The sequence below is a fragment of the Bos mutus genome, chromosome 5 (genome assembly GCF_027580195.1).
Source record: "Bos mutus isolate GX-2022 chromosome 5, NWIPB_WYAK_1.1, whole genome shotgun sequence".
In the NCBI taxonomy this organism is placed as follows: Eukaryota; Metazoa; Chordata; class Mammalia; order Artiodactyla; family Bovidae; genus Bos; species Bos mutus.
Window position 1 is genome coordinate 98,826,852 of NC_091621.1, and position 138,041 is coordinate 98,964,892.

The 138,041-nt window shown below is 51.9% G+C and overlaps 2 protein-coding genes and 1 non-coding gene across 7 annotated transcripts; 2 read left to right on the forward strand and 1 right to left on the reverse strand.

The window, feature by feature from the left end:
- Positions 1-7,233: 7,233 nt before the first annotated feature.
- On the reverse strand, positions 7,234-7,342 carry LOC138988023 (U6 spliceosomal RNA). Its single transcript, XR_011464371.1, has one exon. It is a non-coding gene; the product is annotated as a U6 spliceosomal RNA (small nuclear RNA).
- An 11,572-nt stretch (positions 7,343-18,914) lies between these two features.
- Positions 18,915-46,591, forward strand: CARD10 (caspase recruitment domain family member 10). Of its 5 annotated transcripts, XM_070371341.1 has the most exons (22): positions 18,915-18,981; positions 19,565-19,643; positions 20,191-20,442; positions 21,310-21,447; positions 23,660-23,985; positions 28,090-28,281; positions 29,198-29,353; positions 29,949-30,074; positions 31,141-31,332; positions 32,999-33,133; positions 33,477-33,592; positions 34,391-34,419; positions 34,866-34,989; positions 40,342-40,501; positions 40,933-41,092; positions 41,487-41,730; positions 41,917-41,986; positions 43,039-43,141; positions 44,247-44,405; positions 44,500-44,615; positions 45,062-45,174; positions 45,401-46,591. In XM_070371341.1, exons 1-22 carry the CDS (start codon positions 18,949-18,951, stop codon positions 45,639-45,641), a joined length of 3,264 nt encoding a protein of 1,087 aa, XP_070227442.1. In that variant the 5' UTR covers positions 18,915-18,948; the 3' UTR covers positions 45,642-46,591. The 5 variants fall into 5 exon arrangements, 4 of the variants coding, with proteins under 4 accessions (XP_070227442.1, XP_070227441.1, XP_070227440.1 ...); XM_070371340.1 differs by lacking the exon at positions 18,915-18,981 and having other exon boundaries at positions 19,514-19,643; XM_070371339.1 differs by lacking the exons at positions 18,915-18,981; positions 19,565-19,643 and adding an exon at positions 19,801-20,018.
- A 3,719-nt stretch (positions 46,592-50,310) lies between these two features.
- MFNG (MFNG O-fucosylpeptide 3-beta-N-acetylglucosaminyltransferase) lies at positions 50,311-65,947 on the forward strand. The gene is made up of 8 exons (XM_005887444.3): positions 50,311-50,798; positions 55,339-55,387; positions 55,748-55,850; positions 56,295-56,448; positions 59,399-59,484; positions 61,370-61,535; positions 63,233-63,318; positions 64,979-65,947. Exons 1-8 carry the CDS (start codon positions 50,544-50,546, stop codon positions 65,040-65,042), a joined length of 963 nt encoding a protein of 320 aa, XP_005887506.1. The 5' UTR covers positions 50,311-50,543; the 3' UTR covers positions 65,043-65,947.
- Positions 65,948-138,041: the final 72,094 nt, after the last annotated feature.

The window sequence follows — 138,041 nt, forward strand, 5'->3', positions numbered from 1 at the left end:
AAGGTCATGAAGATGTTCTCTTAATGCTTTCTTCTAAGTCTTTATTATTTCACTCTTTCACATTTAGGTATAGAATTTTTTATGTTTATGATGTGAGGTAGGGGTTATGTTAGGCTGGAAAAATGGTCTCCCAATGATGTGTACCTCCTAATTCCTGGAACTGTTACCTTCTATAACAAAGTGTCTTCAAAGTGATTAAAGGTTTTGAGTGAGAAAGATTATCCTGAATTATCTAGTTGGGTCCTAAATACAACCATGTGCATTCTTGTAAGAGGAAAGCAGAGGGAGATTTCACACACACACGGAAGCCCCTGTGAAGATGGAGCAGACAGAGATAGATTTGAAGTTGCTCGCCTTGTGACTAGATTGATATAACCATGAACCAAGCAGTGCCTGCAGCTCCAGAGATGGGAAGAGGCAAATAACATTCTCTCTGACAGCCTCCAAGGTGTTGGCTCTGCCAATTCATTAATTTTGGCCGAGTGATACTGATTCTGAACTTCTGATCTCTAGGACTGTGAAGGTATAAAGTTCTATGGTTTTAAGCCACAAGTTTCTGGTAATTTTTTTACAGCAGCTACAGGAAGCCATTAGAGGGATCAAGATACATTTCCCCCACGATATTCTATCTAGTTGACCCAGCACCATTTCCTGAAAAGATCATCCTTCTCCCATTGCACTGCTGTGTCATGTGTGTGGGTTTGTTTCTAGACAGTCTGTTTGTCTGCTCTTGAACCAATGCCACACCGTTTAAATTCTTGTTCCTACAGTAGTTCTTGATGTCTGGTACAGTAAGTTCTGTGGTTTTGTGCTTTAATTTATTTTCTTTATGTCAATGGCTTTTCCTTTGCATCTCCATATACATTTTAGAATCAATTTGGTAATTTCAGGGGAAAAACTCTGGGATTTTTGAATTGGGATTGTGTTGAATCTTGCAATTAATTTGAGAAGAATTGATATGTTTATAATATTGAGGCTTCTAGTCCATGAAAATGATCTAGCTCTCGGTTTATTTAGATCATATTTAATTTCAAATAATGATGTTATTAAAAAATAAAAAATTGAGATACAGGGCACATACCATACAATTCATTCATTTAAAGTAGACAGGGTGGGATTTCCCAGTGTGGCTAAGAATCTGCCTTCTGATGCAAAGGATGTGGGTTCAATCCCTGGTCAGGGAATAAAGACCCCACAGACCAAGAAGAGCCCACACACTGTAACAAAGACCTAGTGCTGCAAAAAAAAAAAAAAAGTGTACAAGGAATTCCCTGTTTGTTCAGTGGTTGGGATCCTGCATTTTAACTGCTGAGGGCTTGGGTTCAAGTCCCTGGTTGGGGAACTAGGATCCCAGGAGCCACGTGGTGTGGTAAATGAAAACTGTGTACAATTCAGTGGGTTTTTTTAAAAGTATATTTACAAAATTGTACAATCATCACCACTACCTAATTCCAGAATATTTTTTATCACTCCCCAAAGAAACTCCATCCCCACTGGCAGTCATTCTCTACACTCCCCTTCCCCCAGCTCGGCAACCACGAATTTCTTTTTGTCTCTATGGATGTGCCTATTCTGGACTTTAAATATATAGAAGTGGAATCATAAAAAATGTGGCCTTTTGTGTTTAGCTTCTTTCACTTAGCATCATGTTTTCCAGGTTCATTCATGTCGAAGCATGTATCAGCACTTTCTCTCTTTTATGGCTGAATAATATTCCATTATTCAGGCAATGCCAAAGAATATTCAAACTACTGCACAATTGCACTCATCTCACACGCTAGCAAAGTAATACTCAAAATTCTCCAAGCCAGGCTTCAACAGTATGTGAACCATGAACTTCCAGATGTTCAAGCTGGATTTAGAAAAGGCAGAGGAACCAGATATCACAGCGCCAATATCTGTTGGATCACTGAAAAGGCAAGAGAGTTCCAGAAAAACATCTACTGCTTTCTTGACTATACCAAAGCCATTGACTGTGTGGATCACAATAAACTGTGGAAAATTCTTAAAGAGATGGGAATACCAGACAACCTTACCTGCCTCCTGAGAAATCTGTATGCAGATCAAGAAGCAACAGTTAGAATCAGACATGCAACAACAAACTGGCTCCAAATTGAGAAAGGGGTACACCAAGGCTGTATATTGTCACCCTACTTATTGAACTTACATGCAGAGTACATCATACGAAACGCTGGGCTGGAAGAAGCACAAGCTGGAATCAAGATTGCTGGGAGAAATATCAATAACCTCAGATATGCAGATGGCACCACTCTTATGGCACAAAGCGAAGAAGAACTAAAGAGCCTCTTGATGAAAGTGAAAGAGGAGAGTGAAAAAGTTGGCTTAAAACTCAACATTCAGAAAACTAAGATCTTGGCATCTGATCCCGTCACTTCATGGAAAATAGATGGTGAAACAATGGAAAGAGTGACAGACTTTATTTCTTTGGGTTCCAAAATCACTGTAGATGGTGACTGCAGTCATGAAATTAAACAATGCTTGCTCCTAGGAAAAAAATCTGTGATCAACCTAGATGGCATGTTAAAAAGCAGAGACATTACTTTTCCAACAAAGGTCCGTCTAGTCAAAGCTATGGTTTTTCCAATAGTCATGTATGGATGTGAGAGTTGGACTATAAAGAAAGCTGGGTGCCAAAGAATTGATGCTTTTGAACTGTGGTGTTGGAGAAGACTCTTGAGAATCCCTTGGACTGCAAGGAGATCAAACCAGTCCATCCTAAAGGAAATCAATCCTTAATGTTCATTGGAGGGACTGATGCTGAAGCTCCAATACTTTGGCCACCTGATGCAAAGAAGTGACTCATTAGAAAAGACTCTGATGGTGAGCAAGATTGAAGGCAGGAGGAGAAGGGGATGACAGAGAATGAGATGGTTGAATGGCATCACCAACTCTATGGACATGAGTTGAGCAAGCTCCGGGAGTTGGTGATGGACAGGGAAGCCTGGCATGCTGCAGTCCATGGGGTCGCAAAGAGTCGGACATGACTGAGTGATTGAACTGAATATTCCATTGTCTAGAGATACATTGTTTGTTCATCCATCCATCAGTTGATGAATATTTGGGTTATTTCCACTTTGGGGCTATTATTAATATGAGTAGAGCTGCTGCGAACATCATGTATATGTGTTTGCACGGGCATATATTTTCAGTTCTCTTGGGTATTGTATATCTAACAGTGAAATTGCTGAGTCATAGGGCACCTCTATATTTGACTGTTTGAGGAGCTGCTAAACTGTTTTCCTAGGCAGCAGCACCATTTTACAATCCTACTAGCAAGGTGGCAGGGGTCTAATCTTTCCGCATCCGGCTAACACTTGTTACTGTTTGTCATTTTGATTATAGTCATCCTTCTCGGTGTGAAATGGGATCCCACTGTGGTCTTTATTTCATTTTCCTAATGACTAACACATAATAATATTTTGTCTTTTTCAGCGTAGTGGTCTTGCACACCTTTTGTTTGATTTCTTCCTAGGAAATTGATATTTCTGATGCTCTTATAGATGGCTTCATTTTTTAAAAAATAGAATTTTCTTATTTTCCAGCAATTTTAGGTTCACAGAAAAATTGAGAGAAAAGTACTGAGAATTCTCACCTATTCCTTGCCTTCACATGCATAGCTCCCCCTACTATCAACATCTCATTGTTTTAATCAATGAAACTATGATACATCATCACCCAAAGTCTGTAGTTTACATAAGGGTTCACTCTGGGTGTTGTACATTCTACGGGTTTTGACAAATGCATAATGACATCCATCCCTCATTACAGTGCCACGTAGAACACTCTCACTGCCCTAGAAACCCTCTGTGCTCCATTTACCATCCTTCCTTCCCCCAACCACTAACCATTTTGCTATCGCCATAGTCTTGCCTTTTCTAGAATGTCATAAAGTTAGAATCCCACAGTATGTAGCCTTTCCAGGTTGGTTTCTTTCACTTAGTAATATGCATTTAACTTTCCTCCACGTCTTTTCATGGCTTGAGAGCTCATTTCTTTTTGGCACTGAATAATATTCCCTTGTCTGGATGCACCACAATTATCTAACTGTTCACCTACTGAAGAACGTCTTGGTTGCTTCTAAATTTTGCCAGCTATGAATAAAGCTGCCATAAATATCCAGGTGCAAATATCTGTGTGCACTTAAGTTTTCAGCACTTTTGGGTAAATATTAAGAAGTAAAGTATTGCTGAATCATATGGTATAAGAGTACGTTTAATTTATAAGAAACTGTCTTATAAAAAAGCCATCTTCCGAAGTAACTGTGCCCTTTTGCATTCCCATCAGCCAAGAGAGAAAGCTCTTGTTGCTCACCAGCACTTGGTATTTTCAGCGTTTTGGATTTTGGCCATTTTCGTAGGTGCATAGCAGTGTTTCATTGTTGTTTCAATTTGCAAACCCCTACTAACACATGATGTTGAGTGCCTTTTCATATGCTTGTCTGCCATCTGTACAGCTTTCCTGGAGGTGTCTGTTCAGATATTTTGCTACTTTTTTTTTTCAGTTATGATGTTCATCTTCTTATTTTTTGTATTTTAAGAGTTTTGTATATTTTGGGTAACAGACCTTTATCAAATATGTCTTTTAGCATATTTTCTCCCAGCCCTTGGCTTGTCTTCTCATTCTCTTAACAGTGTCTTTTACACGTTTTCAATTTTAATGAAGTCCAGCTTATCAATGATTTCATCACTTACGTCTTTGATGTTTTATCAAAAAAGTCATCACTGAACTCGAGGTCATCTAAATTTTCTCTTATATTATCTTTTAGGACTTCAGTAGTTTCAGTTTTAAAATGTTTTATTTTTGTGGTCAGTGGAGAGAAATATAGTTGATTTTGACCCTATTTCTAGTTTTGCTAAATTCACACAAATTGTTGAAAGATGTGTGTTAAAGTCTCCTACCATGATTATAGACATCTCTTCCTCCTAGTTTTGCTTGCATTTTTTTAAACCACCTACTCTTTTTCTTTTTTTTAATTAGTTATTTGGCTGCACTGGGTCTTCGTTGCAGCATGTGGGAACTTTAGTTGTGGCATACAAACTCTGCAATATGTGGGATCTTGTTCCCTAACCAGAGATCAAACCCTTGGCCCCCTGCATTGGGAGCACAGAGTCTTAGCCACTGGACCACCAGGGAATTCCTCTTCACTTGGTTAATTATAATCCACTACCAAAGTGGATTCCATGCTCACCTCAGTACTCCATTTATGAGTTCCTTTATTTATTTTTTAAAATTTATTTCTTTGGCTGCACTGTGCAGCATGTGGGATCTCAGTTCCCCCACCAGGGATTGAACCCTGGTCCCTGGCATTTAGAGCACAAAGTCTTAACCCCTGGACCACCAGGCAAATCTAGCATTTGCCCTTATTTAGCGTTGCCTCTCAGCTGCTTGCACTCTAGCAGGAAGGGCTTCATAATTTTTTTTCAAGGGCACATATATGCTTTAAGTTTAAATTTAACAATACACAATTACCTCTAAAATATAAACATATAAAATAAAGCAAAACCAACTAAAACAATAGCAAGATATTCCAGTAGACTCCCCCTTGTACATAGTATTGGCTTTCATTACATCTCACCTTTGATCTGTCTTAGAAACGATGACTTGTACTGAGATTTCATTCAGAAAACTGGTTTCCACTTCGCCTCCGATAGACTGAGTAAAATGAGATTGCCTGCATCAAGTGTTGGGAAGCATGGGCCTCTCACAAACGACCAGTTGGAGTAGAAAATGGTCAAGCACGTGGCAGGACTGCTTGGAAATCTACTGAGATTGTACATATGCCAACCCCATGACCAAGCCAGCCGACTCTTGGCTGCGAATCCAACAGAGGTGCATAAACATGTTTATTAGAAGGGCATATGAATATTCATAGCAGTGGTATCTGTAATAGCTCCCAAACAGGAACTACCCAGCTGCCCATTACACAGTATATTTACAAAACAGAACGCTATTCAGTGATGAGACCGGATAATCTACAAATACACTACGGTCTACAAATTTAAATACCTACTAAAAACATGGTGTTGTATCTATCACCTACTACAACTATATGTACCTACTACAACTACTCCAACTGTGGTGTTGGAGAAGACTCTTAAGAGTCCCTTGGGCCACAAGGAGATCAAGCTAGTCAATCCTAAAGGGAATCAGTCCTGAATATTCATTGGGAGGACTAGCACTAAAGTTGAAGCTCCAGTACTTTGGCCACCCGATGCAAAGAACTGGCTCATTGGAAATGACCCTGATGCTGGAAAAGATTGAAGGCAGGAGAAGGGGATGACAGAGGATGAGATGGTTGGATGGCATCACTGACTCAATGGACATGAGTTTGAGCAAGCTCCAGGAGTTGGTAATGGACAGGGAAGCCTGGCGTGCTGCAGTCCATGGGGTCGCAAAGAGTCAGACACGCCTGAGCAACTGAACTGAACTGAACTACACATATATGTACCTACGTGGAAGAACCTCACTTCCACGTGGTGAATGTGGTGAATGAAAGACTCCAGAGACAAAGGAGCACAAGCTGGATGATTCCATTTCTATGAAGAACAAAAATAGATGAAACTAATCTGTGGCTACAGAAGACACAGTTGCCTCTTTTTATGTTATTTTTTTATTTTTAATTGGAGGGTAATTGCTTTACAACGTTGTGCTGTTTTCTGCCGTGAATCAGCCATAGGTATACATATGTCCCTCCCTCTTGAACCATCCTCGTCCTATAGATCCCCATCCCACCCCTATAGAGCACTGGGTTGAGCTCCCTGTGTCATACAGCAAATTCCAACTGGTTATCTATTTTACGTATGGTTATCTATTTTACCTATGGCGATGTATAGGTTTCAGTGCTACTCTCTCCGTTCATCCCACCTTTTCCTTCCCCAGCTGTGCCCACAGCTCTCTATATCTGAATCTCTATTCCTATGCTGCAAATAGATTAATCAGTATCAGTTTTCTAGACTTCATATATATACGTTGCAGTTATTGCTTAGTCATTAAGTCTTGTCTGACTCTGCAGCCCGCCAAGCTCCTCTCTCCACACAATTCTCCAGGCAAGAATACTAGAGTGGGTTGCCGTTTCCTTCTCCAGGGGATCTTTCCTACTCAGGGATCAAACCTACATCTGTTATGTCTCCTGAATTGGCAGGTGGGTTCTTTGTCACTAGCACCACCTGGGAAGCTATATATACATTAATATACTCTATTCTTCTCTTTTCCAAAAGTATGGAATACTTCACGAATTTGCCTGTCATCCTTGCAGAGGGGCTACATTAATCTGCTTTATATTGTTCCAGTTTTTTAGTATATGTGCTGCTGAAGCAAGCACGAGTAGTTGATTGGGCAACGGAAATGGTCAATGTTTTGATCTGGGTGGTGATCCCCCAAGTGGAGACATAGGTCAAAGTCTTTTAAGTGCCCACTTAAGATCTGTGCACCTTATCGTGTTTCATACCTAAGTAAACATTTTTCAGATCAGTTCAGTTCAGTTCAGTCTCTCAGTAGTGTCCAACTCTTTGCAACCCCATAAATCACAGCACGTCAGGCCTCCCTATCCATCACCAACTCCCAGAGTTCACTCAGACTCATGTCCATCGAGTCGGTGATGCCATCCAGCCATCTCATCCTCTGTAGTCCCCTTCTCCTCCTGCCCCCAATCCCTCCCAGCATCAGTCTTTTCCAATGAGTCAACTCTTCGCATGAGGTGGTCAAACTATTGGAGTTTCAGCTTTCACATCATTCTTTCCAAAGAACACCCAGGGCTGATCTCCTTTAGAATGGACTGGTTGGATGTCCTTGTAGTCCAAGGGACCCTCAAGAGTCTTCTCCAACACCACAGTTCAAAAGCATCAATTCATCGGCACTCAGCTTTCTTCAGAGTCCAACTCTCATATCCATACATGACCACTGAAAAAACCATAGCCTTGACTAGACAGACCTTTGTTGGCAAAGTAATGTCTTTGCTTTTCAATATGCTATCTAGGTTGGTCATAACTTTCCTTCCAAGGAGTAAGTTAACTTCATGGCTGCAGTCACCATCTGCAGTGATTTTGGAGCTCAAAAAAAAAGTCTGACACTGTTTCCACTGTTTTCCCATCTATTTCCAATGAAGTGATGGGACCAGATGCCATGATCTTCGTTTTAAAAAGCTTTAAAAAACGTTTTGAGAAAAAAAAAAACGTTTTGAGGCATATAGTCACTTGACCCAGGACTTGGAGACTGACTCTGCCATGCACAGGCAGAGCAGGCTTCATGGCTGACACCTTGCTCCATCCCCAGTCACCTCCTGTGACAATATATTTTTTTAAATGTCTAGCATAGTATTCGGAGAAGGCAATGGCACCCCACTCCAGTACTCTTGCCTTGGATGGAGGCAAATCCCATGGATGGAGACCCTGATGGGCTGCAGTCCATGGGGTCGCTAAGAGTCGGACACGACTGAGCGACTTCACTTTCACTTATCACTTTCATGCATTGGAGAAGGAAATGGCAACCCACTCCAGTGTTCTTGCCTGGAGAATCCCAGGGACGGGGGAGCCTGGTGGGCTGCCGTCTATGGGATCGCACAGAGTTAGACACGACTGAAGCGACTTAGTAGCAGCAGCAGCATAGTATTTGTCACCCCACACAGGCTCTGCCAGAAATCTGCCACTCCTCCATCAAAAGGTACTGTCCAGGCCCCGCCCCGCCCTCGCACCCTCAATCTGGGTGAGCCAGTGACTGTTTTGACCAATGAAGTGTGACAGCAGTGACGCTGGCTGCCTTCCAAGGCCAGGTCATAAAGGGCGATGGATTCCTCGGGCTCTCTTTGGACATGCCATGTTGGAAGCTGGCAGCCCCAAGGCCGTGATGCTTAGAGACCATGTGGTAAGCCTGCTGAGAGATAGGCCTGAGGAGCCCCAGCTGTCCAGCCTCTAGCTGCTTTTTGATCCCCACTGATGTCACATGAGCAAAGATGAGAAGCCCAAGTGCAGACTCATGAGCTACAAAAATGGTGGCTGTCTTTTGTTGTAGGCTATCTTTTGGGGTGGACTGACATGTACCAATAGGTAACTGGAACATCTGGTAACTTTATTCCTCAGGGCTTTTCCAGGCCTGCTCTCTGCCACTCATCCAGGCACATCTGGGTACACTCAGTTCCTTATTGCACAAAGGCGTTCTCCTGCCTGTGGTGCAGGAATCTTCTCCCCCATTCCAGACCCAGCTTCTGCCCTGCCTCCTCCAGGAAGCCTTCCTGTTTGTTTATAAGCAAGCTGATGGCGGGCTTCCCAGGTGGCTCTTGTGGTAAAGAACCCACCTACCAATCCAGAAGACAGACATAAGAAACACAGGTTCGATCCCTGAGTCAGGAAGATCCCCTGGAGGCAGAAATGGCAACCCACTCTAGTATTCTTGCCTGGAGAATCCCATGGACAGAGGAGCCTAGCGGTCTACAGTCATGAGGACACAAAGAGCTGAACACGAGTGAACTGACTTAGCACACTGCAAGCTGATGGTGGGGATGGTGATCATGAGGGCGGCTACACCTGTACAGAGGCAGAGGGTATATGGGAACTATCTGTGCACCAGACTGTGTCTGAGTTCAAATTCCAGAGCTCCCACTTTCCAGCTGGGTGCCCTTGGGGGAGGTACTTAACTGGAGCCTCAGTGTTCTCATCCATAAAATGGGAGTAATAATTGTGGCTTCTTCCCAGCTCTGTCTTGAGGATTAAAGGAATTAATCTATGGAAAGTACTCAGTGTAGCCTGGCAAACAACAAGCATGCTGAAATATTCATCGTCAAAACAACCTTATTTGATAGGTTTTATTTTCCCCATTTTACAGATAAGGAGACTGAGGCACTGAGAGGGGTTTAAATGCAGGCTCCAGAGCCTGTGCCACGCTGCAGGTTCATTTCATCAGGCTACATTTACTGCAGGGGAGTTGGAAAATGAGGCCAAGAAAGGAGGTTCCTGCTCCCCAAAGTATGGTAACAAATGAGAGGCCAAGTAAGAGTTAAACCTGGTTTTCTCATCCACACTGAGGTTGCTCACTCTCCTAAAAGCTTGTAGAAGTCAACAGGTTCCTGCCTGGGGCGGGAAGCTCAGTCTTTGGCCTTACCTGAGCCTAGGGCAATGACCTAGAGCGCCAGGGTGCGATGTCACAGGAGCGGCCAAGAGGAGCTATCCCACGTCCAAGGTCAGGGGCGACAGCCAAGAAAGCAACCCCAGGTCCAGGAGCGGCGGCTGCGTGGGGAGGGCTGGAAGGAGCTACTCCACGTTCAGGGTCAGGAGGGGCGACCTCCTCCAAGGTAAGGAGCAGCGGCTGCGGTTTGCTGGAGCAGCCGTGAAGCGATAACCCACGTCCAAGGGAAGAGAAACCCAAGTAAGACAGTAGGTGTTGCAAGAGGGCATCAGAGGGCAGACACGCTAAAACCATAATCACAGAAAACTAGCCAATCTGATCACACGGACCACAGCCTTGTCTAACTCAATGAAACTAAGCCATGCCGTGTGGGGCCACCCAAGACAGCCGGGTCATGGTGGAGAGGTCTGACAGAATGTGGTCCACTGGAGAAGGGAATGGCAAACCACTTCAGTATTCTTGCCTTGAGAATCCCATGAACAGTATGAAAAGGCAAAATAATAAGATACTGAAAGAGGAACTCCCCAGGTCAGTAAGTGCCTAATATGCTACTGGAGATCAGTGGAGAAATAACTCCAGAAAGAATGAAGGGATGGAACCAAAGCAAAAACAATACCCAGTTGTGGATGTGACTGGTGATAGAAGCAAGATCTGATGCTGTAAAGAGTAATATTGCATAGGAACCTGGAATGTTAGGTCCATAAATCAAGGCAAATTGGAAGTGGTCAAACAAGAGACGGCAAGAGTGAACGTAGACATTCTAGGAATCAGCAAACTCAAATGGACTGGAATGGGTGCATTTAACTCAGATGACCATTATATCTACTACTGTGGGCAGGAATCCTTTAGAAGAAATGGAGTCGCCATCATGGTCAACAAAAGAGTCTGAAATGCAGTACTTGGTTGTAATCACAAAAACGACAGAATGATCTCTGTTCGTTTCCAAGGCAAAAAATTCAATACCATGGTAATCCAAGCCTATGCCCCAACCAGTAACGCTGAAGAAGCTGAAGTTGAACAGTTCTATGAAGACTTACAAGACCTTTTAGAACTAACACCCAAAAAAGATGTCCTTTTCATTATAGGGGACTGGAATTCAAAAGTAGGAAGTCAAGAAACACCTGGAGTAACAGGCAAATTTGGCCTTGGAGTACGGTATGAAGCAATGCAAAGGTTAATAGAGTTTTGCCAAGGTAACGCACTGGTCATAGCAAACACCCTCTTCCAACAACACAAGAGAAGACTTTATACGTGGACATCACCAGATGATCAACACCGAAATCAGATTGATTATATTCTCTGCAGCCAAAGATGGAGAAGCTCTATACAGTCAACAAAAACAAGACCGGGAGCTGACTGGCTCATATCATGAACTCCTTATTGCCAAATTCAGATTTAAACTGAAGTAGGGAAAACCACTAGACCATTCAGGTATGACCTAAATCAAATCCCTTATGATTATACAGCAGAAGTGAGAAATAGATTTAAGGGACTAGATCTGATAGATGGAGTGCCTGATGAACTATGGACGGAGGTTCATGACATTGTACAGGAGACAGGGATCAAGACCATCCCCATGGAAAAGAAATGCAAAAAAGCAAAATGGCTGTCTGAGGAAGCCTTACAAATAGCTGTGAAAAGAAGAGAAGCGAAAAGCAAAGGAGAAAAGGAAAGACATAAGCATCTGAATGCAGAGTTCCAAAGAATAGCAAGGAAAGATAAGAAAGCCTTCCTCAGTGATCAATGCAAAGAAATAGAGGAAAACAACAGAATGGAAAAGAGATCACTTCAAGAAAATTAGAGATAACAAGGGAACATTTCATGCAAAGATGGGCTCCATAAAGGACAGAAATGGTATGGACCTAAAAGAAGCAGAAAATATTAAGAAGAGGTGGCAAGAATACACAGAAGAACTGTACAAAATAGATCTTCACAACCCAGATAATCATGATGGTGTGATCACTCACCTAGAGCCAGACATCCTGGAATTTGAAGTCAAGTGGGCCTTAGAAAGCATCACTACGAACAAAGCTAGTGGAGGTGATGGAATTCCAGTTGAGCTATTCCAAATCCTGAAGGATGATGCTGTGAAAGAGCTGCACTCAATATGGCAGCAAATTTGGAAAACTCAGCAGTGGCCACAGGACTGGAAGAGGTCAGTTTTCATTCCAATCCCAAAGAAAGACAATGCCAACAAATGCTCAAGCTACCGCACAATTGCACTCATCTCACACGCTAGTAAAGTAATGCTCAAAATTCTCCAAACCAGGCTTTAGCAATACGTGAACCGTGAACTTCCAGATGTTCAAGCTGGATTTAGAAAAGGCAGAGGAACCAGAGATCAAATTGCCAACATCCTTTGGATCATGGAAAAAGCAAGAGAGTTCCAGAAAAGCATCTATTTCTGCTTTATTGACTATGCCAAAGCCTTTGACTGTATGGATCACAATAAACCATGGAAAATTCTGAAAGAGATGGGAATACCAGATCACCTGACCTACCTCTTGGAAAACCTGTATGCAGGTCAGGAAGCAACAGTTAGAACTGGACATGGAACAACAGACTGGTTCCAAATAGGAAGAGGAGTACATCAAGGCTGCATATTGTCACCCTGCTTATTTAACTTATACACAGAGTACATCATGAGAAACACTGGGCTGGAAGAAGCACAAGCTGGAATTAAGATTGCTGGGAGAAATATCAATAACCTCAGATATGCAGGTATCACCCTTATGGGAGAAAGTGAAGAGGAACTAAAAAGCCTCTTGATGAAAGTGAAAGAGGAGAGTGCAGAAGTTGACTTAAAGCTCAACATTCAGAAAACGAAGATCATGGCATCTGGTCCCATCACTTCATGAGAAATAGATGGGAAAACAGTGGAAACCGTGTCAGACTTTATTTTGGGGGGCTCCAAAATCACTGCAGATGGTGACTGCAGCCATGAAATTAAAAGAGGCTTACTCCTTGGAAGGAAAGTTATGACCAACCTAGATAGCATATTCAAAAGCAGAGACATTACTTTGCCAACAAAGGTCCGTCTAGTCAAGGCTATGGTTTTTCCTGTGGTCATGTATGGATGTGAGAGTTGGACTCTGAAGAAAGCTGAGCGCAGAAGAATTGATGCTTTTGAACTGTGGTGTTGGAGAAGACTCTTGAGAGTCCCTTGGACTGCAAGGACATCCAACCAGTCCATCCTAAAGGAGATCAGTCCTGGGTGTTCATTGGATGGACTGATGCTGAAGCTGAAACTCCAATAGTTTGGCCACCTCATGCGAAGAGTTGACTCATTGGAAAAGACCCTGATGCCAAGAGGGATTGGGGGCAGAAGGAGAAGGGGACGACAGAGGATGAGATGGCTGGATGGCATCACCGACTCGATGGACATGAGTTCCGGTAAACTCCGGGAGTTGGTGATGGCCAGGGAGGCCTCGCGTGCTGCGATTTATGGGGTCGTAAAGAGTCCTACACGACTGAGCGACTGAACTGACTGACTGACTGAGCCTGGGTTTCCTTGCCTGCTCTGTAGAGTAAGAGGCCCCGCCCCGCTGGGCTGGATCCTGGGAAAGTAAGAGGCCCCGCCCCCTGGGCAGGTTCTTGGAGGAAGAGGCCTCGCCTACTGGGCTTGCGTGAGATGGTCTAGTTCAGCAGGGATCTGAGCTCTCTCTGTGAGCACTGCAGGCCAGTGGATGATTATTCACCAGCTTTCCTGGTAGGACCGCCCCCAAACCTCACCTCCTCCTCTGGGGTGGGGTCTGAGTCATGGGGACCACGGTGAGCAGGACTGATGGCTCGAAATGGTACAAGTCCCAGCAAGTGAGGGGAATGAGGGCCCTGTGGGAACAGAAAGTGAGATTTCCTGCCCCTGAGTCTTTGCACTAGCTGTTCCTTCTGCCTGGACGGCCCTGCCCTTTCTTGTCTCTTCCCCAGCTTTAGGTTTTTATGCCCCCAGGGCAGAAGACTTGTTCTTCTTACCTTTGGGAGCAACTTAGTCTAAAGTGCCTGGCCCAGGGCACAAAGCAGAGACTGCAGACAGAGACTGGGCAGGGAACAGTGTGTGCAGGTGGGCCTGGGGGTATGGGGTGGAGGAGAGAAGGAGCGACTCTCGGTAGGCAACCCCGCACTTAGTACAGCACCAACAATATCGTTCATGTGACTCCGCATGCCTAGCTGTTTGTTAATTAGGAGCTAATTCTGGAAATTGTTTAATACATAGATGTCCTGTATATAATAAGAGCTCAAAACTATTTGGTATTGTTGCTGTTGAGTGCCAGCTTTGTGTCAAGCCTGTTACATACTCATTCATTTAATGACAGCCTTATTGTCTCCACTGGCCCGGGTCACAACCTCACTGGAGTGGTCTGGCTAGAATTTGAACCCAGTTCTGCAGAATCCCTCATTTGGTTCCAGCAGCCCGAAGAGGAAGGCATGCAAGTCAGTGGGGCCCCAGTGACTCAGACCTGGCTGGTCCCCTGGCCCGCCCTTTCCTCCTGACTCAGCCCAGGCAGTTCAGCGGGCCTTTCTCTGGAATCCAGGGCCCCCAGGCAACGTTCCTGAGTGGCTGTCTCCTCTGGGATACACTCCCCGGAGAGCTGGCGGATGGCTGTGTTTCCATGGCAGCCTCGGCTGTGTCCTGCATCCCCCTTGGGGTCTCCATCTTCTCTCAGGAGGGTGGTCAGTGACTTGCTGGGGTCGACATCTCCCTCCCAATTTCCCTGTGATGCAGAGGGGCAAACCGAGCCAGAAGGGACCCGTGGTGTGGCTGGGTGATACAGCCATGGTTGAGGGTAGGGGTGGGAGTAGGAGAAGCTCATATTCAATTTCTGGCTGCTTTTTTCTGTCTTTGCCCAGCCCTGGACCCCTAAACGGGACCCTTCAGCCTAGCCCAGCTCCCAGCCCTGGAGAGGCGAAGGTCAGGCACGCACAGACCTCTGTAACTGACCTGAATGGGGACAAGCGTGAGTTGCCTCTCTACTCCGCTGCTGCCAAGAGAAGGTAGGGACATGGATACGCTTCTCCTTCTGGTCCGCCTGGAGTCTCCAGCTCAATAATGTGATGCTGGAGCATGGCTCCTGCCAGCCATTCCCTGCAGCCATTCTGCCTCCGGGTGCCCTGCGGTCCCTGTCTTCTGGAACCCAGGCTTACCCAGGCTACCAAAGCCTTGGCCCTCAGTTCCCCCAATTTCTATAAAATCGTAGTCTTATTTCCCCAGTTGCATTCAGATATAATTTGGGAGAAGGGGGGAGGAATCAAGCCATTTTATTGAGGAAGGGGTGAAAGGCTTGGAGGACAGTGAGATCTGATATCCTTCTGGGAGGGGTCTCCCCCAGCCTCACAGTAGCTGAAAGTTCTTTCAGATATAATTGATATATAGCATTGCATTAATTGAAAGTGTGCAACACAATGATTTGATACATGTATAAATTGTGAAAGGATTGCCACAATAAGTTTAGTTCACATCCATCACCTCCCATTGCTGCAAATTGTTTTTTTCTTCCAAAGAGGACTTCAAAGATCTACTCTGGTAGCAACTTTCAGCTACACAAAAGGGTATTGTTAGCTATAATCACCGTGTTGTATATTTCATCCCCAGTGCTTATTTATCTTTCTAACTGGAAGTTTGTACATTTTGACTCCCTTCACTCATTTTTCCCTGCCCCCAGCCCCCACCCTTGGCAACCACCAGTCTGTTCTGTTTCCATGAGTTCAGTTATTTTGGTTTCCACATACAAGCGAAATCACACAGTACTTGTCTTTGTCTGACTTATTTCACTTGATGTAATGCCCCCAGGTCCATCCATGTTGTTGCAAATGGTAGGATTTCCTTCTTTTTTTTTACAGCTAATGTAAGGTGATAGTTTTAAATACCCTTCTGGCCCAGATTCCTGTGATTGGTCAGAAAAGACTCCCCAGCCTCCTCCTTCTTCCCCACCTCCATGAAATAGGTCTCAGGGAAGCAGGGCCCCTCTAGCCTTCTGCACAGAGCGACCCTAGGGGGATCCTGGGCAGTGGGAGAGGAAGAGTCATTGTTAGATGAATTCAACTGAGCATGTGCATTAAGGCCCCTCAGATGAAGCGTAGAGAAAAGTTAGATTGTGACTTGCCTAGAATCACAAGCATGTGCTATACTGGGATTGAACCCCGGGGCAGTCTGGTTCTTGTGTCTTGAAGCCCATCAAAAGGAGTTCTCCCCGTTGCCAGGTCCATTCATCAGTCTCCTACTGAATACTTACCATGTGTCAGGTCCCCTGCTGAGTGCTGCCATGTATGCATTGATGTGACCCAGGCCCTGCACTTGGTGAAGAGATGGCCAGACAAGATGAGATCAGTCTCGGGGGTGGGATGAGGAGCCCGGGTCCACCGCACACATGCACATTTCCTGTCTAGCAGGCAAGAGAAATCAAGGCTCCAATTCCCGGAGTGCAATCAGAGGCTGCCTAAGAGGAATGGAGAAGGTGTGGGGCTGGGACCCTTCCTGAAGGAGTGAACGAAAAAGGGCGTGCTTGCTTCTGTGGGCTTTGAGGCTGATTTGAGGGAGACGATAATAATCTAGTACAGCTGATCTTTGAACAACGTGGGGGTTAGGGGCACCCACCCCTTTGCAGTTGAAAATCCTCTTAGAACTTTATAGCCAGCCCTCCATATCCTAGGTTCTGCATTCTTGGATTCAACCAACAAAGGATGATATACTACTGTAGTACATACTTACTGAAGAAAATCTGCACATACATGGACCTGTGCCAGTTTAAACCCATGTTGTTCAATGGCCCACTGAATTACTACAGATAAAAGGGAACGTCTTGACAGTCTCCTGAATGGCCTTCTGCCCTGTATCTTTCCCCCATTCCCTGCCTTCTCTGATCTCCTCTCCTGTTCTTCTCCACTTCTCATCCTCACTGTTCTTGGAACATTCCAGTGTACTCCTGCTGATCAAGACATTTCTGTTCTTGGAGCAGAAGCAGGCAACAAACAGGTAAAGTCACCCAGGAATGGGGAGATGTCTGATGGAGAACACAAGCAGAGTGGCTTGATGGAGTACATAGGAGCCGTGCAGGGTGAGCTCTGCCTGTGTGCCTGTGTGCTCCTGTGCCAAGGGAGGTGACCTTTGATCCAAGACTTGAATAACGAGAAGGAGCCCTCTGCACGAGGAGCTGAAGGACAAGCATTTCAGGCAGAGGGAACTGGCTGAACAGAAGCCCTGAGATGAGAAGAGCTTACCAGTTCCAGGAACAGAATGAGGCTAGTGAGTGAGGGAGGCAGACGGAAGAGATGGGGTGGGGCAACTGGCAGGGTCTAGGAGCAATTTACATTATATTCCAGTTTGGTAGGAAAACCTCTGGAGGGTATCAACTGTTTTTAAAGTGATCCCTCTGGCTGCAGAGTAGACTATAGTCTAGTACCCCATGAGTGGGCAGGTTAGCGGCTTGGACCATCAGCAGGGTCAGAGGTGGTGGGACATTGGATTGGTTTGCAATATGGGGACTTTGCTAGGAAGCAGAAGAGCACTGATTGCCCAGTGCCCATTTCACAAATGAAGGAACTGTAGCTTACAGACAGTCTTTGCATAGGGGGAACCATTGTGTCCACTATACATATGTGGAAATTGACAGGGAAAGGAATTAGCTCAAGGAGACATAATTAAAGTCAAATGTAGGCCCCTAGGGCACTTTCTCTGCTCCTAAACAGTCTTGCTCTCTAGGTGTGGCTGGAATTACTCACCACCTGACTTCTGCAGACAAGGAAATTGAGGCTCAGAACAGCACTCTTGACAGTGAGCCTGGGTTAAGACCCAGGGCCCCTAATGTGAGGTCTAGACCCTCTGTCTCCCTACCGCAGTTCCTGCCTTTCTGGTGTGACTGTAGTGAAATGAATGTAGCAAACCCACCAAGGACCTAACAGGAGGTGATGTTGAATTGCACACTTCCACTCCCAGTGCTGGGGATGCCCAGGGACAGATGAATGAGGGGGCTTTGCCTTGTGGGGAGGGCAGCTGTGTGCCTTCTTGTCTCCCACTCAGCTGGAGGCCCACTGTGGGCACATGTGTGTGTGTCTATGAGTGTGTGTAACTGTATGTGAGTATGACTGTGCTGCCCACAGCAACGACAGCCTCTCTGGGACTGCTGGGCATCCAGCAACCTCCTGCTGGTCACTTCTTTGTCCACTTACCTGCAGGCCCCTTGGTTTCTGTGTCTTATCTCCAGGCTCTTCTTAGGCTTCTTAATGAGGAAATAATTAACCACAAAAGCATTTTCTAAGACTTTCATCCCATTCTCCTGGTCAAGTTAAAAGTATTCACAATGAACAGGGTTGCTAGTGGGAGGATGACAGGAAGCCAAGGGCCCCTGGGGCCACTGGGAGGAAGGCCTGGTGTGTGCCTGGGCTCAGAGCCTGGGGCTGGGCCCTGGCCTGGTCCCACCGCTTCCTCACTGTGTAAATTTGGTCAAGTTCCTTGCCCAAATAGGCCTCTGCTTCCTCCTCTGTGAACTGGGGAATTTGCACTAGAATCCAGTACTTCCAAAGCATTTCCCCCCAATGAAAACCGGTGATCTCCAAAACAAAAAAAACAAAAAAATGGTTAAGTTTGGGAAACAACACTAGGGTATATAAAGGTAAGCCCATTTCTTGACCACATTTCTTGGCCTTCATTTGTTTAAAACTTTTATTTCTTTGGATACATAGCACAAATGCACATGGCATTAAATTCAGAGAGCATGGAAGGAGTTTGGGGAACTCACAGCTCTTTCCTGCCCCTCTGCTCCTCACTTTCAGCAGGCCCCACTGGCAGTATCTAACCCATGGAGAGATGGTATCGCCATGCCAGCTGATGTGGGTGTTCACTTTATTGTGGTAAGTGACTACCACAAGGGGGTTGGGGAGTGTAGATTCCTTGCTTGGACTACAGCACCACTCCCAAGTGTTTCTGGGTCTAGTATCTAGAGGAACACCCTTTGGGAAATGGGTTTTCATGTTCTCCAGTGAAACTATGTAGGAGGGACCTGGCTGGTGTCTGATCTCTGAGAAGGCAGCCATAACTCCTGTCTTTTGCTGCCCACCCAGGGGCAGCCCTTTAGATTGAGAGGAGGTGCCAGAACTGGCAATTTATTTGGGGACACAGAGACAAGGGTCGGTTGGAGGCTGGACTGGGATCCGCATCTGCTCCCGGAGCAGTGCTCTCCCAGCTGAGCCCAGCCACAGAAGTGCTCAGGGCCTGGGAGAGACCCTGGGGACGGGGGTGGCCTGGCTCCACACTGCATGGTCATTTCCTGAGACGAGCAGATAGAATTGCACTGGGTGTGTGGCATCTGCACGGCGCTGGGGTGATGTGTAGGCTGTGTGGGACGTTTTAACTCCGAGCACACGGTTTGCTAACGTTCCATGTGCCGGTGTGACCGGTATGCCCTGTGGCCGCCGTGTACGCTGCGACCCGAAGTCAGCGCCAGGTGCCAGGTGCGAGCGGCGGACTGAGCGCCGGGGAGCCGACGCCGTGTGCCCAGTGCGCGCGGGAAAAGGTGTGTGGCAGCGCGCTGGAGGGTGTGAGCGTGCGTGTCCCGCCGGCGCCGCCCCGCCCCGAGGCCGGGCAGGTGTGGGCGGGCCGCCCGGACCCTGCCGAGCCAGGGCCGGGAGAGCCGGCGGGAAACAGGAAGCGGGGGGGAGGCGCGCGGCGGCCGGACGGCAGGGAGCCGGGCTTGCGGGCGGACGTGCGGGTGGCTGGCCGTCCGGACACTTAGCCTGGACCCGGGCGGCGATGTGGGGAGGTCCGGGCAGCCCGGTTGGTGGCGGGGCCGGGGGCGGGGCCGGGGGCGCCGCCGACCCCGCCCCCCTGCGCCGCAGGAGCCGCCGCCCGAGCGCCGACCCCGGAGTGCGAGGCGGCTCTGGCGTGCGGGGTGAGTCCCGGGGGTTCGGGGGCCGGGCATCCTCGGGGCGGACGGGGCGCGGGAAGCCGGGGGAAAGCGGAGGGGATACGAGGGGTCCTGCAGACGACGCCCGGAGCTGGGATCGGTCGGCGCACCCCGCCCCCAGCGCCCGCGCTGACCCTCGCGCGCCTCTGGCCCGCAGACCCCGAGGACGCGGCCATGCCGGGCGGAGCCGAGGCTGGGGAGGCCGAGGAGGAGGCTGGGGCCGGCTCCGGGTCCGAGGCGGAGGAGGACGCGCTGTGGGAGCGGATCGAGGGCGTCCGGCACCGGCTGACGCGCACCCTCAACCCGGCCAAGCTCACGCCGTATCTGCGCCAATGCCGGGTCATCGACGAGCAGGACGAGGAGGAGGTGCTGAGCACCTACCGCTTCCCGTGCCGTGTAAACCGCACCGGTGAGCCGTGGGGGGCGCGGGGTCGGGCCTGAGCGGGTGGGGCCGGCCTTCCCTGGGGCCTTCTTGGGGCCGACCGGCCAAGGGCTCTGATGCCCCGGACCTCGCTCTCCACATCGGTAGGGTGGGATGGTTGCTGTGTCCGCCATCCTGCCTCCTTTAACGTGTCCGCGTGTCCACACCGCGCCTGGATTTCTCTCCCGCCTCCTCGGCCCACCTTAGAGTAAGGGGTTGGCTGTAGTTGCGGTTCAGGCGGGGCTTGGGACCTCCCGGTCACAGCTGGTGGACTTGGCCGCGTTCCTGTGTCCTTTGCCGCGTTCCTGTGACCTTTGCTTTCATAGGTTCTCCCTGTCCCCCGCTTTCTGTGTGTCACATACTTCTCGGAGAGTTATTTTTCTTTATTTTCCCATCCCAGTTTTTTGAGGGTGCCTTCTCCCGTAGGTTGTGCCTGAACGGAGCTGGCGAAGCAATGCGGGTCTGATGGTGGAATTTCAGGCACTGGTCAACGAGATAGATATTTTGGTTTGCCTTTGAGGATGGAGGGGGCTTTTCTGTGCCGTTGTAAAGGCAGGCGCTGTTTGCTGGCCCTGTATCTGTGTGGAGGGCAGGCAGGGGCTTGGGGAGCTGTTGAAACACAGTTACCACTGGTGGTGGAGGGGGAGTGGGTCCTGATTCTCCTGGCTGCAGCAGACAGGCTATCTCCTCTGATGTGTTGAGTCAGGTCCCTGTGTGTGTCACTGGTTCAGAGATCTGGGGAATGTGGGCCTTGGAGTAGTCGGGGTGGGGGGCGGGGAGCAGACGGGAGAAAGCAGCTAGGCACTGGGGGCAGCCCTCACCTTGACCCCTGGACACCCACCCCCAATTCTCCAGGGCGCCTGATGGACATCTTGCGCTGCCGGGGGAAGAGGGGCTATGAGGCCTTCCTGGAAGCCCTGGAGTTCTACTACCCGGAGCACTTCACACTGCTCACTGGCCGAGAGCCTGCCCAGCGCTGCTCCATGATCCTCGGTGAGTGGGTCTGCAGTGGGTGCCAGAGCAGATTCCTTACCCCCTCCCTGTGAGGGGGCACTCCCATTGTGGCCATTGAACAGGCAGGGAAACTGAGGCACAGAGACAGCTGAAACTGTCTGCCCAAAACCTCCCCAGCAGGCTGAGTGTGGGGCTGGGTTTGTAACACAGTTAGAGTCTAAATTCAGAGCCCACACACTTAAGGTAGCTCTTTGCCCCTGAAATTGTTCTCAGACATGTATGTGGCCGACATGTACCAGTTTGCAGTTTCTTCTGTAAAAAATTCAAACATGCCATGAGACGAGAATAAACAGCAAAGATCTTTACTTCTTCCTTCAACTCTGCTCTGCTGGTAACAGTTTGGCAATTATACACACATGCACACACATATACAGGGGATCATCTTACATGTCTTGTTCTGTATTTCATTTTTTCTTGGAACAACTGGTTTTTGTGATTCATTCCCCCACCACCACCAGTGTGATTCTGTTATGCTTGTTTTTAATGACTGCATCGTGTTTGTTAGTGATGTGCCATAGTCATTTAACACATCCTCTATTGATGTGTTATTTGCAAATATTACAGTGCTGGGAACATCCTTCTAGGTGCATCTTTGTGCACATGTGTGTCTCAGGAGAAGTTCTGAGAAGTCAGATTTCTTAGAGAATATGTAGCTTCCCTGGTGACTCAGTCTGTAAAGAATCTGCCTGCAGTGCAGGAGACCTGGGTTCGATCCCTGTGTTGGGAAGATCCCCTGGAAATGGGAATGGCAACCCACCTTCAGTATTCTTGCCTGGAGAATCCCATGGACAGAGGAACCTGGTGGGCTGCAGTCCATGGGCTCGCCAAGAGTCAGACACGACTGAGCAACTAACACACACACAACATGGGTCCCTCTAGCAGTGTATGAGCACCCTTTTTGTTGTACTCTCATTCATCCTAGGGATCATTTAAAAATATTTTTTTTTGTGGTTAGATATGTGAAAAATAATATGTTGTTGTTTTAAGTTTGCACTTTGTTGAAAGATGTACTCAGCTTACTCAACAGTTTAGTTAGCCTTGGGCAAATGACTTGACATTTCTGTGCCTGGGTTTGTCTCTCTTTGAAATGGGTTTAATAAATAGTACCTAGCTTAAGTGTTGTGAAGATTACATAAATTAATATACATATGTAGACCAAAGAGTAAAGTCAAATGTTAGTGGTACCACTATTATTGTTGTTACTATTATTGCTAGTGAGTTAGAGGGGACTCCCAGGTGGCACAGTGGTAAAGAATCCACCTGCTAATGGAGGAGATGAAAGAGACACGGGTTCGATCCCTGGGTTGGGAAGATCCCCTGGAGTAGGAAATGACAACCCACTCTAGTATTCTTGCCTGGAAAATTCCATGGACAGAGGAACCTGGTGGACTACAGTCCATGGGGCCACAAAAAGTGGGACACAACTGAGTGACTAAGCACAGCTCAGCACAAACATAGGAAAATACTTTCCTCATTGCATCTCGGCATACATACATGCTCAGTTGTGTCCAACTCTTTGTGACCCCATGGACTGTGTAGCCCACCAGTCTCCTCTGTCCATGGGGATTCTCCAGGCAAGAATACTAGAGTGGGTTGCCATTCCCTTCTCCAGGGGATCTTCCCAACCCAGGGATCAAACCCAGGTCTCCTGCATTGCAGGTGGATTCTTTACTGTCTGAGCCACCAAGGAAGCCCATGAATACTGGAATGGGTAGCCCATCCCTTTTCCAGGGGATATTCCCTAACCAGGAATTGAATCGGGCTCTCCTGCATTACAGGTGGATTCTTTACCAGCTGACCTACCAGGGAAGCCCTTTCCTATGTTTACCAGTCATTTTTTTGTTTGGGAATTTGCAATTTGATAGTTTCTGGCCATATTTTTATTTTGTTGTTTGCTATTGATTTGTAGGAGCTCTTTATATAGTGTGACTCTGTGTCATGTGTTGTATTTTCTCCCACTCTGTTACTTGTCTTTTAACTTTGCTTCTTACATCTGTCATCATTCAGAAATCTCTTATAGTTTTTTTTATTTTTGCCTTGTTTAAGAAGCCTTTCCCTGTCCCCACATTGTAAAAATGGGTTCCCAATATTTCCTTCTAGTGTTTTTCTGGTTTGGGTTGTTCTGTGTGGTCTGCCATCTTGCTGGATTTTATTTGCCTGAACTGACTTTTCTCTGCCCTGTCCTTGGCAGATGAGGAGGGGCCTGAGGGCCTGACCCAGTTCCTGATGACAGAGGTGCGGCGGCTGCGGGAGGCTCGAAAGAGTCAGCTGCAGCGGGAGCAGCAGCTGCAGGCCCGGGGCCGGGTGCTGGAGGAGGAGCGGGCAGGGCTGGAGCAGCGGCTTCAGGAGCAACAGCAGGCTCAGGAGCGCTGCCAGCGGTTGCGGGAGGACTGGGAGGCAGGGAGCCTGGAGCTTCTGCGGCTTAAGGATGAGAACTACATGATCGCCATGCGCCTGGCACAGCTCAGTGAGGAGAAGAACTCAGCCGTGCTGCGCAGCCGGGACTTGCAGCTGGCGGTAGGCCCTGGGGAGGTTGGGGTGGGGTGTGTTATGGGCAAGGGGCAGCTTTGCAAAAAATGATGGTAATATGCTGGCCGGCTGGTGTCCCAGAGCCACCATCTGCTGGCTACTGGACCATGGGCAAGTCCCTTCACTCTGTGCCTCAGTTTTCTCATCTGTAACATGGGGATATTGATAGTGCTTATTTCATTGAGTTATGACTGTGGTTCTCACCTGGGGTTGATTTTGCTCCCCCTGCCCCTAGCAACTTTTGGCCATGTCTGGGAACACTTTTGATCATCACAACCAGGAGTGTGTTACTGGCGTCTAGTGAGTAGAGGCCGGGGATACTGCTAAACGTCCTTGGAGCCCAGGACAGCTCCACAACCAAGAACTGTCCAGTCCAAAAGGTCTGCAAGTGCTGCGGCAGAGAGACCTTGAGGTAGAAGGATTTCTCGGATTTAAGATACAGAATTTAAGACATGTACAGGGCCTGGTGCAGGGTTAGTGCTCAAAACCTGGATTACGGTTAGCCATTGTTATTGGTATTATTAAGTATGACTCTATGCTATGTAGGTTACACGCATCATATCATGTAATCTCACAAAGATACCGTGCTCCATGTTCTCGTTTTGAAGTACAGACACAGGTGTAGATTGTAAAGGGACTTGCTTAAGGTCACAAAGCAGCAAGTGGCACAGCCTGGATGTGAACAGGTCTGCCTGGTGCCCCTGCTGGCTTCTGCCTTATGATGCTGTTCCTCTTGCTCCCATCCAGATGAAATCTCACCCAGTTCTCCCTATAAGCGAACGAGGCCATGCCTCTTACAGGCTGAGCAACTGAACCTCTCTTTCTTGGTGTCTTTTTGGGTCTTCACATGGGGATAAAGCTGGGATTTTACTGCTGCAGAGAGTTGTCTCAAGGATTTGACAGTGCCTGTGGCCAAGCCAAGAGATGCAGGGTTTGATCCCTGGGTGGGGAAGATCCCCTGAAGGAGGAAATGACAACCCATTCCAGTATTCTTGCCTGGAGAACCCCATGGACAGAGGAACCTGGTGGGCTACGAGTGAAGTGACTGAGCACACACGTGGCACACAGTAGGCTGTCCTTGGCAGTACTGTACAAGGTTCCATTGGGGGATTTTGATGGTGGGATCTGAAGCCCCCTGACCCCTGAGCCTCAACTGTGGCTGGGGCACCCCAGGGGGTGAGAGGTGGCCGTGGACAATGGGTCACATGTCCGCGATGAGCCTGTAAGCGTGAGAGCACTGGTGTGCTGGAGCCTGTGACTGTGGGTGCCATTGGGGGTGGGGGTGGACATCTGGGGAAAGGACTGGGGGTTGTTGAGGCCACAGGTTCATGGACCCAGGCTGCCAGGCCCACTTGAGCCTCAGGTTCCTCATCCTTGAAGTGGGAAGTCACGGTGCAGTGACATCATAGCAATATAGCACCTCCTGTGTAGTAGGCATGGTCCTCCGGGCTTGATGTCCATCAACTCCTGTAATTTCCTGGGAACTCCACTGGATTGGGGGTCGGGTAGAGCCCTGTTATTATCCCCATTTATGAATGAAGAAACTGAGGCACAGACAGGTTGGTTGGAGTACTTTCCCAGGGTTCCAAGATGGAGAATTTCTGACTCTACTCTGGGCACTTCTGGGAGTCGGGTGAGGTGGGGAAGGAGCCTGGTGGGGAGAGCCTGCTCAGAGAGGACAGTGTGATGGCCTCTGGTCCCTGGGTGTTGGGAGGGGCTGTGGCCAGCACAGTTTGTCTCACCCTTGGGTTGCATGTGATTGTAAGTTGGGTCTGCTGAAGTGGTGGATATGTGCATGTGACTGGGTGGGGGGTGCCTTGTGTGTGTGTGTGTGTGTGTGTGCGCGCGCACACCTGTCTGGAATCTCCTGCGGTTGGGTAGAGGGATGAAGAAGAGGTGTTGGAGGTTCTCTGTGTGTCAGCGTTTCAGCTCTAGGTGCACATAGTATGTGTGTGCTTAGTCACTCACTTGTGTCCAACTCTTTGTGACCCCATGGACTGTAGCCTGCCAGGCTCCTCTGTCCATGGAATTTTCCAAGCAAGAATACTGGAGTGGGTTGCCATTTCCCTTCTCAAGGGGATCTTCCCGACCCAGGGATCAAACCCACGTCTCCTGAGTCTCCTGCACTGCAGGCAGATTCTTTACCACTGAGCCACTGGGGGCGGTCCAGGATGGCCCTAGGGGTAAGAAATCTGCCAGTGGGCAGAGAACAGCTGCTTTTTTCCGGTTTAGCTGGTGGAGGGTAAGGGATGAAATTCAATTAATAGATAAGCTTTTCTTTAAATGTAGCTACTGTACACTTGCCTTAATTTACTGGAGCTTTTCCACAACCAATTAACAAAGGTTTTGCAGGTGGAGATGAACAGAGCAGCTGATCATGCTTTTTCTTGGCAGCTTGGGTTCCCTCCGCCCGCACCGGCCCCCCCCCCCAGACAGGTGTGTGGTGGCTGTGATTTTATACGGTATTTTATAAGGTGCAAATTTAATGAGCTGTTATTTCTAAGCAACATAAACTTAAAGGAATGAACGCTATAATTTTGTGCTAAGTGAGTTTGTACACCAGGATTAAATGCATCTGTTACTTCCTGGTGTTTGGCGGAGACTCCCAGGTGCCCTGTCCCCTGAGCTCATCTGGGAAGCCTGCCGGCCTCGGGTCAGGCAGGAGGTCGGGGTGTGTGGCTGTAGTTTGCTGGAGAGGGTGTGACCACATTTGCCCTTGTAACTAGCTGTCTTTCTCCGGCGGCTCACAAAGCGGGTTTTGTGAGGGGAAAGGAATGTAAGAGTCATGAATTTCTTTCTGAGTCCTCTGCGGAGGAGGAGTGGGCTGTTAATTCGTGGAACTGCCTGACCCAGGCTCCAGATCCTTGCGTGTGTGGGGAGGGGGGTGGAGAATGCTATGCCAGGCTCTGGAGGCTGGGAGGCTGTGAGTCCTTTCCAAGCAAGGCCAGGGCACTCCTAGGGCACCAGATGTCAGCATGCCTGAGTGTAGCCCCAGAGGTCACTGTGTCTTTTTCCAACAATGACATCATTTCGTGGCCTGCCACCTGCTGCTCTAGCCACTTCAGACCCCACATGAATTTGGAAAATCACTTGGGCTAAGTACACTCATAATCCAGCCAGCTGGTCGTACATCTCTGCCATGGCCACCACTCAGCCACCCACACAGCCCCCTTGGCCAGTTTCTGGCTGCCCACACTGAACTGGTAACAGTGGGGGGAGGGTCCTAGGATTTTATTCAAAGCTGTAAAAATAGCCACTGTTACACCCCCAGCAGTTCTGTAGTTTAAAGGCGTCTGTCCACCTACTGTCTTGTTTGATGCCTGCAATGACTTTGGGAGGCAGGTGGTGGAGCAGGAGCAGGGGGATTGAACAGGCCCATTTTACTGATGGGGAAACTGAGACCCAGAGGAGGTAAGTGACTTGCTCAGGATGACGGAGGGTAAAATGGTACAATTGAAACCTGGACCCCAGATTTGAAATTTGTATTGGGAGTGAAGCAATAGCATAACCATCCCTCATGGAGGCTCTGGTAGGAATATCTCTAAGGGAGGATCAGACTCATGGCTGTTCTGTGCATATATGTTGAGTGGGGAGGCTTTCTGAGGGGGGACATCCTGGCTCTTGGGCTGGGTGAGATCCTCAATACTGTCTTCCTCCTTATTCCCCTGGGAGATGAGGAGACTGAGGCACAGAGAAGGGACCATGACTTGCCCAGGGCCACACGGAGTTAGAGGCCGAGCTGGGCCCAGCCCCTGGGTCCTCCTGTTCTTGGTGCAGCCCTCCTTCCCATCCATTATGCTGGTGCTGGGCTCAGTTGCCTGTGCTCCATGTCAGAACTGCAGGACAGACAAGTGTGTTGTGATCTGGCCCATCCACCCACAAGTCCTTGAGGCAGATTCCCCTGGGGCGGTGGCTTGACCTTGTCATATTGATCCAGCCTGTCACTTCTTTGTAGACATGTCCAGGGAGGATGCCTGCTCGGGCCCCTCTGGGAATAGGGGAGGCACCCCGGACTGTGGGAGCGGGACCTCTGTCTCCCCTCTGGCCTGGCTGGTGCTCCCTCCCTGAGCTGACCCGTGTCCTGGGCCCCAGGTGGATCAGCTCAAGCTCAAGGTGAGCCGGCTGGAGGAAGAGTGCACGCAGCTGCGAAGGGCCAGGGGGCCACTCCCTGGGGCCGAGGAGAAAGAGAAAGAGCCCGACAGTGCGGACCTGGTCTTGGAGCTCCGAGCTGAGAACCAGCGGCTGGTGGCCTCACTGCAGGAGCTGCAGGAAGGCCTGCAGCAGGTATGGGGGGAGGCCGGGGGGAGGCGAGACCCTCCTGCTCACTTGTCCCCCTGAGGCCTGGAAAATGAGGGTTCTAGATCCAGGGATCTGAGATCTGGCTGGCCTCTTAAGCTCTGAGTGGAGGTCCTCAGCTCGCCCTGAGTGTTGAGTCTGGGGTCTGGGGCTGAGGGAGGGAGGTACTCAGGAAGCCTCTGAACTCCTTGAAACTGTGCATCTGATTTTGTGTGTGAGCGTTTTTCTGGGGAGTGGGCCCCCAGTTTTCCTTGAATTTGTAAAGGAGTCTGACCGTGGAAAGGTTGAGACCTCTGAGGTCTGGGTGGCCCCAGGGCTTGCTCAGTGTCCTGTGGCAGGTCAGGGACAGCATGGGCCTACCACCTGGCCATTACTCCTCACAGGAAGTGGGGGAGGAAGCTAGGACTCTGGTGTATTTTATAGGGTTGGGGGTGCCTAGCTAGGGTGTGGGTCTGGGGACTGGATCTTCGGCCCATGGTCTACCTGCCTGGGCCAGGTTCAGACCCTATGAAAACCCCTTGTCAGGCCAGAGGAGGGGGGTGGAAATAGGCCTTGGAAGTATTACCCATCTTCTGTCCTGGCTAGCTGGTGGGGGGCCAGAGCAAGAGAGAACAGGCCTGGTTCTTGTTGAGGAATAAGATCCTGGTCCAACTTGTCTGAACACGCCCTCATCCACTTACCTCATTTGTACCCCAGATGCTCCCTGGAGGGTGGGCAGAGCTGCTGAGGCCACACCCACTCAGCAGAAGGGGAAGCCAGGGTTCAGAGAGGCCAAGGCTCTCGGCCAAGGGGGCAGAGCTAGTGGGCTGGGGCTGAGGGCTATGTGTCCCCCCTCATCCCACACTCAGGATGGGCCTGGAGCCAGGGCTGAGGCAGCACTGAGCTCTGACACCCGCCCCTGCAGGAGGCAAGCCGGCCAGGGGCCCCGGGCTCTGAGCGCATCCTCCTAGACATCCTGGAGCATGACTGGCGTGAGGCGCAGGACAGCCGGCAGGAGCTGTGCCAGAAGCTGCATGCTGTGCAGGGGGAGCTGCAGTGGGCAGAGGAGCTGCGGGACAAGGTGATGTCCACGTGCCCCATACACCCCCTGCCTTGCCCCCACTTGCCTTTTTGCTCACAGCCTGGGGAAGCTACTGGGGGGATGGGGGGATGGGCATCACCCGTTTACTTAAGCCAGCTTTCCCCTAGCATCTGCTGTGTGCCAGGTCCCATGCCAAGAGCTGTGCATTCGTTTGTTCTCAAATATGTGTTGAGGTCCATCTGTGAACAAAACAAAGGTCCCTTCTCCTGTGGAGGACAGATTCTAGCAGGGGAGACAAACAGGACACCTTATGCATAATCCACAGTCTCTCACTTCATGTCACGGAGGGTGATGAGTGCTGTGGAGGAAGCAGAGTGGGTTAAGTGGGCAGACTGCAGTTGAAATGAGGAGGCCCAGGTGGGTTGGGATGGGTTGTTGTTCCCATTTTACAGATAAGGCAGCTGAGGCCCAGTGAGATGTCAGTTATCAGCCCAGGCCACCCAGCTGGGGAGGTGGGCATTCATTACTGGGGCTCAGGCCTTTCCCTGGACCTGCTGGGCTCCTGCCCATGGTCCCCAGCCCTGGAGTCTGACCAGGGTGTGTCCCATCCCGCTCCACCCTGTCGCACCCACAGTATCTGCAGGAGATGGAGGACCTGCGGCTGAAGCACCGTACGCTGCAGAAGGACTGTGACCTGTACAAGCACCGCATGGCCACCATCCTGGCCCAGCTGGAGGAGATCGAGAAGGAGCGGGACCAGGTGAGCCCCGCCTGCTATGTGCCCAGTCCTCTTTCCCATCCAGGGGAAGATGGAGAGAGGCAGACAAACAGCATACTCAGCAGTTTAGGATGGGGCAAGCAGGCCCGGAGAAACAGACAGGGGGCCTGAGCGCTGAGGTGTGCCAGCCCTGCCCTCTCAACACACCTGCCTCACTGGGCTCCTGGGACAGGTATGAAAGCTGGTGTGGGCGGCCTTGGCATCTGAATCCCTGTTCTCCCCACATCAAGAGCGAGGCTTTCAAATGTTTGTTGGTGAAGAGATTCTCAAAAGTTCTGGCTCCCAGGCCCTGGGTACCATTCCTTCACCTCCTGAGGGGTGGGCCAAGGCCCCCAGCCCTCCTCATCTGAGCTCCCCGTGCAGCGGGGAGGGCAGGAGGTTTTGTCCTTGTTCGAATCCCTGGAATCCCTGGAGCAGTTGGTGTCTACACGTGAGCGTGGGCCTTGGGGGGCCTGGTGAAAATGCAGATTTCGGGTTTCAACCCCGGACATACTGAGTCAGGTGGTCTGGGGTGGGCCCAGGAATTTGCACTTCACCTGGTTGCTCCTAGCCCCTGAGACTCTCACCCCTGCTCCCTCTGAGACAATGGGTGATAGGTCCCCGTGGCCACAGACCCAGCTCTTGGGCACCATGGTCTACATTGTGTGGAAAAGCTCTTTGGGTGCACTGGGCTGGGTTTTGAACCCTGGAGGCTGGGAATAAAGTCCCCCATACAGTGTGTCCCGTAGAAGAGTTTTGAGTTGTTTCTGGGAAATGGCACGAGCCTGGACTCTGCAGCTGTGTCCCTGCTGGCCTGGTGTCCCTGTCTGTAAAATGAAAATAAGGAGACTGTCTTAACTCGAAGAGTTAGTATGAAGATTAAATGAGCCAATATTTAGCACAGGGCACAAGCGTGTAGGAAGTTCTTAATAAACATTAGCTGCCGGTCCTGTTGCTACCCACCGCTCCACCCCCTGGCCTGATCTGAGAGATCAGAGGCCAGGACAGCTGAGCCAGCATGTCACCTTCGGCTCCTGGCCCCAGTTCCCTCCTTGCCCACTCTTGCCAGGCCATCCAGAGCCGAGACCGTATTCAGCTGCAGTACTCGCAGAGCCTCATTGAGAAGGACCAGTACCGGAAGCAGGTCCGAGGCCTGGAGGTGGAGCGGGATGAGCTGCTGACGGCGCTCACCAGCCTGGAGGGTGCCAAGGCCCTGCTGGAGGTTCAGCTACAGCGGGTCCAGGGGGGCCCCCATCTCAAGGTGAGCAGGGTCAGGAGTCCAAGCTGGAACTCTCGGCCAGAGTGAGACCTGGTGAGAGACCTCAACTGGGGGTGGGGACGTGGGGGACTCATTGGGAGTCCTCACCTGGGCCTGGGAAGATGCAGGCTCTGGGAGGAAACATGTGGGTCCTGGCTGGAGTCATCATTCGAGGTCAAGAACATGCCAGTCTTGGAGGGGGCTGTTGGCCAGGGTGGACAAAATGCAGCTCGGATGGGTGGGGGTTGGTGTAACAGGGAACACGACAGGAGTGTAGGGGCCTCTGGGTTTCTGAGGTTATACCTGGGGCACGAAAAACAGCTTGAAGCTTGTCTTATCATACACTTGGAGAACCCCAGCTCCCTGAGGGCTGGCAAGCATCTTAGAATGCAAAATGTGTGCCCTAGAAGTTCCTCAGAGACTGACTAGTACAGTTGCCTCATTGCACAGGGCCCAGAGAGGGTCAGAGGCTTGCCCAGGATCACATAGCCACCCAGCAGTGGAGCCGAGCCCCCAGATCCCTTATAAATCAGACACTGGCTCTCAGATCTCTGCCAAGATAGGAAAAGAAAGGATTTTCCTATTTTGTGTGTGTGCTTAGTTGCTCAGTCATATCTGACTCTTGGTGACCCTTTGGACTGTAGCCCACCAGCTCCTCTTTTCATGGAATTTTTCAAGCAAGAATGCTGGAGTTGGTTGCCATTTTCCTCCTCCAGGGGATCTTCCTGACCCAGCGATTGAACCCACATCTTCTGTGTCTTCTGCATTTGCAGGCGAATTCTTTACCCACTGAGCCATCGGGGAAGCCCCTTTCCTATCTTGGGTTTGCTTAAAAGAGGATCAGTCCACCAGGAGTGTAGTACCTGAAGAAACAGAACAAAAGAAGCATAAATCTGTGATTTTTGACTTTTAAATATCCTCAGTGGTTTACTTTGCCCTAGAAGTCCTATAGGGTGGTTCCCTTACTTGCCTACCTCGAGCCTGGTTCTCTCAGTCTCAACTTTTTTTTTTTTTTTTAATTAAGCTTTTTGTTTTGTATTGGCATATAGCCAATTAATAATATTGTGATGCTTTCAGGTAGACAGCAAAGGGACTCAGCTATACATATATGTGTATCCATTCTCCCCCATACTTCCCTGCCCTCCAAGATGCTAGAGGACATTGAGCAGAGTTCCATATACTGTATAGTAGGACCTTGGTTATCCATTTAAAATATAGCAGTGTGTACATTGTTGACCCCACACTATCCCTTCCCCCCGTCTCAGCTTTTGATTCCTAGAATGTGTCAGTCCTGCCTCAGGATCTTTGCTCTGACTGTTCCATCTGCCTCCCCAACTTTAACACCTACTTATCCTTGAGTTCTCAATTCGAACCACGCTTTGCCTGGAAAACACTCTGATGGCCCCCTGGCCGGGTGGGGCCTTTGAGTGCCTTCACCACCCTAGGTACCTTCCTTCCCAGCTCTTTTGGAAGCTGAGCCTTAATTCCTTCATCTGCCTGCCTGTTTATAGTTTGTCTTCTCCACTAGGCTGTGAGCTCCATGAGGGCAGGAATGCAGCTCCCTCCTTCCCCACCTCATCCCTGTTTCCAGCACTCGGGCGTTGAGAAAATGGTGGTGGCTGGCCCCGGCCCAGCGCTGCTGACTGCTCCCTCTCCCCTTCCTCTCCAGGCCTGCGCCTCTTCCCATTCCCTGTGCTCCAACCTCAGCAGCACCTGGAGCCTCAGCGAGTTCCCATCCCCGCTGGGAGGCCCAGAAGCAGCAGGGGAGGCGCCTGTCGTGGGAGGGCCTGAGCCCCACACCTCGGTAAGACGCCTGCCCTAGCCCAGATGTGGGGGGTACAATGGCCATCATATTACTACTGACACACAGCGGGCTCTCCAGTTTGCTGACCATTCCATTTCCCACAAGAGGGAATTGAGGCCCACGAAAGCCAAGTGCCTTGTTGAAACCCCCAAAGAAGCTGGCTCAGTGCTGGGCCTGGGCTCGGGCGCCAGGAGACCTGGGGAGCCATTCACATTCCAAACTTCGCAGAGCCTGCCCATCCACTCTGGGCTGTAGTTCCCGTCTGTGAAATGAGCACAAACTTGGCACCATGAGCTGTGGACGGGTGCTGTGGGGGTGACTAGGTCCTGCTGTGACTTTGCAGGAGGAGGCCACGGACAACGAGAAGGAGATCAATCGCCTCTCCATCCTGCCCTTTCCGCCCAGCGCTGGCTCCATCCTCCGCCGGCAGCGAGAGGAAGACCCCGCACCCCCTAAGAGGTAAAGGGAGAGGCCCAGGGTGGGCGGTGGGCAGGGTGCTACTCTTACCTCCAGAATCCCTGATGCCAGGGTCAGGTCCAGGCTGTCACCTCCCTTTGCTGCCCTTAAATGACTGGAGCTATGGAAACTCAGGTCCCAGGAGTCATATGTGTAACCAAGGGGTTAAGACAAGGTCAAAGGGCAGAGTGGGCTCAGTCCCTGCTGAGCACCCTGGCATGAGAGTCACTGGAGGTTAAGCCTGAAAGAGCCTTAATCCAGGGGGAAGCCTGGGTGTTCAGGACTAGGAGACACAGAGGAGGTTCTCAGGGATCAAGGATCTCAGGCAAGAAAGGCTGCAGGTTCAGGCAGCAGCAGAAAATGGGGGCCAGATAAACTGAGCCATATGATTGGTGCCAGGACTGAGGGCGGGAGATAGTCTTCCACCTGGCATGTGTCCCCCGTCATTGGCTTGATGTAATGAGTGAACCTGCCATGATGAGTGTGCAATGGGAAGGTCATGGTCTAGTGTGGGAGGCAGACCCTGGAGCTACAAATGACAGTAGAAAGTAGGGTTGGGATGCAGCATGAGAGGTCAGGGCAGGCTTCCTGGAGGGAGATCAGAAGGGGTGGCCTTCTAGGTGGAGGAACATGGGCACAGTTACAGTCAGAATATTAGCTTCTTGCCCTGTGACTTTAGGAGTCTAGCCTGCATGTGCTTGGGGGTTGCCAGACTTTGGGGCAGCACGGGGACAGGAGCAGGGGGTGGGGCTGAGTGCCCACTGCGCTCAGTGCTGGCCCCTCTGCCCTCTCTCTGCCCAGGTCCTTCAGCAGCATGTCAGACATCACAGGTAAAGGCCCCGGGACTCCCTGGGGAGGGCTCATCTGGGAACCCACCTGAGGCCTGTGCTACCTATGCTGCCTTTGGCCTGCGTCCCCTCCCTGAGGCTCTGCTGTTCCCTGAGCAGAGAGGCTCTGCTCAGGAGGCCCTGAGGCAGTTGATTCCCACCTCTCACCCTGACCCCATCCTGGTCCTCTCTCCTGGTGCCAGCTGTGCTCTGTGGAGCTACTCAGTTCCAGCCCGCCCTTCCCCTTCTTCCAGGAAACTGAAGGGTCACCCTGGTCGACTCAGGCCCAGCCCTGAGCCCTTTGAGTCCAGTGTGTTCCCAGGGCCTCCAACCTGCCAAGGTCTCTGGGCCCTGAGCCATCTCTGAGCTCAAGGGGCAACCCCTTCTCATGGACCAAGCCCTCCCTCACGGCTCTGCTGGCGCCCCTGAACCTCACCTCTCCTCCCCAGGGAGTGTGACGCTCAAGCCCTGGTCCCCGGGCCTCTCCTCGTCCTCGTCCTCCGACAGCGTGTGGCCTTTGGGAAAGCCGGACAGCCTTCTGGCCAGAGGCTGTGGCCTGGATCTCTTCAACAGGTACGGCAGTCTCCTGGGGCAGGGTGGAGCTGGGGGGCTGGTTCGGATCCCCGGAGAAGGGTGAGCAGGGGTGGGGTGGGAGGGAGCAGCAGCGAAGCCCTTGCCTCATGCCTCTGTCCAATTGTTGGGTTTTTGCACAGAGGCAGACGTTGAATTCGTATGCTGTCACCATTGTCTGGGAGGCTTGGGCTGGTTATTTCACCTCTCTGGGCCTCAGTTTCCTCATCAGGGTAAAGGGCACAGCAATGTCTTCTGCAGGTGGAATTTGGAGGCTTAGGACTTGTGGCAGCCAAGCACCCCGCTTTGCCAGGCGTGTGGTGGGTGCTTGGTAGGTGGCAACTGTTACTTGTACTGCTTGCCTGTCCCTGCTCGGATCTCCCAGCAGGACTGGGCCTCCCAGCAGACTTTGTGCTGAGGGCGGGGTGGGGTGGTGGTAGTTTGTCATTTGTAGCTCCCTGCAGCTGAGCTGGCCCCATGCCGTGACTGGAGACATGAACCTTGGCAGCTCCCAGCATGCTGCAGGCCATGTGCTCTGTCCGTTTTGGTGGATGCATGGCTTTCCTGGTCAGTGATCTCAGGAGGACAGGCAATGGGAGAGGCTGATCTGAGAATGTGGCCTTTGAACGCAGCCAGGAGAGAGCAGGCCAGGAGGGCAGCTGGGTGATAGGAAGAGGAGAGAACAGAGGCTGTCCAAGGACAGGCCTGGCGTTTGGTGGTGACTGGCGCGTGAAGGCAGGGAAGGGGGAAGGGGGAAAGGTGAAAGTCAAGGCTAGGGCAGGCTTTGTGAGTCAGGCTGGGGAAGTGTGGTGCTGTGCACCATGGGAAACCTGGGCGGCGAGGCGGGTGGGTGATGGTGCTTAGCTATTACTAAATGCAAGGCCGGCTCCTGGCTGCTTTAGAACATTCCCTCTTTCCCGGGACGCCGGCTCTATTATGATTACCCCTTTTTTATAGAGGAGGAAACCAAGGCTCAGAGAGGTTAAGCGACTTGCCCGAGGTCACACAGCTGGGACGTGCCAGGACCAAGGTCCAGAGTGACCTGACCAGATTTGGGTTTTGGGGAGGGCATAGGAAGCAGTGAATGTCAGAGCTGGAATGTGGGGATGCTGGTTACAGAGGACAGGTCGCACAAGAAATCAGGGCAGAGCAGCACCGGGAGCCTCCTGCCTCCCGAAAGCAGCTTGGCCAGGCCCCTGCCCCCACTCTCACCCTTAGGCACCGGGCCCAGCGTGACATTGTTTCTCACTGTGCAGGACGTGCTTCTGGGGGAAGGGGCGGAGGCGCCTCCCTTCCTGCCTGCCTGGCCCTTCCTCCCTTCCTCTACTCAGGCCTGCAGCAGGGGTCCTGGCTGTTGTCCAAGGGCCTCTGGGATGCTGCAGAGGGAGCTGGAGGTTCTGACCCATATGATCATGGGACCACCTCTGATGCCCACACAGTTCCTGGGGAGGAGGGAGATGGGGGAGGAACACAGATTGAGGGGTTGGGGCAGGGTTGGTGGACTAAGAGAGAAGGGGGTGGGCTGATGGGAGTTCAGGGATGTGAGAGCCCTAATGGACTGGGGAGTACTGTTTGCACATGTCCTGGGCGGGAAGCAGGGTTACAGGTCAGAGCGCAGGCGGGATCCAAACAGACTTGTGAGCCAGCTGAAATCCTGGCTCTGTCACTTGCTACTGGGGGGCCTTGAGCAACTCATTTAATTTCTCATTACCTCAGTTTTCTGCTCTGTAAAATGGGCTCACAGTAGTATCTGTCCCATGGGGTCATTGTGGAGGTTCTAATATTCTTACTAGAGTGCTAAATGCAGTGGCTGGCTCGTAGTGAGTGGGAAGTTAGCTCTTAGCTATTATTGGTGCTGTTGTGGCTTGCAGTAGCCCTGCAAGCCCCATATACAGATGATAATGAGGCTCAGAGTCAGGAATGTGTCCCATGGCCTCTTGGTGGTGGAGCTGGGGATTCCAGAGTCCCTTCCTCTCATCACAGCTACTTGAGTTGTTTTTTTTTTTAACTTTTGTTTGTTTTTGACTGTGCTGGGTATTCGTTGCTGCACACAGGCTTTCTCTAGTTGCAGCAAGAGAGGCCTACTCTCCAGTTCTGGTGTGCAGGCTTCTCATTGTGGTGGCATCCCCTGTGGAGCTCAAGCTCAGTAACTGTCACGCACGGGCTTAGTTGCCTCACGGCATGTGGATTCTTCCCAGAACAGGGATCAAATCCATGTCCCCTGCCTTGCCAGGCAGATTCTTAACCACTGTACTACAAGGGAAGTCCCCACTGAAGCTGCTTTAACCTCCGCCTGTGTTGAGTGGTCCCTGTATGTTGGGCGTTGCAGCTCTTCGCTCTCCCTTGCCCCTCTTGGCTCCCAGAGTCTTGGGCCAGGGCAGAGGATGGTCAGGCAGGTGGTAAAGAGTAAAAGTGAGATGTTGGGTGGGGAGGACACTGGGAGAGTATTGGGGTGCTGTCTCCTGGGCAGGGCCATACCTGCCCGCTCTTGTCACAAAGACAGGATCTCCGGCATTGGCCAACCTCGCACAGGGAAGGTTTGGGTAGGTCATTGTCTAACTCCACCACCCACCAGCTGTGTAACCCTTGGCAATTGTAACTTCCCCTGGCTTCAGTTTGCCTCTTCTCTTATGTTGGGGGAATAACAGATGGCTTCCGTGGTTGGGAGGATTCAGTGAGGTAATCTGTGTGACATGCTTACATCTCAGCTTCAAAGGTCCCTGACCTATGAACCTAGGGATCTTCCCACAGTGCCCCAGGGTGTAGGGCAACACTTACCAAGCCACCTAACTCATGATGCTCAGGGTTGGCAGAGTGAAGGACTTGGCCCAGTACCTGTTGTTCCCCTGTGACCTGACTCCTGAGCTGACACTGGGGGATAGGATTGGGAGCCCTCTCCTGGTGGATGGGGACCCCCATCCTTCCCACAGGCAGGACTGGGATCATCAGATCTTGTTGCAGTTGCCAGAAACCTAAGAGTTCCTGAGAGGTTGGAGCAGGCAACCCCTGCCCTCCACCATGTTCCTTTTTCTTCCCCACACACTTGACTGCTGAGGTCTGAGTCTGAGAGACCTGATTTGGATCCTGCCCCGTGAGCCCCCAGGTAGTAGCTTGGGGCTGTGGAGGCTCAGAGAAGTCACTTGGTCCCTCAGGAAGGTAGGCAAGGGCATCCTGAAGGAGAGGATGCCCAAGCTGGGTCTCTGAGCCTGAAAAGGTGGAATGGCTGAGGAATTGCCCTGATGCTGGAATTGCAAGGAGGGGGCGTGGCATGCAACCAAGGGTAGGGAGTGAGCAGATGGACCTGGAGGGCCTGAATGCAGTCTTCTCGCTGGGCCCTCACCTAGAGAAGCCAACAGTGGTCATCTGTCTATGGGTTTGAAATTGGGTCAGAGGAAGCTGGACCACAGAGAGGTGACTTGTCCTGAATCACACCTGGTGATAGCGAATGTCTAGTTTTTATCGGGCACTGTTCCAGCAACATCCAGTGTTTAAACTTACTGAGTTGTACAACAAGGTAGATAGACACAAATGGGACTGCTGAGAACCAGAGGCGAGCAGCCAGGCCTCCTGGCCCCAGAGTTCCTGCTGGTGCCCTCCACACCACTTTTCTCAAACTCTTCTGATGGTATCCCGCCACAGGAGAAACCCAGTTCAAGTGCCTGGAACAAAAGGGTCACGGGAAGATAATTGGATTTACTTGAAGGGAGGCAGGCTTATATTTTCTATTTCATTCCATTCAAAAACAGTGCTGGTCATGACCCAGTGAATTTCATAAACCATTTAGTTGGAAAGCCCTGGAGCCCTCTGGTTTCCACCTCTACCTGCATTATCTCTATATTTGTCTAAGCCTCACACTCACGGTGGGAAATGAGTGTCATCATTGTCCTTGCTTTATGGGTGTGGGGATAGAATCAAGTGGCCAGCTTGCTTCCAAAGGCTAGAGCACAGTTAGTACTGGGGTTGGAGCTGATAGCTGTGGCTTCAGCCATCCAGCCATTGGGCAGCATAGCCAGGCCCAGCCTCAGGCCTCCCATCTCTGTCCAGGCCTTTCTGTGCCCAGTCGATATGGCCAGGACAGTCCTGGGGCTGAAGGAGCCTGTAAAGGCAGCCCAGATGTCCCCAGCACCCATGTCTATCCCTAGCCCCAGGGTCTCGGTCCTCTATTTTGATTGAGGGGGCAGGAGCCAGGCTGGACTCCCAAGGGCCAGGGTCTTCCCCTGCATGGGTACTGATTAGGTTAAGGTCTTTGCAGCCTTGCCCACCCTGGGCAGGCAGCAGGGGGCAGTGTGGCTGTGTGGCTGAAGCTGCCAGGGTAGATGAGGAGGTGAGTAAATGCCCAAGCTTTTCCTGGGCTCCCTCTCTATTTGGGGCACACCCACAGAGCATGACCTCTTCCTTTCCCCAGAACCACGGAGGAGGGGTCATGGGGAGACTTGTGGTCAGTTCTCTCTGAGTCTGGCCACAGGGCTTCATCACTTCTCATCCAGGGTTAGGCAGAGTCCTCGTATGATAGGGATTTGGTGACTCTGTCCTGACAGTGGTACCCACTGACCACCAGAGGAAGGTCAGATACCTTCATTCCTTGCCCTCCATAGGCTGGCTCCAACTTGCCTTTCCTGGGAGCTGTTTCCCAGGATGTTAAATTAGTTAATTAGGGCAAGGAGTTTAGCATGGTGTCTAGCACATGGGAAGCACCCAGTGTTTGATGCTACTGTTATTATTGTTATTAAATTCTTCTGCATTGTATCCTATTGTCCACACTTCTGCCTATACCAGCTGTTTGGTCTGGAACCATAGGGTTCTGTCTGTTCCAGAAGTACTTCTGTTCTTTACCCTCATGTAGCCTAGCTGCTGCTTCCTCTGGGAAGCCCCTCCCCTTTATGCTCCTATTGCCAGCAGTAACCATCCCTGATCTGTTATGATTTAAGGGTGACCTCCTGCCCTAGACTATGAGCATAACAAGCTTTTATTAGTCATCTGCCAGATGTGCCAGACACTTGTGATTGGTGGTAGGGATCCAGAGCCAAACATGATAGAGGGCTGATTCTCAAGGCATTTTATTGAGGGAGGAAACCAAGGGGAAAATAGAAAAACGGGGTGCTCCAGCAAGAAGCTCCACCTCACTGTGTGCAGGGGTTTGAGGGGTTTGGGAAGGAGAGGTTGCTTTTGACCTGAGCTATGAAGGATAAGCAGAATTTGCCAGGCAAAAAAGAAGCGAAAGAGCCTTCCAGCAGGTGCAGTGGCCTGGGGTGGCAGCCCTGGCATCTTTGGGGCATCACTATAGTTCTCCAAGAATATTGAACTGAATCAACATACTGACTAAACGCTAATTCAATCTCCTTTCTCTCTGCTCAGGTCTCTGGCCATCCGAGTGTCTGGCTGGAATCCCCCCGGGGGACCTGAGCCCCAGGACAAGGGCCCAGATAGCCTGTCATTCCTCGGGGACAGCTGGTCTGGGGCTGTTGTGCGGAGGGTGCTATCTGGACCAGGGTCGGCCAGGGTAGAACCAAGAGAGGTGAGGCCTCGCCCCTCTGAGCTGGGGCAGAATCAGTACATTAGCTGGGGCTGGGCGCCCTCTGATTGGTGGATCTAGATCATTGGGCAGAGTTTCTGGAGATTGGTCGAAGCAGAGGTGGGCTCATCGACTAGCCCCGCCTCAGCCAGCATTAAGTGAAATCTGATTGGGCAACGGCTGAGAGGTGGGGCAGACTGATAGCACCTGGACAGATCCCCAGCCTTACACGTGGAAAAGACCAGACTGAGCCACGCTCGGTGGGGAGGCCGGTTGCAGGGAGCAGGGTCTGACTGGGCACGCACCCTGTGAGGTGGGAGCATCAGAATTTTGAGACATGGTCACCCCCACACGTGGTGTTCTTCAGCCCAGGGCTGTCCTGGGAAGTCCTGGGAAGCTAGCTCAGTTCCCTCCCTGTCTGGGTTTTCTCTCAGCCAAGGGCAGAGGCCACTGGTTTGGAGGGGGCAGGCCTGGAAGGCGAGGCCCAGCAGAGAACCTTGCCCCGGAAACAGACGTCCACACTCCCACTGATGGACTTCAAGGGTAAAGCTGGCCCGGGGCGGGCAGGCACTGAGGACTCAGGAGTCCTGGAAGGTCAGAACTGAGGGCCCACGAGAAGGCTCCTCCAGTCCATGGTGTGGGTGGGACAGCCGCGGCCTGGGAGGGGGATGCCTCGCCTCCTGACTCCTGTCAGTGCTCTTCCCTCTGCACCACTGCCTCCTTGCTAGTTGTCTCTTCTTATGCTCTTCCTCTGTCTTGTCCTCAGTAAGCAACTTACAGTGAAAGGAGCAGTGGATAGGAGTCCAGGAACCTGGGTTTGGGTCCTGGTTCTGTTCCCAGTGGGTTTGGTGGCTTGGGGCCCATCCCCTCCCTCCCTGGTCCTTGGACTCTCATTTTAAGAAGGGGAAGGTGTGACCTCTCTGAGGCTAATGCTTGACTTTCTCCTTCCCTTGTCCTTACTGCTACCCCCTGCCTTGTCCACACTCAGCCTGCCAGTCCTTCCACGAGGCCCTGGACGCCTGGGTGAGGGAGCCAGGAGCTGAGCCCTTCTACATTCGAGCCAACCTCACCCTGCCTGAGCGGGCTGACCCCCACGCCCTGTGTGTGAGAGCTCAGGAGATACTGCGGCTGGTGGACCCGGCATATAAGCGACGGCAGGAGTGGTTCTGCACGCGGGTCGACCCCCTCACTCTGCGAGACCTGGACCGGGGCACCGTGCCCAATTATCAGAGGTGACACAGCCCGTGGCCCTGGGAGCCGGGACTGGGGTGGGGGACTGTCTCTCTTCTCCCGCAGTCCCTCGCCATCCTCTGGGACAGGATTGGGGGAGGGGGCTAGAGGAGAGAAGGTGAGGGACTCCCTACCTCCCTACAAACTCATGACATGACCTCCCTTCTTCCCCTACCCCTTCCCGCCAGAGCCCAGCAGCTCCTGGAAGTTCAGGAGAAATGCCTGCCATCTAGCCGACACCGGGGCCCCCGCAGTAATGTAAGCTGGGCTGCGGAGGACAGGGTGAGGGCTTGGGGAGGGGGTGCCAAGTCGGGGGCGCCAAAAGGGAGAGGGCAGGCTCCATTCTCTGGAAGCTGGGGGAGGAGACACCACCCATTTGGTTGCTCATCTTCTTGGTGAGCATTTTGGTTGCGTCTTCACCCAGACTTGGTTGATCCTATCCCCAGCGTGTCCATCAGAGAGAACAGCAACAGGGCTCCACTCCAGGTAGTTGAGAGGGGGAAGTGAGGCAGTGTGCCTGGTGCTCAGGAGCATGGGTGGCATGCGGTGGGCACTTAATGATAGTCACACTCCCTTCTCTGATCCCTGGACCATGCGCCTGGGCAGAGCAAGGCTCAGAGAGGTTAAATATTTCAAGAGACCACGGTACTAGAGAGAAGGTGGAGAACCTGGGCTTTAGAGCCAGGCCTCCAGAGTTTGCATCCCAGCTCTGCTCCTTCTTTGCTGTGTGACCTTGGATGACCACCTGACCCTCTCTTGAGGCTCTGCTTCATCATCTGTAAAATGGGGAACCCATGCCTGCCTCGTGGGTTCATGCATGTGGGATCTGGTTAGCGTTTGTCCCATTGTCACATTATTTGACACCTGTCAACTACTGATATCCATGGGGTCGCAAAGAGACCTGACTGAGCAACTGAACAACAACAACCACGATTGTTACAATTAGCGGTGTCAATTTTGGTTTTTCTGTACTCTTCCTACACTGCTGATTAATTGGAAGAGACCCCAGAGTTTGTCTCTTACATCTTATTAGGTCCTTCTGGGCCTCGATCTCTGATCTGTAATGTGGGGGCAGACCTAAGGCTCCTCTAGCTCTAACTAGCTCTAGCAGCCTTACTTCCCTGGATTCCTAGTGATGGTCACCCTCCTCTGTCTCAGGGGCTGTACTGAGCCAGGTGGGGGCAGGGGACAGCCAGATAGAGAGGGGGTTCTTGTGCTGACCCGTGAGACTAGACAGTAGGGCCCTTTCTCCCTGAGGATGGGACGGAGCTGAGCTCTCAGGTGTCCCTCTTTTTCTACTCCCTGACCAGCTAAAGAAGCGTGCCCTGGACCAGCTGCGACTGGTGAAGCCCAAGCATGTGGGGAGTCCTCCTGGGGACTCCCCAGAGCAGCTGCTGCTGGAGCCCTGCTCAGGTGCGTGCCCAGGTGTGAGGGTGCAGCCACTGCCTACGGGCTCCAGGAATGTGCCCATCTGGGTGTCCTTTGGCCTTGGTGTTCCCTTTGGCCTTGAAGGGCTTGTGGGAGGGTTCCAGTCAGGGGCAGGGTGCAGGCCAGGGACCTGGTGGGAGATGGGCCACCAGGATGGAGGGAGCTGGTCTGTGTCCAGGTGTGACCAGGGGTGAGGCACGGAGAAGCATGGGCCTGTTTCTGTCTGGCACAGCATGCACAGCTGTGCCTTTTGCCTGTGTATGGTGGCAGGTGCCATGATGACCCCAGAGAGAGTTCCTGGAGGAAGGAGGATGAAGGGTTAGGGGGGCCCAGAGGAATGAATAGCAATTCTGAGGGTAAGGCTGGTTAGGAAAGGTTTCCTGGAAGGGAGATTGTCTGAACTGGGCCTTTCAAGGATGAAGACGACTTCATGCCAGGCAAAAGGCAAAGACTCGGAGGCATGGCTATGTGTCGTATGCTTGGAGGACACAGAGTACAGCAGGCGCAAAACTCTTGTCGTGCATTGTGCCAGAGGGGAGGGGGAAGGGAAGCAGGGGAGGGGCAAGGTAGGAGGGGTCCCTGCCCACCTGGGAGCTTGGGAAGGCTTGACCTGGGCTCTGACAGAAGAGTTAACTGGGCCACCAGGGCATGCAGAGTTCCCATGATTACAGCTGCTGATCTGTGAGGTCGGAATAGAGCTTGTAGTGAGGGGATCTGTGGCTTGCTGCTTCCCCAGCTCCGGCAGGGCTGGGTCACCCACGTGGAGGATGTGGCCTTCTTCCTGAGAGTTGTGGGAAGTCACTGGTGCATTGAACACAGGGGAGTTACAGGATCTGACTTCAGCGTTGAAGCCTGCCTCAGCTGCCGAGAGGAGAATGGCCTGTAGGGGGCACGGGTGAGGCCTGGGATGGGGAGGAGGACAGTCCCAGTGAAGTCCAGCAGCGGGTGTTAGGAAGGGAAAGAAGATAGGGGCCTTGACAGGAGGCACTGGGGTCCTGAGTATTGAGGGGGCTGGCCGTCCCAGCAGCGAGGACCTCGTGCCCTGGCTGCACCCTCATCTCGTCTACATGCTGTCCCCTCCCGTGCCCAGAGCCAGAGCGGAGCCTCAAACCCTACAGCCTGGTGCGGCCCCTGCTGGTGTCTGCTCTGCGGCCCGTGGTGCTCTTGCCTGAGTGCCTGGCGCCCCGGCTCATCCGCAACCTCCTAGACCTGCCCAGCTCCCGACTGGACTTCCAAGTGTGCCCAGCGGGTAAGCCTGTGCACTTGAAGATGGGAGGGCGGGGTGGCACCGTGGGGCAGTCAGGCCCACTGGCCCTTCGTTTGTGCCTTTCTCTGCTTTGCAGAAAGCCTCTCTGGAGAGGAACAGTGCACACTGTCAGCGCCCGGAGCCCCCAAGGCCCGGCCTGCCGCCCCCAGTCTAGGCAGCAGGATCCGTGCCATCCAGGAATCTGTCGGGAAGGTGGGTGCTTGGGGTGGGGCATGGGGGTGGTGCCCTCTGGGCCCAGGAGCAGAGGGTGACCCTGGGCAAGCCCCTTCCCTTCCATGGGTGTCTTTGCACCTGTGAAATGGGTGGCCTGGGGCACTCTGCCTCAAGTGGCTCACCCTGCAGAATTTGGCTGATACATCTGATCTGTTCATCCTTGTCTCAGACTTGCCGCTCCCCTGGGAGCCACCTGGGGCTGCCAAGGGTGGGGTGAGCGCCCTCTGCAGATCAGGGTCTAGGGAAAGTGACTTATTTCCCTGGGTCTTGGGCTTTCCCTTCCAGTTCTTTCCTTATTGCCAAGGTGGATGGGGAAGCTGGACCCTGTAGGGGGATGTTTTAAGGGGGCCCAGTCAGGGGGCAGGGAGGCTAGGGTCTCTGGCCTGGGAGTAAAATGTAGCCTTGACCACCCCTCCCCCGAGAAGAAGCACTGCCTGTTGGAGCTGGGTGCTCGGGGCGTGCGGGAGCTGGTCCAGAACGAGATCTACCCCATCGTCATCCACGTGGAGGTGACCGAGAAGAATGTCCGGGAAGTCAGGTGAGTTGGGCCGGGAGGAGGGGTAGGGACCCTGTGCTTCCTCCTGTTTGGATGCCTTGCTCTCTCTCTCTCTCCATCTTTTCGTTTGCCTTCTGTCTGTCTCTCTGATTCCCTCTGTCCGTCCTCCCTCTCTGACTCTCCATGTCTTAGTCCATTCCTTTCTCTCTGTCTCACTGTCTGTCTTCATCCCCTGCTCTGACCACAGCCTGCTGTCCTCTCTCGGCAGGGGTCTGCTGGGCCGGCCGGGCTGGCGGGACTCTGAGCTGCTGCGGCAGTGCCGGGGCTCAGAGCATGTGCTCTGGGGGCTGCCCTGCTCCTGGGTGCAGGTGCCCGCCCACGAGTGGAGCCACTCGGAGGAGCTGGCCAAGGTGGTGCGGGGTCGCATCCTGCAGGAGCAGGCCCGCCTTGTGTGGGTGGAACGTAGCAGCACCAGAGGCGGCGGCAGCAGCAGCAGCAGCGAGGCCTGAGGGCCCCCCTGGAATGCCTGTGCCTTCCTCACACACTCCAGAAGCCACCACCAGGAACCCTGGTCTGCAGTGGAGCCGGGTCCTCCCCATCCTGAGCCTTCCTCAACCCTGGAACTCGACGTAGGGCCCTCGGCTCTGGGCTCTGGGCTCTCTCACCCATAGGAGCCCCTGGCCAGAGCTCCCTCCCACCCCTGGACTTGCTGCTCTGGGCCTTCCCCTGGCCCTGTGTCTCCATGGACCCTTCTCGTGGGTCTCACACACACATCTGTGTCCTGTCCCTCATGGCGCTCCTCAGAGCATCTGCGTTCTCAGTCCTGTGCGTTGGTTTGCACACTCAAGATCCCACAGGGTGGACTCGAGTCTGCCCCTCCCCTTGGCTCACGAGGTCTCCTGGCTCCACAGCCTCTTATTATTTTTTTTTGGCCTCACTGCGTGTGGCATGCAGGATCTTTGTTCCCTGACCAGGGACTGAACCTGTGCCCTGTGCAGCGGAAGCACAGAGTCTTCATCGCTGGACCGCTGGGGAAGTCCTCCACAGCCTCTTCTGTTCACAGGAGCCCCTGGGCCTGTGGTGTGGGACACCCAGCCACGCAGCTGGCATTTCTTGTATTCACCTCCACGGGGCGTTGTGGCTTCCCCAGTCCACTGTCACTTGTGCCCCTCGTGTCTTCCAGTCACATGTGTGTCTGTGGTTCTCCCCTGTGTAAATGCCATGCCCCCCACCCCCGTGACCCTTAGGACACTAACCCGCGTGTGTTCCTGGTGAGCACACCCGAGGACCATGTTCTCACAGCACCTGCGCCCCTCCCTGCCCTGCCTCTCAGAGGGATGGGTGGGGAGGGGGCCAGCCACTCTGTTACCAGAATGTACAGCTTGTGGATTTTTAATGGGCTTTTTTTTTCCCCCTCAGAAGCTGCACATTATGGAACATTAAACAGTTTGTCATAGAAGCTGGTGGCCTTTTGCTTGCTTGCCTCCCTGGCCTGGGCCCCCTTCCCCTCGTCCCACTTGTTGCCACCCCCAGCTCAGGTTGATGCCACCTTTCAGGTTCCTGCTCGCTCATGGGGAGGGTCAGATTTCTCTCCTGACTCATCCTGGAGCTGCCTGCCATCTGTGCTGGCATCACCTTACCTGCCCCCAAATGACTGGAGGAGGGCCCCACAGATGGGCCACCCCTGTACCCAGCCCTGCCTGTGTCTGATCATCAAAGAGATGTCTCCTGGAGCGGGGATACCTGGAGTGGTCTTAGGCTAAGGGCCTCGGCCACTGAATCCAGAAGACTAAGAGCAAACCCTCAGTGTACTCCCAAGCCTGTGAGACTGCTTCACTGGAGAGGATGAGCACTTCCAGTGGGAGATATCTAGGCAGGCTTACTGGAGGAGGTGCTGCTGGAGCTTGGGGTGTGGGATTCCTTTCTTCAGGAAGCACTTAAGGGACTCGCATGCCTATGTTGTTCCTGGTCCTCCTAGGACTCTCTTCAGTCACAGTGATGAACTTGGGCAGGCTCCAGGGAGTTGTGGGGAGTGGATAGACTAGGTGGAGGGAACCTCAAGAGCAACGGCTCAGTGGCAGGAAACGGATTGAGATTGGCCACTGGGGAGTGGTAGGAAATGAAGCTGAGAGGTCCAAGTCCAGGGGTTGGGGGCTGCTTACATTTGAAGTCTGGCTCAGATATCATTTCCACAAAGCCTCCTGATTTTCCCAGGCCTTGGAAATTCTGGGCCATGCCATGCTCTGCTTTGTGGCCAGATGGTGGGTCCCTATGGGTGGCTATTGGCTCCCTGGCCATGGAGACTGGGTTATGATCACTGGGGTAAGCAAACCACCCCCTTCTTGGCCCAGTGCTTGGTCTATGGACATACGAGCCTGGGTGAAGTTGCAGGTGCCCAGTGGCTGGTCCCATGTTAGGTGCCCTTTCCATGGGGGTGGAGAAGCCCACCAACCCCAAGTCTTATTTTGTCCCCATCTTATAAATGAAAGTGAAGTTCAGAGAGGTGAAGTAACTTGTTCAGAGTCACACAGCTAGGGATTTGAACCCTGGTCAGTATGGCATGAAGCATGGGTTTATCCCTTGGAGATGCCATTCTGTGAAGATGGGCTGTGAGGGGGCCTGGCACAGGGCTGGGCCATAGAAGGGTGATTCAGAAGGGTTGGTTTTCCTTTTCTCTTCCTCTATAGTGCTAATGCAATTCTCCACACATCTGGTATTTCCTGTGTTTAACAAGAAAAGTTTGAGTGCCTACCATGTGCCAGGTTCTGTTCTAGGTACTAGGAATTCAGTGAATAAAAAGAAATCCCTGCCCTGATATTCTCATGAGGAAGACAGACAATAAATATATAGGATGTTGGAGGATGAAAAGTACTTTTGCAGAGAACACTGCAGAAAAGGGGCCCTGGGAAAGAGCCTGGAAAGCTGGGAAGGAGGGGGAAGGAGCTGCAATTTAAATAAAGTGGTCTGGGAAGGCTTCATGTAGAAGATATTTGTGTAGACTTGAAGGAGGTAGGGTAATGGGGGAGTTAGATCTCTGGATCTCTAGACCTGGCAGCCTGGGTAGAACTAATTATTTTGAGAGTCCATAGAGTTGGGTCACTGATTCATTTTATTAACTTCCAGTGAATCTCATTTTTCATTTTTAAAAATCCTAATTATTTTGATCCCTTCTTTACAAAGAGGTAAAAATCACTTTAAAATACTTAGTAGTAGTATAGTATGAATTTATTGTCTGAAGGTCAGTGATTTTCTATAAAATCATGAAACTGTAGCTTAAAGAGAATTGTCTCTTCCATCTAGTCTGAGATGTGAATGCTAAGGCTTTCAGGTTTTTTGGTAGCATTATGTTGGTAGAACCAGTTGATTTGATAGGCCAGTTGATTTGTTTCTCAGGACCAATATCACAGGTAGCTCGGTGGTAAAGAATCTGCCTGCAGTGCAGGAGACGCAGGAGACTTGGGTTTGATCCCTGGGTTGGGAAGACCCCCTGGAGAAGAAAATGGCAACCCACCCCAGTATTCTTACCTGGACAATCATCCATGGACGGAGGACCTTGGCGGGCTACATTCCATGGGGTCGCAGGGTTGGACACAACTTAACGACTAAACAGAGGCCCAGGCAGGAACCATGGGCAAAGGTCTTGAGGTGGACGTGTCCCTGAACTGGTCAGAAGCCCACTGGGTCTGGAGTGAGGAAGCAAGAGGAGAAGAGTATTAGCTGGGACTGGAGGTAACAGGGGCCACCCTTACAGGGTCTGCAGGCTGGTGTTGATCCTTGGCGTTTGTGAAGCCATCAGGGTTCTAGCAGAGGGAGGACAAGACATGAGTGACCTTGTACCAAACATGATGGAGGGATTTCTTTGGTGGTCCAGTGGTTAAAAATTCACCTTGCAATGCAGAGGACATGGACTCGATCCCTGACCTAGGAAGATCCCAGATGCCAAGGAGCAACTAAGCCCGTGAGCCGCAACTATGGAGCCTGCGCTCTAGAGCCCACTAGCCAAAAGAAGAGAAATCCCTGCTCACTGTAACTAGAGAAAGCCTGAGCGCCACAATGAACACCCAGCACAGTCAAAAATAATTAATAAATTAATTAACTTAAAAAAAAAAAACAAAACAAGACAAAGGTGGTAGCTGCGGAAAGCCCTCTGTCCACTGGGCTGACTGGGAGAGAGGAAGCAGTAATGACTGCCGAGCAAGATGGACTACGGTGGGTCACAGCAGGACAGGGACCCTCAGGGGCCTTCTGTGGGCCAGACAAGGGCCAGAGACCTGGGTTCACCAGCTCTGTGGCTGAGCTGCTGGATCAGCTTGGATCATTCTGAGCTTTATATGTTCAGCTATGAACTGGAAATAATTCTAGCTCTGTTGTGAAGACCGAAGAAACTGGGCTAACCATTGTAAGGGCCCCAGAGGCTGGGAGACTTCCTGGAGGAGGGCCACTTGAGCCTAAGCTTTAAATGGATAAAGACCTACTGTACAGCACAGGGAACTCTGTTATGTGGCAGCCCAGGTGGGAGGGGAGTTTGGGGGAGAATGGGTACACATGTATATGTATGGCTGAGTCCCTTTGCTGTCCACCTGAATCTATAAGATCTTGTTAATGGGCTATGTGCTTAGTTGCTCAGCCGTGTCCGACTCTTTGTGATCCCATGGACTGTATCCTGCCAGGCTCCTCTGTCCATGGGATTTTCCAGGCAAGGATACTGGAGTGGGTTGTCATTTCCTCCTCCAGGAGATTTTCCTGACCCAGGAATCAAACCTGCATCTCCTGTGTCTCCTGCATTGCAGGCGGATTCTTTACCCACTGAGCCATTGGGGAAGCCCTTAAAAGGCAAATAAAATTCAGCCTGGTAGAGGAAACGTGGGTGAGGATGGCCAGGGCTAGCGGAGGGAGGGGTGCACCCAGGAGGAGGAACTGTGTGAAGCCAAACCTGGGAGGCTGGCCACCGAAGATACTGGGTGTTGAATGAGCTAGGCCCACGGTCTCCGGGGAGTGCGAAGGCTGGAGGGCCCCTCCCTTCCATCTGGCACGGAGGGGTAGTTGTTGCCCCCACCCTCCCCGCAGCAGCTGGCAGAGCCGGGGCTGTGCCTTCTGCGGGTGCCTTTTCCAGCCACCTCTGGGCTCCCCAGGGCCGGCCCCGCCCCTGGGCTGCGCTGGAAGCAGGGGCGGGGCCAGGCGCCCCAGAGCCGCTGGCGGGAGGGCTGGGGAGCAAGCAGGTGGAGGGCTGGCGGCGGCGGGGCTACGGTGGCTCGGCCTGCGGGTCCGGAGCTCCGACTCCCACCTCTCCCCTCCCGGCCCGCCCGCCATGCCTGCCAGCCCTTTGCCTTTGCCGGGGCTCCCGCCTGACCAGCCTCCCCTCCCCGTCTGGTTGGGATTTGGGAGCTGAGCCGTCTGGGGCCCTAGGGCCAATGCAGTGCCGGCTCCTCCGGGGCCTGGCCGGAGTCCTTCTCACCCTTCTGTGCATGGGGCTCCTCTCCCTACGGTACCGCTCAAGCCCGTCCCCGCAGCGTGTGCCCGACACCCCCGAGCTGAGCCCGCCAAGCCCTCGGCCCTCCGAGCTGCAGCTCCACGATGTCTTCATCGCAGTCAAGACGACCCAGGCCTTCCACCACTCCCGCCTGGAGCTGCTGCTCAACACGTGGGTCTCCAGGACCAGGGAACAGGTGACAAGCGGGCGATTGCGGGTCCCAGGAGTGGCCCCTGGTCTGAGGGTCACAGAGGCCTTTCTACCGCCGACCTGGGGGTTCTCTGGCGGCCCCACAGGAGAAGCTGCTCTCCCACCTGCCCTGCCTGGACTGTGTTCCCGCTCCTCCTCTCTCCCAGGATGGGGTCCCCTGCGGCTGTGAGTCCCTCACTAGCCCAGGAGCCGGGCACTCCTGACGCCCACTGCTTGGTCTTTTGGGGTCCAGGCTACCCTGGGCTCCTACGTCCCTTCTAGGGGTCCCTTCATTCCCTGGTTGTTCTGGAGCAGACTTCGTGCCTGCCCACCCTGGCCTTGGGGGCAATGGTGGGTGTTTGGCAGCTGGACAGAGGCCTCTGGGAGGTCCTGACTTTTGACAAGAGCCCTGGCCAGGCTGCCCCCAGGCCAGGCTCTGAGTGCTGTCCTTTGCCCTGGCTGAGGGTTCAGCACAAGGGCTGAGCCCCTGAGGATGGGACGGTCTGGGTGGGGCCTGTTTGGGGAGAGGGGTGAGGGGCATTCTTTCAGAATTCCTGACAGCCCCTGCCGTCATCCTCTGCTGCCAAGGGTGTGCCCCGAGGCAGTGGCATCTCACCTCCTGTGCTCCATTTCCTGTGGGGCAGTTTCTGAGGGATAGATGAAGTGGGTGTGTGCTATGGTGAAAGCAGTGATGAGCGAGAGGCCTGCCGGGCATGTATGGTGGGGATGTGTATGTATGTTCACATGCGTGTATGCTCACACGCATGGAGCCAGTGCCATGACAAGAGGTGTGTGTGTGACGGGGTATGGCTTTCTGGGGAGGCAGCTCTGAGTCCCCTCTGGCTCTTCCAGCCCCATACCCAGTGCCCTCCTCAGGCAAAGTCAGTGATTTGGGGGTGTTGGGAGTCATCTCTAGGCGGGTAGAGGGGCAGATTCGCTTGTGTACGCGTGCACGCGCGCGCGCACACACACACACACACACACACTGTCCCTACTTTGGCGGCTGGCTCAGTGGGAGGAAGTGACGAGCCTTTGGTGGGGGGGTTGGTGATTGGAGGCTCCTGGAGACCAAGGAGGGGGGAGGTGGTGCCTGGAAGAGGCCAGGGCCCACTGGGGAGGGGGCACCTTTACCCTGATTTCCTGGTCCTGATATCCTGCCACCCTGGATTAACCCTTTCCTTGCTGGAACCCCCAACACCCCCCTCCCCGCCGCCGGACTCTTCCCTGGGACGCTGCGCATCTTCTCATCTTGGGGGAGAGTCTAGTTCCGCTTGCGGAAGCCACCAAGCCTGGCCCTCCCTGCAGACCTTCCTGTTTATGGTGCTGTCTGTGTGTACCCGGGAGCATGGCCTCACGTGGTCGGAGGCCCTTTCCTGTTTCGTCTTGATCGCTACGATGGTGCCCGTGCTCTGGATGAAGATACTGAGGCCAGAGAGGAGGAAGAGCTTGCCAGCATCACCCCAAAGGCCCAAAGGGCAGAGCTCAGTGGGCCCACCTCTAGGCTGGGGTCCCTCCTTCTCTGCTGAGACTGGGGACCACAGGGCTGCCTGGTCACTTGGGCTTTTAGCCTGAGTGTTTGGGCCTGGCAGGACTAGGCCGGCAGAGGAGAGGCATGCAGACACCCTCTCTGTGCTCTGAGGTCAATCCCAGATGCTAACCAGGCAGCCAGAGGGAGTACCTGCCAACTGCTCGGCATCTAAGGGACAGCATATCGGTGCATTACTCTACTGAACCCTCACAATAACACGAGTGGTAGGTATTGATATTCCCATTTTTCAGAGGGGGAAACTTAAAAATTCCCATTTGTAAGCAGAGGTAGGAGATGTATTCACTCCCACTTCCTCCCACTTCCTCCTCCCCTGTCCCTAGCACAAGGGGCAGACTCTAGAAATCTTGTCCTTTAAGGCAGATCTGAAAAAAAAAGGCAAGACACTCAAACTGAGGAAGAAGAGAAGAGACAGGGAAACCCACTCTCATCACTACATCTGGGCCCCCTTCATTTCCACCCTTTGGCTCATCTCTCCCTGTGACCTTGGCCAAGGCCGTCCCCTTTTCAACCCTTGGTTTCCCCAGCCTCACAGGGCAGGAAGGTATTAGAGCCTCTCTCAGCTCTGCCATCAGGAGCAGGCCTGAGCTGGTTAACTCCAGGGCTGGGCACCAGCTCCAGCTGGTTAAGGGCAGCCGGGTGGCAGGTGGGCCTTTGTGGCAGCGGGCTGGGGCTCATGTGTGGCCTTTGTCCCAGGCACAGGGGGCGGGCTTGGGGGAAGCATGTTTTGAGATGCAGAGGAGCCTTTCTCTTCCTCACATTCCTCAAGGGCAGGGGTGGGGGGAGGAACGAGAGCCCCACATCTCCCCTTCTCTGCAGCAGATGGCCCCCGGCACCCCCTCCCCTGACCCCAGCGGGCTGTCTGTCCTTTTGTTTTCCTGCAAGGTTTTAACCATTGTCGGGATCCCTCCTTGAAACAATCAAATGCAACCCTCTGCTCAGAGAAAACTCTGCCCACTGTTCTGTGCCAACCTCAGAATTCCCGGGGACTGAAACACCAGCCTCATGAGTCCTGCTTAGCCCCCAGACCGTGCTGCGGGGACCCCTCCTTCCCCCTCTCCTCACTAATTCATTCCCAGGCATTCCCTGGCCCATTTGGCCCACACTCCAGACTGGAGAGAGTTCCACTCTCTGGTGACTGTTTGGTGGCACAAGTTTGCCGGAGAGCAGGGCAAGAAAAGTCTGACTTACTTTACAGGCTCCCCCGGGGGCTGTGTTGAAAACAGCCTGGAGAGGAGCAGGACGGAGCAGAGAGAACAGGGAAAAGGTGACTGCAGCAAAGCAGGCAGGAGGTGACAAGGAGGGGATGGACCGTGGGCTGACCGTGGAGGCTGTACCCCAGGGAGAGGGTGTACCCCAAGCAATTTGAAAGTTCAGTCAGTTCAGTTCAGTCACTCAGTTGTGTCCGACTATTTGCGACCCCATGGACTGCAGCATGCTAGGCCTCCCTGTCCATCACCAACTTCCAGAGTTTACTCAAGCTCATATCCATTGAGTCGGTGATGCCATACAACCATCTCATCCTCTGTCTTCCCCTTCTCTTCCTGCCTTCAATCTTTCCCACCATCAGGGTCTTTTCCAATGAGTCAGTTCTTTGCATCAGGTGACCAAAGTACTGGAGTTTCAGCTTAGTCTTTCCAATGAATATTCAGGACTGATTTCCTTTAGGATAGACTGGTTGGATCTCCTTGATGTTCAAGGGAATCTCAAGAGTCTTCTCCAACACCATGGTTCAAAAGCATCAATTCTTCGGTACTTGGCTTTCCTTATGGCCCAACTCTCACATCCATACATGACTACTGGAAAAAGCATAGCTTTGACTAGATAGACCTTTGTTGGCAAAGTAATGTCTCTGCTTTTTAATATGCTGTCTAGGTTGGTCATAACTTTTCTTCCAAGGAGCAAGCGTCTTTTAATTTCATGGCTGCAGTCACCATCTGCAGTGATTTTGGAGCCCCCAAAAATAAAGTCTGACACTGTTTCCACTGTTTCCCCATCTATTTGCCATGAAGTGATGGGACCAGACGCCATGATCTTTGTTTTCTGAATGTTGAGTTTTAAGCCAACTTTTTCAATCTCCTCTTTCACTTTCATCAAGAGGCTCTTTAGTTCTTTAGTTTGAAAGTTGGGTGGATAAAATTTGCTGACAGACTGGATGTGGGTGTGAGAGAAAGAGAGGAGGCATGGTCACCCCCAAATGTTGGGTCCCAGTAAGATAGGGTAGAGGGAGAGAAGCCCAGGTCTGGGGGTGCTCAGGTGCTCAGTGTCCTCAGGCTGGGTCTGAGTACCTGCTCCTGGGGCTCCTGGGGGCTCCTGGGGGGAAGTCTGGCTGCGCTGGGAGCTGAGAGTGGGGAGAGGTCCTTACCTCTTGCCAACCACACAGCTTTGCTTCATCACCTAGCCTTCATTTTGCCATCTGCAAATCACAACGCCTGTCTGGAGGGTCAGTGAAGTCATGAGGGATCAGACGTGTGAAAGCTGTGGGTGGGGTGCCTCTTCAGTCTGGGAGGTGTGTGAGGGCCCTAACACTTGCACAGGGAGTTTGGGTGACTATGAAAGTTGTGACTATCTCCCCAAGTGGTTCAGTGTCCCAGCATGTGCATCTGTCTACTGACACACACGTGTATTCGTGACTGTGGAGTGGCCAAGTGGAACTGTGATGTGTGTATGGTTGAAGAAGGTGTGATTCTACCAAGGGTGTGCGACTCTGGTCTGGTGGGTGTTGGTCTGTAAGGGGGCTGAATGTGAGACTGATGGGCTGATGTACAACTCGAAGCTGTGTGTCTACAAAAGCTGGGTTGTGTGTGTTGTATGGGGGAGGGGGTTGGGTAGCTGAGAAAGTCCTCTTGTCCTAAAGGAGTGTGTGACTGTGACAGGAGTGTATTTCCATCACTGAAAGAGGACAGAGGTCTGCTGTGTGTGTATCCACCTGAACTTGGCTGTGGGCTGACCCGGGACTCTCCTTGGCTGACCCCTACCCTGCCTCTTTTCTCATTCCTAGACGTTCATCTTCACTGACAGCCCGGATGAAGGCCTCCAGGAGAGACTGGGTAACTCGGGGTGGGATGGGAACCCCTCAGTTGTTGTCAGGGAAAGCTGGGGTGGCTGCCTGGGGGTCTCCAGGAAACACGACTGTCTACCCTTGGTGCACAGGGATTCCCCCTTTGCCCAGGAGGGGAGCAGGAGTCTCCCCTGGAGACGGTAAGGCCGTGAACACCTGGGTCCCAGCTCAGCGTGCTGTCCATTAGTTTCAGGATTCTGGGCAGGCCAGCCCTCCCTGACTTGTTTCCCCTGTGTAAAATGGGAGTGGGTGGACTGCTCCAGGCTCTCTGAGGCCCTGCCTTGCTCTGCTTCTCACACTGTGCAGGGCTGTGGGGAAGAGCTGGGCTGACTTGTCCTTACTTCTCCAGGGTCCCACCTTGTGGTCACCAACTGCTCTGCGGAGCACAGCCACCCTGCCCTGTCCTGCAAGATGGCTGCTGAATTTGATGCCTTCTTGGCCAGTGGGCTGAGGTGAGTCTACCTTGGTCTTCACCTTGGTCTTAGGGGGCAGGCGTGACCTTTGCCTCAGGCTACTCAAGACATCCCATGTCTAAATGGGATGTCTTGTCAAAAAAGTAAAGTTCTGGATCCTGTGAATTGAATCACATGTAGGGCCTTCTGGGATCTGTCTCTGGTCAGACCATCTGCGTTCAAATCCTGCCATTCTGGCTGTGTGACCTAGGGCAAGTGCCTTAACCTGCCTGAGTCTTGGTTCCCACCTGAGGAATGGGCACAACTTCCTCATGAGCTTACAGGAGATGCTGCTGGCACAAGGCTAGGCCTTAAGTGTTAAGCCCACTCCAGCCCATATCTGTTTGTTGACTGATTGTGAGGGTGCAGGGAGGGGGAGTCTGGTTGACAGGCAGCTCTTGGGAACCCCGTTCAAGTTCAAGGTCCCCCATTCCATCCCCATAGATGGTTCTGCCATGTGGACGATGACAACTATCTGAACCCGAGGGCGCTGCTGAAGTTGCTGAAAACCTTCCCCCAGACCCGCGACGTCTATGTAGGCCGGCCTAGCCTGAATCGGCCAATTCACGCTTCGGAGCCGCAACCTCACAACCGCACAGTGGGTCCCTCGCTGCCTCCTTTGTGAACTGGCCGCTGGGTGGCGGGGCAGGGCCCTTCGGGGGCGGAGTCGGGGCGGGGCCCTGAAGGGGCGGGGTCCTGCAGGGGGCGGGTGGATTTTCTGGGTTTCAGAATTGCCTGCATCACTGTGTATCTCTGGGCTGGTGGCTTCTCCTCTGATACGGTCTCCTTCTTTATGAGACCGAGAAAGGAGAGAGAGAGGAGATTGACATAATGCAAGGAAAGCAAAGACTGGCACCGAGTAGGGCCTCAATTACTGAGGAGCAGTGGCTTGTCCTTGTCATACCGTGAGCATGGTGGGGTGAGCTGAGGTCTCCAGGCTCCACAATCAGGCTTCTAGCCACCTGGTATCACCATGTAGTTGGACGGATTGTTAAAATGCTGAATCTGTTGGGCCAGGTGGCAAATTGCGGCTGCCGGGAGCCCCTGAACTCTCCCTTCCCCTAGACAGCTTTCCTCTCTTCAGATTTCACTAATCACCCACAGAGGTATTGGCACCTGGCACAAGAGGGTCCCCAGCACCCGCTTCAGCTCCAGACCTGAATGGACAGATTTAGGTTGCCAGATTTAGGAAGCAAATAAACAAAACCCCAGGGTATTCATTAAATTTGACTTTTGGAGAAATAAGAATTTTTTAGTATACGTATATCGCATGTTTTTCCCCCTGTCCCCAGAACCCACCTGGATTCCGGTGTTGGGGTGACCCAGGCCCCTAGGGCACCCTTGGCCCCCATGAACAGGAAAGCCATGGGTCCCCCTCTCTAGAGGCAATGTCTGGAGCGGGAGCTGTGCCCACTATGGGGCTTTCTCCCTCTCAGGGTCACCATCTGCTTCTCGAGGGAAACCAAGAGCAGGAAACACAAAACCTTAATTATCTGCAGCTCATCAGCCTCTGAGCCCTAATTAAATCCTTCTGGGCACCACCTGAGGGGTGGTGTGCATGAGCAAGCGGATGCCAGATGAGCCGAGGGGTCCCCCAGGTTCCCATACCACCTCTCCCTGACCTAAAGATTTGAGAGCTTGGCTCTGAAACCTAACTCCCAGAGCTCATTCCCTAGCCCCGCTCCCTCCTGGCTTTGTGACATTGACTGAAGTCATCTTGCCTCTCTGTGCCTCAGTTTCCTCATCTGTAAAATCAGTGAAAACAGTCACTACCTCATAGAGCAGTTGTGAGCAAAAGAATTAAATGAGGTCACCTATTCAAGGGCCAGGATCTCCTGGAGAAGGAAATGGCAACCCACTCCCGTATTCTTGCCTGGAGAGTCCCATGGTCAGAGGAGCTTGGTGGGCTACAGTCCATGCGGTTGCAAAGAGTCAGACATGACTGAGCGACTAAGCACACAAATATTCAAGGGCTTGGAATGCGATCTGGCACATGGTAGATACTAGTGAGTGTTTTCCACCAGTACCCGATTCAGCTCCATGGGATTCTGAAGAGTCAGACATGACTTGGCGGCTGAGCACGAGCACCTGACTCAGCCCAGCCTCACCTCTGAGCAGTGTTTTTCCTGTGCTGGGCACAAGACCCTGCTGGACACACCCACTCCTCAAGCCCACAATGTGCACCAATGCCCTCCTTGTCAGACACCCCACCAGCAGGATCCTAGGACTGCTCCAGAGTGTCCTGGCCAGTTCAGAATGTGGGTGTCCCCCCAGGGTAGGATGGCAAAGGGGGAAGGAGGTTTGGCTTGGGGTCAGTCCCAGCTCTGGGACCTTGGCAGGTGACCTCAGTTCTGTGTACCTCAGTCACCTGATCTGTAGCAAAGGGCTTGACATGGTCAGTGCTTGGGGCTAGGCGCTCACATGATCACTGCTGATGTTACTGTGGTTCTCTGGGAGTGGAAGCCCTGCTCTCATTAATTCATTAAACAAGCGTTTATTGGGCACCTCCTGTGTATTAGGTCCCAAAGAACCCATTCATTCTGCCTAGTTGAAGCCTGACTTCTCTCTAAGAGGGAAGAGTCTCCAGAAGTAAACTCGTAGAGATCTCGGAGGAGGAAGACACTTCTGGGCCCGGAGAACCATCGGATTTCAGAACTGGAGCCAATGTTGTGCTCACAGGTGACATATCTGAGGTCCAGAGAGGGGCAGGAACTCTTTGAAGGTTATACAGCTGTACAGTGGAGGGGGGAGCTCAGTGTCAGACTTTCCAACTTCCCATCCAGCGCTCTTCTCACTGCTGAATCATGGGAGATAACCCAAGCCAATGCAACACACATCAGTGAAGCATCAACTGTGGACCTGGGAGAAGGTAACCTTAGGGCGCTTTGACTAAAAGATGGTACAGTTGAAAAGGTACAGGATTTCTCAAAAGCCTTGAAGAAATTCCTGGGTGAATTCACAGGTCCTCACAGAGGAGGTAGAAGAGATCTTGGGCCATGGTGATGCTAGGCAAGGGCTGAAAACGGTTTACACTCTAAAAGGGTGGTATTGGTTTGGATGTCAAGGGCTTTACAAGCTGATCGATAAACCCACTAGTGTTTACCATGTGCCGGATCCCATTCCAAGCCCTTGAATGTTTGCCTGCCCTTCTCTTTTTCCTTCATGGGCATAATTTAAGGTTATAACAAGACTCTGCATGCATGCTAAATTGCTTCAGTCATGTCCAACTCTCTGTGACCCTATGGACTTTAGCCCACCAGTCTCCTCGGTTCATGGGATTTTCCAGGCAAGAATACTGGAGTGGTTTGCCATGTTCTCCTAGGGGATTTTCCCATCCCAGGAATCAAATCTGTGTGTCTTATGTGTCCTGCATGGGCAGGTGGATTCTTTACCACTAGCGCAATCTGAGAAGCCTCATAGCAAGACTCTAGAAAGATGTGAAATATAAAGCTTCTGAGCCATGTTGGTTGTGAGTAAGGGGAGGCCTGGCTGTTGCCCCCACCCCTAGGCTCACCCTACACTTTGGCTTTCCCCATCTTCCCCCACAGAAGCTGGTACAGTTCTGGTTTGCCACCGGGGGAGCTGGCTTCTGCATCAACCGCAAACTGGCTTTGAAGATGGCCCCCTGGGCCAGGTAAGCAGAGACCTACAGGAAGATGGGGGAGGTAGAGGTGTGCAGAGAGGAGGGATCGGCTGGTGTGTGGGTGGGGTGTTTGTAGCAGAAGGGGCTTGAGAGTGAGCTCAGGAGACACTACCTCTCATTCCCACTGCATCAGAGTTACACAGTTAGTGGTGAGCAAGTCACCTGTTACCTTGCCCTTGGGGGTACACTGCTTAGTACACTCTGCTACACACAGGCAAGATGTGTAATCTCTAAGAGCCTCAGTGCCCCGTCTGTAAAATGGACCTGATAATACAGTGGCCAGTGGTTATTGTAAGGGTTAAATGAGAAAGTGCCTGGGCTGGCACCTGGTAGGAGCCCAGTCAATATTAGGTTCCGTTTTCAGCCCTCTTCTGACCAATCACTGTCACAAGGGAGGTGAAGGCCAAGTGGAGGAACACTCAGAGGAGGGAGTACGGCCTTCTACATAGGGAGAGGAGGGAAGGCTTCCTGGAAGAGGTGGCATTCGAGCTGGAATGGTCCTAGAAGAGTGGTGCCAGACTGAGGGGGATTGTGAGAGTAGTGGAAGCCCTCGGTACTGGGTAGGAGTACTGGTATTCTAGAGAGGGCATGACAAAGGTCTCTTGAGGTCTGCTGGGTAGTCTGTTACTGTTATTAACAGCCACATCGGTGTCACCACCTTGAATTGAGGGTTGGCTCTGAGCCAGGCCTGTACTTTGCTAAGATTATCACAGCCCCCAGGGAGGAAGGGGGCGTTGGCCTTATTTCTACTTGGCTGAGAAAACTAAGTTGCTGAGAGGTTAAGTAAGTGATTGGTTCAAGGTCACCCAGGCCCAAGGTCTCTCAGCTGCTGGGTTTGGCTCTAGGGCCTGCGTGATATGCCTCTGCAGCAACCTGCCCTGCCCTGCCCTGCCCTGGATAGGGGTGCCCTCAGGAGGTAGTTTGTGTCCTGACTGGAAGCAGGAATGCTGTCCTAAGGTCTGTTGATAGCAGGTGTATACACATGACCAGGGGTCTCCCTGTGACCCGGATACCCCATCTAGGCTTCTGTCCCCCTCTATAGTACATTTGTGTGAATTAGAAAAAAGTACCCGCTCTGGGCAGTGCGGCCCCCGGGCACAGCCTGGGGAAGGTGACAAAGGATGGGATTCTGTACCTGCTCGACCCCTTTCTCAGGCATCTTGTGCAGTGGAGCAAGCTGCCCAGCCTGGTCTCTAGGGCGTTCATGGGGTGCACAGTCAGTTGATGCCCTTGCCAGGAACACTGCTCCTCCCCCGCTTGGCACCTGGCTGACTGCAGATCATCCTGTAAGACTCTGTTTAGAATCTGCCACTGCCATGATTAAATAAAGAGCAAAACAAAAGGCTGCCACCTCCTCTGGGAATCTGCTTTGCCCTCCCTGTGTCCCCAGGCCTCGTGCTTTCCTCTAAGCACTAGTCCTCATTTGCAATGACCTGCTCATGTCTCCCTCCAGCACGGAGGCTGCTGTTGAGGGCAGGAAGCAGTTCTTTCCCATCTCTGTGTCCTCAGCTTCTGTGTCATCAGTGGCTGGCACCAGGTAGATGTTCAAACTCAAAAATGAATGAATGAGTGGATGAATGAATGAAAAGAGAGAAAAGGAAAGGATACATTTATAAAAGGCTTCATCTCACCATTTCGCCACTTAATCCTCACAACAGCTCTGGCTATTATCATGCCCATTTTACAGAAGAGAAAACTGAAGCTCTCCGAGGTTTATAACTTGCATGAGGCTACACAGTATGCAAGGGGCAGATGCTAGAGCTGCACTCTTCTCTTCCAGCTGGCTGTGGTGGAGGGAGGGTTTTCTGGGAGACAGGAAGGGCTCTAGGTGTCAAGGGCCTTAGGCCAGTGGCTGCAGCATGGCTCTGTCCTTCAGTGGCTCCCACTTCATGGACACATCTGCCCTCATCCGGCTGCCTGATGACTGCACCGTGGGCTACATCGTTGAGTGCAAGCTGGGTGGTCACCTGCAGTCCTGTCCCCTCTTCCACTCCCACCTGGAGACCCTGCAGCTGCTGGAGGCTGCCCAGCTCCCGGAGCAGGTGAGCCAGCCATGGGGCAGGTGGCAATGGGGGAGGTGCTTGTGTGTGTGTGGGCTCTCTCCTTTAATGGGGAAACTGAGTCCCAGCGTGGCAAAGGACCCCCTTAAGGGCACGCAGTGACTCAGTGCTCTCCACCTCTGACCCTTAAGGGTTGGCATTTGTGGTGCTAATGTTCTTTGATCTGGTTCCCAAATGCCAGCTGGAGGGACCTGCACAGATGAGAGAAAGCTCATCTTGAGATTCAAACCAGGCCCCTGAACACTGCATCCATCCTTACCACACCCTCTGAAGGGGCCAGTCCTGCACTTTCAACGGCCTCCTCCTTCATCAGAGCCTACCTGGCCACTGCTTACTGCTTTTCCTTCCCACACAGGTGTTACTGGGAAAGACCAGGTCTTCAGTAGGGATGACCCATGTGCAATGTCAGGCTGGGGGAAGGGTGGGTGCCCCTCCCATCACCTGGCAGATAGTGACTCTGCTGAGGTCCAGCTGCCTCTGCCTTGCAGATACTGCCCTCCAACTCATGGGTGTCCATTCCCATAGGGGGTCCTGGCTGGGAAGGCCCCCAGGGAGGTTCTGTCTCATGGTATGAGTCAGAGCCCTTTTAGCTGCAAAGGACAGAAAGGCAATAGACTAATTAAACAGAAAAGGACATTTATGGGTCTGTGTACCTGAGAAGGTGAGGGTGTGGATGACTTGCTAGATCTGGTGAGATCTGGGTGCTCAGATCCCATCCCCTCTCTCGTGTGTCCTCCCCTATGCTGGCCTCATTCTCAGGCAGGCTCGCTACTTGCGCTGGCAAGATGGCAGCCCCACCCCACCAGTGAGAAGAGAGCTCCTCCTGTCAGACCGCAGGGCTGGTGCTTATTGGTCACATGGCTCACTTGGGTCACATGACCTGTTTCCTACCAGAGCCTAGAGCTAGTGTTGATTGACCAGACCTACAATTGGGGTGCAGATTGGTCCCATTAGGACCACAGCCAGGAAAGAGGGGCAGATTTTGGACAGGCAAAACCAGGGTGTTCCCTAAAGTTTGGGGTTTGAGCCCCTGCTGTGCCAGACACCACACTGGGGGCCTTATCTTTTTTAACTCTCTGGTTCCTCATAACATTCATAGGGGATGGAGCTTAACAGTATTCCCATTCTACAGATGGAGAAACTGAGGCCCAGAGAGTGGAACTAACTGTGGCTAGTTCAGGACAGAGAGGGACTTGAACCCTGGTGGGTGGCCCCCAAATCCACAGTCTTTAATCACTGTGCTTGACTGCCTTTTGACTGGAGTCATCATCCGCAGCCTCATTGCTTGTGGAATGAGCTGAGGGATTGCTAAGGCCCTAGAGTAGGTCTCAGGAAACTTCCATCCAGGTGTGCAACTTCCTGGAAAGGCACCTTCCCCTCTTGAGCCTCAGTTTCCCAATCTGTAGATGAGGGGATCATTCCAGCCTCTTTAGTAAATGGGACTGTTGGGGGCACCAATGGGATTATGGGAGAATGGGAGGGGATGGGCCCCCCAGTGAAACACCCATTACTGATGGTGGAATTTCAGGTGCAGAGACAGGCTTTCTGTGCCACTGAAAATGTCTTAGGCACCTTCTATGTTTCTACCAAAATGCTGCCCCCTTGTGGGGTCCCTGGTGAGACACTCCTCCCCACTGCCCCGCCCTGCTTCATTGCCTTCTCTACTTCTTTCTGCGCAGGTCACCCTTAGCTACGGCGTCTTTGAGGGGAAACTCAATGTCATTAAGCTCCATGGCCCCTTCTCACCTGAGGAGGACCCCTCCAGGTGGGTCTGCGGGCTGAAACTGTAGGGTGGGAGGACTGAGGCCTGAGGGCAGGGATAGAAAGACACGGGAACCAGGAGGGAGGGAAGTGAGAGAGGCTAGTAGCTGATAGCATGGAGCTGGGAGTGGATTTCAGTCCCTGCTCTGTCATTGGCTTACTGTGTGACCTTGGGCAGGTGCCTGCCTTGCCTCTCTGTACCTTAGTCGCCCCATTTGTAGCACAAGGAGGCTGGGCATCAAGGATCTGAAGGGGATCTCCCAGGCCTGATCCTCTGGGATTCTTCAGTAACCTCTAGAAGACTGAACTGTGTTCACTGAGCAAAGGAGATGCTCTCATGGAGAAACTCCAGGCACTCATTGGAGAAACTCCACACCTAGGGAAATTAAAAAATTTTTTCTTAGGCTCTTCATTTCTTGGATGATACTTTTCCATGGACAAAGGGTTGGAATGAGGGATAAAATGCCACCTAGACACCTCCAGTTCTCCCTGCAAACACACCCCGGGGAGATTAGGGCTACTCAGCTCAGCCCCCTCCATCCCACGCCCAGCCCCGATTGCTGTGGAGCCGTTTAGAGCCTGGCCTGTGACATATTGTGGCAGGAGAGTAAGACCTACTCAAGGAAGTAAAAGAAGCCAGTGTGACTGGAACATGGGAGAAAAGAGGAGAGTGGCATCAGATTGATTTGGGGAGGTGGCATCCCCCCCATCCCCTGGGCCTTCTAGGCTCTGTCCAGACTTTGGACCTACCTGAAGTGCGTAACCCATAAGGGAGCACGCACTCTTGCCCCTGAAATCCTGCAGAGCCATCTGTTTGGAGGCAGAGGTCTCACCACTGTCCCAAGGCTGCTGGGCCCAGGACTGTGTTGAACAAGTTGGACGTTGCAAGGAGACAGAATCTGGCTCAATACGAAATTGAAAGAAAACTCAAGTTTCAAAAGGAAAAGAGCTGCTTTCTAATGGAGTGAGCTTCTCATCAGTAGAAGTGTGCAAGCTATGGCTGTATGTCAAGAGATTTAAAACTTGGTGTTAAATTCTCTCAAAGCCTAAAGATTCTAGAATCCACAGGTTCCTGCTTGATGGGGACTCAGGTCACTCAGAGGCTATGGCCTCAGCTCTTCATGGTTTCTCTGGCTTTTGAAGTCTTTACCCATCAGTGGTTCTCAACCAGGGACCATTTTGCACCCCTGCCAAGAGACACTTGGTAGTGTGTGGGGACATTTTTGATTGTTAAGACTCAGCGAGGACTTCCCTGTGGATCCAGTGGCTAAGACTCTGCACTCTCAGTGCAGGGGGCCCAGGTTTGATCCCTGGTCAGGGATCTAGATCTCACATGCTGCTACTAAAAATCCTGCATGTTGCAATGAAGATAGAAGGTCCTGAGTGCCACAGCTGAGACCCAGCACAGCCAAATAAATAAATTAGATAAATAAATATTAAAAAAAAAAATTTCAGAGGATACTGCTGGCATCTGGCGAGCGAAGTACAGGGCTGCTGCTAAGCACCCGCAGTGCCCAGGACAGTCCCCACAACAGAATTATATCTGGCTCCTAATATTCACAACGTGCCAAGGTGGAAAAACCTTGCTCCAAACCATCTCTGTGACATGCTCCCCCGGGAACCCGTGGGGGTGACTGTCTTGTCCATTTCTGGTCTCTCCACAGGTTTCACTCCCTCCATTGTCTCCTCTACCCGGATACTCCCTGGTGCCCGCAGCTGGTGGCCTGATGAACCCTGAACCTCTGGGCAAAGAGTGGGCTGAGGCTCTCTGGTTGTCCTTAGCCTCCCAGGCAGCCTTGAGGGCTCGTAGCAGGTCTTGTGTGTGTGTAGGGGGGCAGTCCCTGGCATGACCTCTGAGAGATGAGCAAGCCCAGGATTGGATGATGACTGGTGCTGAATGCATCTCAAGCCCCTGGGAGGTGTGTTGCACAGCCCAGGATTGGGGGCACCAAGTAAGGGCCAGAGAGGCCTCAATGGCTGGGCCTCCATGGGTCCTGGGTGGCTGAACTGAATGAAGATGGAGGGTCCTTAAGCTACTTGGGCTCAGGAATCCTAACCCTTCAGAGAATTACCTAGGCCCCTGAGTGTGCAGAGCCCGCAGCTCTGGTCTCTCAGTTCCTCTCCTGGGATCAAGCACTGGGCCACTTACTCCTGACTTCCTTGGCTGGATCCTCAAGCACTGAGGGGACCCAAGTGCAAGAAGGTCAGAATCCAGAGTCTGTGGCAGATAATGTTGTTGCTGACCAGTCTCCAGCCCCTGCTCCCCACCTGATGTTGTTTGGAGCATCAGCATGTCCAGACCCAGATGATGAATCAGAATGGGTCCCAGCCCATCATGATGTTCCTGTTGCTCACTTTCCCAGCTTCCCTTGCTATTAGGAGCTACTATATGGCCCAGCTATGGCCAGAGCCAGATCTCTGTCTGTTAGTGAGAATTAAGCAAAGCCAATAGAGAGGCTTCTGGGGAAGGTTTTGTAGCCCTATACCCCATCTTCCTACTGCAAATGTGGGTGTGATGTCTGGATCTAGGGCAGCCACCTTGCTGCCATGAAGGGAATGCCAAGACAATCATTTCCACAGCTGTCCCTTCCAACATCTGGTTCTGTAAGAAGATTAAACCCTTATTTGTTTAAGCCTTGCTTGGTTCAGTTTTCTGTTACATGCAGTCAAAGTCATTCCTGAGCAGGACGGGAGGATCTTTCATCTGTCTGTCTCAGATGTTGATTTGGGGTCTCCGAGCTAGACAGCCCTGCCCTGCTCTTGCTGGCTGTGTGACCTGGGGGAATCTGCTTGGCCTCTCTGGCTTGTTTGCTCATTTTATAGATGAGAAAAGGAGTACTTACTTCACGAGTTGTAAGTGAAATGATGCAGGATTTGTAAAGGGCACAGCACAGAGTCTGGTATGGAGAAAGGAACGGTCCCGTGAACAGTGATGGCTGGTAGTGTGTGCTGTGTCGTGGTGTGCTAGGATGTATAAGGGTGGGCCCATGCACCCTTCTATGCTTGTCTGTGCCTAACGATGTATGTGAGATGCACAGATGTGTGTGTGCCTCTGTCACACCTCTGTGTGAGTGGTATGCATGTGAGTGAATATATGTGTGTCATGAGGTGCTGGTTTACTGAGGACAATACTTGCTTTTTATCTGCCTTCAGGGCCTGGGTTGAGGTGGCTAGAGAATCAGGGAAGGCAGAATGGAGCTGAGGGATTCAGCCTCTGCTATCAGATAAAGGGGCACTTTGACAGCCCAGGTAGGAGCTAGGTAAAGGTAAGTGTCCCAAAGAATTTGCATGACTGAATGAAAGTGATCATGGTGAAATTTCAGGCCTGGTGGTGTCTGTGGGGAGGGCTAGGAAGAGGATGTGTTTGCTCGCAGCCTGCATCATGCTCAGAGATGTTAGGGGATTGGGGGTCACAGTGGAGCTCAGGGCAGTGGGGAGGAGGGAGCAGAGGTCCAGAGGGACAGAGGGGCTTTGATCCAGGCAGCCAGGGCTGGGGGCTTCTTTGAGGCATGTCCTCCAGCCCTCGAAGGACCTTGTCCCTGCTGCAACTCTGTCTGGGCCGATGGAACCGCCGAATACTGGAGCCTTGGCCCCTTCTTTTCCAAGGAGGAGTCTGAACTCGAGAGGAGCCGCCCTGTGCTTGTTAGGTGTGGGGCTTCCTTTCTTTCTGAGTTGACCTAATGCTGGGTGTGTGGGATGCGAGCCGAGTGGGGCGGCTTCTGGGCTAACAGCCTGTAGGGATGGGATGGTGTACTCTACAGCCGCCGTCCTCTCCACCCCGTGCGTGGAGGGCTGCCGGCTGGCCCGCTTTTAGAAGCAACAGCAGATTTACGGGTTGTTCCCAGATCCTGAGGGTCGGGTGGAGGGAACAGGACTCGGGCCATCTGCTGCCTCCATTGTCCCAGAATAGCTACGTAGGGCGGGGAGTAGAGTCAGCAAGGATCAGAACTGGGATAGAGGAAGGAGGGAGCCTGGGATTAACCCCTTGTGAGTCTGTGTGGGAAGGGGGAAGCTGCCTGTAGGCTGTGCTAGAATGACCTGCGTGGGCCCCACAGGCAGGGGCTGGGAGCATGGTGGGGAGGCAAGGTTGAACCACCTTGTCTTGGCCTTGCTGTACCCTTCAGGCATGTATTACTCCCATTTTACAGGTTAGGAAACTGAGGCACGGAGAGGGAGAAGGCCCTTGGTCCAGGTCATGGGGCTTTTAGGAGCCAGGGCCAAGGTTTGAGACTCCACAGTGGTCATCAGTGCAGGACAACCATGGAGGGTGGAAGAGCCTCCTCAGACTGGCCTCGACCCTCCTTTCTTCTTCTGCCTCTCAGCCCTTGGGCACCTGACTTCACCATTCACTGGCCTTACCTGTGAAATAGAGTGACCTCTACGTAGCCTGCAGGTGTGGTTTTGAGATGCTGCACAAAAAGCTCCTGGGGCAGGTAGTTCCTCAGTAACCACTGTCTCCCAGCTCTCCCCGAACTCAGTGTTCTCAGCTGTAAAACGGAGTGAAAAGGGCGTTACCATAGCAGCCTCCTCGCTGGCCTCCCCTCAGACCCCCCTCCACCTTGCTCCTCGTTACTCCTGGTAGGTGCGCAGTTTCTCTGTCTGCCCCAGCTCTCCCTGGAATGGCCCCCAACTCTGCATGGCTGGATAGCTCTTGTCAAGCCCCAGCATCCTCTCTTAGGGAGGCTTTCCTTGATCACCCACCACCAAGTGGCTGCCTGACTGCCATCACTTCGCTCTGGGGTAGCTCCCCAGGTGGCTCTAAACCTTGCAGGCATGCCTTTTGTTGGTACATCTGCTTGCTCATGTATTTGTTGCTTGCCCCTGTCTGACTGTTACGTCTGCAATCCCAGGGATTGCATTGGTTTTGCTCACTGCTACTTGCTACCTGGCACACACACAACGAATATTTGTGGGATGAGTTGAAAAATGGGTGAGTGAGCTTCTCAGAGCTCTTCCAGCTTGTCAGTTTTAAGATTCTATGAAAGGTGCTAAAACCCCTTGGGGACAAGATGATGGGGAAGCTTTATAATGGAAAGATCAAATTGGTAACATTGACCATTTTTTTTAGTATCATGCACAAAGGAAAAAATTTGACCTTAAGTGCTCCTGTTATGGTGCACTAGAAAGGACACAGCTTCACCCAGGAAGTGTGCTTGCCAAAGCAACTGACCCCACATATCAACCCTCTCGATCTAAATATCAGTCTCCAGGAAATGGGGGGAGGACACAGTAGAACATGTTAAATGACACCATGAGGGTTCAACCAAGCAAATCAACAATGGGGACAATTCTACAGACAAAGACCTGGTTTCTTCAACAACTAAAATACCATAAAAAAGGAAGGAGGAAGGAATGTTAGACATTAAAAGAGATTTAAGAGTCATAGCAGCAAAATACAGTGCCAGGATCTTGTTTCAAATAAATGGATCCTAAAAAGACATTTTTTGAGAAAAATAAGGAAATTTGAAAATTGACTTCATATTAGATAGTCTTAAGAAATTGTTAATTTTATTAGCTGTGATAATGAGGTTACTTTTTCAGAAATATTCTAATATGTGAGTGATGTATTCTGAAATATATTTGGGTGAAATGATATACTGTCCATAATTGTTTTTAAAGAGATGCTTGGGGGCAAGGAATGAAATAGGGATTTAAAGTGGGGATAGTTGTTGAAGTAGGGTGGTGGGCAAACGAGGATTCATTCTTGCTATTTCCTTTATTTGGGTGTGTGTTTGAAATTTTCCATCATAAAAATAAAATTAAATAAATAAGAGGGCTGTGGATATTCTATTTTGCTAGCTATGGCCCTCCCCTTTCCTTTTTTTAACTTTCTCCCTCCCCTCCCCCTTCCCCCATGTCCCACATTCAGGCCCAGAGAACATCTGTTCTCATCAGAAACTGCTGTCCTGACTCTACTTCCTGTTCTCCCCACACACCAGAGAAAGGAGAGGCAGACCTTGACTGGAAGCTGGTCCCTTCGTGATTTGCATTTTGCCTGTTTCCTGGCTTCTCTGAGGCCCATCCTGATTTCTTTTGGTTCTGAGCACTGGTCCCAGCTGCTTCACAACCCAGCAGCACTTTCCTTGGGCAGTCACAGTGACAGTCACAGCCATCACTTACCACTCCCCCTAGTCATCCATCCAATAAGAGTTTACTGCTCAACTCCTCTGGTGGGAGTGTCTGGGATCCCTGTGTTAGAGATTACACAGCAGAGTCAGGTGTAAGCCCTACTAGGGAGCTCAGATCCCAGTTGGAGCAGTATTGAAAACATGGCTTATCATGTAATTGATGATGAAATGTGACCATAGGGCAGAAGGAGGACTCAATTCTAGGGGCAACAGGAATCAGGAAGGTCTCCATCTGGAGCCAGGAAGACGTCAGACTGAATGAAATGCATTACATCTTGCCTTGCAGATTAGTCTAGGGAGACTCGAAGGAAAGTGAAAATGTTAGTTATGGTTGTGAGTACTACTGTCTTCATGTGCCTACTTATCTCACCTTGCAGGGTAAAGGTGAAGTATGTATGTACCTAGCACTGTGTCCGCATAAAACACAGGGAGTTCTCACCCTCGTTCCCTTCCTGCGTCTCCTCCTGAATGACTGTGTAAATTCTCCCCAGGGCAGAGACCCTGCACAATGCATCTCTGTGCCTCATATTATCTGGCACAGTGCTGGACACATAGCACACACTTCATGCAGACCAAAGACTAGGTAGGTGATTCAACCTCAGGCGAGTACCAAACTGGCTGTATTAGAATCACAGGTGCTTGGTAAAAACAGATTCCAAGGCCCCATCTTAGATCCTCAGAACTCACGTCTCCAAAGAACGGGCCAAGGAATCTGTGTTTTTACCTGGTTCCCAAGAGGATCTAAGTAGTTCCTGGCTTAGCAAACACGGTGGGAGTTGAGGGGAGTTCAGCACCATGGACAGAACCTCACACTGCTGCCCCTATCTCCTCTCTTTCCTGGGACCAGCTGGGGCAAGGACATTCTATGTGTGTATGAGACAGGAGTTAATGGTCTAGCCCTGATGGGGGCCATAAGACATCTGTGGCCTTGGCCCTCATGTGACACAGCCCTTGTCTGTGCTTCAGGAGCGAGTTTTGGGGTAGGCACTGGTCCTGCTGTGGGAGACAGCTCTGACTGCTCAGGGAGAGGCAGGATAATGAATATCCCCTCTATTTCTTTTACAAGTTATAAGTGACCCTCATACTGTGCAAGCAGCAAAGCATGAAGCCTGAGCCAGTGTGAACAAATTAATCCCCCAAAGGTGGTTTGAGCACCTACTGTGTTCAGGGGCTGTGCTGATAGCCAGGGGGCACCTAAGGATGAACAAGATACAGCTGCCTCCCCAAGGAACCCACAGCTTGTCAAATATGGTTCATTGACTGTTAGAAAGCAGAGCAGCCTTGAAGATAACCAGACCCAGAGTCAGCGAGTGTGCTTACTGGAGAGGCAGCCTGGGGAGTGGAGAGAACAGACATGTGGCAGAAAAGGCTTTTGGAATTTGAGACCTTGCTCTAGCACTGACTAGATGTGTAGCCTTGTACCTGCTGTTTAGCTTTCAGAATCTCAGTTTCCTAATCTGAGGAGTGGGAGTGATTACATCCTTCCGTCAGCCCGGTCCAGGGGCACAGCCCCAGCACCATTCATTCACTCATAGATTCACATTCATTCATTCACATTACATTTATGCCAGGTGAGCTGACAGTCACTGTGAAGGTGCTTGAGAGTCAAGGTGCTTGAGAGATGGCATGCAAGGGGTGTAAACTGGGGTGGAGGGTAATACTCCTGGCCTCCAGTGAGATGACATTTCCAGCCTCCCTTATAGTGAGAGGCCGGCCATATGACTGAGTTCTGGCTGATGGATGTGTCCCACTTGCAGGCCTGGCCCATAAAATTCTCCTCTACGAGATGATCTGTCTCTGTCCTCATCGCTGGCTGAATGGAGAGGACTTTGGGTTATAGGAGCCTGGAGATGGGAGGAGCCCAGGTCCCAGAATCTCTTTGTGGAAGTCTGTCCATCAAACAGCTGCACTGAATTGTTAGAAGAACCAGAAACAAACTGGTGTTGAGTTGGGGTCTTGGGTTGTTTGTCACCGCACTTAGCCTGTCTGTGCTCTCTGTCTGCGCTCAGTCATGTTTGACTCTTTGTGGCCTGCCAGGCTCCTTTGTCCACGGGATTTTTTTTCAGGCAAGAATACTGGATCCTCCTTCAGGGGTTCTTCCTGACCCAGGGATCGAAACTACATCTCTCACATCTCCTGCATTACAGGTGAAGCCATCCAGGAAGCCCCAGCCTACCCTGACTAATACTAATACAGGGAGATACAGCAAACAGGTAAACAAATAAACAGGAGTTCTAGAAACTTATGGAGTGATGAGGGCCACATGCAGGAAGGAGATCTTTGGGGGACACATTATGAATTTATTTTTAAATTCTTCTAAGCTTAACAAGTAAACTTTTAGCCTCTCAATGGTCCTGGTCTAAAATTCTCTAGCTTTGTCTGGCTAACCTCCTTCTCAAGCCTTCTGAAACCCTGTCTTGCATGATCTATGTCACTCTTAACTCCACCTTCTGGATTTTATTTCAAGAACCTGCTGTTTGTTTGTCTTTAATTTTTATCTTTAATTTGGCCCTGCTGGGTCAGAAACCTGTCCCTTCATGCTACATAGCTCCAGTGACCTTTCTCTCTCCCACCCATATCCTGGCCTTCTTGGAAAAGTCTCCAGATGGATCTGTGTTTCCCTCTCTCCAGCCCATTGACCCTCCCCAACCCCAGCTTTGTTCAGTATTTGGGTGTGAGCAGATCTGCATCTTTAATGATTTTATAGAAGCAGGATACAGACCATGAGACTGAAAACATCCAATTTACCAGTTGGTTTGCAAGAGACATTTATGTAGTTCAAATCTGTTTTATTTGTATCTGATTATTTTTAAAGTAAATCAAAATAAATTCTAATACATTAGTAATATGTTCACTGTGCCATTTACCCATTGCTGCATAAAAACTACCCCAAAATGTAGTGGCTTAAAGCAGTGACACCACTTATTTTGCTCATGCATCTGTGATTTGGGCGGGTTTGGTAGGAAAGTTCATCTCTGCTCTGCTTGGTGTCCACTGGGGCGGCTCCGGCTGAGGTTGGATCATCTGAAGGCTCTGACATCTGATGCCTGGGTGGGGAAGGCTCAAATTGCTATTGCCATTCTCTGTATGAGGTCTCTCTGTTATGACATTTCAGGGTAGCTGGACTTCTTACATGCTGGCTCAGAGCTTCCAGCCAAGAGAGTAAGCTGAGTTGTCTCTTATGATCTGGCTTAGGAAGTCTAGCAACATCAACCAAGGCCAGCTCATATTCAACGAGAGGGCTGGCCCCACCCTTGCATTTAAGAAATTACATTATTAATTTTTAAAAATGTGTTAAAATATATAATATGAAATTTCCATTGTAACCATTTAAGTGTACTTCAGTGATATTAATTACATTTACAATGTTGTACAAACACCACCAAAACTTTTTGTAATGGTCATCCATGTTGTAGCATGTATCAGAACTCCATTCCTTTTCACAGCTGCATACTATTCCATTGCCTATATATGTCACATTTTGTTTATCCCTTCATCCATCCACGGACACTTGGGTTGCTTCCATCTTTTGACTATTGTGAACAATGCTGCTGTGAATGATGATGTACAAATATCTGTTTGCATGTCTGCTTTGAATTCTTTTGGGAATATACCCAGGAGGGCAATTCCTGAATCATATGGTAATTCTGTGTACCTTTTTTTTCTGAAGAACTGACATACTGTTTTCCACAGCAGCCGTTCCATTTTACATTCCCACCAGCAAAGTGCAAGGGTTCAAATTTCTCCATATCCTCACCAGCATGTTTTTCTGTGTGTGTGTGTGTGTGTTTAAGTAACAGTCACCCTAATGAGTATGAAGTCTCGTCAATGGGTATGAACCATCTCCCTGTGGTTTTAATTTACATTTCCCTCTTGAGAAATTTTTATGCAGGTCAGGAAGCAACAGTTAGAACTGGACATGGAACAGCAGACTGGTTCCAAATAGGAAAAGGAGTTCGTCAAGGCTGTATATTTTCACCCTGTTTATTTAACTTATATGCAGAGTACATCATGAGAAACGCTGGACTGGAAGAAACACAAGCTGGAATCAAGATTGCCGGGAGAAATATCAATAACCTCAGATATGCAGATGACACCACCCTTATGGCAGAAAGTGAAGAGGAACTAAAAAGCCTCTTGATGAAGGTAAAAGTCGAGAGTGAAAAAGTTGGCTTAAAGCTCAACATTCAGAAAACGAAGATCATGGCATCTGGTCCCATCACTTCATGGCAAATAGATGGGGAAACAGTGTCAGACTTTATTTTTCTGGGCTCCAAAATCACTGCAGATGGTGACTGCAGCCATGAAATTAAAAGACGCTTACTCCTTGGAAGGAAAGTTATGACCAACCTAGATAGCATATTCAAAAGTAGAGACATTACTTTGCCAACAAAGGTTCATCTAGTCAAGGCTATGGTTTTTCCTGTGGTCATGTATGGATGTGAGAGTTGGACTGTGAAGAAGGCTGAGCGCTGAAGAATTGATGCTTTTGAACTGTGGTGTTGGAGAAGACTCTTGAGAGTCCCTTGGACTGCAAGGAGATCCAATCAGTCCATTCTCAAGGAGATCAGTCCTGGGTGTTCTTTGGAAGGAATGATGCTAAAGCTGAAACTCCAGTACTTTGGCCACCTCATGTGAAGAGTTGACTCACTGGAAAAGACTCTGATGCTGGGAGGGATTGGGGGCAAGAGGAGAAGGGGACGACAGAGGATGAGATGGCTGGATGGCATCACTGACTCAATGGACATGAGTCTGAGTGAACTCCGGGAGTTGGTGATGGACAGGGAGGCCTGGCGTGCTGCGGTTCATGGGGTCGCAAAGAGTCGGACACGACTGAGCGACTGATCTGATCTGATCTGAGTGGATAGTGATTTTAAGCATCTTTTAATATGCCTATTGCCATTTGTATATCTTCTTTGGAGAAATGTCTTTTCAAGTCCTTTGCCCACTTTTTAATTGGGTTGTTTTCTGTTGTTCTTGTTGATGAGATCTCATTCTTTTTTGCAGTCATGTAGTATTTCAAAGAAGAGTTATACAGTTCTTTTACTAACCAGTTCTCTATTGATGGCTATTCAGGTTGTTTCCAATCATATGTTGTTCAAGCAATGCAATAACGAATTTTCTCCTACACATGTTATCATGCTCAGGTGTGAGTATATTGGAAGAGAAATCCTTGCAGTAGGATTGGTGAATTAAAGAAAAGTTGCATGTGTCAGTTTGGTAGATGCTGTCCAATTGCCCTTGAGAGAGTATGCACCAGTTTATACTCTCTGTAGCTATGTAAGAGAGCAAGGTGCAGCTTTAAAACTAACACGTAAGTTTTCAGCATTATGTCAAAGATTTCTTCTTCCTTGGGGATGCTAATCTGACATTTCCTAATACCGATTAAAATGTTGGCCTAACACTGCACTCTGTTAAGGGATTTGCAACTTAATTGCATTTGTTCATAAAATGGAATTAATATCAAAAACTTGCCATCAACAGTGATTTTTGACCCTGTGCTATGACAAATCTATTCATGTTTTATGTTTTAAAAATCTATTCAAAGTTAAAAAACTGCTTCTTAATACTATTAAAATGATATTTAAAAAATCAGACTCAATCTCAATATGTATGCCAATCTTTCCAAATAGGATACAACTTATTTTTATCCATTTTTCCCCCAGAGGTATAGCCATGAGAATTCATGCCTGGAAACTCTTTTCTGTTGTCAGTGGTATCTAACAAGATCATGGAACAACTCACACATCAAATATTAACTCAACCTGCACTTTTTAGGTGACGTGGATTTAGAAGCAAACAGCATGCTTTCCATAGCCAATGCCAAACCCCTCCCTCCTCTGGATTCGAATTAAGAAAGTAACTGAAAGCTGTTGTGATAAAGCCAGGATCCAATTAAAACAGATAAACAGACTGTGGCCACATTAACTATAATATATTAATATATGTTCGTAATTAACTAGACACAGTTTTCAAGAAGAAGGGGACTTTTTTCAGAGGCGAAAACTCCTGTAAATGAAGAACTAACATGTATTAATAGATCAACTCAGGACACACATTCTATATGCTCTTCATGGCAACTAATGTAATATTTATATTAACTGATAATAAAGATATATGTCAAATAAGACTTGATGTGCAGGGTGAGTAAATGAGAAACACTTAGTATGTTAAAACCATAGTAAACACACAATTCACTTTGTACTGTGTGTCAATGTAGAAACTAGTTTACGTAAATAATAACTCACTTCTGTTTCCTTGCATGATGCCTTCAAGTTCATCTAGTCCAACTTCTTACCCAACAAAGGAACCCCGGATCACCCAAGCACTGCTGATTCCTCCAATGATGACAGTTTGACATTATCTCAAATGGCAGCAAAGCCATGATGCATCTTAGAAGTCACCTAAATTGGGTGCTTTGGGGCTTTCCCCTCCTCTGGGAGCTGTCCAGAACACACTGGCTTCTTCCTCAGCCACCTGAGATTCACAGACACATAACAGCCCAGAGATTTTTTTTTTTAAAAAAACAACCTCCCCAGGCAATTTGAGTTTGAAGCAAAGTTTGGGATCATCTGTTTCTACTTTACAAAGACCATCATCACCTGCTGGTCATCTCATTCGTTTGTCACACAAACTTTTATTGAAACTTTTTTTGAACTTTTATTGAACCTTGTATGCTAGGTCCTGAGGATACCCATATGTTACTTGCCTAATGTTTTTTTTTTGCACCTAAAGACATTTTGGGGTGAATTAAAAAAATTTTTTTTAATGTGGTCCATTTTAAAAGTCTTTATTGAATTTGTTACAATATTGCTTCTGTTTTATGTTTTGGTTTTTTTGGCCACAAGGCATGTGGGATCTCAGCTCCCAGACCAGGGACTGAACTCTGACCCCTGCATTGGCAGGGGAAACCCTAGACCACTGGACTGCCAGGGAAGTCCCAAGACATTTGTTTTAAACAGAAAGTTTATATAATGGATTTGATGGGCCAGATCTATTAAATCTATCATACTTCAACATAGGCACATAATTCTTAAAATAAATAAGAATTACCTAAAAGGTACACTACTATCTAAAAAGTAAACTACGGACTAAAGGTCCGTTGTGTATTACTTGTGATATTCATACCACCTTTCAGGAAGCAATTCACTTCTGTATTTGTTCACTCATTCTTTCATCCATCCATCCCATATTTCCTGAGCTCCTCTGATGGGCCATGCTTGATACTGGGCATCCTCCCCTGCCTTCTTGCTTCACCATGCCTAGTGTCCATCAGTCACCCAGGAGCCTTTCATTCTCCCTGCTGCTGGAACCAGAATGGAGCCGTCCTCACCCAAAGCAGTCAGGCCCTGACTGCTGACCTGGGGTTGGAGTCCCAGTGGGTAGTGTAGGCTATCACCACCAGGGGGCACTCCTGCCTCACTGCTGGCTTCTCACCCAGGCCGGGGCCAGAGCAAAGTGGCCCTGGCTGGAAGGGGAGGATGGCTGGCATGATACTGAGGGGCACCAGGCCAGGCTTTTGAAGAGCCTTATGGGATAAGGAGGCATGGAAATGGGGCCCCTGTACTCAGATTCTAGGAAATTTTCCCTCTCCTGACAGGGGAAAAGAGCACACAGTACATCTATTTACACAGGAGCAGCTGGTGACAGCGGCCCTCGATGAAACCATCCTGCCATTTGGTGAAGGGCAAGGCCACCCCGTGTGCAGATACTGAGCTCATCATAAGCACCAGACAGTGTACCTACAGCTGATCCGGAACCTGTCCTCTACCTCAACCCTCTGCTGATTCTTTCCTGGGCGAGGAGAGGGCTGATGAGGGCCAAGGGGGCCTCTCCTGGGGACTGGGGCCACCCTGATCCCCACCTACAGCCAGGAAGACCAGTCCAGGTGGATGGGGCCTTCTACAACTGTTCTTCCCCTGGGCCTCAGTTTTCCCTTCTATAAAATGGAGCTGAAATAATTTCTGCCCTATCTGCCTCTCTTGGGAGCGTGGCTGTGAAAACTGCTGCAAACAGCAAATAATAGATTTGAAGAGAAACAGGAGAATCTAAAATGGAACTTGGAGCCCCTCCTCTCTGCTCCTTCCTGCTTTGGAATTTGCTCCAATTTGTAATCTGAGTGAGTAAGTCTGTGCTTCACCACGCCTTGCTGGAGCTGGCAATCAGGTGCGGTGGTGGCTTCTGCCTTGCCCTGCAATGACTTGTCTCTAATTGCTCTAATCTGTGTTTTCACGCACTCGCTGGAAAATGAGAAGAGCCACCAGCTCCACGGAGGAGAGGAGCTGAGGTGTGAATCCCAGGCAAGGGGGAGGGGGAGGCGTGCAGCCGAGCACCTACTGTCTGCAGCCCCTGGGAGCGGATGTGTGCGAGGGTGACGATTCCTGGGGAGCCCGAGTACCTGGGAAAGGGGATGGGGGAGGACAGGGAACCCCGATTAAGTCTGTCTCCCAGGGAGAAGAGGACTGAGGGCAGAACGCTAGCTGGGCACAGGGCAGAGAGACCCGAGGGAGCAGTCTATGGGTGAGTGTTTTCTCCGTGTGCGAGTCCCCCTTGTTTCTGGGAGTGTGCAGCTGTGGCTTTCTCTGAGACAGGATGATTCCGTGTGGTCTCACCTGATTTGTCTTGCCTTTGGGAGGACAGTTCAGTATGCGTCTGTGTCTGGTGTTTTGTCTCTGAATGTGTGTCTGCACGTGAGTGTGTGTGATAGAGAGTGCGGGTTGCATGTTACCACCGCTAGCAGCTGGCTCCGTGGGACTTAGCTTCCAGTTGCAGGGCTTTCTTGCTGAGCCTCTGGGAACCCCACCTTGGGCAGAGGTGCTGGTGCAGCTGCGGGTGGGATGGTGCTAGCCAGGATAGCCGCTTAAGCCCCTCCTGCTGGGGTAAAGCGATTATCTGTGTGTGCGTGCGTGTGTGTGCATGTGTGTGTGTGTGTGTGTGTGTACTTCTATAGGTGGGTGAGACTGAGCTCTCAGCCTTTAGGGGTTGCAGAATCCTCAACTACCCCCCAAAAAGGTCCAAAAATTTGCCCATGGTGTTTCCTTCCCTCCCTTCCCTTGCCAGGATTTGCTCCCCGTGGCTGACCTGGATATGTGCATTTACAACAAGACCAAGATGCTCTGCTCCTAAATTGCTTCTCCTCCTAGGGGTTCTCTGGTGCTAATGGTGGCATTTCAGTCAGTGTCAGAGGGGAGATGGCTTGGGATGTAGGGCGCTTCCTGGTGCTGCCTTGGTGACATGGGACAAATTGAGATTCTTGACCTTGTGTTTGACAAATGAATTGCGTATAATCACCAGTTAGTTTTACCTGTGTAAACCTAAGGAAGAGGAAAAGCTTTGGGTTGCTCCTCCTGGTGCCAGGAGACTCTACACAAGATTAATTATGATCAGAAGCAGCAAGTGTGAAGTCCACTGATGAAATGTTCCAAAACTGGTGAGTAAATTCAGTTTCCCATAACAAACACGTGATAAAGAAAGAGAGTTCTCAGCAGAAACATGTCAACAGTGGCTAATACTTAATATCTCCTCCTACATATCAGGCACCAAGCTCTTCCCAGGTCAGCTCTTGAAACCCTCAAAGCCACCGATTTTATTTTTTGGTTGTGCGGCATGGCATGTGGAATCTTAGTTCCCCAACTAGGGATCGAACCCTGACTCCCTGCATTGGAAGCATGGAGTCTTATCCATTGGACTTCCAGGGTGCCCATTTTAGAGATGAAGAAACTAAGGTACAAAGAGGGTAAAGAATTTGCCTTGAGATCACACAGTTCATGGAGCAGGAATTTGAACCCAGGCTGGCTGGTACCCTTGCCTACTACCCAGCCACAAGGTTATGAGTTGTAGGACAGCCCTATAGGGTGGGCTCAGTGTGGGTTTAATGCTATTCCTTCCTGCATGGTGGTTCAGATGGTAAAGAATCTGAATGCAATGCGGGAGACCTGGGTTCGATCCCTGGGTCAGGAAGATCCACTGGAGTAGGAAATGGCAACCCACTCCAAAATTCTTGCCTGGAGAATTCTGTGGACAGAAGAGCTTGATGGGCTACAGTCCATGGGATCGCAAGGAGTCAGACAAGACTGAGCTACTAACACTTTCTTTCCTCTTGCAGGAGACCCACAAACCTCAGTTTTCACATGGCAAAAACAGGGGAAGACGAGTCTGAAAGAGGCTTTTACCCCACGTGGCTAGTATTCGTTTCGTGTATTTTCTCTTTGTGGTATGCAAATATTCTCCAGCTTTTCCTTTATTTCTGCAACAGGTATGACGTTCAGCCTGGCACCTTGCTGTCTCACCTGTACTTGTGTCAACAGCTCCAGCCGCCTTGATCAGCGTGGAGCACCACTGACAGTGGTTGGTGAGGCCCCCTTCAGTTCAGGCCAAGGCTGATTCACAGCATCTGGGAGCTGGGATTTGAGTGCTGGTGTCTTAGAAAATCTGACAGGAGGCTGGGGGTGCACCTGGAAAATGGGGGTGCAAGAGGTGGAGGTTGCACCGTAAAATCTACCTCATAAGGCCTTTGTGTTTTGGTTAGGGATTGCTTCATATTGCCAATCACAGAGACTGGAAATGACAGTGGCTTATACCAGATTGAGGCTTATCTCTTTTATATAAAGGATGTCAGGAGATAGGCATCCAGGACTGTGGGGGGTGGGGAGGCTCAATTGTGTCTTGAAAGCACCAAGTCCTAATTTCCTCATTTATTTTAACTTAAGAGAAAATTGAGGTATGATTTACATACAGGAAAGGAAATTAAATGCATGGATTCTAAATGTATAGTTTGACGGATATACATATGTGTATCAAACATGCCCAGCATCCCAGAAGGCTCCCTCATGCTGTTCTCTCCCAGTCAGCAACACTTTCTCCCCCAAGGCAATCACTACCTTGACCTCTGTCACTAGAGACTGGTTTTGCCTGTTTTTACCCTTCATTTGAACAGGGTCCTAGAGCATGTTTTCTTGCTTTTGGTCTCTTGGACTTAGTGTAATGCCTGTGAGATTCATCCAAGTCGTGGCACATTTATCAGCAGCCGATTCTTTATTGCTAAGTGATGTTCTATGGTGGGGAAACACACCACCATTTGCTTATTCTCTCACTTGTTGATGGACATTTGTGCTGTTTTCTGTTCACAGTATAATGAATAAAGCTGCAATGAGAATTTATGTCAAGTCTCTGTGTGGACATGTGCTTTCTCTTCTCTTGGGTAAATCCCTTGGAGTGGAATGGCTGGGTAATAGAATGAGTGCAGCCTTGTGAGAAACTGCCGAAGTTTTTCAAACAGGGTGAACCACTGACAGTCCCATTGGCTATGTGGGAGAGTTGATCCTCATCCTTCTGTGCAATATTTGATACTATCAGTCTTTCACATTTTGACCATTCTTTTGGGTGTGGTAGTTTATTGTGGTTTCCTTCTGCATATATCTCTGATAGCTGCTAATGTAGAGTATCTTTTTGTGCATATTGGTCATTTTGATGTTCCCTTTTGTGAACTGCCTCTTCATATCTTTGCCTACTAAAAAAATGATTTTTTTCTTATTGATTTGTAGAAGTTCTTTATATGTGCTGGATACTAGTCCTTTGTCAGATATAGGTATTGAATTATCTTCTCTGCATCTGTGTATTGGCTTTTCTTTCTCTTAATGGTGTCTTTGGCTGAATACAAATTCTTAATTATTACAAAGCCCAATTTACACATTTTTCCTTTATGGTTAATGTTTTTGTGTTATGTTTAAAAACACTTTTCCTCCCCAAGGAGTCTTTCTTTTTAATTTATTTTTTTATTGAAGGATAATTGCTTTACAAAATTTTGTTGTTTTCTGTCAAACCTCAACATGAATCAGCCATAGGCATACATATATCCCCTCCCTTTTGAACCTCCCTCCCATCTCCCTCCCCATCCCACCCCTCTAGGTTGATACAGAGCCCCTGTTTGAGTTTCCTGAGCCATACAGCAAATTCCCATTTGTTATCTATTTTACATATGGTAATGTAAGTTTCCATGTTACTCTTTCCATACACCTTACCCTCTCCTCCCCTCTCCCTATGTCCATAAGTCTATTCTCTATGTCTGCTTCTCCATTGATGCCCTATAAATAAGTTCTTCAGTATCATTCTAGATTCTGTATATATGTGTTAGAATATGATATTTCTCTTTCTCTTTCTGACACATTTCACTCTGTATAATAGGTTCTAAGTTCAACCACCTCATTAGAATGTGTTCCTTTTTAAGGCTGAGTAATATTCCATTGTGTTTATGTACCACAACTTCTTTATCCATTCATCTGTTGATGGATATCTAGGTTGCTTCCATGTTCTAGCTGTTGCAAATAGTGCTGCAGTGAACAGTGGGATACATGTGTCTTTTTCAACTTTGGTTTCCTCAGGGTATATGCCTAGGAGTGGGATTGCTGGGTCATATGGTGGTTTTATTCCTACTTTTTAAAGAAATCTCCATACTGTCTTCCATATGTCTGTATCAATTTACATTCCCACCAACAGTGCAAGAGTGTTCCTTTTCTCCACACCCTGTCCAGCATTTATTGTTTGTAGACTTCTTGATGAGGGCCATTCTGACCAGTGTGAGGTGATATATCATTGTAGTTTTGATTTGCATTTCTCTAAAAATGAGTGATGTTGAGCGTTTTTTCATGTGTTTGTTAGCCACCTGTACGTCTTCTTTGGAGAAATGTCTGTTTAGGTCTTTTCCCCACTTTTTGATTGGGTTGTTTGTTTTTCTGGCATTGAGTTGTATGAGCTGCTTGTATATTTGGAAATTAACCCTTTTTCAGTAGTTTTATTTGCTATTATTTTCTCCCATTCTGAGGGTTGTCTTTTCACCTTTAGTTTCCTTTGCTGAGCAAAAGCTTTTAAGTTTAATCAGGTCCCACTTGTTTACTTTTGTTTTTATTTCCATTACTCTAGGAGGTGGGTCATAGAGGATCTTGCTTTGATTTATGTCATCGAGTGTTCTGCCTATGTTTTCTTCTAAGAGTTTTATAGTTTCTGGTCTTACATTTAGGTCTTTAATCCATTTTAAGTTTACCTTTGTGTATGGTGTTAGGAAGTGTTCTAATTTCATTCTTTTACATGTAGCTGTCCAGTTTTCCCACACCATTATGGAAGAGGCGTCTTTGCCCCATTGTATATTCTTGCCTCCTTTGACAAAAATAAGGTACTCATGGGTGCATGGGTTTATTTCTGGACTTTCTATCTTGTTCCATTTGTCTATATTTCTGTTCTTGTGCCAGAACCATACTGTCTTGATGACTGTAGCTTTGTAGTATAATCTGAAGTCAGGAAGGTTGATTCCTCCAGCTCCATTCTTCTTTCTCAAGAATGCTTTGGCTATTCGGCTTTTCCTCCCCAAGGAGTCTTTTAACACATGACTCCATCTGGCCTCACCCCACCTGCTCTCTGCTCTCTCTGCCTCCCCATCCTCTATTAGAAGTGCCTCCCAGGAGCAAGGGGTGAGGAAGGCAGAGATGGGATGGCAGATCTGTGGGGAAGAGCAGGGTTAAAGCCTCCCTAGAATATGAGATCTGTGTCCCCCACCCCCTTCCTTCCCTGTGCGGATTTGGGTTTATGCTGGGCTGCAAGATTAAAGCCAAAGAGATTAAAAGATTACCTCTGACAGGGAAGGCAAATTCTGCCTCTTTGCTCCTAGAGCCATGAGGGGGAGGGGTGAGAGTGTTACTGGGGTGCAGGTGGGGGGGGGGATGGTAGTGATGGAGCCATCTCCACTACCAGGGCCCTCCCCTTCCTGCTGAGAACTCTGCCTCCTGGAAGGCTGAAGCCTGGGCCACTAGCTCATCTCTCTGAACCTCTGATCCCAAGTTATAAAGGGCATGGGGGGGCTAAGCTGGATACTGAGCACCAACGTAGGCTTTAGTGGTTCCTCAAAGTATAACCCCCAGACCAGGGGTCCCCGCATCAGAAATACAAACTTCAGGCCCCTTCCCACACCTATTGAGGCAGAAACTTGGGGGATGGAGTGGGGAGAGCAATCTATGTTTTAAAAGCCCTCCAGGGGATTCTGATGCGCATGAATATCTGAGCACCAGTGTCTTTAATTATGGTAACAATTGCTAATTTTTAAAGTATTTAACTGTGCTCACCAGTGACTCTTCTAAAGAGTGTGCACCCACTCACTTATGGTGCTATTACTCACCTTACTTTACACATGAGGAACTGAGACGCAGAGAGGTGAAGCATTTGCTCAGGGTCACACAGCTACTAGATGACTGAGCCCAGACTTGGACTCCAGGGGGCTGGCTCTAGAGGCTGAGTCACTAACCACTGCTCGAAACTGTTTTGAATTCCCAGTGCTGTGCATCCTGGCCTTCTCAGAAGCCCACAGCTTTTGTCAGCGGCTCCAGGGAGTGGTGACTCCAAGAGGCTGACTGCTTCCAGGGGCCCCTGGCTTGCAAGGTCCTTTCCCAGCTTCCTCAAGGATCGCTGACCACACGTCTTCCTGCTTCCTTTCCCTGCCTCCTGGGGCAGCTGGGAGGCCCCTTGGCTAAGGCTGAGGGAAGCGGATGCTGAGAGCTGACCTCAGCTGCACAGTAAGCCAGAACCACAGACAGAGACCCGCCGCTCCATGTCTCAGAAATTCATTTATGTCTCAGTTCATTCCCTCATTTCAGTGTTTAGTGATCAGAGCAAAATAGAGGCCAGCAGAAAGCCAGAGGCAGAGAGAAGGAAGGGGGAAGAGGAAACCTGTCGGTTAATTTTCCAATTCTCCCTGCTAGTTCCCTCCGGTCACTAGGGATGCTGAAAAAGCCCAACCCCCGAAGCTGGAAAGTGATCAAGAAACAGTCAAGGCCGAGATGAGGAGGCTGATTTATGGGGCCAGTGCTGGGGAGCGGGAGTGAGGGCACCAGCTGCGGGAGAGAGCAATTCATCACAGCTCCCAGGAAGAGCAGAGGGCCTTCACAGATCTAGCCCCGACTGGGCTCCCTGGCCTCCCCTGCTCTCAGGAGGACGGAACTTATCTTTGGGGCTCCCAGTACCTCTCACTTCTCTCCCCCAGTTCTCCTGGGTCTGTAGTCTCTTTGAACCTTTGAGTTGGGGGTGGGATGGGGAGGGACAAAGAATACAGCCCCAGGCAAGTCCCTTCTCTGAGCTTTAGTTTCCCCATCTGTAAAACCAGAGCCTTAGCCCAGCTGGTCAGCCTTACAGGGAGGCTGTGGAGGAAAAAGGCTATGGCCATGAGTTGCAAAGCCCTGTTCCCACCCAAGAGATGACAAGTGTGAGGTGGGAGTGAGGACCTTGCCTCCTACTGCTGTGGTCCTGGGTTCTTCACGTGGAGGTGTGTGCCGGGCACACAGGGCTGCTGCAGCTGAGGTTCTGTCTGTGCAGGTGCGTCCACCTGTGCATAAACACGGTGTGTCCAAAGCCACAGCCGAGTGTACGGAGCATGCGCGAGTATGCATGTGCGTGTGCAGACATGCATGTGTACGTGTGTGCAGCTGCACCAACACCTGTGAACTCCAGCTCTCGTGTAATCTCTCTACCCCCACCAGCCTGGGAGGACTGCTCTGGAGAGGTGGTGGGGGTGTGTCTGGGTGCTTATTCACGGGCCCCATCCAGCTGGTTATTTATTGATTAATTCTGCTGCCAGCTGATAGATGCCAAGCCTGTGCCAGACGCAGGCCCTGGGCTGATTTACATAATTAAAAACCATCAGTAACAGAGCCGGGCCTCACCCGCCAACTGTTTCCTCTAGCATGACAAGCCGAGCCTCTCTCCTCCCCGCCTCCCTGTCCTCTGCACCCTCCCGGCTCCCTCTCCTTCCAGACCCCCTCACCCTCCTGGCCTGCTCTGTGTCAGTATGCTGGCCTGGGCCCCTCCATGACGTCAGCCGCAGCTCAGTCAGTGATGGAGAGCTCGTAGTGTTCTGGGATTCTCCAGTCACTGACTCTGAGATGCTATTAGTGGACAGTTCTAAGGTTCTTCGATGGAAAGCCTCAGATTATAAGATTCAGCTCTGATCCTCGGAGTTGTGATTTTTCAAGAGTCTATTACTCTGTGTGACAATGGGGAAATGATGTTTGCTCTCGGCAGCTCTGCCTGCGCTCAGGGAGGTGGGGCTGCTCTCTGGAGGGCCTGGCTTTCTGTGGAAGCCACCATGGTGGATGGGGTGGGTCAGGCCCTGCTTTCCAGGAGGGAAGAGCATCATGGCAGAGGGCTGGGGTGGGGGCTGGGCACCACAGGAATCTGTCAGAAGGAAGGAGGACCCAGGGATACCCGAGGAGGGCTGGAGGGAGAAATCCTTGCTGATGTCCTAGGCTCCAAGATGGATTTGGAATATATGAGATCCTGTGGAGTGTGTGACATCGGTCCCTTTGCTGGTGTCACCTTCAGTGTCTTCAGAGAAGACTCTGGCATTGAGAGAGACAGTCTGCAGGGAGGAGTGTGGATTATTCTATTTCCCAGCTGTGTGATCATGAGGAAGCTACTTAGCCTTTCTGAGCTTCAGTTACTGTCTCACCTGTGACATGGGGTTTGTTGTAAGGATTAAGTATTAACTTCTGGGGACTTACCTGGTGATCCAGTTGCTAAGACTCTGTGGTCCCAATGCAGGCAGCCCTGGTGCGATTCCTGGTTGGGAAACTAGATCCCACATGCCTTAGCTAAGAGTTCAAACGTCGCAACTAAAGATCTTGCGTGCCTCAACTATAAGACCTGGCACAGCCAAATAGATAAATAAAATAAGTAAAAAATAATTAACTTCTCTAAAGTGCTTGGAATGCAGTTGGTACCTGCTGAACTCCTAATAACTGGTGGCTATAATTGTGTGGGTCCTTGGGGGAGATGAGTAGGAGGCTGGTCAGATATGGTGAAAGTCCAGACACACAGAGGGGTTGGGTTTTCCCATTTTTGCAGGCCAGCTCCCAGTGGGGCTGGTGCTTGGACAATGTTGATTGAATGAATGAGTGATTCTTCTCTCAGCTCTTCCCAAACACAATGCCAGCCCCAGCCAGCTCTCAGCCAACTTAGGCAGGGTATCTGGGTGCATGGCTTCTCTCAGGTGGGTCCCCAGGACTTGCACTCTCCTCCTCCATCTGTCCCATCTCTGCCTCTTTGGCTCCATTCTCACAGCCCAGCTCTGATCCTCAGCAGTAAGGGCTGCCCCTCCCCCAACCACCTCCAAGATTGGTCATAATTTAAAAAATTGAAATAAAGTATGTTTAAAATTAACAATAGAATGTAAGATGGTGCAGCCACTGTGGGACACAGTTTGGCAGGTCTTCAAAAGTTAAACAGAATTACCATATGATCTAGCAATTCCACTCTTATGTATACACCCAGAGGAATTTTAAAGTACACCCTCTGAAAAAGCAAAAGCTCAAACGCTTGTACCCCAGTGTTCATGGTAACATTTTTCACAATAGTCAAAAGATGGAAACAACCCACATGCTTATCTGCAGATGAATGGATAAATAAAGTACAAAACCTTTGCACTTAGTTGCTTCAGTTATGTCTAACTCTTTGTAACCCAATGGACTGTAGCCTGCCAGGTTCATTTGTCCATGGGATTTTCCCAGCAAGAATACTGGAGTGGGCTGCCATGCCCTCCTCCAGGGGATCTTTTGGACCCAAGGATTGAACACTCATCTTCTGTGTCTCCTGCATTGCAGGTGAATGCCTTACCACTGGGCCACTGGGGAAGCCCACAAAACATATATAAAAGTATAAAAAATATAAGTACATAGAATGGAATATTAGTTAGCCTTAACAAAAGAATAAAATTCTGATACATGCCACCACATGGATGAATCTTGAAGACATTATGCTAAGTGAAGAAAACCAGATGCAAAATGACAGATTTGATTTACATACTTTTTTCAATCAAACTTCCAAATCTGATTCCAGTCAAATTCAATTTTCCATATTATACACTCATGGAAGTGTATGATTCCACTTATTTGAGGTACATAGAATAGTCATATTTGTAGAGACAGGAGAAGAGGTTGTCAGGAGCTGGTGGAGGGAGAAATGAGAAGTTAGTGTTTAATGGGTATAGAGTTCCAGTTTGGAAAGATAAAAATATTCAGGGAATGGATAGCGGTGATGAATGTACTTAATATCATGGAGCATACTTTTTAAAATGGTCAACTTTTTAATGTATATTTTAGCACAATAAAAGGCTTCTTTGCAATTGAGGGAGATGATTCTGTTTGTAATCCTTCTTTTTTATTTTTATTTTTTAATGGCCACCATTGATCCTCCAGGCTCCTCTCCTTGTCCCCAGCACATAACAGGACCCCACTCATCCTTTGCTGAATGGATGAACCGGGCCTCCCATCTGGCCCCACGAAGAGCCTCCTTGATCCGCTACTTGGCCAGGCAGCTGGTTCTCTTTTCTCTCTTTATTTCACCAAAACTGACAGCACATGAGCCAGCCACAGGTTGTTTGGGCTGAGGACCAGTGCCTGGTAGTGATTAGGTGGTTCTGGGCTTTGAGGATTAGACACGGCCCCGAGGTGACCAAGAAGCGATTTCTCACGGCCGCCTCTTTTAGCACCCATCAGAAGAAAAGGCACCACCCTCGAGAGCCGGCAAGTGTGGGAACAAACAGCTTGGCCTGGGCTTTGGTTGCATTTCACACTGGAGAGGATTCCTTCTTGTTCAGCATGAGCTCCTGGATGTGGCTTTTAATATGTTCGTTGCTGTGTCATCAATTTCTCCCCATGAGCAAGTGGAGAAAATCGTCAAGAGCTGGGGCAGAGTCAGGCTCTTGGGGATCAAGAAATATGCCCCACATCGGGTCTTACAAAACCCTGGTATCTTTTATCAAATGTGAACATTGTCACATAGTCCCCAGGTGACAGAGTCAGATTATTCAAGGTGCTGACTGTTTAGCCAGGTCATGTTTTTAAAAGCAAAGGAGTAGTTTTTATTGGCATCATCATGTTGTAGAGAAAGACGTTCAATCTTGCCTCTCATTTTAAAAAACTTGATGAGCACCTTTATCCAACAGTTAGTGTTGCTCAGGTTGTGAAAGCAGAGTTTTGCTCGGCCCATCCCTTTTAACTGCTGCTGTAAAGACATCTGCTCAGTGGCCTTGGTGTGATTATGCTTGCTATTTTCTCCATTTCTCTCAACGCTGAATGAAGATCAGGGGGTACATTGTTGCCTGCCAGCTGCTTGGCGAACAAGTGTGAGGGCTGGCATTCCTGAGCTAGTGCCTCCATCCATGGAGCTGTGTCCTTCCCTGCCACCCATAGGGTAGCTGAGTGTCAGTTCTGATCCCTGTGTCCCTTTCTAGTCCACAAAGTTACTTCGTGACTCACAAAGTTACCAGCAACTTAACCAGCAAAGTTCTCTCTTGCAGCATCAATGCTGAGTGATGAACAGGACCCAAATAAATCACAGAGCACATTTCCCTCATATATGTACAATAATCAGGCTGCAGGTGACAGAAGAAAATCCAACTGTAAGTACTTTAATAAATAAGGTGCATTCCTGGAAATATAGGAAAAAACCACAGCTTTTTATTTTATTACCTGTCTTCCTCATCCCACAGGTAGCTTCACTATCTGGTTTAAGATGGTTGCTCCAGCTCCTGCCACTGCATCTGCATTCCAGCCTATGAGAGGTATAGAAAAACAAGAAAGGTATACATACATCTTTCCTTTTGAGGGCATGAGTGGGAAATTGCACAATTCCTCTCTGTTTTCATTTCATTGGCCAGAATCCAGTCACAGGGCCATTGTCACCCTGCTTATTTAACGTATATGCAGAGTACATCCTGAGAAATGCTGGACTGGATGAAACACAAGCTTGAATCAAGATTGCCAGGAGAAGTATCAATAACCTCAGATATGCAGATGACACCACCCTTATGGCAGAAAGTGAAGAAGAACTAAAGAGCCTCTTGATGAAAGTGAAAGAGGAGAGTGAAAAAGTTGGCTTAAAACTCAACATTCAGAAAACTAAGGTCATGGCATCTGGTCCCATCACTTCATGGCAAACATGGGGAGACAGTGAAAACAGTGACAAATTTTATTTTGGGGGGCTCCAAAATCACTGCACATGGTGACTGCAGCCATGAAATTAAAAGACACTTGCTCCTTGGGAAAAAAGTTATGACCAACCTAGATAGCATATTAAAAAGCAGAGACATTACTTTGCCAACAAAGGTCCATCTAGTCAAAGCTATGATTTTTCCAGTAGTCATGTATGGATGTGAGAGTTCGACCATAAAGAAAGCTGAGCGCTGAAGAATTGATGCTTTTGAACTGTGGTGTTGTAGAAGACTCTTGAGAGTCCCTTGGACAGCAAGGAGATCCAACCAGTCCATCCTAAAGGAGATCAGTCCTGAATATTCATTGGAAGGACTGATGCTGAAACTGAAACTGCAATACTTTGGCCACCGATGGGAAGAACTGACTCATTGGAAAAGACCCTGATGCTGGGTAAGATTGAAGGCAGGAGGAGAAGGGGACGACAGAGGATGAGATGGTTGGATGGCAACACCGACGCGATGGACATGAGTTTGAGTAGGCTCCTGGAGTTGGTGATGGACAGGGAAGCCTGGTGTGTTGCAGTCCATGGGGTTGCAAGGAGTCAGACATGACTGAGCAACTGAAGTGGTTTATTTAAAAAATGAAGAGACCGCTAGTTGTCCCCCAGTATCCCCTCTCCCCTTCTTCTACAGTACTAGTAGAAGTTTTGCTGAATATGACGTACATAGCTGCCCAGATAAAGACTACATTTCCCAGTTTCAGTTAAGTTCAGAGTCTTCTCCAACACCACAGTTCAAAAGCATCAATTCTTCGGCACTCAGATTTCTTTATAGTCCGGCTCTCACATCCATACATGATTACTGGAAAAACCATACCTTTGACTGCTGCTAAGTCACTTCAGTCATGTCCGACTCTGTGCGACCCCATAGACGGCAGCCCACAGGCTCCCCCGTCCCTGGGATTCTCAAGGCAAGAACACTGGAGTGGGTTGCCATTTCCTTCTCCAATGCATGAAAGTGAAAAGTGAAAGTGAAGTCGCTCAGTCGTTTCTGACTCTTTGCGACCCCACGGACTGCAGCCTACCAGGCTCCTCCATCCATGGGATTTTCCAGGCAAGAGTACTGGAGTGGGGTGCCATTGCCTTCTCCAATACCTTTGACTAGACAGACCTTTGTTGGTAAAGTAATGTCTCTACTTTTTAATATGCCGTCTGGGTTGGTCATAGCTTTTCTTCCAAGGAGCAAGCATCTTAGCTATACACTTTAGTCTACTTACTTTATTTTTTTCGGTTGTACTGTGCAGCATAAAAGATGTTAGTTCCCCAACCAGGGATGGAACCCATGCCCTCCATAGTGGAAGTGTGGAGATTTACAGCTGGACCACCAGGGAAGTCCAGGCAGTCTCTTCATTAATTCAGTGAATAGCATTGAGTGCCCATGGGGATGAAGATGGGGCAGTGAACAAAACAGCAAATATTATGTTTCTTCCGGAGCTCACACTAATGTGTGAGAAGAACAACAAGAGAGGGTTTCAAGGAGGGCATGGTCAGCTGTGCCTAAGGTAGCTGATGGGACAAATCAGAGGTGAGGTAAGGACCTGGTGACCTAGACAAGGAGTGGAGAGGAGGGACAGAGACTGACTGAAGAGGCCTCCTGGAGAGGAACTGAACTGGGGTGAGTAAATACAGACAGTTCTTTGGATATTTTTTTCTTTCTGTAAAACAAAAAAAGAGAGAGAAGTGGGAGTGTGAAGTCAAGACATGTTTTTAAAGATGGAGAAATACAGTATGTGTGTGGTAGTGGGAATGATCTCAGGGGAAAATGAAAAATGAAGATGAAAGAGAAAGATGCGGGAAATGCTGGAGGAAGATCCTTGAGGAGATGAGAGGGATTGGGATGAGGGCACAATGGAACCTTGGTCTTAGAAAGAGGGACATGGGCGTTGGTGGAGTCTCTTCTGATTACTCCTGAATCCTCAGTGAAAAAAGGAAACAAAGTCAACATGTGACAAGAAGCCTCCAGGAGGGACGAGATGGCTGCCACTGTTGTGTCCAGCATCATGCCAGCATTCCAGGTGGGATGAAAGGGGAAGAAAAGTGAAAGAAAAGAGATATCTTTCCTAGAAACTCACCTGCTGCTTTCTGCTTAGATCTTATTGGTCAGAACTGAATCACATGGCTACCCCTAGCTGCAAGGGAGGCTGGGAAATCAGGACCAGGATTCTCAAGACCAGTTGAGAGGGCACACTGCCTCATCAAATGCAGCCAGAGTTCAGCTAAGAGAAGGAAGGGGGCTTGCCTGTCATGCACTCCCATGCCTGTGCCAAGGTCTGCTGTACCCAGCCCGCCAGGGGTTTGTGCATGTCTAAAGAATGCAGAGGCAGCCACTATGCCTGTGTGATCATTACAAGTCTTCTACATCATTGGCCATTAATTTCATGGACCACAGCTCCCAACTCCAATAGTGTTATTTGATAAAAGATAAAATAATTTTGCCAATAGCTTAACCTGTTTGCTCTGACTTGTCACTCACTGTATGGCTGCCTTTATAAGGGTCCTGGTGATAGAGTGGTTTGTACCTGGCTTTCCTATGGGGCCAGCCACTTTGAATAATGCCTCTGTGCTTCTGGTCTCTACTCTGCCGTTAGTGATGGGAGCCATCAATTTTGTACTGGAAAGCTTTATTTTGTGCTTGTTCTAGAAACACTCCAGTAGTTTCCCAGAGTGATACTATGATTGTTTTCTAGGGAAACAGATGTGAAAATTCCAAAGGCTCCTACCGACCACTAGACAACCTGACAGGAGAGACCCCGAACTGGTTGTAGCTATGACACAGATCCACTGGCAGGCACATGGGATTGTACTTTCTATTTTTACTCTTTTGTCTTTGCTGGTGCAAAAATCATACCTCTTCAAACCAGAGCATTCAAATAAAAAATCCTAGTCACTGATTATGGTTATGCCTTATTCTAAATTATAGAATTTTAAAAATATTTTCATCCCTAGTTTCATGTTTCAACAAACCATTTTCCATGATCAATCCATTTTGTTCTTTGAAGATGTAATACGACACAAACATGTTTGAGAGCTTACTATGTGCCAGGCACTATACTAAGTGCTTTATATAGATTGTGGCAGTTTTAATATATGCTTCCTTTTTTTTTTTTTTTTTGACACTCTTCCTGTGAAGAGCTGGAATTTACATCCCTTTCCTTTTAATCTGAGCTGGACTTACTGATTCGTTTATCACCAGTACTAGGCAGTGAAAGTAACGCTTTCTGATTTCCAAATTCAGGTGCAAAAATGCCACGCAGTTTCTGCCTGGTTCTCCTGGGACACTTGTTCTAGAGGAAGCCAGGCACCAACTCCCCCGATTCTGCCATGCTAGATGTGCGCACCAGCTCCAGCAGAGCTGCCAGACTCCAGTGGGCACCAGATGCCAGCCATGTGAGTGAGCGATCTTGGCCATCCAGGGCAGCCCAGATGATGTATCAGATGATGGCAGCCGCAGCTAGCATCTGACTGCACCTGCGCGAGAACCCCCAGTGAGAACTGCCCAGCTGAGCCCTTCCAGAATTCCTGACCCACAAAAGTGTGAACAGAATAAAATGGTTGCGTGTGCGGTTTTTTTTTTTTTTCACCGCTAGAGATTTTCAGCAGCAATAGTAACCAGAAGATTTTTTCAGATAAAGCAATTGAGCCCCAGAGAGATTAAGCAACTTGCATCCGTTTTCATGGCAAAGATAAGAGATGAGTGCAGGCAGCCTGATTCTAACATTCTGCCTCTTGACAATAAGAGAGGGGAGGAAGCAAAATTAACCAATAAGCAGGAATACACAAAATGTTAAAGTGTGCCAGCCAGGCTACAGCACCTGCAAAAAGTCACAATATTCCACTTCAGAATTGCAAAATGGAAGCGAATGACATTCCTCCAACTTTTCCTCTTACATCCGAAGACTCATAACTGCCCAGGGAGGTCAGGGTTTTGAGACCACACAAGGGAGGTCCAGACCCCTCGATTCTTAGTATCAGGCACGGGAGTGCTGGAGCTTCCTGGCAAAAAATATTAGAGCCATAAAATTAAAGGAAATCAAATTGAACTGTTGGAAGCACCCTGGATTTCATCTCATTCAGTATTCCACCCAGAGCAAAGAAAGGAAAGACCATGGGAGAGCAAAGCTCGATACAGTGGCCTGAGTAGCATCAATAGGAGGCTGATGATTAATGTGCAAGGAACTGTAGAGGAAATATGGCAGGGTCAGATCACAGGGTTAGGATGGTCACTGAGGTCTGGGGACTGGGTCAGCTTCAGGGGCATGTAACTTGTGCAGTCACCCTGCACCCCTTGCCTTAAAGGACCCCACATTTCACTGAATGCTTTGCATTGCTGTCTTGAAAGTCTTAATACTTTTTGAAAAGGGGGTTCTGCCTTTTCATTTTTTATTGGGTCTCACAAATTATAGAGTTTGTCCAGGCTGTGGAGGTCTGACAGCTGGCTCAGGAATGAGCATTTCAGCAGGGAGAGTGGGACAGGCAAAGCCTGGGGGCTAAAAAGCCCAGACTCAGCTTGGGAAGCAGTCACTTGCCCATGACCATAGTCAGGAAGAGGCAGACAAGGAACTGGACCTGGTCTCGTCAGACTCCAAGGCTCAGGGTCATAAACACTTTGCTCTTCTATTTCCTTGGACAGACCTGACACCTGAGCTGCCCTCCTGACTATTCCTACAGTGGTAGTCTTCTCTTCCAGGGAGCCTTCCTGGATTGTCTGGCCCATCATCCTTGCCATTCCCCCCTTCCTTCATCCTTCTTACCTGGCTGAATCTGTGCCAATCGCAACAGGGCTTTGTCTTCCAAGAAGCCTTGGGCCCAGTGCTCTTGCTGCAGACTTCATGTAGATTTCATGGTGCAACCTTTCTCACTTTCCCATTCCTAGAGCTGGGCTAAAACTCCAAAGAACTGATAATGGGAGTCAGGTCTGGTTTGCATTCCTCCCACCACTGACTCTGGCACAGGCAGCTTAGCTTCTCCCAGCCTCAGTTTACCAATTTGTTAAGTGGGTGTAGACCTCACATTAACCACTGGTAATGTACCTCCTCACACACCGCCATATCAAGCACATCAAACCTCTGTGCTCTTCTTCCCTGCCCATGGCCCAGACCAATCATGAGAAAACTTCAGGCACACCTGAATTGAGGGACATCCTCCAAAATACCTGAGTGAAAGTGAAAGTGTCAGTTGCTCAGTTGTATCTGACTCTTTGTGATACCAAGGACCGTACCCACCAGGTTCCTCTGGCCATGGGATTCTCCAGGCAAGAATATTGGATTAGTTTGCCATTCCCCTACTCCAGGGGATTTTCTTGATCCAGGGATTGAACCCGAGTCTCCCGCATTGCATGCAGATTCTTTACCATTTGAGCCCCAAATACCTGAGAAATATCCTTTAATTAAAACTGTCAAGGTTTAGAAAGGGAAGGAAAAAATGAGATGCTGTCATAGGCTAGAGGGGACTAAGGAGAAACATGAATGAATGCAATGTGGGATCCTGGATAGGATCCTGGAACATCAGTGGGAAACCGATTGCAATCTGGAGTTTAGCGCTGGGAAAGATTGAAGGCAGGAGGAGGAGGGGATGACAGAGGACAAGATGGTTGGGTGGAATCACCGACTCAATGGACATGAGTTTGAGCAAGCTCTGGGAGATGGTGAAGCACAGGGAAGGAAGCCTGGTGTGCTGCAGTCCACGGGGTCGCAAAGAGCTGGACACAACTGAGCGACTGAACAACAACAGCAATATATCTGTGCTAATTTCGACAAATGTATTGTGGTGATATGAGATGTTACCATCAGGGGAATTTGTGTGAGGGGTATACAGCTATTCTCTGTGCTATATTTGAAGCTTTTTTTAGAAATCTAAAATTGTTCCAAAATAAGATGTTTATATACATAAGAAGAAAAAAACAAACAAACAACCTTAAGGAACCTGTACTGCTTCTCTTCCTTTGTCTGCTCTGAGTCCCTCCCCCTTTCTTCTGCTGACAGGTCCTCCTCTGGCTACAGGGGTGGGGGCACCTGACCCAGCCTGGGCCATTAATCTGCCCTCATCACCCTGGCCACCGTGATTGGGTCAAGGAGTAAACATGTGACCTACAATGGACCAATCGGAGTCCTCCCCTAAAACTGTGCTGCTTGGAATTGACGACCTTCCCATTCTTGCCATGAATCTGTCAGGCTGTTAGCCTGGGGTCTCCTGGTTGCACTGAATGGAGACTGTGGCTCAGAAGAATTAGTTGCCAAGAGAGAGAGACAGGCAGAGAATGTAGATGGCATTCAAGATGGCCTCCTCCTTCTCACTCTTCCTCGGGGAGGCCTTTCCTGCCCTATCCTCTTAGGAGAGCCGGTATATCCTCCTTTGAGTTTGTCAGTTCAAACTGGGCTCGGGTTGGGTTTGTCACTTGCATCCAATGAGTCCTAACATAACATCCTATCCAGTCGTTGTGGAGATTTGATGGGATTTGTATATAATCTGGCTCATGGCAGTCATCCTGTAAATGGCGAGGGATATTTTTTCTTCTCCAGGGAGTCTGGGGCCTGCTGTGAACTTCGGCCTGTTTGGTTACAGCCCTGACACTTGCCTTGCTCCCCTCCTGCCTTGGGCGTACTGCTTAATACCGGCCCAGCTAATACCACACAACTTCTCACCTCTGGCCCTGCTCCTAGCCTTCTCCTCTTGGTGCTGTGAGCTGAGTTTTTTTCTTTTCTTTTTAAATTTTTGGTTATGCTGGGTCTTCATTGCAATATGTGGGCTCTCTGGTGTGGCATGCAGGTTTAGTTGCCCCACTACATATGAGATCTTAGTTCCCCAACCAGGAATTGAACCCACATCTCCTGCATTGAAAGGCAGATTCTCAACCACTGGATCATCAGAGTTCTTGGGAGCTGAGTTTGAAGCTGAGTTTAGGCTCTGCTCTGGGAAGGGTATCAGGGAGGAGGAAATGGAACTTAACCTCTGGCAGCAAATTTCCTCCTCAGAATTGGACGGGGGAAAATCCTAACACTGGCCTGGCCAGACCGAGTGAAATCAAGGTGAAGCTGGGTGTTTGAAAGCCACAGTTTGTCTAGTACTTGTTCTGAGAATGAACTGGAGGAACTGTGGAGACTGGAGTTCCACAGGCCCCAAGTGAGAGGTGGGCGGGGGAGCAGGAGATGTGAGGGCAGGTTTCAGAGAAACCGCAGGCAGAGCAATCAGAAGGATTTGAGTGAGAAAGGGCAGAAGTCGCTCTTTTATCTCAGGTCTGGGCTGTGGGCCAGGAAGGCAGAGACACCACCAGGGAAATCCAGGGCAGAGTGACTGAGGGCACGCAGCCACCTTGCCCTGGAGCTGGGCTGGGAAGGACCTTGCTCAGCCTGAGGAGGGAGGAGGCAAGTCCTGGCTTGCCGTCCTGAGCCTCAGTTGCCCCTAAGTCCTGTCCTGGCCACTTCATGCCTCTGTGGCTTGTTCCTTCCAGGGGCTCTGCCTGCATGCACCTCCCCACCTGTCGGGCTGACAGAGAGAGCATCTCTCTCTCTCTTTTTTGTTTTGCAGTAATTAAAAAATTTTATGCAGTTTAAAATGGTTACTTTCCATTTACAGTTATTACAAAATATTGGCTTTATTCCCCATGTTGAACACATCCTCGAGCCTCTCTTATTCCCGGTAGTTGTACTTCCCACTCTCACGTCTCTATCACTCCCCCCACCCCCCACTGGTAACCGCTAGGCTGTTGTCTATATCTGTGCATCTGCTTCTTTTGTTATAGTCACTAGTTTGTTGTGTTTTTAAGGTCAGAACATCTTTTCTTTTGTGAAGTTTTCTTTTTGACCACCTCCCCGCCACCTCCGGCCCGGTCTCCAGGAAGTGACTTCACTTGCCTTTCTGTTCCCATGCATTTTCTTTCCCTATCTGCTTACCCTTCCTTCCTTCATCTGTTCACTCAGGCATGAGCTTGATCATTTTATTCAACAAACATTTTTGGAGCGCCAGCTGCATGCCAGATACTGAGCAAACCGAGGTAAATAGCGAGGACCCTGCCCTTGCGTCTGTGGCAGCGACGGGAAGAGAAGGGGCTGGATTTAGGTATATTTTGGAGGCAGAGCTGATAGGAGTTGTCGATGTGTCAGTTCTGCAGGGAGCTCAGGAGGCATCAAGGTGGCATCTGGGTTTGGGGCCTGAGTAACATACATCAGCCATTCTGCACAGAGCTTGGGGAACACACAGTTATCCTAACCCTGACCCACCCTCATACCTGGATTCTAGACTGATAGAACACTGGGTATAAAGGCAAGGTGCTAGGAAGAATGAGCTACATGGAAGCTAAGAGTGGAGCTACTAGCCTAGACTATCCTAAGAAACCTGTAGTCACAGCACTGTTCCATCAGCAGGAAAAACTGGATGAGCTGCAGTGTTGCCTCTTGCTTGCTGTGTGATCTTGGTCAAATCGCTCAGCATCTCTGAGCCACACCAGTAAAACAGGAATAACAACATAAATACCTTGTAAGATTGCTGTCATTTTTCACTGAGACTTTAATTCATGGGGAACACTTGGCATCCGACCTGAAAGAGATAGTAAATGCCTCCATTTCAAGCTATTATTATGATTCTAGGTAGAGTGTGGCCAGGTTGCAGAAAACTCCAGATGCCGGTGTAAGGAGCTGGCACTTTACCCCGTGGAGTCAGAGCCTGGACATTTTTGAGCAGAGGAAGAACACAAGGAAAGCAGCCAGTCAGCGCCTCTCCAGTCCCTGCAGCATCCAGAGCCTTGGAGTCGGCCTCAGGCCAGCGGTGACAGCCCAGCCACAAGGCCAGTGACCTCCAGCTCCCAGAGCCCTCCAGCTGCCCCAGTTCTGGACCCAGGCAGTAGAAGCCAGTTTGACCCCAACCCCCAGCATCCCTCTGGGCAGAGCCAGATAGATGGTTTAATAATGCGGCTGCCTGGCTGACCTCGTGGCCGCTGAGCCAGCTGAGATTCATGCCCTGCACCCCCCCTCATAAGGATGCATGTGTGCTAAGTTGTTTCAGTCATGTCTGACTCTTTGTGACCCTGTGAACTGTAGCCTGCCAGGCTCCTCTGTCTTTGGGGTTCTCCAGGCAAGAATATTGCAGTGCGTTGCAATGCCCACCTCCAGGGGAATCTTCCTGACACAGGGGTTGAACCTGTATCTCTGTGGTTCCTGCATTGCAGATGATTCTTTACCATTGAGCCACCCGGGAAACCCCCACATAAGGATGCTTAGCCCCATATGGCAGACATCCCCATGGTGCAGGGCTCATAGGCCTTTGGCTAGTGGGCAGCAGACAGCAGAAAGTTATACAGAGCCCCAAGCATTCCTACCACCCCCTCCAGCTCTCCCTGGTAGGTCTCAGAGGAAACCTCTGGCTCAGAAGACCGGAGGAGGTGGTCTGGCACAGGGCTGCAGTGCCTGTGAACTATGCCTGTGTTGGAGCGGTCTTCTGAGTCTGACCCTTCACCAGTGGATGGGGCCACTTATAAGGACCCTTCCAAGCACACGTTGTATCTTGTGAGGGCCTGGGCACCCAGGGCACAGAACAGGTCAGACATTGCGGGGTCTGGAAGTCGTTCACATTCTGGTGGAGGCATCTGGTGTCTCAACAGGGGTACTCACATTCCTTCCCTGTCCCAGGGTATGCTCCAGGCCTGCTCTACCAATACTGGCAGGGAGGCAGGCTGGCCAAATTCACCCCCCAGCTCCAAGCCGGGCATGCTATCGGCAGCCCTAATGAGGTTCCCTGGGGCCACTCCTATAACTGGATTTCTGGATCAAAAGGTATCTACCTGGACATTTCAAAATATCCTCCAGGGTCCGGTCTTAGCCTCTGGCCCTCACAGACACCCTCTCATGGGGGCCACACACCAAGCCACCCTTCATTCTTGCCTGGCTTCATCAGGAATTTTATGTACATTCTTCAAGCCCCATTGACTTTGAATTGCCCTTGATTCTTGGAGGATGATAGACCCAGACCTAATCTTATGAAATTAGATCCTCCAGCTCCTTTATCCACACCCCCAGTCCTGTTTTCACTCTTGCTAGTCTGAGTGCAGAACATGGAACCTCCTCAATTTTCCTAAATACAATTGATCTACCTCAAGCCCACTGGCCTGCCAAGACGGCTCCTGACGCTACCTTCCTCCTTGAATTCACACCTGGGTCGTCCCCTCCCACAGTGAACAGGGAAGACCTGTGTACACAATAGGAAATGGCCTAAATGACAGTGTGTACCTTCTGGGGATAGGTCATGTGAGAATGATGGCTTCCTCCCTGTTCTCACTCTGAGGGAAGCAGCTGCCATGCTGTGAGGACACTCGAGCGTCCTACTGAGAGGGCCATGTGACTAGGAACTGAGGCCTCTGGCCAACAGTCGGCACAAACTTGCCAGCCAAATGAATGAACCATCTGGGAAACAGGCCCTCCAGGGCAGTCTTCGGATGAGTGCAGCCCCGGCCAGACACCTTGACTGCAATCTTATGAGAGATCTCAGGCCAGAATCATGCATGCATGCTAACTTGCTTCAGTCGTGTCCAACTCTTTGCTACCGCATGGACTGTAGCCCATCAGGCTCCTCTGTCCATGGGATTCTCCAGGCAAGACTACTGCAGTGGGTTGCCATGTCCTCTTCCAGGGGAATCTTCCCAGGCCAGGGATCTAACTCGAGCCTCCTGTGGCTCCTGCATTGCAGGTGGGTTATTTACCACTGAGCCACCAGGAAGCTGAAGCTGAAATCATTCACTCCCAAATTTCTGACCACAGGAATTGTGAAATAATAGTTATTCTTTTGCTATTTGAACCCACTGAGCTTCGAGGTAATCTGTACCACAGCAACAGATGACATATGATAAGCATGTAGACGTTCCTAAAGGAAGTGGTGGGGAGAGGTGGTAGGGGAGGCCGAAGTTGGGGGAGGGGCTTATATTGCTGAAGTGTGTGGGCTCAGTCCCTTAGTCGTGTCTGACTCTTTGCAACCCTATGGACTGTAGCCTGCCAGGCCCCTCTGTCCATGGGTTTTCCCAGGCAAGAATACTGGAATGAGTTGACTCCTCCAGGGGATCTTCCTGACCCAGGTATTGAACCCCTGTCTCCTGTATTGGCAGGTGGATTCTTAACCACTGAACCCCACCGAGAAGTCCTTATATTGCCAACCTTCCCTCAATTCCCAGCTCCAAATCCTCTCATCCTTTTTATGCCCAGCAATATTTGCTCCCTAACCTCTACCTTCACTTCATGGGAAATAGATGGGGAAACAGTGGAAACAGTGTTAGACTTTATTTTGGGGGGCTCCAAAATCATTGCAGATGGTGACTGCAGCCATGAAATTAAAAGATGCTTACTCCTTGGAAGAAAAGTTATGACCAACCTAGACAGCATATTAAAAAGCAGAGACATTACTTTGCCAACAAAGGTCCATCTAGTCAAGGCTATGGTTTTTCCTGTGGTCATGTATGGATGCGAGAGTTGGACTGTGAAGAAAGCCGAGTGCCAAAGAATTGATGCTTTTGAACTGTGGTGTTGGAGAAGACTCTTGAGAGTCCCTTGGACAGCAAGGAGATCCAACCAGTCCATTCTGAAGGAGATCAGCCCTGGGTGTTCTTTGGAAGGAATGATGCTAAAGCTGAAACTCCAGTACTTTGGCCACCTCATGCGAAGAGTTGACTCATTGGAAAAGACTCTGATGCTGGGAGGGATTGGGGGCAGGAGGAAAAGGGGACTACAGAGGATGAGATGGCTGGATGGCATCACCGACTCGATGGACATGAGTTTGAGTGAACTCTGGGAGATGGTGATGGACAGGGAGGCCTGGCGTGCTGCGATTCATGGGGTCGCAGAGTTGGACATGACTGAATGACTGAACTGAACTGAACTGAACCTCTACCTTTAACCTGGCACACCCTTACCTGTCACAGAGCCCAGCAAAACAAAATGCCCTCAGCTAAGTGGCCCCACTTTCCCAAGAAGACAGCCCACATCTGTCTCTCTATATTCAATCTGGGACGGTTCCATGGTGGACAAGAGGCGGGGGTTTTAGTAGGGGAATTTTCATTATTTGTCCTCTGGATTCTGAATCTCATCACTGGTTCCTGTTCTGAATGATCATAGCCCTTGGTTCTAGCATTGGAAGCACAGCAGAAAATCTGATTTTTGGTCTGGATCCAAAATAGGAATATGACACCCCATACATGGTCAGTGTGTGTGTGTTTCTCTGGAACAATCACTTAACCTAATTTTTTTAGCATCAATTCAAAATGCCATGTAGACTGAATGAAAAAAAAGTTACCTAAGTACAAAGGGTAGATCTTGGTATTCACCTTAAACAGCCCATGAAGCTTTTTTAGCAATTTATGGGCTCTTCACACTCTCACTCCTCTTTTCTCTAAGCCTGCAGAAAGTAAGATCTTCCAGAAACAGGTTCTTATGGTGACGTGGCCAAGGCAGTTGCGGTCATTTGGGTGTGAGCCACATCTGGTCAATTTAGAGCTCTTGCAGGTGGGCTGAGAGGGGCAACTCCCAGGCACTATTGGAAGATCCCAGGGTCTGGGGCCAGGCAGCTGGAAATGCCTGCACCTCATCTGGCACTGAGGCTTCTGGGATGGTTCTGCTGTGGCTGCTTTTCCCGTCCATACATCTCTCTAGTCACAACTCAGTTAGCCCAGCTTGGGGCTGGGGGTGGCACCTTGACCCAAATTCCACCAAGACTATACATGGCAGTGGGGAGAGAGGAACTTGGGAGGCTTGTGGGAAGGGGAGAGGTGCTGGGTTCCCAAAACAAAAAATCTCTAATGTTCATTTTATGACTTTTTTTTTTTTAAACTTTGTGACTTTTTAATGAGAATCATTTCTGTTAAGGGCCCCCTGCACAGCGCCTGGCTCTGAGTGAGCCCCATACAAGCTAGCTACTATGAGAGAGGTGTCAGCGTGAGAAATAATTTGGGGGAGGACACACATGAGAGTGAATAATAGTAGGATGTGATGTGTGCTGTCATTAAGGCCTGCACAGACAGTTCTGGGAGCCAGTGGAGGAAGAAGTACCTTGGTCAGCTCAGCTCACGGGTGGTCAGGGAAGGCTTCACTGAGGAGGCAGACTTTGAGCAGTACCTGATGACAGACTAGAAGTAGACTGGTGGGGAAGGAATAGGAAAGGAGGAAAATCTTCCAAGTTGAGGGAACAGCATGCTCAAAAGCACAAAAGTGTGGAGAGGTGAGAGATTCATGGTATGTTCTGGAAAGGGCAGGCACTGGTATCTGGGATCCAGAGCATGTGTAGGATGATACGAGATGATGCTGGAAAGGTAAATAAGGGCTTGACTGCTGAGAGTCTTATTTGGGCAAGGCAGGAAGTTTGGGTTTTATTCCTTAGCAGGGAGGGTGTACCATTCATCTCTGTGTCTGCACCCAAGGCAGACATCACCAATCGATCATGACACTGCAAAGGAAGCACCCAGGTAGCTGCTGTCAATCACTCAGCATCATCATGAAAAAAGGAATACACTTCATCTCTGCATGGGCTACTGGAGGGTTGAAATAGGTGGGTGATGAGGGAGGTTGTTGCAGGTGTTCAAGTGAGAGATGGTAAGTCCTAACCTAGGACAAGGACCATGGGGATGGATTTGTTGCTGCCTGCGTTTGTCTCAACCTTACCTGTCCAGCTAGAGATTGCAAGCAGTGGATTCATCTCTACCCCCAGGTCCGGTCAGGGAGCTCAGGGTCGTGCGTGTGTGTGTGTGTGCGTGTGTGTGTTATGTATTAGCTCTGTCTGGGCTCCATTGTAGGGAGAAAGGTGCTGTACTTCTGGACCTGTGCTAACTCACAGGGTTGCCACTAGCCACATATGGCCATTTAAATCTAAATTAATAAAATAAAAATTAAAAATGCAGTTCCTGAGTCCCACTAGCCACAATTTCAAGCACTCAATAGCCACATGTGGTTAGTGGTTACTGTATTGGATGATGCAGATATATAATCTTTCCACCACCATAGAATGTTCTATTGGACGGCACTGGTCTAGAGAAAGCTTAGTTGGGTGTCCAGATCATGTGAACCACCATGACCCTAGTTAGCCTAGGTCAATTCCATCTTCTACCTGGTGGCAGTGACTAAGTTAAGAGTCTGAAAGTCTTGCCAATTTATGTCTGCCTGCTAAGGACAAAGCCTCTGAAGGGAGAATCTTAGAATGGATTCAGAGCTTAAAGTAATTTCAGAGCTAATCCACCAGACTTGGAGGTTCCAAGGGGAAGGGAGTGCCCTCGTAGTAAGTCCCAGCACTGTGCTGGAGACAGGGCTGCTTCTGTTATTCTTATATCACAAAGCAGGAAACTGAGGCTCAGAGGGGCTTCCCAGGTGGCGCTAGTGGTAAAGAACCTGCCTGCCATTGCAGGAGACCTAAGAGACACGAGTTCGATCCCTCGGTGGGGAAGATCCTCTGGAGGACGACAAAGCAACCCGTTTCAGTATTCTTGCCTGGAGAATCCCATGGACAGAGGGGCCTGGTGGGCTACAGTCCATAGGCTCGCACAGTCAGACAACGACCGAAGCCATTTAACACACACGGGGGCACGAGTCTCAGAGAGGGGTGTGACTTGTCCTTTGGCAGAGGACTAGGAAAGTCACGCAAACTGAACCAGAACAGACTGTTTTGCTGCCTTGTATTCCTTGGAATCATTGCTGAGGTTCTTGGGCCGGAGCAGAATTGGTTGACCTCCTCCAGCGCCCGCCTCTGGCAGGCCTCTGCACCGCAGAGCCTCAGCCATAGGGGTAGATTGGGGAGCTTTCTGTTGTTGCTCCCTAGATCCACCAGAGGGCGCAGAGGCTGTTGTGCGTCCGCCTGAGGTGGGCGGTGCGGTGCGCGAGTCGTTCCTTCTAGCAAGGACTCTCGGCTGGGACCCTGCTTCTCGCCCGGCCCTGTGCAGGGCCATATGGTCCATATGGTCCCTGACCTCTAGGAGAGCTCAGTTTAGAGGGCAGAGACAACGTAATGGCTTGTTTGGGTCTGCAGCAAGGGGCCTTGAAGGGTGGATAGGAGTGTGCCAGCCAGCTTGGAGTGCAGTTGTGGAGGGCAGAAGTGGGACACCCAACAGTTTTGCTCCTACTCAAAGAAACCGTGACCTCGGTGGCCTAATTCTCAGAGCTTGTCTGCCCTCCATGCCTGGACCTGCTTTTCGGTTCTCAGTTGACAAAATAGAGGAATTTCTGAACAGATTCTTTATGCTCTAGTAACACCTAAACTCCGAGGAGTTCCTCGCACACACCAGGTGGTCTCATGCCTCTGTGCCCTTACACATGATGTTCCCGCAGTCTGGGACATCCTCCTCCACCTTCTTCAGTTGACCAGCTCCTACTCATCCGTTGATTCAGCTCAGGCAATGGCTTTTTCCAGAGAGTCTCTTCCATTTCTGGCCCGGATGAGATGCTTCTTCTGGGAGTTCCTGCAGCCCATTTTGCTGTGCACGACTTGAGGGCTGGCATTGGCGCATGCGGCCCCATAAAAGTGATTGAGACGCCTAAGGCCTGTCCCTAGCCGGGCTTCAGCCAGTAGGTTTGCGGGCCCCAGGGGCCAAGGAGGGGGCTGTTTCTTTCTGCACGGGAGGGACATAAGCCAAATCTTCTCACTGGGTGCTTGTGTGCCCAAGTGTGTGTGTGTGTGTGTATGTGTGTAGGGTGGGGGGTTATAGGCCCCTCATGCCAGAGATTCCTCCTGCATCTCCTCCCTCTGTGTTTATGTGGGGGACGGTGGGTGGCTAGGGAGAGGCTAGGGCTCCAAAGCCTTAGGAAGCATCTCTGGGCTGCAGCAGAGCACAATGCGCCCCTGGCCATACTTCGCGAGGGCTGGGGAAAGGTAGTGAGCACCGCTCAGAGTCCTGGTTCAAGGACAGACAGACCTGGAGTCTGGTAGTACTGTCTCTGCTACCAAGCTGGCTTCTAACCTTGGGGGACTCCCTGCACTCCTCAAGCCTCAGTTGTCTTGCCTGTAAAATGGGAACACAGCAGCCACACTCCTCCAGTTGCCAGGGGTTGACCACAGGACTAGAGATCGGGGAGCGGGCTGCTGGGGATGGGGTGTGGGGGCGGTGGGTCCACTGCTGGGGAGGGGGAAGTCCAGGGGCTGCAGGCATCTTCGGGCGGGCGCTGGGGGGCGCCGCGCACCTAGGGCGGCTCGCCCCGCCGTAAGTTTGCCTCCAGCTGTTGAATGCGCCGGGGGCCGGCGGTGGGACCGGGTCCCCGCAGGGTCAGCGGGGCCGGGGGCCAGGGCGTGATCGGGACTTGGTCGTCTGCGGGGCCTCGGCTGGCAGCGGCGGAGCCCGGCGCGGCCCCGGCCCAGCGGGCGTGTGTCTGTGAGCGTGCGTGTGTCCGCGGCGGCATCGAGCCTGGAGAGGGGGCGGGAGGGGTCTCGCTGCGGCGAGGCCTGCGGAGGGCGCGGGCGCGGGCGGCGAGGGCGGCGGACAGCCCGCGGCCGCGGCCCCTGACGCACGCTGCGCTCCAACCCCCTCCCGGGCGCGGGCCCCGGCGGGGCAGAGGCGCGAGGCGGGCGGCGGGGTCTGCGCGCACCCGGCGGCGGCTCGCAGACACACCGGCCGCGCCACAGACACACGCCACGCACCAAGCCCGCCGGGCGCCGAGCGCATCGCCCCGCTCTCGCACTCACTCTCGTGCGCAGGCCCCGCAGCCGCCGCGATCGGAGGCGGTGCTCGGCCAGGAGCCCGGCAGGGGCCGGAGGTGAGTGAATTCCTTCGGATCTGAGAGCCCACGGCCGGCCCAGACGGTGGGAGTGGGCGCTGGGACCGGAGGACACCCGCTCCGCCATGGGGGTGGGGCTTGGAGGAGAACTCAGCCGGGGGAGGTTTAGACGGGGAAAGCCACCCCCGGCACCTCCTGGGTCGCGGGATCCCCTTGAGACGCCCCCCTCCCTCCTCGGGGAGGACCACCCTGTGCAGGGCTGGGGATGGTGGACGGAGGCGGGGTGGGAGGACAAGGAGGACGGTCGGTGAGGTGAGCAGTTTCGGGGGGTGGTGCAGAGGTTTGATGGTGGACGGTCGTGCCAGCCAGTACAACAGCGCGCCTCTCTGCCCCCATCTTTGCCATTCGGGGGCCCTCACACCCCTCTTTCAGGGAGTGGTGCGGGTGTCAAGGAATTCATCTTCTAGCTGGTAAGGGGGAGTTGATTGGTGCGGGATGACAGCTGAGGTGGGGGGGTGGGAGCTAGGGTGGGGCTTTACTCCCCTTCCCCGCAGGAGGGCGATGGTTTGGTAAGAGGACCAGAATTGGGGAGTGGGGGCTCCCAAGGGGTGGGGACCTTTGCGAAGGCTTTGCCCCTTCCTCTGATGGCGCTGGTGTGGGGCAAGCAGGGAGGCAGCAGAAATCGGCAGACTGCAGCTCTGGCAGGGCCAAGGCCAATGCTGGTTTGGTGTGTGTGTGTGTGTGTGTGTGTGTGTGTGTGTGTGTGTTCCAACAACTGGCAGAAGAGGGGGGCAACAAGGGGTGGGTGTGTTGGTTGGTAAGATGATGTGTACACGTGGGAAAGGATGTGTGTTCTGTGTGCGCACACAAGGCTGTGTGCAGGGATGGACTCTGCTCTGTCTGTACACACACACACACACACACGCACACACACACACGCACGCACACACACACACACACTCTCTCTGTCCGTGGTCCAGCAGAATATTTGGAGGGGAGAAGGCTGTGTGTTTGTCTATGTGTGCACTGGGGGAGCTTGTGTCCAGGACAGAGGTGGCCAGATTGTGGTGTGTCAGGCATGCCCAAGAAGCGAGATGACTGGGATGGTGGTGCTGACCCTTGCTGGGTTCGGCTCCGGAGAAACGTGGTACGTGGTACTTGAAGGCACTTTCTGCAGCTCTGGGCTCCCTGCTGTGTCCCTTCCACCTGGACCCCTCCCACCCCAGTGCCTGCCTTTGGAGGGCGCTTGGATCCCCTTGCCGAGACACAGGTGTTGGACTGGAGAGTGTGTGTGTGTGTGAGTGTGTGTCTGGGCTGCGGCTGTTGCTGTCAGCAGGCCAGGCTGTCGGAGGAGAGAAGGGGGGAGGAGGGGGTGCTGGCAGCACCTGGAGGGATGTGGTGGAAGCTGCAGGCCCCAGGCTACCAGATTTAGTTACGGAGGAGGGACATTTTCATCTGGAGAGCGGCCTGGGGGGAGAGTATTTGCATGTGTCTATGTGTGTGTGCCTGGCTCACACACCTGTTCTCAGAGCCTATGGGCACCTGTGGGACGTGTCATGTCTAGGCCATCAGCAGGGCATGTGCGTCCACATATATGTGTAAACATGTGTCCGGGGAGAGTAAGGTCTGTGCCTGCACACACACACACACACACAGGTGCTGTCTGTAAATGCCTGTCCTGAGTGAGCTGTGTACACCAGCGGGAACTCTGGGCCATTGAACCCAGGGCAGGAAAGAAGCAGAGTAACTGAAGGGGGGTCTCAGGGAGAAGTGTGTTTGTGTGACGTCAGTGAGGATCTCTGGGTGTGACGTCAGCTCCAGGTTGCCAGTGACGTCACTGGGACAGCGGTGTGAGAGGTCACCCCCAAGGACCAGGATGATGTCAGTGGGCAGGTGAGGGAGGTGTCACCGTAAGGGTATGTGGTTCAACGGGGTCACATCCCTGTGTTTTGAGAGGTGAGAAGGGGAGAGGGGTGGAGCTTTGGAGTGAGCAGTCCTTCCCAAGAAGCCCCATTTCCTGAGTGGATGTGGACCCATTTCCACAAGGCCTGCCCCCCCCCAGTGGCACATCTCTGCTGCCTCCGCCTACCCATGTCCCCTCTCGCCCCTCTGCCTGGGACCCTGCCAGTCCCTTTTCTCCACCCCATCCTAGTCAGGCCTCACAGACCCTCAGATGAGTGTGTTCTGGTGGGTGAACATGTGTGTGTGTGTGTGTGTGTGTGTCAGTGCAGATGACAACAGAAAACAGCCACAGTGAGGGAGCCGGAGACCTTTGGCTCTCACTCCATGTTGCCACTCTGTGTTTTGTGATATCGACATTCTTGTCATCTCTCTGGGCCTCCAGTTCTCATCTGTCACCTGGGAGATGGTTAGGGACTTGAGGGGGGAATTACAGGAGGCAGTGGGCTTCTGGGGGGCCAGATGTCCAGCCCATGGTAGAAGTGAGCCCCATCCCTTGGCCTTCTGTGCCCCCCCGCCCCACCTAGAGCAGCTGTTCCCCTGTTTTGCTTTAAGTCGAACTTTGTCAAGAGCTTTCTTTTCTCTCCTTGGATCCTATGGCAGTCCTGTGAGGCTGGCAGGCCGGCTATTATGTGGCCATTTGACAGATGAGCAAACTGAGGTCCAGAGGGCAAAGTAAGCTATTGTTTCATTCCTTAGTAAGAACTCCCCTGCTGGTGGGTGTGGGGAGACCCCCATTTGATTGGCAGGGCACCTGCATTTAACAGAGGGACAGAGAGCTCTCTGCAGTGGGGCGAGGAGTGGGAAGTGTCAGGGTGAGGAGCCCAAGGCCAAGGAGCTCAGTGGCGGCAGTAGACGCCTCCTGACTCCAGTCCAGTGCCTGCTTGTTCTGGGGCCCCAGGAGATTCCGAGGTGGCCCGACTGATAGGAACGGCTGCATCCAGCGCCAAGCCTTTTGTAGTGGGGTCGGCCTGGGGTGCTCATCGGGGGCTCTGAGACTGCTCCCCAGGCTGGTTCCCTGTCCCCTGAGGTCTGGCAAGGTGCCTGCTGTGGACACAGTCCTCGTTCCAGTGACACCTCTGCTCTGTCCTGGCTGTGTGTGACGCAGGGATCAGCCTCCCTGTCTGTCTCCGAGGTGGCGGCTGCTTGCCTCCGAGGCTTACTGCTGAGCAGGAGAGAGTGGCACCTCCCTGGGCAGTCGGGATGGTACCCATCATAGCTACTCTCACCACTTCAGCTCCAGTGCCCCCAAGCCAGGTCCTCCATCCTGCCACCCCACCCCCATGTCCCCCGCTCCAAAACTGCTGTGACAGCGTGCTGTGCAGACCCAACAGCCAGGAAGCAGATTGCCTTGAACCCCAAGTCTCCTTAACAAGTCAGGCCTCTTTAGGGAAAGCTTTAATAGTCCAGGTTAACTCAATCCTCTGCCTCCTGCTGTCTCAGCCCAATCCCCTATTAAATTTACCTTCTCCTGGCTCAATGAGCACCTGGGGCAGAGGCGCTGTCACTAGTACTGGGGATGGTGTCTGGGAGGGTTGGAATAATAGAATCCCCTCCTCCCCGACACCTCCAGCTCTGCAGACAGCCCCCAGAGAGGCCCTAGAGAGCCCCTGAGGACTGGGGAACCACCTGGGAAAGCTTACACCCGGGGTGCCAGGGAAAGGGCGCTGGCTGCACGGTGCTGCTGACAGCAATAATTATAGTGATAATAATAATGATATTAGCTGATATTCATCGAGCCTGTACTGAGAGCCAGCCCTGGTGGGAAGCTCTTTATAGGCGTACTCGTTTAATCCCACCAAGCCTTCTGCAGTACAGTTGTTATTATTCCTTATTTCCCAGACAAGAAACAGAGAGGTTACTGACCAGCTCTGACCACACAGCAGCAGAACCAGGACTGGAAGACCCATGAGTGTACTCTTTGCATTGTTAACCATTAACTGATGAAGCCTTTTGCTAGGGGACCCGGGGCATCTCGGGGTTCCCCTCTCTCTGAGGGACCTCTCAGGGCCTCACTTTGCTTGTCTGGAAATGGGGGCAGTGACCCTACTGCAGGGAAGCAGTGGGTGTGGCTGCAGGGACAGAAGGGCAGTAAGGCTCCTGGGTCTCAGCCCCTGCGCCCCCTCCCTTTGTATTGATCTGTGACATTCTGGAAGGCAGGCCTTGCTCCCAGATTCTCCCACAGTGCCTAGCACAGTGCTGGCTGCACAGTGGGTGCTCCGTAGGGGCTCCCCTAGGTAATGTAGGGGATGACGCTCTAGGATTATCATCTTCCTCAGGCCTGAGGCTGTCAAAGCCTCAGCTGGGGCCCCCCAGACCACTCCTCCTCCCTCTCCCTGTCTGACTTGTCGAAGAGCAGGAACTCAGGGCCCCCGTTCTGCCTCTTTGTCTCCTTGATGTGTGTCCCGGGAAAGAGAATTCACTTCCAGAAGGTTCTGTCTCTCAATGTAAAGTGGGGGTAGTGGTACTGAATTCCTAACTCGGGTTGGTTACATAAGGGAATGACAAGCATGTAGCATTGTGTCTGGCACATAGTAGGTGTCAATTAGATGATTTCCCTCCCCCTTCCCATCTGTCTCCTTTATTCATTCCTGGTTCCCTGGAATGGGGCTTGGGCTATGTGTGTGTGTGTGTGTGTCCATCCTTCTCTCTTTTCAGCCTGTAGTTTCATTCCCTGAAATGCATAGAAATTGTTTTCTAGAGCCAGGCTGGGATAGCCCGAGGAAGCATGAGAAGAACCCGGGAGCAGCATACCTCCCAGTGGAGTGTATAGAGGGGCTGGGAGGGGAGCAGGGCATGTTTTTGTGGGTGTGTCTCTGTGTGTGTGCGTGCACACTGGTCAGCACCTCTCTTGGGCAAGCAGGGAGCCATTCCCAAGGGTCCTGCCTCAAGGCTGACTCAGTTTCCCTTCTTGGCCTGTCTCTATCACCTCTCTTCCCCTACAGTTCTCCTTGGATGTGGGGGGAGACACAGGCTGTGGGGTCAGCCTGCCTGCCACCCTCTCTTCCCCGCCCTTGTCATTACCTGGAGTGGGTTGGGGGGAGGTCTTCTGTTCCCACAGTGTGTCAGCACCAAACAGGCAGAGACTAGCAGGCCCTCAAAAGGTACATGTTGAACAACTTTCTTTCATCTACCAGCTACTGAGAATGGGCTGATGTATTTTGTATTCAGTTCACACACACATACACATACACACACATACATATTACAAGGATGTCTCGCTCAAGTATAACTGCTGTGTGCCTGGGACTCAGACAGGAACTCCCAGAGATGAGTTCCTGTCCTGAGGAGACACGAGACACCCGGATTGTCTGCCAGGCGCCTGGCATGGGGCCTGCACACAGTAGGGCTTGCTTGACGGGCGGTCCCTGTTAGTCTGTGACCCGGCAGACCGTGGACTGGTGCTGAGCCAGCCTTGGAAGCAGAGCTGGAGAGGTGGTGATGGCTTCCGCTTTGGGCACTGCAGAGTCCCCAGGATTGCACACCCACTACGAGCCAGGCTCAGGGCAAAATACTGTCTATTATCTTGTTTAATTTTGGCTGGAGGATTGTGGAAGAGGTCCAGCTGGCCTCTGGGGTGGGGGCATGCCAGGTGGAGACCATGTGAGCTGAGGCCTGGAGGTAGGAAAGCCCGGAGTGGAATTTGGGACAATGAGTCTGGACATGAAGTTTGGAGATCAACCACACAACAACCTAAATAACCCTAAAATCAGAGCTAAGAAATCCAGCATTATCCTTTCTGTCAGAGAGGATCAGAGTCTGTGGGTACTTATTTAGATGCAGATCCTCAGGCCCTGCTGGCAGAGATTTGAATTCAGTAGGGTTGATGGGGAGCCCAGGAACCTGCATTTTTTAGTGCATTTCCAGAAGATGAATTCACCCTGTTTGTGGGGTGGATGGCAGCTGAGGGGGCTGCTGCCTCTTCCAGGGAATCTTCCGGACTCCTCCCACGACAACCTGGTAGGCATCAAAGCCATATCCGATATCCAAAGGGGGCCTGAACACAGAGAAGCTAGGCGCCCTCCCTTGAGTGACACGACATTAAGACCCAGGCCGATACTGACTAACACTGATTAGTAACCTTCGTGTTCACTGACTGCTGTTCTAAGCCTGCTCAAGGAATCCTTCGTCAAACCCTCAGAACGACCCTCGCTGTTGCACAGAGGAGAGATGGAGGCAGAGTGTGGGTCACGGTTCAAGGCCTCACTGCTGGTAAAGAACTGAAGTGCGGTGGGGTGGGGAGGAAGTGAGGCTGGAGAGGGCCTGCCCCAGCATCTTGGAAGGAGCGATGCCCTCCCGTCTCCCTGCCTTTGGTGCGAGGACGCGGGTGGAGCTGAGCCTGCGGCTGTGCCTGTGAGCAGAGGCCAGAGGCGGGGGTGGAGTGCGGAGCTGAGCAGCCGGGAGGAGGAGGGTGGAGAGCCAGGAAGGCGTCCAGGAGGAGGCGGCGACGCAGAGTCGCGTAGCGGCGGCCCGAGGCTGTTCATCCGGTGGGCACGCTGGCCGAGGCAGATCCGGGGCCTGGCGGGCGGCAGGGTGTCTCCGCCCAGGGGGCGAGTCCCAGGCTGGCCCACGCGGTGTACCCGGGCCTCTTACTGGGCACGTGCGCGGCGGCGGGGCCGGAGCCAGAGCCGGAGGGGCGGGGGAGGAGGACGGAGGAGGCAGGAGAGCCCATACGGCCTCCGCCGCCCCGCCGCCAGCGCGGCAGCCGGGACTCCGCGGGGTCCCATCCCGGCCGCCTGCCGCTCTGCGGAGCCCCAGCCCCGCGCTGCCGGCCCGGCCGCGTTGGCCGGGTTTCCACCTTACTTCCCTGTGCTTAGAATTTGCAGCCGCATCTCCCGGCGCTCGAAGCCAATTTCACGGCCTCTGGGCTCGGCGCGGTGTGCGCGATCATAAACCGGCCCGCGCCCACGGAAACAGGGCCGAGGGGGCGGCCGAAATGAGGACCCGCCGATGCCCCGTGTTTTCGATGGGGTGTGTGGGTCAAGTGGGTGTGGGCCGGATGGGGGGCGCCTCTGTGAACTGCCCTGGGAGAGATGGGCGCGGATGCAGGCGTGGCTATGCGTGTGCAGAGTGGCCCCCCAGAGTGAGCCAGCTTGGGGATGCACGTATGTGTTGGCCTGTGTGTGCCTACAGGGGCCCCTGTGGGCTTGTTTGTTTGGGTGTGCATGGGGTATGGTCCGCAGTGAGCAGGGGCCGATGTGTTTCTGTGAGTGTGTTGACCTGTGTCTGTGCAATGTCTCAGGTATGTTGACACATGTGCCAGTCGCCAAGTTAGGGCAGACGCCCCAGTGTCTGGTTCTGTGGGCAGCTGGGTCCAGTACCTCAGGGTCTGTGTGTACACGTGTCTGAGGGAGAGTGAAATTCTGGGGGGTTGGTTGCTGTCTGGGTGTGCCCCATGGGTGCCAGTGTGTGTGTGAGGTTATAGTGTGTAGCCCATCCCTGCAGGGTGCGTCCCATCCCTGCTGGCCACTGGGTGCAGGGTCAAGTGTGAGCCCGGTAGCTAGAGGGAAGAGCGTCCCTCCGGACCTGGAGCTGGAGCTAGCTGGCTGCTTCCTTAGCTGCTCTGGCTGGGGGTGGTGGATTTGAGGCATCGCGGGGAGGGCGAATGGGAGGGGGGTGGCGGAGTGTGTGTTTCTGTTTCATTGCTGCCGCTGGCTGTCAGCACGCGGTGGGTCTACAATATGTTTGTGAATGGCCGTGTCGAGGGGGCCGAGGTGTGAGCCCCTGCCTGCGGGGGAGGGCCAGGAGGACCATCTGGGCTGATGAGGTGTGGGGCCAGGCAGAGAGGGGCCTCCGCGGGACGGGATGAGTGTATGCATGTGCACGTGTGCGCACAGATGGAGGGCAGATTCGGCATGTCTGTCGGGGGTTTGTGAGTCTCTGCAGGTGGAGGTCAGACAGGTACGTTGCTCTAAGGGTGTGTGAGCAGCGGGGCAGAGACACTACACCTGGCAGAGCATAGGTGGGGGGCCACAGGGGTGGGTGCCAGTCCTCGCAAAGTTCTGAACAAGAGATGTGCTGGGGTAGGGGAGGGGTGCTTGTTCCCTGCAGCAGAGAGGAAGAGGCCCAGCTGTAGAAGGGGGCGGGCCCAGTCAGTGTTGGGGTGACTAAGAAGAGGGCGGTGTGGTTGGAGGGGTGTGCGTGGGTACTGGGCATCAGGTCAGTGTGGGGTGCGTGTGGCCATCCCCACTTGGGTGTGTCTGTGATGGGAAGTGAGGTGTGGGGCTGGGACCATGACTTGGGAGGACCCTCCAGGCTGTGGGCCCAGCTAGGAGTGAAGGACATGGGAAGGGATGAGGTGGGTGGGAATGGGGGCCCTTCAGCTCCCAGAAAATCTCTCCATCTGTTGTTTGCACCTCCTGCCCAGGGGCCATGGAGAGATTGGAAGAAGCCTTGTGGCCCCCACCCCTCCCCTCTTCTCACCCCTGCAACTTGTGGGGTAGGGTTGGGAGTCCCCTTCCTCCGTCTGGGTCTCGAGCCCCTTCCCCTCCCTGTCTCTTGCCCCATCATCTTTCTGTCTCCATCTCTCTGCTCTCATCACCCCATCTCTCTGCCTCCATCTCTCTCCATCTCTGCCTCCATCTCCTTCCACTCCTTCCCTCCCTCTTCTCACACTGATATTCATTTGTGGTATATTCGGTTGCCATGGGAAACCTAAGAAAGAAGTGAGTGTACCCTTCAAGACTTCAGCATTTTTCCCTCCTCCCTCCCTCCTGCTGTCCCCCACTCCTCTCCTCTCCCTCCCTCCCCTTTCTCCCCTTGCCTCCTCCTCCTCCTCCTCACAGAAGGAGAGGACTTGGGTGAAAAGCTGCCGCCGCACCTGAGACTCCACTGCTGCCACCGCCGCTGCTGTTACCGTGGGGACCTGCCTGAGACCAGGCCAGGGACAGAGCTTCACTGGTCAGAGGGGCTCCTTCCACCTGCAGAGATCTGGTAAGAACAGGGTCCTTCTCACGGTGTGTGAGTGTGTAGCTGTGTGTGATCACGGCTCACATGACCTGGCCTTGAAAACCCGTGATGTAGCCCGGCCTCTGCCTCCTGTTCCCTCGCCCCTGCCCCCAGCTGCAGGCACCCCCACTCTGCTCCTCCCCAGCTTCCCTTCCACAGGGCCTGTGAGGCAGCTGGCAGAACGGTGGGTCTTTGAGGGGCTGGGCCAGTCCACTGGGGAGGGTGGGGAGGAAGCCCCTGCTGGCTCAGAGATCCCACTCCTGCCCTGTAGCCCAGCTGAGAGCCTGAGCTGGGCCTGGCTGAGCCCCAGCAGGGCCGGGGACATCTGTACCCCAGCTGGGGGTGGAAGGACTGGCTTCCAGGGGATGGCCTGGGAGATCATGGCCTCTTCTGCCTCGGGTGGGGGCCTTTCCATGTAGACAGGGGAAGACTGAGGGGCTGGGAGTGAGCTGGGAGCAGAGAAGTGCCGGCAGCATCAGAACCAGGCCAGATCCAGTGTCATTGAACTTGTAAGGAGGCAGGAGAGCAGTCTCACACTAGGAGGCCACAGGCAGGGAAGCTGGCAAGAGCTGTCCCAGCTGGGGCTGGTGGCGGCCCTTGAGAGGAGAGAGGCCAAGACTGTCACTGTCACTGTGGCTGTGTTGGTGGTGGCCACGAGGAGGGAGTTGTTGTCCAGGTCGGGTGCTGTGGCAAGGGAGCTGCCTTTGTGGCATTGTGGTCTCCATGGAGAGAGGAGGAGACAGAGGGAGGAGGCTGGCTGTCTGGGCTTGGTGTTGGTGGTTGCTAAGGAGAGGGAGATGTTGTCTCTAAGATGCGGTGGTCCCCATGTGGAGGGGCTGTGGCTGGGCCAGGAGTTGGGGTTCCCCAGGGGAGGGCTGGTGTTGGGTGCTCTGGAAGAGGCTTGTGCAGGGAGGGAGTGGGGGTGGTGGCTGCTCCATGGAGGACCAGAGGAGGGGATGATGTGGGAAGGGCTGCTGCTCTGGTCTTGGTGTTGCTGGCACAGGCTGAAGGAGGGTTCTTTGGGGGCGGGAGTGAGGCACCCTGGGCAGGCCTGAGCTGTGCTCCCCGCTCCCATTGCTCGTCCTGTCTTGTCCAGACCAGACTGCGGCCCCTGCTACACCCCTGGCCTCCCTTCTCCCACGGCCTCCTCTTGCCAGGCCTCCTGCCCACCTCGTGGCCCAGTGCTCCTGCCTCTGCTCCTTGAGCCCTCTCCCTCTTCAGGGCCGCACTCATCCCTCATCTGGACACGTCCTCCCTGTGTGTCCCCAGATGACTTTGCCCCTGTCCTTCGTGTTTGCTGAGCTCTGGGAAGCCCAGCACTGATGCTTGCCTTTGAGGTATCAGAGAGGGGAAGAGACTCGCCCAAGGTCACACAGAACAGATGCCCTGGAACTGGGGTTCATCCTGGGTGCCTGCCTCCCCAAAGGCCCAACTTTTCAGGCCTAACTCCTTCCTCCAGAGCCTCTCCACCCCATTCAGAGTTGTCTCTCTTCCCTCAGTCCCCAGATATTCTCCAGAAGCACACATTCCATTTAAATGTCACTAAGAGGCAACACGAAAGAGCACAGAGTTTAAATCCTGACTCTGTTGCTTATAGCTGTTTGAGTCTGTGGCTCAGTTTCCCCTTCTGTAAGATGGAGATGAGGCATGTGCCTCTCAGGGTTGCTGTCACTTGAGATAACTTCTGGGATGCCCTGGTTCCTGGCATGCAGTAGACTCTGAGAAAGTAGTTGCTACCACCATTATCGTAATGCCTTTAAAGAATGACTTTTGAATGGTTTTCTTACTTGCCTGGGGTGGACAGGGTGACTTCTCACCAGAGATCTGGCTCATTTTGTCCTTCTCTGTGCTCCTTGAGCAGCGGAGGTGCTGACCTGACATCAAGGAAGCAGGAGGCGGGGCCTGGTTGTCAAGTCAGGATGGAAGCTGACTCCCTGTCCGGTGCTCCAGGCTGACTCCCTGTCTGGTGCTCCCTGTCAGGTACTCCCTGCCTGCTCGCTCCAGGGGCCTGGGCGTGCACTTTAGTCATGTGGGCCTTGTACCCCTAGCTGTGCCGGGGTACCGCAGCCCCTTGGCTTCCTCCTCAGGGCCCGGGGTTCTGAGCCAGCTCAGCCACCCCTGGCTGGTGGTACCCTGGAAGTATCAGGGGAAAGCTGTCCTGTTAACCTTCTTGGCACCACCAGAGGACAAGCCAGGCAAGGGACTGAAAAAGATATACAAAGAGGGACATCTGAGGGGTCTGGGAAGTGACCAGCAGGATGTCTTTCCAGTGACAGAGATCTGAGTTCAGATCCTGCCTCTGCCACTGTCTAGGTGGGTGGGCCTGGCAACTTTTCTCTGCCTTTCTGGACCTCAATTTCTTCATCTGTGTAATGGGCATAGTGAGAGTCGTTAGATCACCTTGACTATGTGAGGCAGGGGAATGAAGTTAAAACATACAGGGAAGTGTTTCCTGGAGTGGCAGCTGCTCTTTCTAGAACCTGTCAACCTTCTTCACTTTTCAGGCTGAGTTGGGTAAGAGGGGAGAGAGTGGTCCTGGATGGCCCCAAATAACAGAAGTGGGCCCAACCAGGTACAGACCTCTGTTAGTCACAGGAGACTTTGTAACAGTCAGAGCTGTCTTCGGATGGGGTGGAGGAGGAACCGAGTGCTCTAAGTGCAGTGGGACCACAGAAGACTGGCAGGGGCAAGAGCTGAGGGTTACAAGACCCAGGTTCATATCCTAATGTTGCCCTGTATGGGCTGTGGGATCTCAGGAGCCTCAGTTTCCCCACCTGCAAGATGGGAGGAATAATAATGGAACAAGGGTTCTGTTAAATGAGTTCAGATACGTGGAAGATATCTAGAAGTCCCTTGAATCCGCATGGCATCTCATTTTCCAGAAGCAGAAAGAAAGCAAGGTTCAAGAAGCTTAAAGGGTTCATAGCAGTAATACTGACATCTGCTCTCTACCGATTTTCTGCTGTGTGCCAGGCATTTTCCCACATGCTCCAGGTCTCATTGAATTCCCCAGCCTTTGCACTTGCTGTTCCTTCTACAGGAGTGACTGTTCCTTCTCTGCCCATTGCTGCTCCTCAGGCTTCTGGTGTGGCCATCTCCTGTTCTGGCTCATTGTCTACTCCTCAGGGAGCTCCCCCCACCCCCTACTGCTCTGTTCATTGTTCTGGTTCTTTCTCTCTGTTTCCTTATAACCCCTAATGCAGCTTATGCTATTTTGTTTATTTGCTTGTTTATTATCCTTGGGGCTCCTCCAATGGCTCAGCGATAAAGAATCCTCCTGCAGTGCAGGAGACGCAGGAGATGTGAGTTCAATCCCTGGGTCTGGAAGACCCCCTGAAGGAAGGCATGGCAACCCACTCCAGTATTCTTGCTTGAAAAATCCCATGGATAGAGGAGCCTGGCAGGCTACCGTCCAAAGGGTCACAGAGTCTGATATGACTGAGCTACTGAGCACTTACTATCCACCCTCCTACTGTGGCAGAGTATCAGCTCCATGAAGGTGGGAGCTTTTTCTGTCTTGTTCCCTGCTCTGTCCTTAGGGCCTTGAATGGGGCCTGGCACACAGTAGATGTTCAATCAATACATGATGACAGCATGAATGCGTAACCTGCCGGCTACCCTGGAGGGTCCATCTCATCATCCCCATTTTACACATGAGGAAAGTGGCTCTAGGGAAGGTTGGTAGTTGCCCATGGACACACAACCGAAAGTAGGTGGACGACCTGGCACTTGACCCCAGATTGGGCTGATTCCAGGTCAAGTCCTTTTCCTGCTATACCACACCTCCTTGCTGTGGGGAGCTTTGCATTTTTTAGGCTATAGAGTTTAGACTTTACTCCGAACACAGAGGCAGAATCACAGAAAGGCCTTTAAGTAGGGACGTCTCCTGCCGGAAGGAAAATATTTTAGTAGCAGCCAGAATTGTCAAAAGAAATCAGTTCAGCTGCCTGCTAGCTGTGTGGCCTTAGGCAAATTAATCACTCTGTGTCTCAGTTTACTTGTCCATAAAATGGGGATACTATCTTGGCTGATCTCAGCTGGCTTCTGGGAGGCAGTGGGCTTTGAGCTTTGGTTTGCAGACTTGCCTCCACGGTCCCCTCCCTAGGGTGGGAAAACAGCATCTGCTGAATCACTCCAGTCCCCAGAGGCCCCGTTGCCAGCCCTGAGGGGTTTGAGGTTTTGAGTTCCGAACAGAGGACTTTTTCTGTGTTGGGACAGGCCATTTTCTGCCCTAGCAGCCTGGTCTCTCTGGTCCCACTCCACCCCTACTGCCCTCAGAAAATGAGAGAGAAGATCAGAGAGGAGAGAGGTTTTAATTGAGCACCTACTATGCGCCGGGCCATTCCTGTATGTATCCCCTTTACAGTCGCAGCAGCCTCTGCAGAGCAGGTTTGTTATACGCATTTTCCGAATGCCCAGACTCAGGCTTGGGGAAGTCTTCCAGAGGGCAAGAGCAGGGATTTGAACCTAGGCTCGGAGGCTTCTGTCTCCTCTGTGTTGGAGGAGGGGAGAGAGTGATGAAAGTGTCTGGGGTGGGTCTGCTCTGGGGTTCCCTGGGGAGGGCTGTTGGTATCAGCCCTCCAGGATGGGAGCTTAGAGTGGCCCTGATTCCAGAGGCTGGACCTCAAGGGGTTGTGGATGGGCAGACCGCTCCCACCAACCCAACTCCCCCCCACCGAGTGCTGGCAGCCTCACTCACCCCGAGAATAGATCTAGCCTTGTGTGTGGTTATCCCAGTGTCTCACTCAAGACCCCATTTGTTTGGGGAGGAGAAAGGGGGGTCTGTGGTACCCAACAGAGGTGGGATTCATGGACAAGACAGGGGAGGGGGTAGCCTGCCTGGTACGGGCCAGGCCTGAACGAGTGCCAGGAGGGAGTGAGAGGAGGGGGCGTGGGCATGGTCTGAGGTCCTGCTTGGGGCAGAGCCTTGGGCCGGGGGCTCTGTGGATGGAAGTGCAGAAGGAGGGGTTGGGAGTCTCACTCTCATGACTCCTGGTCTGAAGGAAGGAGAGTGTGGTGGCCCTGTCCTCTGGGAGCCTCAGGTCTTAGGGGAGGTGGGGAGAGGCCAAGCCACCAGGATCCTTGTCTGAGGGAGACACAGCCCCAGTCTGAGGGTGGAAGCACTGTGGGTGTTTCTGGAACCATCTGCTTTCTGAGTGCAGGAAGAGAGGACGGTCCAAATGAGTAGAGTCTCCCTGAATTCTGGGAAGACTTCCTGGAAGAGGCGGTCCCTGAGGACTGAGAAGGGGTTGGATTCAAGGCGGGGCCTACAAGAGGGCCTGTTTTGTGGTTGGAAGCAAGGCCTGGTGGGTTAGGTCCTGATTCTGAGTGGTCATGTGTGCCTGAGTCTCAGTTTGCTTGTCTGTGAAATGGGGACATTGCCGGGCTCCTGGAGGGGATGGAATGAAATGGGGCTGGAGGGAGAAGCACAGAGTAGGCCCACAGGGCTGTTGGGAGTTGAGTGAAGAGTTCCAGAAGCTGCCAAAAGCCCATTCCCCCACCTTCTGCCTCCACCCGTGGTCACAGCTCTGCTAACCCAGCTTCGATCTTTGCAGGCATAAGAGGGAGGGCAGAGTCTAGGCTGAGCTCTTAGGTGGAGACAGGGCTCCTTCTTGCCTCTGACTTGCTGTGTGACTCTGCCTGGTCCTTCACTCTTTCTGGACCTCGAGGGTAGAGTTGGGGCCAGCCGAGGACCCTAAGCATCCTAGCAGGAGACAGACCACAGAAAAGGGTTGGCAGAACAGAGCAGGTACCCCAGGCCTTGGTGGCTCAGGGCCCCTGGAGCTCAGCAGAGCCTGGGGGAGCAAGGCCTTTCTTGCATTTGCCAGACACTCTGGGGTTCTGGCCTAGGGACAGCAGATCAGAACAGAGAAACTCCTGGGGCTGTAAAGAGGGGTGACACAGTGGTCCTGCATGTGGGTTCAGGTTTTGGGTCTCCCCCGATTCTCCTCATAAGTGCCTCAGTATTCTCACCTATAGAATGGAAATAAATATAGTAACCACCTCATAAGGTTGATGCTATAAAGTGCTTAGCCCTGTGCCTGGCATACAGTGAGTACTCAATAAATGCTAACTCTGCTTCTTGGGTTTCCTGGGAGCAGGCAGGCAAGGGCTTCACGGCCGTTCCAGCCACAACCTTTCAGGCTGTTGAGGACAGGCGGTGGCTTGTGGAATCCCAAAGCCTGGGATGCCAGGGCAGGAAATGTGGGGGTGTCTGCCACTGTAGCTCCTCCCACTCTCCCCAGTGCCTGCGGAGCAAGATGCTGTGGAAAGAGATAATGAGTTTTGGAGTAGGCAGCATGGGTTCCATCCTGGCTCATTCATCCGCTTGCTGGCTGCCTGACTCTGGGTGGATCATTTTCTGAACCTTAGTGTCTCCATCTGTAAAATGGGATCAAAGGCTTTTATGAGGATTAAAAGGCAGCACCCATCCAGTCCTGTGCCGATGCTGTTGATACCTACTGCCTCCCATCCTCCTCCTCCTCCTCTTCTGCTTACTGATTTGGTGCTGAAGTTGCTGGCAGGTGAGGGGCTTTGGAGATGGAACTTCCATCTTGGTTGAGATGGCATCTGACCCAGAAATTCTGTCCTGGACTCAGGAGGGAGCTTAAGGGAGACCATCTGGGTCTCTAAGGCAGCTGCAGATGCTGAGGGCCCTGGGGACAATGGGGAGGTGGGATTTGATGGGAAATCAGGACCCTAGAACTCTGGAGGTTTCCAACTAGAGGATCTGCACGAACACCTGCATCCAAGGGCAGGCTGATGACCACAGAGGTACTGGCCCAGGGTCACCCTGCCCTGAGTGGCCGGGCTTGAAGGTAGAACGTGGTCTGGCAACTTCTAGCTTGGGCACTTTCATTTTCCACGGCACCTCTGGGTCAGGCTGAAATGGCTGCAGGTGGAACAGGGTCACCCAGGGCCTGGGCTGAGCTTTCTTAGCTTGGCCTCTGTCTCCTCTGTCAGCATCTGCCCACCGTCTGGCCTGCACCAACCCCCAACAGCCTGACCTTCCCTGTCTGTTTGGGGCAGCCTTCGTATCCTTCCCTCAGCCACCTGAGAGAGATGGATGCACTAGAGCCGGGCGTGCGTGGGTGTGAGCACATGCACCCGGAGTGTTTTCGTGTGTTTGCAATGTGTTGGAGTGTGTACATGTAAAAGGGCACGTGAGTGTGTGCACCCTCTTTCTAACTAGGGGCCTGACACGTGCTCTGGGACAGCTGCTGCCCCCACATCACTGGGGGCCTTGCCCATATTTCTGGGTACCTATAGATACTTGAACACCAGCGTTTTGCCCATGGGGTTCGACTTGCTGTCTCTACTCAGGAGGCCGTGACTGCGCGCTCCAGGCATCTCCCCTCGGGCACAGCGGGACCCATCCCGATCCACCTTGGCCTGGGGTCCCCTCACACGGCTGTCCATGTTATGGGTGACTGGGTCAATTACAGTTTTTCCACTTTCAGTAATAGTGCATGACTTCAAATCCTCACCTCTCTCACCCAGCCGGCTGCCCTGTGACAGCCGGCTTCCCTATGCCCTCGTTTGTGAGGGTCTGCTGCCAGGGCTGAGTGTGGCTGGCTGTGCTCCACTGTGGGCTGAGGGTTTTAGGCAGGACCCCCATTCTGAATGGGTTTCCTTCCTGCAGGGCCCACCAGAGCCTGGGGAGCAGTGGGGTGTAGGGGTCCCAAGCCAGGAAGTCCCTGGCTGTCCCTAGAGCAGGATGCCCAGATCAAGATGGCTGTAGCCGTGCTGGGGACCAAGCCACCCCTTGCCATCCCCACCTGCTGGGTCCCAGGACCAAGGGAAGCTGCTTTATGACCTGGCTGCCCAGGTCCCCTGAGTAGTCACAAGAGTGCCCGAAGCCTTCTGGAGCTGGGGGAAGGGCAGGTGGGTGAGTCCCAGCCCCCAGGAGGAGGAGATTCAGGAGGTGGGTACAGGGTCTAGAGGCTTGACCCCCAGGCTGCACTCTCACCCCCAGGGACCTGAGTCTGGTCAGTCCCAGAACTTCTTTGTTCTCTTGACTGAGCTGGAGACACCTCAGTGCTGTCAGGAGACAGCTGGGCCCAGGGTTTGAGTGTTGGCTGTACCCCGACCCTCAGTGGGAACCAATTCTCAGGCTGCCCGTGGAATCAAAGCGAGTCATTTATACCTTTTATTTAACAATATCCATATAACATTTGGAGCTTCCCAGGTAGCATTAGTGGTAAATAACTCGTTTGCAGGTTCTTATGCAGGAGACAGAAGAGAAGCAGGTTTGATCCCTGGGTTGGGAAAATCCCCTGGAGGAGGATATGGCAACCCACCCCAGTATTCTTGCCTCAGAAATCTCCTTGACAGAGGGGCTTGGTGGGCTACAGTCCATGGGACTGCAAAGAGTCGGACAGGACTGAGTGAGCACACAGACACACGTATAACATTTACCTTGTGCAGGCACTGTTTGAAGAACTTTATAAAAATTAAAATCTCACAACAATCCAGCAAAATACCATTATCCCCATTTTACAAATGGGGAAATCAAGGCCCCAAGAGGTTAAGGATTCTGCCTATGGTCACACAGGGAGTCAGTGGTGCGACTGGGATTTGAGCCTGGGCCATCTGGCTTCCGGGGCTGTCCCAACCGCTTTGCTGTGTTGCATGCCCTCGGTAGTCTGTAGAGGGCAGTGATTGAACTGGCTCCTAGGCCAGCCTGGTCCCCTGGTCTGAGCATTGACAGTGGTCCAGGAAGGTGGTCTTGGCACCCAGTAGTTGTGGCAGCTTGGAATCAGGCCAGATTTGAGTGTCTGGTGTATCATTTACTGAGTAAGGCACTTGCCCTAGCCGAGCCTCAGTTGCCCCATATGTAAAACAGGGTAACAGTATCTACTTGGCAGGGCTGTTAGAATTTGGTGCAATGCGGTGTGGGGGGTACTCAGCACGTGGTGGCAGCTGTGATGGCGCCTTGACAGGCTGAGAGGGAGGTAGCTTAAGGGGTGCCCTGTGCCAGGAGAGGGGAGTGTGTGCCCTTGGGAGCCTGGGATTAGGAGAGGATGGGTCTGAGGGGATGGACCGCCAGTCCCTGTCATCACTGGGGGCACCTCCCACCTGGTGCAGCCAGCCCGCGGGGGCTGGGACACACACAGACACACCCACCGTGGAGACACAATGGAGCGTCCTCTCCTGTGAGGGCTGGGGTGAACCCTGGACACCCTCTGGTCCTGCTCCCTCGTTGTTGCAAGTGGGAAACTGAGGCCCAGAACAGAGAAGGGATTTGTACTGGGACCCACAGACAGTTCAGATTATCTGAAGTCATTGCTGAGCAGGGCCTTTTCTAAGGAATGCAGCAGCAACCCTTCCTACAGTAGCCCTGTCTTGGCCACACTGGTTCACCTTCTGCAGGGTCTATGCTCTGTAGGGGATTTTTCTCCAGCCTGCACTCTGTGGCTCTTCCCGGCTCGTCCACCACAACGGGAGCCCTGAGCACAGGGACCTTGTAGGTCTGTTCACAGCTGAGCCTGTATCCCTAGCACAGCGGTGCATACGCAGTAGATGCTCAGTAAGCAATGGTTGAGGAATAAGCGACCTTAGGAGTGATCCCTCCAGCACTGTCTCCTGGGAGAGTCTGAATTTCAGCGGGCGGCGGAGAGTTGCCCAGGGCCAAGCTGGTAACTGCAGCCAGGCCTCCTGGCTCCCATCCTGAGCCCTCTGTGCATTCGTAAACAGATGCAACACACACACACACACACACACACACACTCCAAAATGCACACATACTCTATGCCATGATTCAAAAGCTTCACGCTGATCATTGCTCAATTTTCTAGCTTTTCAGCTTTAAAGTGTCCATCTGTCCATCTCTCTGCCAAGGCCGTGGGCTGGACACCTACTGAGGCACCTGCTCTGGGGCCTCCCCCACAGCCTGAGGCTGTCCCAGGAAGGGGCAGGGGTCCTGGAAGGGGGCCCTGGGAGGGTGTGATCTGTCCAAGTCACAACCCCCGCCCAAGGTACATTCCCTGCTGTGAACCCAGTGAATTCTCTGGGTCCCCTTCTTCCAACCCCACCTTGAAGGCCCACCTGCCCAAGTCTTCTTGTCCCTGCACCCCAACACTGAGCTGTCTTAGGCTTTGGGGGAAGGGGTGTCATTCCTGGGGACCAGACTCCCCCTCTGCCTCCCCCAGGAAGTCTGCCCTAATGCCCGGGAGGATGGTAATTAGTATGAGGCAGGCTGATTAGCTCAGAAATTAAGTCTTTGTTTTCTTCACTCCCCAGTTTCCCTAATTGAGCAGATGCAGAGCGGGGGAGGGGGAGGGACTGCGGGGTTGGTCACGGGGCTGGGTGGGAGCACGCGTGGCTATGTTCTTGCTGCAGGGGTGGCAGGGGTGGGGGTGGGTGTGGCTGGCGGGCACGGTGGACTGGGGTGGCCTGGTGGAGGAATGCCAGGGCAGGTGTGCCTGTGGGTGGGTGCCCAGGCTGCAACCCCCTGGTGGTTGCATGGCCCTGGGAGGGCATCACACCTGGGACCCCCTCTGTCAGAGTTCGTCTATATTCATTCCTTCCTTCAGGTCTTCACATCCAAAAATTAATCATAACTGCTGCTTTTATTGAGCACCTACTGAGTACATTCCCTCGGCTAGATGCCTTTTGTGTATTTCCTTGCTCTATCCTCAGATGACTGTGCAGGTAGGGGACCCTCATTTCTTCAGGCTCAGAATCTAAGGCTCAGGGAGGTGAGGTGACTAATCTAAGGTCACACAGCTCGGAGCAGCCAGGGCAGGGTTCATAGCCAGGCGGTCTCATGTGGCCCTGCCCTGGGCTGGGGGAGAGAGGATCCTCTGACCAGTTGGTGGCTGGTCCAGGTCCTGGACACTATGGTGGGTGAGGCCTTTGTCCTTCTCAGTTAGATGGGGGCCAGTCCATCTACCTTCTTGGGTTGTGGGGAAGAGCAGTAACAGCAGCTGTATTGATGACAACTAAGCTAAGTCGCTTCAGTCGTGTCCGACTCTGTGTGATCCCATAGATGGCAACCCACCAGGCTCCCCCATCCCTGGGATTCTCCAGGCAAGAACACTGGAGTGGGTTGCCATTTCCTTCTCCAATGCAGGAAAGTGAAAAAGTGAAAGTGAAGTCACTCAGTCCTGTCCAACTCTTCGACCCCATGGACTGCAGCCTACCAGGCTCCTCCATCCATGGGAGTTTCCAGGCAAGAGTACTGGAATAGGGAGCAATTGCCTTCTCCGATTGATGACAACTAAGTGATGATTTATGTAGTGCTTTCTGGGTGCCAGGCAGGTGACAAATGCTTTACATGTTTTCACATTCCATGCTCACAGTGATCCCAGGAACCATGGCAGACACCCTAATTACCCTATTTCACAGTCTCAAAAGCCAAAGTCCAGGGAGGCGAGGGGCCTCTCCTGGTCCCAGTTAGTAAGTAGGGGACCCAGGATTTAGCCAGGTGCCATCTGACTCCAGGCCCTTCCTCCTTGATTGTGGCTGTGTGTGATCTAAAATCCCTGTTAGGTGCCCTGTGCCTGGCAGGTGCTCAGCAAAGGTCAGTGGTCTCTACCCTCCCTGAAAGGGCTGGTTCCTAGAGAGCCTGTGTCTCTGGGGCTCAGCCTAAGGGTCCAGGGCGATGGCCCTCCTCATAATATCCTATGGGGTAGGTATTACTTTTATTTCCATTTTACAGATGGGGAAGTTGAGGCTCAGAGAGGTGAAATGACTTGCCCAGGCTCTCACAGATGGTGAGGTGAAGGGTCTGGGATTTGAACCTGGTTAGTCTGGGTCCTGGTGCAGCCGTGTGGCAGGCTCCCAAGCATGAGTGTCAGCTCCCACCTGTGTCCATCCCTGAGGGCTGATCCTGCCTGCCTGGTCTCTGGGCGATCCCTCTGCTTCCCTGGTGCCTCTTAACAGCCGTGTACAGGGGATGCCCAGGTCTCATCCTTCTCTGTGCCCTGCCTCTGGCTGTTGGGCAATGGATGTGGCTACCTGCTGACTGGACATGTCTTTTGGGGTGTCCCTCTGGCCCCCAAAGCTCAGCTTGTCCGATGCAGGCTCTTCCTCTCTCCTCCTGCCTTCTGGCCCGTTAGCTCCTTCTCTGAAGTTCCCTATTCCAGTGTGGGCATTGCCAGCATTCAGCCAGCCACTTCAGCTAGCCACCTGGACCTGGAAGTCGTCTCTGAACTTCACCCCTGGCCTCCCAGCCTGTCGGTCACCAAGTCCTGCGCTCCGATTATCCCATTGCCTGTCCTCCCTGCTACCTTTATCTGCATTGAGTCACCATCATGAGTCTAGACTATCACAGCAGCCTCCTCAAAGGCCAACTCTCATTTTCCCCAATTCATCCTGCACTCTTCTGTTGGCCTGGGCTCTCTAGCATGTCACTGGTTTCCTGTTGTCCTGGGCTTAAGTCTAGGTTCCTTAGCCTAGCTTTTGAGACCTGCTGGACTTGGCGCAGCCACAGGGCTCCTGCCTCTGGGCTCCCTCTCCCTCTCCTATCTTGTCTCCTGGCTTCATTCCAGTTTCTCAGAAGTGCTACTGGGTAGCACTTCCTACAAACTGGGTAAGCAATTTGATGGCCAGGATCACCCTCAGAAGAACATTCTCTCCCCTGCACTGGGGACATCCTTCTAATTCTAAGAGCCCTTTGCAGGGAGCAGTGTTGCCCATTTTGCAGATGGGGAAGCTGAGACTCAGAAAGCTAAGCTGGCATCTGAACCCACGTCTCTTGCTGTGGAGCCTGTGTTCTCCCCAATCTGTGTCCGTGTGTGTGTGCACGTGTGTGCATACAGCAGGCACTGCTGTCTGCCCTATGAGCCAGCTGTGTTTGGGCTAGGATGAGCGCTACCTCCCTGGGAGGAGGTCTGAGATTGTCTCTGGAGGCCGGAACCTGTCTCTTCCTGTTGGGGGTGGAGATGCTATATGTGAGCGTTGTGGGGGTGTTAGCCCCTACTAGCTCCCGAGACCACAGCCTCCCAGCTCCTCCCACTTCTCTCCCCTTCCTTCAAAATAAACACCCGCGAGCCCAAACCACCCATCCAGCCAAGGCACAGATGGAACCAGAGTTGGAATTAATTAGTTCTGTTGCCAAGGTAACTGGGATCCAGTCTTCTCTCTCCGGCCTGCCCCTACCTCCTAGGCCCCGCCCCTGGCTCTCTCGGCCCCGCCCCTCAAGGCCCTGGCCCCACCCTCTTCCCCAGCAGCAGCTGGTGGCCTTGTGCCCTTGGAGACTCGAGGAGGGAGAGGATAGGTGTATCGAAGAGCTGGGTTCACGTCCCCACTCGGTCACTCTTGGCTTGGTGGGAGCTTGGGCAAGGTCCTGAATCACTGGGAACCACGCTATGACTCGACCTACCTGGGGAAGGGTACCCTGGAATGGATTTGAGAGACTGGTAAGAAAGGAAGAATGAAAGTGGTCTGAACTGGTGATACCATTGAGACTAGCAGTGGGCATGTGGACTGCAGCAGCAGGTGTCCAGGGTCGGGAGCTGTTAGAGCTACAGCTGGCAGCAGCTATGGGACCCCCTACCCTGGCCACAGGTTCTGACTCAGCTCTGCCTCCTCCATCCCAACCTTCCTGGCATCCTCTAAGCCTGCATCTTGCTGACCGGACACCAACAGCCAGGGGTGTGTTCTCCATCTTTTCTCTGTTGGTCTGTCCACCAGTCTACTCTGCACTGTCTCTTCGTGGGTGACCCTGAGCAAGTTATTTAGCTTCTCTGTGCTTCCACTTGTCTGGAAAATGGGCATAACAGCATCCACCTAGTGAGTATGAAAAGCCCCCAGCATGGTATTAATACCACGCTGTGCTAACCACTTGTTGCTTCTGTGCCTCTGCTGGCTGTGGGCCAGGGGGTGCCCTGTGAGAGGGGTTGTGAGGAACACAGGGGACAGTGGTCCCACCTTCTTCTTGGGGAAGTTGAGGATGGTGATCACGGCCACACTGTTGAGTTATTGAGGCTCCCAGCCTTACCTCTCTGCTCTCTAGGACAGGCTCACTGTGTCCCGTCACACTGCAGATGGGAAAATCAAGGCCAGCAGGGGTAGGGGACAGGGGAGGCAGTTGTAGCTGGTGCCTCAGGGGCTGTCCCTTTCAGTGTTGGCCCTGCTTCCTGGATCTTGCTAGTTGATGCTGGCTGGAGGGTGGGACAAGCCAGGTCTTCAAAAGCCAGGGCTTGAGTCTCCCTCATTGTGACCATAGGGAATGTTCTTCTCCTGCCTGGGTCTCAGTTTTCTCTTCTGCGAAATGGGAGCTTATGGGGCTGTAGCTGGTGGTAACTGATTGGAGCTGGCTGGAGCCATGGCTATTTAGGCTTTGTGCCAGCAGAAGGGGGCCAGTGTGGGCAAAAGAGGTGCACTTCCGTTCCTGGAAGTGCCCAGGAACTTAGATGTTATAGAGGGGACCTGGGAAGAAAGGGCAGCTTTGGCACCCAGGCCCCATCTTTTGGAGGCCCCTGTGCTGGGTTCTGCTAGGCTTGCCATCGTCTGGCTAATAGGCCATTTGCTCTTCCAGGGAAGCCACCAGGGAGGTGGCTCTTAAACTGGCATGGTGAGGCAGTGGCTCTGGAAAGAAAACAGGCCAGGACTGGAGAGGGAACTCTCCTTGGTTCCACAGCCCCTCCCTCAGGGACTGTGGGTAAGTCCCTGCCCATCCGTGAGCCTGTTTCCTCATCTGTGAGTTGGGCCTAATGATGCAATCAATGACCCACTGGAAAAGCTTTTGAGAGGCATAAACTAGGGGTAGCTAACTCAGATGCCCACGGGGGCTTCGTCACAAAATGTGAGCATCCGGGCCGAGGAAGGCAGTAGGGTGTGGTGGGGCCTATGGTAAAGGCTCTGCCTCATAGCATCAAACCCAGATTTGCATCAGCTCTGAGTCCACCAACAAAACCTATCCATGGGCAGCCAGCTGGCCCAGAAGGCAAACTCTACAGATGGATTAACTGGAAGGGAGCTATTTAACTCTTCTTTACATAATAACAAGGTCTGACATTTATTGAGGGCTTGTTCTGCGCCTGGAGCAGACTCAGCACTTCACTAGGATTACCATGTTTGATCCTCACACTGACCCAGAGGCCAGCTGAGGGCAAGCGTGCTTCCTACTTGGTAACTGAGCCAGTTAAACCAGAGAGGTTGAGTCAGAGCCCAAGATCACACAGCTGTGGTGGAGAGAGCAGGCCCATTCCCGGGACTTGGGTTTCCTATCTGGGGGGCAGAATGGGGGAGGGGGAAGGACAGACCCACTTGGCAGGGAAAGCCCCAAAGATGTGGTTTTTCGTTTCTGTTGGAGAGGAGGCTGGGAGAAGGAAGAAAAACAAAATTAAACAAACGCAGGGTGTTGTGGAGCTGAGGAAGAATAACTTATTTTTTATGAGCTTGTTAGCATTTGTGAAGTTAAGTAAGTAGAAATTTATGCCATTCATTTGCATGCATTCAAGGAAGGGCTCCCTGGGCCCAGTGTGGTACCTGGACCCTCACCAGCCCCGAGGGCAGCTGCCCCTCAGCTCACAGGAAGCAGCTGTTTTCTGGGATTTCTTCAGATCCGTTTCCTGATGGCCCCTGTGTGCCTGGCACCAACAGCTGTGGCTGGAAGCAGCTGACCTGGATGCCATCAGAGTGGCGTGTCCCTTGGTTCAGAGGTTGAATGTTCTAAACATGGTTTCTAGTCTCTCCAGGGGCTTCAGAAGGTGCAGGAGGCCCAGAGACCACCAGCTTGGCTGCCCAAGAGCTGGGGGACCTGAGACATGTGGTTTCAGTTCTCTGGGCCTCAATTTTTCTCACCTGTAAAATGGGGACAGTAGTAGTAGTACATGTTCATCTGAGATGATATTGGCTTGAGGGGCTGGCCTGCCTGTATTCCTAGTTAACCTGGCTGTTTGGGTCCCTTTCTTTCTGGTGGAGCAGGATGATCTGAGAACTCCTGTATTCCTAGTTAACCTGGCTGTTTAGGTCCCTTTCTTTCTGGTGGAGCAGGATGATCTGAGAACTGGCAGACCCCTTTTCTAGGAGGCCTTCCTGGAACCCCTACTGGGCCTCAGCCACTTCGTCTTGAAGCCCCATGGCTCTCTGACCTTCTCCCTGAGATGCCTGGTCTCCTGCACTCCTGCCTTTGAGCTGTGAATGTCCGCAGGGCAGAACCACTGTGTCCAGAGCACTGGGAGGCCCTGCTCCTGGCCCAGGGCTTGAGAAATGGTACTAAATGAATGAGTCTGTGAAGTACCTAACCTCAGCCTCGTTTTCACTGCTTTGGAATGAATAGTCCCTCCCAGGTGTGTAGTGACGTGTGGTTTTACAACACTTTCAGGTGCTGCTGTCATTTGATCTCCACCTTTGATCCCCACATCCCTTGTGCTCCCCTCACCCCCCAGCCTTGGAGAAGGGAGGTCAAGGACTGCAATGAGGAAACAGGCCCAGGCAGCAGCGTCAGGATTTGAGTCCAGCACTCATTCATTTGTTTTTGTTGCTGGGAAAGATTGAGGGCAGGAGGAGAAGGGCATGACAGAAGATGAGATGGTTGGATGGCATCACTGACTCAATGGACATGAGTTTGAGCAAGCTTCGGGAGTTGGTGATGGATAGGGAAGCCTGGAGTGCTGCAGTCCTTGGGGTCGCAGAGAGTCAGACACGACTGAGCGATTAAACAACCAGAGTTTGTTTATTTGGCTGAGTCAGGTCTTAGTTGCAAAACGTGGGATCTTCGTTGTGATGCACAGACTCTCTCGTTGTGGCGTGTGGGCTCCAGGGCGCATGGGCTTCAGGCTTTAGTAGTTGCTGTGCATGGATTTAGTTGCTTGTGGACATGTGGATCTTGTTCCCTGACCAGGGATCGAAACCCAGGCCCCTGAATCACAAGGCAAATTCTTAACCACTGGACCACCAGGGAAGTCCCTCATTTATTTGTTCATGGAAACTTTTGAACTCCTGCTCTGTGCTGGGTATTGGGGATCTTGGGAAGAGTAAGCCATGTCCTGCCCTTCAGAGGCTTAGAGGCTGCACTCAAAAAACAGGCGCAATGAGGGTCGAGGGTTAGGAAGCTGCAAACTCTCATTATTTCATTCACCCAGAGGAGCAAGGTGGCCTTCCCTGGGGCTGGAGCACACGAGTGAGGAGAGAGGTGAAGACAGGAAGTCAGGGAGGGCTGTGGAGGTTCTTCAGGCCTGATGGGAGTCAGTAGGCAGGTGGGGGTGGCGGTAGGGAGGAAGGTGAGGGCCACAGGAGTAGTTCATGTGAGCCATTGGAGGCTGGTGGAGGTGGGGAGAAGTGGGTGGATTTACATTGGTCATGGTTGGCTAATGGAACTTGTTCCCTCTGCCTCCGGGAGCTCAAGGGGGAAGCAGCATGTTTATTCGGCAGACAGTTCTCCAGCGTCTGGTGTGGGCTGAGCATCGTACAGGGCTCTGGGGAATTGGGGGATGAATGAGAACAGTCCCTGCCATTAGGAATCCCACAGCCAAGTGGAAGGCAGATGAGGCTGACTGATGCCTGGGTGGGCTGGAGGACTTCCTGTGGGAGGTGGCTTTGAGTCTGAGGAGTAGCAGGCAGGAGGTGGGAGTGGGACATGCCAGGTTGTGGCCATTTCAAGGGGAAAGGCCAAAAGGTGTTGGGTGAGAAGGGTAAGAAGCTCCCACGTGAGGACTTTGGAGTGGGAAAGGAGGGTGCGGGAGTCTCGGCAGGCCCTGTGAGCCCCAGGCAGGCCAGAGGAGTCCAGAATGTGTAGTCTTCCCCAAGAGGGAGCCCGCCACTGGCTTTGAGAAACAGTATTGCGGATGATGCAGATCAGGACGGAAGGAGTGGGAAGAGCTGAGGAGTTGGGGAGGGGAGTTCCAAGGTGCTCTTCTGGGGTCAGGCTGAGGAGTGGGAGGCTGGTGTGGTAGAGGGGGGCTCAAGGGAGAGTCCCAAGTAGGAGTCAGGCAGGTTGTGGTGGAGGCACGTGTGCACAGGCATGTGTGTGTACAGGCATGTGTGTGCACAGGCATGCGTGTGCACAGGCATGTGTGTGTAGGTGTGTGTGTGTGCAGGCATGTGTGTGTGCAGGCGTGGGTGTGGGAGGCACGTGTGCATAGGTATGTGTGTGCACAAGCATGTGTGTGGGAGGCACGTGTGCATAGGCATGTTTGTGCACAGGCATGTATGTGTGGAGGCATTTGTGTGCAGAGTGGGGTGCCGTTTCTCTGGATAGTAGCCTCATTGCAGGAGGGGTGCTGGAGGGCAGAGTTGCAGAGATGGGACCAAGCCCGATCTTAACTGTGGCGATAAGGGCCTGGGAGGCCCCAGAGGCTTCCGAGCAGAGAGGTGCTCCATGAACCTGCCTATGCTTCAAGAAGTTTCTTCAGGCAGCTGTGCAGGGACTGGGCAGAGGCAGGGTCTTCGAGGTGTCTGTTTGCCGTCCAGGGAACTTTAGCAGGTGGCGATAGAGAGGACAGAGGGTGGTGGAGCTCAGGAAAGGCTCAGGGGAGAAGTGGTGTTTGATCCAGGCCACTGAGGGCGAGAGGGTTCGCTCTGTGAAGGTGGAAGGAGGACCCAGCAGGTGGTTCCAGTGGAGATGGGAGAGGCCAGCTTATTCTGGATGTCTTTGAAGGATTAAAGGGAAGGTCTGAGCTGGAAAGGAATATCATTAGTGAGGACCCATCCCATGCTGATCATTCTCTGCCCAGCGCTGCATGCCCAGCTCCACACTTATAGCTGCAAGGCTTTGGAAAGATCCTTTGTGCCTTCATTTTGTTGTCTGTAAAATGGGGATATTGTAAGAATTTGCCTCTTGTGGGGCCACTTGAGGGAGTTAACCTACCTGTAGCCCAGCCTGGGAGATTCTCTGTAGTTATTGGCTGTGGTCATTTCTGTCTCCTTTAGCACTCAGGGCAGGCCTGCAGGGCAGCCTCCCATCCTCAGGGACAGATGAGGAATCGGCTCAGAGAAGCTGTTCAGGCTCCCTGAGACCACACAGCTGGCAGGGGTGTGTCTGAATTCAGCAAGTGTCTGAATTGAGGGTGTGCAGGACCCCAGTCTTAGCGCTCTGTCCTCAGTGCCTGTGGCCTCCTGGAATGCCTGGACTCGGGGTGAATAAGTCCCCTCCTTTGATTTTGAAAGCTACAGGATCTAGTGCAAGGAGAGTGGGCAGGAGTCTGGTGGGCAGGTTCGAATCCCTGGCTTGGCCCTCACTGGCCATGAGGCTCCAGATTAGCTGCTTGCCCTTGGTCAGAGCCTCAGTCTCCTCATCTGTAAACAGAAGCCCTGCGTGCCCAGATAAGAGCTGCTGGGTCTTCTTCAAGGTCAGCTACGTCAGCCCCCTGGCCCAGGTGAGGCTCCCAGCAGGGGCTCTGTCCACCTTCTCCCCATTCCTCTGTTCCTCTGCCCCTGCCTGACCATGCTGCCCCAAGCAGGCTGGGACCACGGTGGACACGGGAGCTGTAGCACTGGTTGAGGCCTGAGTGGTCATAATAATAATGTTAAGGAGCTGGGAGGCCATGTTGTCATCAGTAGTAAAAGCAGGTCCACTCAGCGAGTGGGGAGGTGGGCAGGTGGATAGAGACAGAGGCCAGCTGGGAAGGACATGCCTGGGGGCCATGTAGTTCTTGTGCTTTTTCAGTTCCCATGCCCCACTTCCTCCATGCCAGGCCCCTTGATGGCACTGAAGGGACACGCTGTGTTGCCTTGGCTCTCAGGAAGGGAAATGGCGACTGTCCGGGGGGATACCACTTGGAGCTTGTGAGCCCAGGGATGCTGTGGAATGGTGAGGCCAGGCTTAGGGTTCAGGGCAGGCTTCCTGGAGGAGGTGGTGCCTGACCTGAAGCTGGTAGGGGTTCACAGTACTGGGGGCAAGTGGCAGGGACAGGAAAGGGCCTTTGTCAGTCAGGGAGCTGGGCCAGGAAAGTGAGTAGGGGCTGGGGCAGGAGGTGAGGAAGGTATGGATTCCCCTCATGGAAGCTTCACATGCCAGGAAGGAACTTGGCCCCTGTCCTCGGGGCTGCAGGGAACTCCCAGAAAGATTCTGAGGAAGAGAGACAGTGTCAGGGCTGCCCTGTGCAAGACTCCCCCTGGCTGCCATGAGGGAGGGGCTGGAGAAAAACGGGGCCATGATGGGCAAGGGGGCGAGTGATGATGGCGGCAGGCCCTGGTGAGGTGGGGAGCAGAGGACACATGGGGGAGATGTTTCAAGGATGAAGCTGGTGGCTGGTCTCACTATTCTTTTCTGGCAGGGGCAGGAGGAGTTTGTGATGGTGGGATCTGTGGTCTGAGCAGGCAGGCAGGGTGGTGGTGACCTTGACCAAGAGGAAACGTGTGCAGAAGTGGCTTGGGTGAAAAGATGACCTGGGCTGAGCCTGGGGCCTTTCAGGGCACCTGGGGAGACATCCGACAAGCTAAAGTCTAGGATCTGGGGGACCAAAGGCATACCTGAGGTCACCCTAGAGTGGGGGGCACACATAGGTGGGTGGAGACAGAGCCTGGAGGGGCAGCAGCCTTTGGGGAGCTGAGGCAGGAAGCAGGGGCCTGAAGGAGAAAGGATGTGGCTGCCAGTCTTGGGCAAGACTCTCACCCACTCTGGACTCAGTTCCCTCACCTGTTACATGTCAGGAGCCCAGATGTGCTGAGGGGGCTGCCAGCTCTGACCTTCTCTCAAGTACCCCAGAGGGCCTGAAAGTGGATGAGGGAGGTGACCGGGGTCAGGGGGGTTCCCCACACACAGTAGTTTTGATACAGGGCCCTGGAAATGATGCACTAACAGTTTGGCCAGAATTACTGAGCATCTTTTGTGTGCCAAACCCCCAAGTTGCAGCCTGGGGCAGAAAGGGGACCTGTCTATGGTCCCCACCCTCAGCACTCACAGTGGGAGTACAGTGAGGAAGTACCCAGAAATCCACTGATGTTACCCCACTTTTAGCAACTCCAATCTGTGAAAATTCAGATTCTCTCTTAAGAGAAATTAGAGGCTGGTTTGCTTCCTGGAGGTTCAGATGGTAAAGCATCTGACTACAATGCAGAAGACCCGGGTTTGATCCCTGGGTTGGGAAGATCCCCTGGAGAAAGGAATGGCAAACCTACTCCAGTATCCTTGCCTGCAGAATAACATAGAGAAGCCTGGTGGGCTACAGTCCGTGGGGTCACAGAGTTGGACATGACTGAGCGACTAACACTTTCTCTATTGTACAAATGGAAATAGAAAACCATAATGGAAAACCCTGAATGAACATTTTGGCCAACCCAATAACCCGCAGGAGGGTTTTCTTAAATAGCCAAGATCCCAGGGCCTGAGTGCTGGTTCTCCTCTTGCCCGAATTCCCTCCTGGCCAGAGATTTCCTTGCCCATCTTTGTTTCCTCTGCCCTAGTCCAGCCCCGCAGCAGGGGCTCATTAGCTGTGGACTGTCTAGTTGGCAGGGTGCAGTCCCTTCTGGGGATGCCTGGCCCCCTTGGGTCCTGGGTGGCAGGTCTTCAGACCTGCCAAGGCCCCCAGTTAACCATCATCTTCTCTTCTGTCCTCCTGTTGGCTTCATGTTGCTCTTGATGACAGCAGGCAGGCACCTGAACCCTGTTGCTCCCAAACCCTGAATGAGACCCCTGCCCCTTCCCACCCAGGGTCCCTCACCCCCTGGTGATCCCCTGTGGACCAGAGACTTGTTTTGCCAGTCTGGGGCCTAGTGTGTTGTAGGCTTTAGGTGTGGGGATCATATACTGCTGGTGAAGGGCTCCTGGTCGGCCTGTTACCCTCTTCCAGATGATGGATCCGGGGGCTCAAAAGGAAGGACGTGGCTCCAGTCCTTGCTGCCATGGAGCTGGGGCTGATGAGGGAGCCACAATGGAGATGCTTCTCACCCAGGGCAGCCCTGGCAGCAGAGGCCTGGGGAGACTTGAGCAGAGCTGGGAGGACAGACTAGCTCCACGGCTACAGCTCGGTGTATTGTCCCAGACTATTTCACCTCTTCACTGTGTGCCCTTGGATGAGTGGCTTCACTGCTCTGGGCCTGTTTCTTTATCTCTCAAATGAGTGGAATAATTGTGTCCATCTCCCAGGGCTATGGAGAGGCTTGAATGAGTTAATGTAAAACCTCACTGAGGTCTGGCATGTAGTTAGTGCTCGGTGCCTGGAGCCCAGGCAGTAAGGCTTGGTCCCAGCCCCACCACTGACTAGTGGCGACGTGGGAGCCCACTTTATCTTTCTGAACCTCTCACTTGAGAAATAGGTCCGATGACCTTTACCTTGTCACCCTGTTGACAAAGTAACAGGGGGACTGTGTAACTGGGGGCTGTGTCTGCATGCAGATGAAGAATGGCAAGGCCTTCACAGGGTCTGCTGGGTTCCTTGTTGGCACAATGCAGCCCTGTGGGTTTGCTCTCTGGACTTGACAGAGGCATTGGTTCAGGCCACAGCACTGCCAGACTGACTGTGCCAGGGGCTGGAGCTGCAGTGGAGAACACCCTGTGCTCGATGGCTGGGCGATGTGGGAGGGACAGATGCCATCAGGGGGTCAGACAAGAGCCAGGAGAGTCTCCATGGGAGAGGAGAGAGCTGCCTTGATGGAGGATGCAGGAGAGGGGTCTGGAGTGGGTGGTTGGGCCAGGCCTCATAGGGCCTTGACCTTCAGAAGGACTTCTAGCTTCAGCCTGGAGCCAAAGAAGATTCTAGAAGGGCTTTAAGAGAGGAGTCCTCAGCGGGTACACAATAAACAGGCTATTTTGAGAGGCTCTCTGGCATCTGAGCTAAGGGTTTAGGGGAGGCACCCAGGGGACACCTGGAGTTGCTAGGAGCCAGTGCTCCCTTCCTGACAAGGGCCATCAGTGACTTGAACACTCAGGTGTGTGGCCTGGGCAGGTGTCAGGATGGATTGGCGATGAGGGATGAGGCAGGCGGTGGAGTCAGGTGTGATTCAGATAATGCGGCCGAGGCACAGAGAGGTTTGGTAATGGGCCCATAGTCACACAGCCAGAGAATGAAGCCTCGGGCCCAGCACCGGTATGAGGCGGCAGCCTGGCCCTTCTGCTGTTGGCAGCCCAGCAGCCCTGTGAGCAGCCCCACACAGAGCTGCCCGAGGAGCGGAGC

Coding starts and splice junctions, on each gene's coding strand:
- MFNG (XM_005887444.3), top strand. CDS start 50,544: ATGCAGTGCCGGCTCCTCCGGGGCCTGGCCGGAGTCCTTCTCACCCTT. Junction 55,851..56,294: donor TTCTTGGCCAGTGGGCTGAG/GTGAGTCTACCT, acceptor CCATCCCCATAG/ATGGTTCTGCCATGTGGACG. Junction 56,449..59,398: donor CGCAACCTCACAACCGCACA/GTGGGTCCCTCG, acceptor CTTCCCCCACAG/AAGCTGGTACAGTTCTGGTT.
- CARD10 (XM_070371339.1), top strand. CDS start 19,880: ATGTGGGGAGGTCCGGGCAGCCCGGTTGGTGGCGGGGCCGGGGGCGGG. Junction 20,443..21,309: donor GTGCCGTGTAAACCGCACCG/GTGAGCCGTGGG, acceptor CCAATTCTCCAG/GGCGCCTGATGGACATCTTG. Junction 34,990..40,341: donor GGCCTGGATCTCTTCAACAG/GTACGGCAGTCT, acceptor CTCTCTGCTCAG/GTCTCTGGCCATCCGAGTGT.